This window comes from Bos grunniens, chromosome 20 (assembly GCF_055505025.1).
Source record: "Bos grunniens cultivar Pamir isolate PY7600 chromosome 20, Bosgru_T2T1.0, whole genome shotgun sequence".
NCBI lineage: Eukaryota > Metazoa > Chordata > Mammalia > Artiodactyla > Bovidae > Bos > Bos grunniens.
Genome location: NC_141184.1, coordinates 41,928,431 through 42,072,609, shown reverse-complemented (window position 1 = coordinate 42,072,609; position 144,179 = coordinate 41,928,431).

Genomic DNA, 144,179 nt, shown 5'->3' with positions numbered 1-144,179 from the left:
GCACTCATCTCACACACTAGTAAAGGAATGCTCAAAATTCTCCAAGCCAGGCTTCAGCAGTACACGAACCGTGAACTTCCATATGTTCAAGCTGGTTTTAGAAAAGGCAGAGGACCCAGAGATCAAATTGCCAACATCTTCTGGATCATGGACAAAGCAAGAGATTTCCAGTTAAACATCTATTTCTGCTTCATTGACTACGCCAAAGCCTTTTTGACTGTGTGCATCACAATAAACTGTGGAAACTTCTGAAAGAGATGGGAATACCAGACCACCTGACCTGCCTCTTGAGAAACCCATATGCAGGTCAGGAAGCAACAGTTAAAACTGGACATGGAACAACAGACTGGTTCCAAATAGGAAAAGGAGTACATCAAGGCTGTATATTGTCACCCTGCTTATTTAACTTCTATGCAGAGTACCTCATGAGAAACACTGGAGTGGATGAAGCACAAGCTGGAATCAAGATTGCCAGGAGAAATATCAATCACCTCAGATATGCAGATGACACCACCCTTATGGTAGAAAGTGAAGAGGAACTAAAAAGCCTCTTGATGAAGGTGAAAGAGGAGAGTGAGACAGAAGGCTTAAAGCTCAACATTCAGAAAACTAAGATCATGGCATCTGGTCCCATCACTTCATGGCAAATAGATGGCGAAACAGTAGAAACAGTGGCTGACTTTACTTTCTTTTAGGGCTCCAAAATCACTGCAGATGGTGACTGTAGCCGTGAAATTAAAGGATGCTTACTCCTTGGAAGGAAAGTTATCATCAACCTAGACAGCATATTAAAAAGCAGAGACATTACTTTGCCAGCAAAGGTCCGTCTCATCAAGGCTATGGTTTTTCCAGTAATTATGTATGGTTGTGAGAATTGGACTATAAACAAACCTGAGGGTTGAAGAATTGATGCTTTTGAACTGTGGTGTTGGAGAAGACTCCTTCGAGTCCCTTGGACTGCAAGGAAGTCCAACCAGTCCATCCTAAAGGAGATCAATCCTGAGTGTTCATTGGAAGGACTGATGTTGAAGCTGAAACTCCAATACTTTGGCCACCTGATGCGAAGAGCTGACTCATTTGAAAAGATCCTGATGCTGGGAAAGATTGAGGGCAGGAGGAGAAAGGGCCAACAGAGGATGAGATGGTTGGATTGCAACACCAACTCAATGGACATGAGTTTGAGTAAACTCCGGGAGTTGGTGATGGACAGGAAGACCTGGCGTGCTACAATTCATGGGGTCAGAAAGATTCAGACATGACTGAGCAACTGAACTGAACTTAACTGAAAGGAAAGATGAGGGGAAGTGATAGTTAGGTAGTTCACGATGGACAGGTACACACTGGTATGTTTAAATGGTTAACCAACAAGAGCCTACCCTTGTCATAGCACAGGTAACTCTACTCAGTGTTATGTGGCAGGCTGGATGGGAAGGGAGTTTTGGGGGGAATGGATACATGTATATGTATAGCTGAGTTCTTTAGCTATCCATTTGAAACTATTGACAATTGGCTGGACTCCAGTACAAATTAAAAAATTAAAAAAAAAAAGTTGTACATCAAGAGCACCATCAAGAATGTGAGAAAAAACAACAACCAAAAATAGCAGAAAATATTTTTAAATCATGTATCTGAGAAAAGTTTGGTATCCAGAATCTAATGTAAGACTCTATCAAATTAACAATTTTAGAATTTCAGTGGAGAAGGAAATGGCAACCCACTCCAGTGTTCTTACCTGGAGAATCCCCTGGACAGAGGAGCCTGGTGGGCTGCTGTCTACAGGGTCACACACAGTTGGACACGACTGAAGCACCTTAGCATGCATGCATGCATTGGAGATGGAAATGGCAACCCACTCCAGTGTTCTTGCCTGGAGAATCCCAGGAACGGAGAAGCTTGATTGGCTGCTGTCTATGGGGTCACACAGAATCGGACATGACTGAAGTGACTTAGCAGCAGCAGCAGAATTTCAGCAATGAGGTAATGATTGGTGTCTGAGATAGCCAAGAAATCATCACAAAACAGTGGTGCTTGGATTAGGAGAGAGGGAGAAATACAGAGGAAAGGAAGATCCCAAGCAAGGTAACTCTGCATTATTCATTGTCCTTTTGGCCAACCTTGCATGTATGTTACATGTATGTTTCTAACCAATTATCTCTTGATAACATTGGAAGTGGTACTGTATAATATTATATTATATTGTACCCCTTATAGTATTTGGCCCATCATATATTCTCATCCTTTTCAGAGACTGATTAGACAAGAACTGGAGAGATAATTTGTATGTAACAAACACTTTCATGCACAAGGAGGTTGTTTTGAAGTAATAAAAATTTTTGTTCAAATGATATAATTATAAAATATGTTATTTGCACAATGAAGCCTTTGACTGTGTGGCTCAAAACGAACTGTGGGAAATTCTTACAGAGATGGGACTACCAGACCACCTTAACTGTTTCCTGAGTCTCCTGTATGCAGGACAAGAAGCAACAGTTAGAACCAGACATAGGACAAAGGACTGAATCAAAATCATGAAAGAAATACTTCCAGACTGTATATTGTCCCCTTGCTTATTTAACTTATATGTAGAGGATATCATATGAAATGCCAGTTGGAAGATTCACAAGCTGGAATCAAGATTGCCAGGAGAAATATCAACAACCTCAGATATGTAGATGATACCACTCTAATTGTAGAAAGGGAAAAGAAACTAAAGAGCCTCTTGATGAGGGTGAAAGAGCAGAGTGAAAATACTGGCTTAAAACTCAGCATTCAAAAAATTAAGATCATGGCATCCAGGTCCCATCACTTCATGGCAAATAGAAGGGGAAAAAGTGGAAACAGTGACAGATGGTGACAGCAGCCATGAAATTAAAAGACACTTGTTCCTTGGAAGAAAAGTTATGACAAACCTAGACAGCATATTAAAAAGCAGAGACATCACTTTACTAAGAGAGGTTCATATAGTCAAAGCTACGTTTTTTCCAGTAGTCATGTATGGTGGTGAGAGTTGGACCTTAAAGAAGGCTGAGTGCTGAAAAATTGATGCTTTCAATTTGTGGTGCTGGAGAAGACTCTGAGAGTCCCTTGGACAGCAAGGAGATCAAACCAGTCAATCCTTAAGGAAATCAATCCTGAATATTCATTGGAAGGACTGATACTGAAGCTGAAGCTCCAAAACTTTGGCCACCTGATGTGAAGAGCAGACTCAATGGAGAAAAGCTGACTCATTGGAAAAGACCCTGATACTGGGAAAGATTGAGGGCAGGAGGAGAAGGGAGCGACAGAGGATGAGATGGTTGGATAGCATCAATGACTCAGTGGACCACATGAGTTTGACCAAACTCTGGAAGATGGTGAAGGACAGGGAAGCCTGGTGTGCTGCAACTGATGGGATCACAAAGAGTTGGGCACAACTTAGCGATTGAACAACAACATTATTTCCTGGCTTTATAGGTTCTTTTTAACAATGGCAACTATATTTTCTGAAACAAAAGCAGGACATATGGTCTGACATGTAGAAGATAAGGAGATATTTTAAATTGGAGTAGACTGTGGATATGAGCCAAATGCTCAATGTATAATAAATCAAAATTAAGAAATTTTGGCACCATAGAGGCCTGGCTTCTGGACTTATTCCCACTTTTATTAGCTATTTTATCACTGAATAAGTTACTTAATCTTTCAATGTCCCATTTTTCCAATCTACAAAGTAGAAAAAATGACTGATTCAACATCATTAGGGCTGTGGTAAGAAAATTAAAACAGAAAATCCTAACCAAGTGCATTGGATGTGCTGTTTACAAAGCAAATGCTGAATAGAATTTTCTCTCTCATTATTGTGTGTCTCAGGCGCTCAATCCTATCTGACTCTTTGGTGACCCAGTGGACTGAGGTCACCAGCCTCCTCTGTCCATGGGATTCCCCTGGCAAGGATGCTGAAGTGGGTTGCCATTTCCTTCTCCAGGGCGTCTTCCCCAAAATTAAAACTAAGCGATGAAACTCATGTCTCATGTCTGCTGCTTTGGCAGGCAGATTCTTTACCGCTGAGCCACCTGGGAAGCCCCATAGAGGGGAATGGTACTGGCTTAGTTGCTAAGTTTTGTCCTACTCTTGAGACCCCATTGAATGTAGCCAGCCAGGCTCCTCTGTCCATAGAATTTTCCAGACAAGAATACTGGAGTGGGTTACCATTTCCTTCTCCAAGGGATCTTCCTGACCTGGGATTGAACCTGGGTCTACTGCCCTAGCAGGCAGCATCTTCACCAAGTGAGCTATCAGGGAAGGCAATAGAGGAGAATACTCTCTCTTACAGATGGTAAGTAAGAAAGTGGGGATGAGAACCAGGCTATAGCTTGAGCTAGAAGGGGTCGAAAAGTTTAGAAGAGGCTTTTACTGCCCTCTAGTGTTAAATCTCCTCCAGGTTTTGTTTTGGTTTTGTTTCTAGGTGGTATTTTACTAAGCAATTCCAAAGTTTGAAGCAAGTAAGTTTTGTTTAAATGATCCTTCATATTGGGTTACTTCAAAATCCATATATACACAGTTATTATAAGACAGAAAAGCCTTATACATTAAAGATATAAAGTTTGGTTATTTTTACTGAAGAGAAGCCAAAATAGAAATGAGAGGGGAGGTGTATCTAGCATAGGTAATCAAATTCTGTATTTAAATATGTCCATTAATTGAAGAAATCAGATCATTAGGATACGTATATTTTAGTATTTAGGCATTAGCAACTCTAACTGAAGCAATAGAATGATTGAATCAAGTTAAACTCCTTACCTAGGCTATTTTTACTGGAAATGCTGACAACCTTAATACAGAGGTTTGGATACTTCCATTCTAGTAGTATATATAGCCCACAGGTAAGTCTTACTAAAATGTGCTGAGTTAGCTTCTCAGGTTTGGGACTTTATTTTACAAGGGCACGGCATTCAATTCATGACATTCAAATGTTCTAAATAATTGTAGATAGCCACTGAATGAAATGACTGCTTTTATTTTGTAGTTATTAGTCACAGGGAAGGAGACTCAAAATTATAGAGATTGGGAATTACTTATGTAATTTAGTAAAAAAAATTCTGGGTTTTTGGCTGATTCAACAACTTTGTAAAAGTGGCAGGTGGAAATTTAAGCTACTTCAGACTATGTATAACTGGTTTAAATAAAACTGAAATAGATCAGCATAAAGAAATACTTTATTGGCTTGATTTCAGCCTGACTAATATTTCTGTCCATGTGTTTTTCTTCTTTGAAGAAAAAAGCCATGTTTGATGTAAAGGTGGTCTTACTAAACTTTGAAGTAAGATGATTGATTGATTAATATAGACCTTCCAGAATCCAAAGAAAAATACATTTCTACTGGTTTTTAAAGTCTGTTTTTGTATCCTAGTGTTTCTCTGGTAAGGATCATTCTCAAATCTTCATTAAAAACTTCAGCTCTAAACCTGTGAGAGAGGGGCTGATGAGTTTTCATTTAGAGAATTAGGCAATGAATTATTATTCATGATACATTCAAGTCTTACTGTATATCTTCCCTATAATTTCTCACCACAATCAGTTATAATGAACTGTACTTACTTGGCATGCTGACTCCTCTTCAAAACTCATTCTTGTGAGACACCTAATGTCTTTTTAATCTGGCTCTTCTAGTAATACATCCCTTGATTCAAATGCAGAAGAATTTATGGTTGTGATCATAATTGATGAGATTCTCCTGGCTGTTGAGATAAGTTAGTAAAGACTGACATTGAAGTAATTGGTATACCTGAAAAATACCCTTTGTAAGAATGTTGACATATATACTAAAAAGAGTTATCAAGAACAGGTGCTTAGACTTGTAAAAGTCCAGTTATATTTTTCCTGTCCTTGTTTACATATGTAACATTTTTGCTTAATTAATCAAACAGGTACCATGATGATTAGCCATGTGTATTACGTAATTTTAGGTGATAACTTCTAAAATAAGATATCATGAAATATTTTCACAGTCAATAGGATCTACTATTACTTATTTTAAAGGATATTTTAAAGCAAAAAGTAAATATGGATAAGATGAGATGCTTTAGTAGATCAAAGACACAGCAAATAATATGGAAAGAAAAGCAGATAGCAGGTGCAGTGGCTTTAGTCTCAATACAATGTAAGAATTAGAGGTTCCCATATATAGGAAAGATCTTCCCAGGTGGCACTCTTGGTAAAGAACCTGGCTGTTAATGCAGGAGATTTAAGAGATACGAGTTTGATCCCTGGGTTGAGAAGCTCTCCTGGGGAAGGAAATGGCAAAACATTCTTGCCTAGAGAATCCTACGGACAGTGGAGCCTGGTGGGCTATGGTCCATAGTGTTGCAAAGAATTGGACATGACTAAAGTGACTTTGCACGTAACATAGGAAGGTGTTCAAATTTTAAATACACGTACAAATTTCCATAATTCTTTTCTATTTTGATTTTTCAGCCTGATTCCTTTCCGAGAGAGCACGATGGCCAAATTAAACAAGCAACCTCATTGCCAGGGCAACACACAAACACCGTAGCATTAATTGGACAATGAAGTACCTATTCAAGCCATTGAATTGAATTAATCATACAATCATCTAAGTGTAACATGCTTATGAAAGTCCATAGCAATAAAAAGATATAAAAAATTAAAATAGTAAGCAACACTTCAAACAAGTTGTCTCTGGTTTAAGAATTGGAGACTCTTTCACTATTATCCACCTTCATGGAATAAACACATTTGAATATTTTGAGGATTCCTTGAGAAAACAGAACACACATAGTGTCTGCCTTATAGAGCTATAGACCAAGTCAGCTATCCTCCACACTGTGAACAGTCTATGTGGGGAATTTCCTGCACAGAGGGTTTGGTTCACATTCAGCAGCTGGCTCAAGTGATTGGTCATAGCCTCACAGGCCCTGGAGTAGGGCTCAGTCTCTTATGAGCCGGAAATTTTGACTTAGACTTGTCATCTCATTGTCACCACATAATTTCCCAGTCTAGGTCCTTTGGACTCTGATCCTTTTACTTTTCTGGACCCCAGACTGCTAATTCCTATATCTTGCCTGCCTTGCCTAATTGACTCTTTTGGCCAGTTCAGTCCAGTTAACCTGACTCGCTGACCTGTCTTCCTAGACTGCCCCACTGCTGAATAAATCCTGGTGTGATTACTCTGACTTATCATAAGAAGGTGAATCTAAATATCTCAAACTAAAAGATGCAAATACTATCTATCAGTTATCAATTTCTAGTTTTCATTCATTATGTGGAAATCACAACCAAAATGGTAGAAAATCACATAATGTCAGGTCAGATATTCCAAAGAGTAGCCATGGGAATTTCAGGTTTATCACTGAAAAACAAAATGTCAAGGAGGCACAAGTTTCTTAACCATGGTGAACTTTGTGGCCATGCAAGGAATCATTTTGTCTTGTATGCTGGGTGAAAATATCAATTATAAATAAAGTTTTACTTAATGCCTGGCACAGTGCTGGGGAGATAGCAAGACCTCAGTAAATAAATCATGAGAGAGTAGCACTGACATGTATCAACTACCATGTGTATAATATATAGCGAGTGAGAAGCTGCTGTTTAACCAGGGAGCTCAGCTTGGTGCTATGTGATCACCTAGGTGGGGGGATTGGGTGGGGTTTGGAAGGGAGGCTCAAGGAAGAGGGATTATACGTTTACTTATGGCTGGTTCCTGTTGTTGTACAGCAGAAACTAATAGAACAGTGTAATGCAATCATCCTTCAATTTAAAGTAAATAAATAATGAACATTGGAGGAGAAAGGGAAGGAAGGAAATAAATAATGAGGAAAGTAGAGAGGAAGAAAAAAAAAAAAAGTGTCATGACTGGCCTAAGCCACGCCAGACAGTCTCTTTTTAAGTTAGTGTTGCTGGTCAAGTTCAACCTTTATCCCCAAACCGCCTGCCAAGGGATGAGAGGCAAAGCAAACAAGGGTTAGACTAAATGCTGTGAAATCACAAATATATATTAGCAAGCATGCAAAATATAATGCAAATAGCATCTGCTTCAGTAAAGTCTGGAAAACTCTACTTCCTGTTCAGATAAGCCCCTTGCCTCAGAGGTTCAGTCTGAGCCAGATACAAAAATAATCTCTAGTAGAAGTCCTTTTACCTGAGGCAGGCAAGAGTCATCTGTGAGGACTAGAATTTGCCTGATTTGTAAGCTTTATATGGAAGTGTGGCATCTGCACAAAACTGCTATCCAACCATACGTTTTAAACAACACTCATTATCATAAAAATTTTTTTTCTAATGTATTTGATGTTAATTAATAAACTCCTTGATAGAGATTTTGGTCCTTCTCTTTAAATGTCTCCAAACTGTGAAATCTTGATTGGAGTATCCCAAATACTAAATCAATGGCCTTAAAATATAAACTGATACTCTACCACACACTCCAATGCATATTTCTGCTACAATGTTTATAGTGAAATATTTCAAAGTAAATTATCATATAAAAAGTAAAACAGGAAGCAAGAAGAAGGGAAAGGAGGGAAGGTGGGAGGGGAAAAAACACTCCAACCACTCATCTGATATAGTCACCATTTCATCTATGTTTTATTACTGTTTCTAAATAAATTTTGCCAGTCTAAAGAATTTTTGGACAGTCTTTCTCTTGGAATTCTCTTATCACCCACTCCCTCAAATAATACACTAATTTTGCACATGATAAAATTCTTGTTAATGTTCACATAAAAACTCAAATGTTTTAAAATTTCAGGTAAAATCAATCACTCTTTTTACTCTTTTCCCATTCCCCCCAAAACTTGGCTTATCAATCTTTTAGAAAGCATATCTGTGTGTGTGTGTTTATCTTTCTATTAAGTATACTATGTGAAGAACTGACTCATTGGAAAAGACCCTGATGCTGGGAAAGGAAGGAGAAGGGGACAACAGAAGATGAGATGGTTGGGTGGCATCACTGATGCTATGGACATGAGTATGAGTATGCTCCAGGAGTTGGTGATGGACAGGGAAGACTGGCATGCTGCAGTCCATGGGGTTGCAGAGAGTTGGACATGACTGAGTGACTGAATAGAACAGATACTATGTTCCCTGGATTATTCTGAGCTCTTTGCTGCTGCTGCTGCTAAGTCACTTCAGTCGTGTCCGACTCTGTACGACCCCACAGACAGCAGCCCACTAGGCTCCCCCGTCCCTGGGATTCTCCAGGTGAGAACACTGGAGTGGGTTGCCATTTCCTTCTCCAATGCATGAAAGTGAAAAGTGAAAGTGAAGTCGCTCAGTCGTGTCTGACTCTTCGCGACCCCAAGGACTGCAGCCTACCAGGCTCCTCTGCCCATGGGATTTTCCAGGCAAGAGTACTGGAGTGAGTTGCCATTGCCTTCTGAGTCCTTTAGCTCTTTGGAATTCATGGATTCTAGTAAAGAGACTATAACGTAATTTTTTCAGTGAATGTTTGATTAATTTAGTTGAATTTTGTATGAAAAATGTCTTCTAGACTATGGTCCTCTACAACATCAATTTTAAAATATTACTTTCCCATTTAAGAATGAAATAAACTATTAGCTAATAAGAAAATGGTAGTACGAAGGAAAAAGTATGATCTAAATGGACACAGTAAAGAGATTGAGAATCATTTCAAAGTGATAAGAGAAAATAAAGCCAACGGTTTAAAATGGCAACTGATACGAGCAAATTGCTTTTTTAATCCAAATTGAAAAATCCTTTCCAAAATGTCTGTTTCATTAAGTGGCAAATTAATTTCTTGGAATATTTTCCAACTTTTAAAATATAAGCATAATAATTTAATTCATATTTTCTACTAAATTATTCACATTTTATCCCCCAATTTTAGATATTTTAAATACTCAGTTGTCTTTAAGTTCAAGGTTCTAACATATCTGAACTGTAGAAAAATTATAGAATTTTCCCTATTGAATTCCTGTTAATGGCAAAACAGTTAGGATGTTTTTCTTAATTTTATATATGATTGAGCATTTAATAGGGTCAAGTTAATATTTAAGAATATATTTAATACTTTCTGATTCTTATTCATAGAATATTGTTATGATCTAGGCAAGTTTGGCCTTAGAGTACAAAATGAAGCAGGGCAAAGGCTAACAGAGTTTTGCCAAGAAAACATACTGGGCATAGCAAACAGCCTTTTCCAACAACACAAGAGACAACTCTATACATGGACATCACCAGATGGTCAATACCAAAATCAGACTGATTATGTTCCTTGCAGTTGAAGATGGAGAAACTCTCTATGGTCAGCAAAAACAAGACCAGGAGCTGACTGTGGCTCAGATAATGAACTCCTTATTGTAAAATTCAGACTTAAATTGAAGAAAGTAAGGAGACCCATTAGGCCATGCAGGTATGACCTAAATCAAATCCCTTATGATTTACACAGTGGAAGTGACAAATAGATTCAAGGGATTAGATCTGATAGACAGAACGCCTGAGGAACTATGGATGGAGGTTTATGACATTGTTCAGGAGGCTGTGATCAAAACTGTTCCCAAGAAAAAGAAATGCAAAAAGGCAAAATGACTGTCTGAGGAGGCCTTACAAATAGCTGAGAAAAGAGGAGAAGTGAAAGGCAAAGAGAAAAGAAAAGGTATACCCATTTGAATGCAGAGTTCCAAAGAATAGCAAGGAAAGATAAGAAAACCTCAATAAGTGATCAATGCAAAGAAATAGAGGAAAACAATAGAATGGGAAAGACTAGAGCTATCTTCAAGAAAATTAGATATACCAAGGGAACATTTCATGCAAAGATGGGCACAATAAAGGACAGAAACAGTATGGACATAACAGAAGTAGAAAATATTAAGAAGAGGTGGCAAGAATACACAGAACTATATAAAAGACATCCAGATAACCACGATGGTGTGATCACTCACCCAGAGCCAGACATCCTGGAGTGTGAAGTCAAGTGGGCCTTAGGAAGCATCACAATGAACAAAACTAGTGGAGGTGATGTAATTCCAGTTGAGCTATTTCAAATCCTTAAAAATGATGCTATTAAAGTGCTGCACTCAATATGCCAGGAAATTGGAGAGCTCAGCAGTGGCCACAGGACTGGAAAAGGTCAGTTTTCATATGAACCTAAAGAAGGGCAATGCCAAAGAATGCTCAGACTACCACATAATGACACTCATTTCACATGCTAGCAAAGTAAATCCCAAAATTCTCTAGGCTAGGCTTCAACAGTATGTGAACTGAGAACTCCAGATGTTCCACTTGGAATTAGAAAAGGCAGAGGAACCAGAGATCAAATTGTCAACATCCGTTGGATCATCAAAAAAGCAAAAGCGTCTCAGAAAAAAATCTACTTCTGCTTCATTGACTATGCTAAAGCCTTTGACTGTGTGGATCACAACAAACTATGGAACATTCTTAAAGAGATGGGAATACCAGACCATCTTACCTGCCTCCTGAGAAACCTGTATGCAGGTCAAGAAGCAACAGTTAGAAATGGACATGGAATAACAGATTGGTTCCAAATTGGGAAAGGGGTACATCAAGGCTGTATATTGTCACCCTGCTTATTTAACTTAAATGCAGAGTACATTATATGGAATGCCAGGCTGTATGAAACACAAGCTGGAATCATGATTGCCAGGAGAAATATCAATAACCTCAGATATGCAGATGACACCACCCTTATGGCAGAAAGCAAAGAGGAACTAAAGAGCCTCTTGATGAAGGTGAAAGAGAAGAGTGAAAAAGCTGGCTTAAAATTCAACATTCAAAAAATGAAGATCATGGCATCTAGTCCCATCACGTCATGGAAAATATATGGGGAAAAATGGAAACAGTGAGAGACTTTATTTTCTTGGGCTCCAAAATCACAGCAGATGGTGATTGCAGCCATGAAATTAAGACACTTGCTAAAGAAAAGCTATGACAAACCTAGACAGCATATTAAAAAGCAGAAACATTACTTTGCCAACAAAGGTCCATATAGCCAAAGCTATGGTTTTCCACTAGTCATGTTTAGATGTGAGAGTGGACCAAAAAGAAGGCTGAGCACCAAAGAACTGATGCTTTTGAATTGCATTGTTGGAGAAGACTCTCGAGAGTCCCTTGGACTGCAAGGAGATCAAAGCAGTCAATGTTAAAGGAAATCAGTCCTAAATATTCATTGGAAGGACTGATGCTAAAGCTGAAGCTCCAATGCTTTGGCTACTTGATGCAAAGAACCAGCTCATTGGGTAAGACTCTGATGCTGGGAAAGATTGAAACAGGAGGAGAAGGGGATGACAGAGGATGAGATGGTTGGATGCCATCACCAAATCGGTGGACATGAGTTTGAGCAAGCTCTAGGAGATGGTGAAGGATAAGAAGCCTGGCATGCTGCTGTCCATGGAGTCACAAAAACTGGGACATAACTGAACTGAACAACAGCAACTAAAAAATATACTTTTCCCCAGAGGCAAATTGATGGGGGTCCCTGCAAATATGACACTAAATTGCCATTCTACTTAGCTGAATGTATTTTGAGAGAGTTTGAAACTGGCAAATTATAAATAACAGCAATTTGAGAAGATCTATAATATCCCTCCTTCCCTGTCATTCTATTTGCAGTGGTTTTGGGTCCATTGTGCCTAAGAAGCTTCTGGGGGCTTTTTGAAAGCAGAGATGACCAACCTCCATCTCCACAGAATCTTGTTTGATTTGTCTGGTGAAGGTTCAGGTATTAGTATTTTTGTAAAGCATCTATTGAGGTGGCCAAAATGTTCATCCAGATTTTTCCATGATATGCAAAACCCGAATGAACTTTTTTGGCCTATCCAATATTTTTCTTTATGTTGCAAATTAGAGAACCACTATCCCTAAGGTTTATGCCAAAACTGGAATACAGTAGGACTATATTTGACCTAATAGATATTCAAATAGTCTTTAGGAGATTTTACTAATATACTTATGCCTTGGCTTTTTAATGAAATATCAGTCATCCAGATGTTATATTTTTAAAAAGAATACTTAGAAAATTACTACTTATGTGCTATTTGGTTATTCCTTAATTATGTGCAGAAAGACGACATCACCTCATTGAATATACTGAGCTATTAGAGGGTGAAGAGGGAAGTTATTGCTTATCCTGAAGCACTTGAGCTCTATCTCTTACAATCTGGTATCAATTACTGACTAATATGAATTTTCAATTTAACAAATATCTGATTACGACCATATTAAGAGCTAAACACATGGCAGGAGGAAATTATACTTAATAATCAAGAGAGTTCTGTATAAGTAGGATCTTTATTAAACAAATTGAAACAGAGAATTGAATAGTCACTAAGGTCTTCTGAGAAAAGTTACTTTTACCAAATATCCGGGGGGAGGGGGCGCGGGGCGGAAAAACACAAACTTCAACTGACAAGAAATTAAGTGGTCAAAACCATCAGTAAAATAGTGCTATTGCAATTCCTAGCTTTTAGAAGAAATTAATCAAGAGTTAATATAAATATCTCACAAATTCTAGTCGTGGTACTCCAGATTTACCTTTTTAAAAAAGGGTTAATGAATGAGATTTGTTTTCACAGCATTTTTCCCCATTTTGAGACCTTCATGCTGTCCCTTGGCTGACATATTAATAGATTCCTGAAATCTTATCTTTATCCATTCTATTGTAAATAAGTGCCCCAGTTCTGTGTTCCTCTTCTTATATGTTTGTTCTCTATATTTAATGGTGACAAACTAATACATGCTCAGATTTTCCTTGATTAATAAAGTACAGTTATTCCCTTTATCAGGTGAATTTGCATTTTAACCAGCAATTCTGATGACAGATAGGTTCAGAGTTCAGGTCACTGAATCTGTATTCATTTGAGAATAGGTTGCAAATGAAGAGGGAAATCTTAAATCATTCTAGTTAGTCGAATGTCCACCTTATCAACTCCTAGCTGTGTTCCTCTGGGTCTTAGGTAAATTATTAAAAATAAACAAAAGAGATGCTTTACAAACTTAGCTACTCAATGAAAATATTCAATATAGAAGAGAGGTCTTAAATAAAGTATTCCATAAAATCAGGACTAGATTGACAGCAATGCCATTAAGCATTTATGTATTTGCATTGTTTGTAAAGAATGACCTTTGCCCACGTCCCCTTTCTTTGTTACTTTTGAAATAATGCAAATAGCTTAAGCAGTTTGATGTTGAATATGACTTATTTGTAGTAGAAACCCCATTTAAAAAAAAATGGGAGAAAACTTTGTGCTTAAATCAGCTGGTGAGAAAATGTGTCTGATGCACAGGGTTATTTTTTACTATCTATTAACACAACACCTGTCATCAATTAGAATAGTCTTAGTTACAGTTTAAAACAGACTTCCTTCTCTTTTATATTAGAATAATTTCTCTCTAATAAGGCTGGCAGACTCAATTTATATTAATTTCATTCAGGGTAATTTGTGACTGCGTGTCTGTTAAAAATCAATCTTACTCAAAATGAATCAACAAATTAGTGAAATTAGTTACAAGCACAAACAACTGGAAGCAAATAATATGCATCAATGGCATTCTTAATCAATTCTAGATTCAAATGATAAATAGCTCTTCCTTAAGATAATTTGACTATATAAATGTGGAACTCATTGCACCACATGTATGTGAATTGTTTCCTTTATAATGAAGTTTTTAGGGAATATGATTTAGAGTTTGGATTACTATAATTATAATATCAAAATCTATTAAAATAACATTGTATTTCTTTTAATTATTTTTTAAAATTAAAGTAAATGAAAAATTATCTTGATTTGAAAATTCATAGGATTGATCAACAATACACACACTGGTTAAAAATCTACCAAAATGAAAATTAGAAATATATTAAAAATGGAAATGACCATCATGGTATCAGTTGAGTAATTTTAAGGTTTTTGATATTAGTACTCACAATCAAAACTCTTCATCTTCATAAATACTGAGAAATGTTAAAGGAATTGAAGGCAATTTGATAAGCTCAGGCATCTTTTTATGAATAAATTCTAAGACTGATTTGCATATGATTTTTAAACAGGCTGCTTTTTCACCTCAGCACATGCCATTATTTTTCATTTTTCAATATCTCAGGAACTGAATTCCAATTTGGAAACTGAGATAGTTTATGCTATGAACTCATTACTCTGCTTTTATATTCCTGTAATAGCATTTATTACAGAAACATTTTATCCAACTAGATGATCTCTGTAGACTAAAAACATATTGTTCTGAAATGCTGTTGGCAAGTGTGTATTTGACTCTCTACCCCCTTCAGTCATTGAAAGTTTTCCTCTAGCAGCTGCATGTCTAGACCTTCCATGGACTCACCCTTAAGATCTTGTGTCCCCTTTTCATATTCTATGTCCTGTTGAGATGTCTCCAACCAGTCCCAACAAGAGTCCCCTGATTTCCACCTAATCCAAAAAAATATGATTAAATACACCAACCAGATGTGACAATGATGCTATTAGGTGTGTTAATATTTTATAATCTGCTAACTGGAGATAGTGCTATCAAAAATAGTGTCTCTAATGTTGACATCTCTATGTAAAGTTGTGTTTAACCAAATTTTCAATGGTTATCCCACTTTACAAAAAAAAAAGCATCCTTGCTTAAGGCATTTATAAAAAGGACTACCAAAAAGACATTTTTGATTCCCACTACTATAATAAATCTTTCAGAATTTTCCACAGTTTATTGTGATCCACACAGTCAAAGGCTTTGGCATAGTCAATAAAGCAGAAATAGATGTTTTTCTGGAACTCTCTTGCTTTTTCCATGATCCAGTGGATGTTGGCAATTTGATCTCTGGTTCTTCTGCCTTTTCTAAAACCAGCTTGAACATCTGGAAGTTCACAGTTCACGTATTGCTGAAGCCTGGCTTGGAGAATTTTGAGCATTACTTTGCTAGTGTGTGAGATGAGTGCAATTGTGCAGTAGTTTGAGCATTCTTTGGCATTGCCTTTCTTTGGGATTGGAATGAAAACTGACCTTTTCCAGTCCTGTGGCCACTGCTGAGTTTTCCAAATTTGCTGGCATATTGAGTGCAGCACTTTCACAGCATCATCTTTCAAGATTTGAAATAACTCAACTGGAATTCCATCACCTCCACTAGCTTCGTTCATAGTGATGCTTCCTAAGGCCCACTTGACTTCACATTCCAGGATGTCTGGCTCTAGGTGAGTGATCACACCATCGTGATTATCTGGATCATGAAGATCTTTTTTGTACAGTTCTTCTGTGTATTCTTGCCACCTCTTCTTAATATCTTCTGCTTCTTTTAGGTCCCTAGCATTTCTGTCCTTTATTGAGCCCATCTGTTCATGAAATGTTCCCAAGGTATCTCTTGAAGAGATCTCTAGTCTTTCCCATTCTGTTGTTTTCCTCTATTTCTTTGCATTGATTGCTGAAGAAGGCTTTCTTATCTCTTCTTGCTATTCTTTGGAACTCTGCATTCAGATGTTTATATCTTTCCTTTTCTCCTTTACTTTTCACTTCTCTTCTTTTCACAGCTATTTATAAGGCCTCCCCAGACAGCCATTTTGCTTTTATGCATTTCTTTTCCGTGGGGATGGTCTTGATCCCTGTCTCCTGTACAATGTCATAAATCTCATTCCATAGTTCATCAGGCACTCTATCTATCAGATCTAGTCCCTTAAATCTATTTCTCACTTCCACTGTATAATCATAAGGGATTTGATTTAGGTCATACCTGAATGGTCTAGTGGTTTCCCTACTTTCTGCAATTTCAGTCTGAATTTGGCAATAAGGAGTTCATGATCTGAGCCACAGTCGGCTCCTGGTCTTGTTTTTGCTGACTGTATAGAGCTTCTCCATCTTTGGCTGCAAAGAATATAATCAATCTGATTTTGTTGTTGACCATCTGGTGATGTCCATGTGTAGTCTTCTCTTGTGTTGTTGGAAGAGGGTGTTTGCTATGACCAGTGTGTTCTCTTGGCAAAACTCTATTAGCCTTTGCCCTGCTTCATTCTGTATTCCAAGGCCAAATTTGCCTGTTACTTCAGGTATTTCTTGACTTCCTACTTTTGCATTCCAGTCCCCTATAATGAAAAGGACATCTTTTTTGCATGTTAGTTTTAAAAGGTCTTGTAGATCTTCGTAGCACCATTCAACTTCAGCTTCTTCAGTGTTACTGATCGGGCCATAGAATTGGATTACTGTGATATTGAATGGTTTGATTTGGAAATGAACAGAGATCATTCTGTTGTTTTTGAGATTGCATCCAAGTACTGTATTTCAGACTCTTTTGTTGACCAGGATGGCTACTCCATTTCTTCTAAGGGATTCCTGCCCACAGTAGTAGATATAATGGTCATCTGAGTTAAATTCACCCATTCCAGTCCATTTTAGTTCACTGATTCCTAGAATGTCAATGTTCACTCTTGCCATCTCCTGTTTGACCACTTCCAATTTGCCTTGATTCATGGATCTAACATTCCAGGTTCCTGTGCAATATTGCTCTTTACAGCATCAGACCTTGCTTCTATCAACAGTCACATCCACAACTGGGTATCGCTTTTGCTTTGACTCCATCCATTCATTCTTTCTGAAAGAGATGGGAATACCAGATCACCTGACCTGCCTCCTGAGAAACCTATATGCAGGTCAGGAAGCAACAGTTAGCACTGGACATGGAACAACAAACTGGTTCCAAATAGGAAAAGGAGTACGTCAAGACTGTATATTGTCACCCTGCTTATTTAACTTCTATGCAGAGTACATCATGAGAAATGCTGGGCTGGAAGAAGCATAAGCTGGAATCAAGATTGCAGGGAGAAATATCAATAACCTCAGATATGCAGATGACACCACCCTTATGGCAGAAAGTGAAGAGGAACCAAAAAGCCTCTTGATGAAAGTGAAAGAGGAGAGTGGAAAAAGTTGGCTTAAAGCTCAACGTTCAGAAAACGAAGATCATGGCATGGGAAATAGATGGGCAAACAGTGGAAACAATGTCAGACTTTATTTTGGGGAGCTCCAAAATCACTGCAGATGGTGATTGCAGCCATGAAATTAAAAGATGCTTACTCCTTGGAAGGAAAGTTATGACCAACCTAAATGGCTTATTAAAAAGCAGAGACATTACTTTGCCAACATTACTTTGACTCCATCTAGTCAAGGCTATGGTTTTTCCAGTGGTCATGTATGGATGTGAGAGTTGGACTGTGAAGAAAGCTGAGTGCCTGCCGGTGTCCAGCCCCGGCTGATCCAGGGTATTCGAATGAGAGATGGCTTTGGCGACCTATTTATTTAAATATTTTTCAAAGATATAAAGAGTAATAGAATGAGGATAGCTCAGTAGGAAAATTCAGTGGAGAAAAGAAGCTGAGTAGCTTGGTTTACGTGGAAAATCAATATAACCTGTGACACCAGGTTAGCCCTGACCACGGAAGCCGCAGGCGCCCTCTCGAATAGCGGAAGGTGCCCCACCTTAGACACCTTCTCGAGTGGGTCTTAGAAGCCCAGGCAAATAAATGGTCGCAGAGGACCTCGGCGCTCCAGATGGAGACTCAGCTGGAAATTGAGGGGAAGAATGACATGGGGAGACCAAGCATTGGTGAATAAGGCCCGTAGCTTTATTTTCAACAGGGGTTTTTATACCCTAAGTTACACATAGAGGATAATAGGGGATGCAAAGTCAGCAGTCTTTGATCCTTATCAAAAACCAGGGTTTCTATCCTGCAAATTTATCGTATACAAATGGTTTAGGCGATTTACATCATCTTCTGGCCAGAAGGCCTATTAACATTTTATGACTCTTGACAAAGACTTATTTTCTCTAAGAGTAATTATTTTAAGGTTTGGCACCATCTTCCGAAGGTGTTAGATAAAATTGCATTCCTATAGGGCGGATGTGTAATGGGTTTACAACAAAGGAAAGAATTTATTACCTTAAGGGTCTAAAGTTGCTAACACTAAGGCCACTACTTATTTTTTCTACATACCAACTATATTAATTAATACACATTCAAGAATACAATACAGGGGATGTAGAAACTTGGCAACAAGCATCGGCTCATCAATGAAATCTTTTACTAGTTTTACCTGACAGTTTCTAACTCTCTGAGAGGCTCTAAGCTATTTGAATATCTTAAGCTTCCCGTGCCTCTCGAGGCTGGGAGACTGTAAACAATCGTATGCATAGCTGTAGGAGTCTGGGTAAACTTGTCCGGTGAGTTAGAGAACCATCTGAGGGGTTTGGATTTAAACACTCCTAATTGCCCAGGAACTTTATTAATTGGAGCTGTAAGTTAACTCTTTGACAGAGAGAGCAAGATGGTGGTGGGGGACAGCCCCCAGTAAAGTCAGAGGTGAGAGCACAAAGCAATAAAGTAGGCAGACTCTGGTTTTTGGGGGGTAGATGCTCGAGAATATCCAGGGGGACTCCTGAGGCTCGATCCCACCTTTGCGTATGCCGAGCCTCCTTCCTCATGACCTTTGTCATGAGTGGAATGCCTCACCGGCTCCCGGCAAGTGCCGAAGAATTGATGCTCTTGAACTGTGGTGTTGGAGAAGACTCTTGAGAGTCCCTTGGACTCCAAGAGGATCCAACCAGTCCATTCTAAAGGAGATCAGTCCTGGGTGTTCATTGGAAGGATTGATGCTAAAGCTAAAACTCCAGTACTTTGGCCACCTCATGCGATGAGTTGACTCATTGGAAAAAACTCTGATACTGGGAGGGATTGGGGGCAGGAGGAGAAGGGGACGATAGAAGATGAGATGGCCGGATGGCATGACCGACTCAATGGACATGAGTTTGAGTGAACTCCAGGAGTTGGTGATGGATAGTGAGGCCTGGCGTGCTGCAATTCATGGGGTCGCAAAGAGTCGGACATGACTGAGTGATTGAACTGAACTGAACTATAATGAATTTACATCATTCATAAACCAAACCTTGCTTATACTTTACCTCTGCCATACTTTTGCTCATATAATCCCTCACTCTCTGTCCATCCTTCAAAGTTTAAGTCAAGTCTTAACTTTTCCATAATTCATGAGACTAACCTAGAACACATAAGATCTATTTTCCCTGAAAGACAATGCTGATTGGACAAGTCTCAGGTTCTTGGCATATATTATCTCACAATTATAATCCTAGGACACAGGTTGTTTTGGTTTTGCTCTCTATGGTTTTTTACAGAATTCAAGTTTCAGTGTAAGTTTACTAAGGGCAATATTTACATTGTATTAGCTCTTCTGTATCCTAGTCATGTAGTATAACTCCGGGTGACACAATTCACATTTGAATGATGAATATAGAATGAACATTCACTGTATTTCTAAGCTATAGTGTGTCAAAATATGATTGTTGATTCTCGATGTGATTGCTCAGTTATATATTGGGTTGGCCAAAAAGTTAGTTTGGGTTTTTCTGTACCATCTTACCAATTAATTTTGGCTTAATCTGTAGAATCTACTTTAAAACCAATGTAAATTCAGATAACAAGAATGTGAACATTTTAACTCAAAAAGGTATTATAAGAATACATTAAATATTATTAGCACATAGTGGATGAATGTCTTTCAAAAAAGAGATTTGAAATATTAAAACAAAGAACCCTAATTTTCTTTCATTTATTAGACAAAACTCTCTGTAGAAACATAACCTCTCATCAATAGAGGGTTATATCACCCAAACATGAACTGCTATTAACATGGAATTTATGTCTGAGAAAATCTGGGTATTCTCCATCCTAATATGTAAAATTAGCAATACCAGTTGAATAAGAGATTTATTTAATTACCTGTTAAATAGGTAATTAATAGGCAAAGGTATAAGGTATGTAACACTTCAAAATTTATTAGGCAAAAATATATATATTAAACCTCTGGAAAGAAAGAAAAAAGATTATAATTTGCACTTAAATGTTAGCCAATATTTTGATTAATATTTTTGAAATAAAACTGGTTTTCTTTGTAAAATGTATGAATTAGCAGTCCTCAACTAGGGAGGAGATTTGGCCCCCAGGGAAAAATTTGGCAAGATCTGAAACAACTTCATTACAATTTAAGAGGTGTTGCTGGTATCTAGTGTGTAGAAGCCAAGGGGCTGCTAAATCCTAAAGAGCAAAAGATAGTCCCTCCAAATGAAGAATTATCCCATCCCATATGTTAACATTGCTGAGATTCAAAAACCAAACTCTAAAGTAACCCAAGAAAGAAAATATTCCATTCACCTGCACAGCTTTCTTTCTCATAGTTATCAGAAAAGTTGCTCCCGTGTGGAGTTTTTGGAGAGAAAACGTATTGTTTGTTCACATCTAAAAAGTGGAACACAAAACAGGATCTGGGAAGTAGAGCAGAGGATAAACACGAAGAGGGCTCATATCTACCAAAGTCTCTATTTCAGGAAGATTTCAGTGTTGGGTAGGCTTCATGAATGCCTTTGAGCCACAGCAATCTTTGATGCCATGACTGCACTCTTGCCAGCTTCCGATCTAGGCACCACATAGCAGACTAAACCTTTTAAATGCTCAAAACCTTTTGATGACTTTCCATTACACTTAGAGGAGAGGAGAGTTTAGTGATAAATACCTATGTTAAAGAAGAAGAGGGATCTCAGATAAACAATCTAGCTTTATATTTCAAGGAACTAGAAAAATAACAGAACAAACTGAAAGAAAATTATAGGCCATGATTTCTGATAAATGTAGATGCAAAAATTCTCAATAAAATACTAACAAAGTGATTTAACATGTCAGAAAGCTTATACACAATGATCAGGTATGACTTACCTTAGGTTTAACAAAAGTATATCAACTAATGTGATACACCACCTTAACAGAATGAAGGATAAAAGCCACACGATCAGCTCAATAGATGCAGAAAAAGCATCTGACAAAGTTCATTATCCTTTCATTACCCCTGGTTACTTCTTCGTTCGCATATCCTACCACTGTTTTTCTCTCTCACTCTTTCAGCAACACTGTTCCATACAAACACACACAAAGCATGCATCCATCTCAGCATTTTCCCTCTGACAGACCAGTCTTCCACCAGCAGTTTGTGGCTTCTCCCTACACTACATATTATTATGCAGGTCTCTGTTCCAATGTCACCTCCATATATAAAAAAGTAGCTTTTATCACTTGCTATTCACTTCTGATGTTTTATTTTCTTCACACCACTTTTCATTGTTGATGTTGTTCAGTCACACAGTCGTGTCCAACTCTTTGTGACCACATGGACTGCAGCACATCAGGCTTCTTTATTCTTCATTATCTCCCAGAGTTTGCTCAAACTCATGTCTGTTGAGTCAGTGATGCCATCCAACCATCTCATCCTCTGCCTCTCCCTTCTTCTCCTGTCCTCAATATTTCCCAGAATTAGGGTCTTTTACAATGAGTTGGCTATTTTCATCAGGTGGCCAAAATATTGGAACTTCAGCTTCAGCATCAGTCCTTCCAATGAATATTCAGGGTTGATTTCCTTTAGGACTGACTGTTTGATCTCCTTGCTCTCCAAGGGACTCGCAAGAGTCTTATCCAGAACCACAATTTGAAAGCATCAGTTCTTTGGCTCTCAGCCTTCTTTATGTCCAACTCTCACATCCATACATATTAGTCACTCAGTTGTGTCTGACGATAGATTGTAGCCCACTCGCCTCCTCTGTCCATAGAATTTTCCAGGCAAGATTACTGGAATGGGTAGTTATTTTCTTCTCTAGGGGATCTTCCCAACCCAGGGATCGAACCTGCATCTCCTGCATTGCAGGCAGATTCTTTAATGCCTGAGCCACCAGGGAAGTCCACAACCATACATGAATCTTGGGAAAGCCATAGCTTTGACTATACAGACCATTGTTGGCAAAGTAATGTCTCTGCTTTTTAATATGTTGTCTAGGTTTGTCATAGCTTTTTCTCCAAGGAGCAAGCATCTTTTAATTTTATGGTTGCAGTCACCATCTACAGTGACTTTGGAGCCCCCCAAAATAAAGTCTGTCACTGTTTTAATCTTTCCCCATCTATTTACCATGAAGTGATGGGACCGGATGCCATGATCTTCATTTCTTGAATGTTGATTTTTTAAATGTCAACATTTTATAAGCCAGCCTTTTCACTCTCTTCTTTCACCTTCATCAAGAGGTTCTTTAATTCCTCTTGGCTTTCTGCCATAAGGGTGGTGCCACCTGCGTATCTGAGGCTATTGATATTTTCTTGGCAATCGTTATTCTAGCTTGAGCTTCATCCAGCCTGGCATTGCACATGAAGTACTCTGCATATAAGTTAAATAAGCAGGGTAACCACATACAGCCTTGGTGTACTCCTTTCCAGATTTTGAACCAGTTAGTTTTTCCATGTCTGGTTCTAACTGTTGCTTCTTGATGTGCATCCAGGTTTCTCAGGAGACAGGTAAGGTGGCCTTTTAAAATATATATTTTTGAATTGGTTTGATTTTTGTACACCAGTCAGAATGACCATCATCAAAAAGTCTACTAATGTTAAATGGTGGAGAGGATGTGGAGAAAAGAAAATCCTTTTGCACTGTTGGTTGGAATGTATATTGATACAGCCTCTGTGGAGAACACTGTGGAGATTCCTTATAAAACTAGGAATAAAGCTACCATATGACCCAGCAACCCCACTAGTGGGCATATACCTTGAGAAGACCATAACTGAAAAAAATACATAGACCTCAATGTTCATAGCAGCACTATTTATAGTAGCTTGTACATGGAAGCAACCTAGATGTCCATCAATAGATGAATGGATAAAGAAGATCTGGTGCTTATATACAATGGAATATTACTTAGCCGTAAAAAAGAATGAATTTGAGTTAGTTCTAGTGAGGTGGGTGAACCTAGAACCTGTTATACAGGGTGAAGTAATTCAAAAATAGAAAAATAAATATAGTGTATTAATGCTATTATAGAATATTGATCAATCTATTTGTGGGGAAGAAATGGAGACACAGATATAGAAAACAGACCTGTGGACACAGTAGGAGAAGGAAACAGTGGGATGAATGGAGAAAGTAGCATTGACATGTATGGAATACTATGTGTAAAATAGATAGCTGGTTGCTATATGACACAGGCAGCCCAGCCTGGTGCTCTGTGATGACCTAGAGGGGTGAGAAGGACGGAGGGGAGGGAGGCTCAAGAGGGGGGTGATGTGTGTATAATTATGGCTGATTTGCATTGCTGTATGGCAAAAAACAACACAACATTGTAATTTTCCTCCAGTTAAAAAATAAATTTAAAAAATTTGTTTGTATATTGTCTGTTTCATCCCACTGTCACTATCCCAAACAAGTAGGATATTTGCTTACTTTTTATATCCTTAGAAAAGTGCCTAAAATGGTAATCTTTTCATAAATACTTGTTAATCAACATATAAATCAATATATGAATGAATTAATGTTCAAAATGTTCTACCCACAGCAAAAAATAAGTCTTTGTAGTGCCTTGACCTTCTCAGTGTTTACCCTCTTTTTCCAAATTGGGGAAAAGACTAGATCTAACTAAGGAGAATCCAGCCTCTACCTAGATAGATATTGGAACGATAAACACTGGGTAGAAATACTTAAGTGTGCTGGCCAAGGCTACTAAAATATAAACAAATCATTTTGTGAACAGACTCTCCATTTTCTATATTGTAATGTGTGTCTATGGAGCAGGTGTGTATGAGAGTAAAAAATAAGAAAAGAAATAAACTAATAAGATAGGGGAAATATAGAATACTAACAATAGATTGGGCAATTAGATTTTTATTTGTTTAGATATTTGTTTAAATTCTGCCTGCCTTAAGCTTCATGTTGCTTGATCATGGTAACTATATGCTCATTTTTGTGTGTGTGTGATATGAAAGAAATTAAAAGATGAGAAAAAGTGAAAGCTCATGGATTAAGTTTTGGGTTTTTATACACCACCAAATTTAAAAGAGTCACCGCTGGACCTGCACTCACTGCTCGATTTACCACAGTACTGAGTTTCCAGAGAAGGGTGAAAACCATCCCGCATCTTGAGACAGGAAGGCTGTAAGATGCTTCACAGATATACAAAAGCAGATTCTTTAAACAGCTCCCTGACATGATAAGTAGGTGGATTCTCAGATATCAGAGTGGCAGTCTAACTTAAACGTGACACCAAGGAATTTGTGGAAACACCATGTACATTACACTCTCAATCACTGGTTTCCCTTTCTACAACTTCAAAGAGAAAGCAACAGATTTATAGATTTAGATAGATTAAACTGTCATGTTATAGTTCCTGTTTCCCAAATATATACCCATTAGCTGGTGTAACCTGGTTTTGCTAAAGATCATTTTTGTCCCCAATACCCTTAGTTTAATTCAAAGTCTCTCTTCCTTTTGAAGGAGAATAAATGCATTCCAATGGTATGGAAAATCATGTTAAATATATAGGACATCCAATTTTTAATAAATATTTTAGCCAAATAATGACTTTGGGTTTAAGCTTAATTGACATTCTATAGCTTCTTTGTTTGAACAAGAGTAGTTAAAATAAATAACTTGCTAGCACCAAATGATTTACTAAACTGTAAATTCAGCCTTCCACTCAGCAACGTTTCAATTATAAATGAGTTCTCCATAATTTGTGTGTATGTATTTCTTGCAAAAGCACAATTTACATTTCCCAATTAAAATTTCCATGAAACAAATTATTAACTTAGCAATTCCACTTTAGCATGGGGAATATGTGTTGGTGCATGTTGGAAGAAGAGCTTTAGAAGAAACATCCTGGATTCCAGGAGAGTGGACCAATAATGAAAACTGACAGAACAAAGAAAAGAACGCCTCGGTAGCTTCTGAAGTGGAACACAGCATCGAATCTCTCGGCACCTTGCTGCTCTGCTTGGCATCTTAGTTTCATTGATATATCTGAGAAGGGAAGGGAAGGTTTATGCTCATCTCCCGCTTCATGCATGTAAATGAGACATGTAGGCAGATTACCCTAGATACATTCAGGTGTATGGACACACTGAGTCTTGAAGGTGTATCTCTAGCAGAGACTTGGGTTAGACTTCTTTTACCCAAAAGAGTGATTACAGGGAAAGAAACTAAAAGGGGGGACTGAAAATTACCTTACAAACAATGTATTTATTTATTTCCATAAAGATAATTTCCCTGGATTGGTTCAGTCATTTCAGTTGATCAGTTGTGTCTGACTCTTCATGACCCCATGGACTGTAGCATGCCAGGTCTCCCTGTCCGTCACCAACTCCCAGAGTTTACTCAAACTCATGTCCAAGGAGTGGCATCAGTGATGCCACCCAACCATCTCATCCTCTATCGTCCCCTTCTCTTCCCACCTTCATTCTTTCCCAGTATCAGGGTCTTTTCAAATGAGTCATTTCTTTGAATCAGGTGGCCAACTTATTGGAGTTTCAGCTTCAGCATCAGTCCTTCCAATGAATATTCAAGACTGACTTCCTTTAGGATGGACTGGTTGGATCTCCTTGCAATCCAAGGGACTCTCAAGAGTCTTCTGTGAAACTACAGTTGAAAAGCGTCAATTCTTCAGTGCTCAGCTTTCTTTATATTCCAACTCTCACATCCATACATGACTACTGGAAAAACCATAGCCTTGACTAGACGGACTTTTGTTGGCAAATAATGTCTCTGTTTTTTAATATGCTGTCTGGGTTGGTCATAACTTTTCTTCCAAGGAGCAAGTGTCTTTTCATTTCATGGCTGAAATCACCATCTGCAGTGATTTTGCAGCCCAAGAAAATAAAGTCTCTCACTGTTTCCTTTGTTTCCCCAGCTATTTGCCATGAAGTGATGGGACCAGATGTCATGATCTTAGATTTTTGAATATTGAGCTTTAAGCCAACTTATTCACTCTCCTCTTTCATTTTCATCAAGAAACTCTTTAGTTCTTCTTCACTTTCTGCCATAAAGGTGGTGTTATTCGCATAAGTGAGGTTATTGATATTTCTCCCAGCAATGTCGATTCCAGCTTGTGCTTCATGCAGCCCAACATGTCACATGGTGTACTCTGCATATAAGTTAAATAAGCAGGGTGACAATATATAGCCTTGATGTACTCCTTGTCCTATTTGGAACCAGTCTGTTGTTCCATGTCCAGTTCTAACTGTTGCTTCCTGACCTGCATACAGATTTCTCAGGAAGCAGGTCAGTGGTCTGATATTCTTATCTCTTTAAGAATTTTCCACAGTTTGTTGTGACCCACACAGTCAAATGCTTTGGCATAGTCAGTAAGGCAGAAGTAGATTTTTTTCTGAGATGTTCTTGCTTTTTTGACAATCCAACAGATGTTGGCACTTTGATCTCTGATTCCTCTGCATTTTCTAAATAAAATTTGAACATCTGGAAGTTCATGGTTCATGTACTGTTGAAGCCTGCCTTGGAGAATTTTGAGCATTACTTTACTAGCATGTGAGATAAGTGCAATTGTGTGGTAGTTTGAGCATTCTTTGGCATTGCCTTTCTTTGGGATTGAAATGAGAACTGACCTTTTCCAGTCCCGTGGCCACTGCTGAGTTTACCAAATTTGCTGGCATATTGAATGTAGCACTTTCACAGCATCATCTTTCAGGATTTGAAATAGCTCAACTGAAATTCCATCACCTCCACTATCTTTGTTCATAAGGATACTTCCAGTTGAATGCCCAGTTGACTTCCCATTCCAGGATGTCTGGTACTAGGTGAGTAATCACACCATTGTGACTATCTGGGTCTTGAAGATCTTTTTTGTACAGTTCTTCTGTGTATTCTTACCACCTCTCAATATCTTCTGCTTCTGTTAGGTCAGTACCAGTACTGTCCTTTATTGTGCCCATCTTTACATGAAATATTCCCTTTGTATCTCTAATTTTCTTGAAGAGATCTCTGCTGCTACTGCTGCTAAGTCGCTTCCGTCGTGTCCGACTCTGTGCAACCCCATAGGCGGCAGCCCACCAGGCTCCCCCGTCCCTGGGATTCTCCAGGCAAGAACACTGGAGTGGGTTGCCATTTCCTTCTCCAACGCATGAAAGTGAAAAGTGAAAGTGAAGTCGCTCAGTCATGTCCGACTCTAGTGACCCCATGGACTGCAGCCCACCAGGCTCCTCCATCCATGGGATTTTCCAGGCAAGAGTAACTGGAGTGGGACATCTCCATGAAGAGATGTCTAGTCTTTCTCATTTTATTGTTTTCCTCTATTTTTTTGCATTGATCGCTGAGGAAGGCTTTCTTATCTCTCTTTGCTTTTCTTTGGAACTCTGCATTCAGATGAGTATATCTTTTCTTTTCTTCTTTGCTTTTACCTTCTCTTCTTTTCTCAGTTATTTGTAAGACCTCCTCAGACAACCATTTTGCCTTTTTGCACTCATTTTTTCTTGAGAACTGTCTTGATCCCTGCTTCCTGTACAATGTCATGAACCTCTGTCCATAGTTCTTCAGTCACTCTCTCTATCAGATCTAATCCCTTGACTCTATTTCTCACTTTCACTGGATTGGTTAGTCATTATTATAATACTGTATAACAAACAACCATAAAATCTGCTTGGCACTCAGTAATACTCAGTATTCTCATAGATTCACTGGTTAAATTGATCTAAGCTAGGCTCAGTTCGGCAACCCTGGCTCTGGCTGCAGTGACTGGTGCACATGTGCTCATGGTGTCTTTCGTCCCCCTTGGACCAGCAGGCTGGCCAGAGTGTGTGTTCTTTTTACAATATTAGGAGCTCAAGACAGCACATACCCCACACACTGTCACTCCTTCCTACATACCACCAGCCAGTGCCAGTCACATGTGTAAGTTCAAAATCAATAGAGGTCCCCTTTATACATGAATGGGTCATGGCAATGGTGAGCTTGCAGAAAGGACTGAAGAATGAGAGCCAGTAACTGAATCTACTACATTCTTTCTATTTTTCACATTTGCTATAGGCATTTATGAACTATATCAAGAAATGCCCTCCCAAATGAAAAAAGTTAATGATATCTAAGTCATTGGTATGAATATTCTAATAGCAAATCAATACTAATTTGTCTATTTAAAATGAGGTTACTTTTTACCAAAATTATACTAAACAATTGAAACTCATCTCACACGCTAGCAAAGTAATGCTCAAAATTAGCCAAGCCAGACTTCAAAAGTAAAGACTTCAGTGAACTGTGAATTTCCAGATTTTCAAGCTGGATTTAGAAAAAGCAGAGAAACCAAAGATCAAATTGTCAACATCTGTTGGATCGTCGAAAAAGCAAGAGAGTTCTAAAAAAAATCTACTTCTGCTTTACTGACTACTCCAAAGCCTTTGACTGTGTGAATCACAACAAACTGTGGAAAATTCTTCAAGAGATAGGAATACCAGACCACCTTACCTGCCTCCTGAGAAATCTGTATGCAGGTCAAGAAGCAACAGTTGGATCTGGATATGGAACAACAGATTGGTTCCAAATCAGGAAAGGAGTACATCAAGGCTGTATATTGTCACCCTGCTTATTTAACTTATATGCAGAGTACATCATGTGACATGTTGGGCTGGATGAAGCACAAGCTGGAATCAAGATTGCCAGGAGAAATATCAATAACTTCAGATACACAGATGACACCACCCTTATGGCAGACAGTGAAGAAGAACTAAGGAGCCTCTTGATGAAAGTCAAAGAGGAGAGTGAAAAAGTTGGCTTAAAACTCAGCATTCAGAAAACTAAGATCATGACATCTGGTCCCATCACTTCATGGCAAATAGATGGGGAAACCGTGGAAACAGTGTCATAGTTTATTTTGGGGGGCTCCAAAATCACTGCAGATGGTGATTGCAGCCATGAAATTAAAAGAAGCTTTCTCTTTGGAAGAAAAGTTATGACCAACTAGAACAGCAAATTAGAAAGCAGAGACATTACTTTGCCAACAAAGGTCTGTCTATTTAAAGCTTTGGTTTTTCTAGTAGTCATGTATGGATGTGAGTGCAGAACCATAAAGAAAGCTGAGCGCTGAAGAATTGATGCTTTTGAACTGTGGTGTTGGAGAAGACTCTTGAGAGTGCCTTGGACTGAAAGGAAATCAATCCAGTCCATCCTAAAGGAAATCAGTCCTGAATATTCATTGGAAAGACTGATGCTAAAGCTGAAGCTCCAATACTTTTGCACCTGCTGTGAAGAACTGCCTCACTGGAAAAGACATTAATGCTGGGAAAGATTGAAAGCAGGAGAAGGGGATGACAGGATGAGATAGTTGGATGGCATCACTGACTCGATAGACAAGAGTCTGAACAAATCCAGGAGTTGCTGATGAACAGGGAAGCCTGGCTTGCTGCAGTCCAGAGAGTCCCAAAGAGTCGGACACGACTGAGCTACTGAATGAACTGATGTGTGTGTGTGTATGTATATGTATATATATATATATATATATATATATATATATATATAGCGATGTTCAACTGTACTTTCCTTTGAAATTGTCTTACTCAAGTTCTCTGAATTATAATTGCTTTAGATGAATCTAAATGAATCAAAATGTTAAAATGAAAATATTTTTAGTTTTGACACCATTTTATATACAATAATAGATTGTTCTAAGATATGTGTCAGCCAGTAGCTTACCTATTAAGAAGTGATAGGACTCAAAAAGACTTATTTAACATTATGTGTATTTTCAGTCAAAAAAACTTCAATCACAGAGATGACTCAGCTCATGCTTGTGGCAGTATGGGTGAACTTAGGAGAATTCCTTTCCTAGCATCAGTGCCAAACAAGACATGGTTACTTAAGTGATCTCAATGGAACACCTTCTTCAAAACACACTAAAAATTTGTGTCAGATGATTTAAGGAGAAATTATAATTCTTTTATTTTCCCTCTCGGAGTGTCGTCTATTACTGTCTGATTGATTTGATACCAGATTTTTAAGATAAACAAAACCAGCTGAAAAGTCTAGTGGAGACACAGATTAAAAGCTCTCTTTAGACACAAAAATTCTGAAAAGTATCTCATGGGAGCTTTCTTGTGTATAGCTAGGGAGGAAATGATTGATTCTATAAAAGTAAAAGTGAAGAGTAGGTTCAGATGTTGAGGTCAAAGACAAGGCCAACCCTGACCTAAACAATTATATTTTATGTTGAATCCCCAGGGAGAATTGTGAAAGTATCAACATAAATCCATAAATAAACACTGTTGACAAATGGTCACCTGCATAGAAAAGTGAAACAACATATACATAATAATAACAACTTCCTATAATTTGGAAATTTGTGGAGATTGAAATAAGACAGTCTACAACTGCTTGTGAAGCTAAAAAATAAAAATGTTGCTCATTTTTAATGAGAATCTATGATTTGTCTGCCTTCTTATCAGCATTAACAAAGATTTTAATAGCCAACCTCATGAATCTTAAAAGAGTAACTTCTCTTTATTTTGCACATCTTAAGTGGGTATTTACTATGTATGTTCTTTGGACTGTATGGCTGAAGAAATGTCAAAAAGAAAAAAATAATGAAGATTGTGGCTGCAGAGAGCTAGCAAGAGTATTATTACCAGGAGTTACATTCATCAGATTTTATTAAGTCAAATGGAAGATTATGAATATTCATCTCATTTTTCCTTCTTTTTATATCATATAAGTCATACCTATATCTCTCCAGTTGTTAAAATTTCAAAAACAAGGTAGAGTTTAAAAAATATCCAGTTTTGATACAGGAAAATTTTTAGATAAAAGTAAGTTTAAATTCTTAATTAAAAAAAAAAACAACAACTCTTCAAATAAGAATTGAAGACAAGTCATTAACCTAATGGAGAAGGCAATGGCACCCCACTCCAGTACTCCTGCCTGGAAAATCCCATGGAGGAGGAGCCTGGAAGGCTGCAGTCCATGGGGTCGCTGAGGGTCAGATACAACTGAGCGATTTCACTTTCACTTTTCACTTTCATGCATTGGAGAAGGAAATGGCAACCCACTCCAGTGTTCTTGCCTGGAGAATCCCAGGGACGGGGGAGCCTGGTGGGCTGCCGTCTATGGGGTCGCACAGAGTTGGATACAACTCAAATGACTTAGCAACAACAACAACATTAACCTAATACAGGTTATCTGTCAAAAATCCATGGGCTTCCCTGATAGCCCAGTTAGTAAAGAATCTGCCTGCAGAGCAGGAGACCCTGGTTTGATTCCTGGAATGGGAAGATCCCCTAAAGAAGGGATAATCCACAACAAACATCATTTGTAGTGATGAAAACATAGAAGCATTCTCACTCTCTTACTCTCACTGATTCTTTTCAACATTCTAAATTTTTCAGAAAGAAAAAGAGATACATCTACAATAATTTTATAGGAAAAAAGTGTCATTTTTTCACAGACAGTTTGATTGTCTAAAGACTACCCCTAAAATAAACAGGTTAAGAACTGACCAAATCTAGGAAGCACAATTCAGTTTAAATCTACATTAGTTTACTAGGGTTGCACATAACAAATTTATTTCCTCACTTTCTGGGGACTAGAATCTCAGATCAAGGTGTGATATGGTTAGTTTCTCTTGAGATCTCTTGGTCTTCTCCCTGTGAATTCATGTGGCCTTCCTTCTATGAGTGTCTGTTCTAAACTCTTCTTTTTTTTTTTTTTTTTTTAAGAAAGACATCAGTCATATTAGATTAGACCTCATCCTAATAACCTCATTTTATCTTATCTCTTCAAAGGCCGAATATCCAAATGCAGTCACATTCTAGCTACTGTGGTTAGAACTTCAATATATGAATTTTGGGAGGACACAATGAAGCCTGTAACAAATTTGTAAAGAATATATAGAGAAATTATTAGCATCAAGAGTAATGAAAGTTTACCAAATCTGCTGGATATTGGTTAAATGTCATTAATGATAAAAATATAAAGTACCTAAAAGTCAATCTAACAAAAGATTTACATGATCATTACGTTGAAAACTCTTTAAGAAAGAACTTGTCCAAAATTGATGCCGTGTGATATCTCCTTTAAAGTTATATGGAAAACTAGCTATACCCAGTTCTTCAGGCAATCATTTTGGTACAGTGTTACTGGTATACCATACAGGGAAAACTGAAAAGCATGGACCCCTAGCTTCTTGATTTTATTGGGGAGACTTGTGCTCCACCCACCATGGATCTACTGACATGGCAGAACAGACTGGGTGTCAGGTTTTGAGCATGTCATATTTCTATTGGAGACCAACCCCAGTTATATGAGAGGGACTTGGTCTTCCCTAGTCGTGCAATTTAAACGTGTTTCCCAGGTGGTACAGCGGTAAAGAACTCGCAGGACACGCAAGATGTGGGTTTGATCCCTGCATCGGGAAGATACTCTGGAGTAGGAAATGGCAACCCGCTCCAGTATTCTTGCCTGGAAAATCCCGTGGACACAGGAACCTGGCAGGCTACAGCCCAGGGAGGGTCACAAAGAGTTGGGTAGGACTGAGCAAATGAGCACACACATGTACTCAATCAAAGGCTAAGAACCCTCTTCCAGAGTCTGATATCTAGCACAATTAGATGCTATGCTTTGCTGCAGAGCAGAGGGCAATGGAGGTTCTGAAATTACTCCAAATTCGAAAGTTTTCCCAATGAAAGTGATATCAAAAGTCTAGTATGTGTTTCTAGGTCATTTATCTTTCTTCATCAAAAATCTAAAACAATTAAAAGGAAACCTAAATACTTACAGATATAAACCCCTGTCTATGGATTGAAAGGCTCAGTGTTGCTGGAATATAAATTATCCTCAAATTAATAAAAAATTTCAATGCAAATTTGGTTAAAAACTGAGCACAGATTCTCAGAGTACCTAACGAGCTTACTTACATGAAAATCAAAGAAAGGGTTAATAAGGGTCCATGTGATATTAGAGAAGAATAGGTTACGGTAAATGTAATACTCTATAAGATACATCAAATCTATTTTAAAGAAATACATTTGTGGTAGTGGGTAGGGTAGAAAATGATTACAATTAAAAACATATTTTTATCAAAACACACCATAATGAAAATCAAGTCACTGAATGGGAGCCTATCTCTTTCTGTCTTTGCCACTCACAGTTTATTTTTCAGCACAGCAGCTGGGATGATTCTGTAAAATCATAAGTGAGGCCAGGTTTCTGCTTGAAATCCTCAAACGGCTTCCTACTTCAGAGTGAAAGCCAAAGTCTCACCCCACTGTATATCTTTCTCTATAGCCTGACTTCCCTCTGTGCTTCTGACCAGAAGTATTGCTGTCTCCTTTGCTCATTCTACTTCCTCTACTGCCTTCCTTACTCTTCCTAACTTCAAGGTTACTGCCCTCCCTGTTCTTGGCAGTCACCTTTCTCTACATATCTTTGCCCAACCTCACATTTCTTCATATCTCTGCTCTAATGTTTTCTTTTCAGGGACATCTCCCCTGTTTGTTCTGTTAAAATACAGCAGCACAGCTCTTTCCTCCACAACAAATGTTAAATCCTTGCCACGGCTCATTTTTCTCACAAGTACCTGTCACCACCTGACATATCAAACACTTTCATGCTTTAATTCTTCTGTGTTTTTATCCTTAATAGACTTTTTTGGAGCACTTTTAGGTTGACAGAAAAATTGAGTGGAAAGTACAGAGTTCCACGTACTCCCTCGCCTTTCCTCAGTGTTTTCTCTGTTGTTAACATCTTGCATTAATATCGTACACTTGTGATAACCAATGAGCTGACATTGATCCATTAATTAACTAAAGTCCATAGTTTATATTAGGGCTTTCTCTTGGTGTTACACATTCTGTGGATTTTGATAAATGTATAGTATATTTATCCATCATTACAGAACCAGAATAGTTTCACTGACCTGAAAATCCACTTTGCTCCATTTCTGGTCATCCTTTCTTCCAAACCCTGACAACTGCTGCTCTTTTTATGGTCTCCATAGTTTTGTTTTGTTTTTTCCAGAATGTCATGTAGTTGAAATCATACATATGTAGACTTCTCAGATTGGCGTCTTTCACTTAGCGATATGCATCTAAGCCTCCTTATATCTTTTTGTTGCTTGCTGGCTTCTTTCTTTTTAGTGTTGGATAACATTGCGCTGTGCAGCTTCCCAGATGGCTTCCCAGTGGTAAAGAATCTACCTGCCAATGCAGGAAATACCAGAGACGCAGGTTCAATCTCTGGGTTGAGAAGATCTTCCGGAGTAAGAAACGGCAATCCACTCTGGTATTCTTGCCTGGAAAATTCCATGGACAGAGGATCCTGGTGGGCCACAGTCCAGGGGGTTGCCAAGAATGAGACACAACTGTTCAAGTAACACATACAGACACACACACACACACACACATAAATGTTCTTTGTATATTTTAGATACCAATCATTTATCAGATATGTATTTTGAAAACATTTTCTCCTAGCTGTAGCTTTCCTTTTCATTCCCTTAAACATTTATGCATTTTTAATCTTTTCTCTCAAAATAAAATATATGCTACAAATAGCTTAGAATGTGTCTGCTTTGTTTATCCCAGTATGCCAAGCACCTAGAAATTTGTGTTTTCCTGACTCATAATTGGAGCTCAGTATACATTTGTTGAATAATTGAAATAAAAAGGAGAGAAATTTGCACACATATAAGCTGCAAAGGACTGAACTGAGAGCCAAAATATATTTTAAAATTTACAAATCAAAAAAAAAAATTAATACAGTAGAAAATAATTAATACAGTAGAAATGTGCAGGAAATAACTCAATACAAGATCAGAAACCACAAATTGTCAATATATTTTAAAAGATGGTTGACTTTATTGGACAGTGAAGAAAATTCTAATTAAAATCACATTGTAACACAATTCCACATCATATATGGCAATCTACATCTTTATCTTTCTCTTTGTCTACCTATTTCTGGGATTGAGTGCATATAATTGGATTAATTAAATTACGCAATTCATGACTCACTAACATAATTGATAAGGTGATACATGTATGACTTGCTGTTTTATTTATTTATTTACTTTAATGCATGTAACAACCATAAATTCAAATCTATATCCAAGTTGTGTGACCTCAGTCACTAAGTCACGTCCTACTCTTTGTATCCCCAAGCACTTAATCTGCCAGATTCCTCTGTACATGCAGTTTCCCAGGCAAGAATACTGGTGTAGGTTACCATTTCTCCTCCAGGGAATCTACCTGACCCAAGGGTCGAAGCAGGGTCTCCTGCACCTTCTACATTGGCAGGTACATTCTTTTACCACCGAGCCATCTAGGAAGCCCTCTCAAGTTGTAAAACATAACTAAAATTTTCTGCTATCATTTTTCTCTCCAATCCTATCCACCTATATCTTGCTTTCCACAGGGAGAACTACTTCCCTGGTCTTTGAATTTATCACTCATCTGCTTTTTAAAAAAAAAAAAAAAAGTGTTTGTAATTAAAAGATACTTGTTCCTTGAAGAAAAGCTATGACCAACCTAGTGAGCATATTAAAAAGCAGAGACATTACTTTGCCAACAAAGGCCCATCTAGTCAAGGCTATGGTTTCTCCAGTAGAAGAATTGATGCTTTTGAACTGTGGTGTTGGAGAAGACTCTTGAGGGTCCCTTGGACTGCAAGGAGGTCCAACCAGTTCATCCTAAAGGAGATCAGTCCTGCGTGTCCATTGGAAGGACTGATGTTGAAGCAGAAACTTCAATACTTTGGCCACCTCATTTGAAAAGACCCTGATTCTGGGAAAGATTGAAGACAGGAGGAGAAGGGGACAACAGAGGATGAGATGGTTGGATGGCATCACCAACTCAATGGACATGAGTTTGGGTAAACTCCAGGAGTTGGTGAGGGACAGGGAGGCCTGGCGTGCTGCGGTTCATGGGGTCGAAAAGAGTCAGACATGACTGAGTGACTGAACTGAACTGATGATACTACACATAGTCTTCTGAAAGATGCTTTATTATTCAGCTATTACTAAGATTTTCCCACATTGTATCCATAGCTCTAGTTTAAAATTTTTTTTAATTTGAAAATTATAAGTGTGGGTCAGGATGTAAAGCATGAATAAATCTACTGAACACATATTAAAATACAAATTGGCAAAATCACTTTGACAGAAAAATTTGACATAACCAGTATAGTCAAATGTCTAACAGACCTGTGAACTGGCTATTCAACAGCTAGATTTGTAGTCTAGAGAAATTCTGACATAGATACATAAAAGTAAATTCACAAGAATATTTATAGAAACCATTTTATTAAAAACTAAAAATTAGAAATACCATGAATATCCTAAAATCTCTCTTCAGCAGAGAAAAAAAATCAGTGAACTAAAGCTATAGAAAAATATGGATGGAATCAGAGAAGGCAATGGCACACCACTCCAGTATGCTTGCCTGGAAAATCCCATGGATGGAGGAGCCTGGCGGGTTATAGTTCATGGGGTCGCTAAGAGTCAGACATGACTGAGCGACTTCACTTTCACTTTTCACATTCATGCATTGGAGAAGGAAATGGCAACCCACTCCAGTGTTCTTGCCTGGAGAATCCCAGGGACGGGGGAGCCTGGTGGGCTGCCATCTATGGGGTCGCACAGAGTCAGACACGACTGAAGCAAGTTAGCAGCAGCAGCAACAGCACAGTTAAAATATTGAGTATAAAAATCAAGGTGGTAAAGTATATGCATAAAATATAAATGCTATATATAGTTTAAAAATACAAAACTATATTATATGCTATATATACAAAGACATGAAAAATAGAATGATAAACAACAAATATAGAATAGTTACAACTCGAGGTTTGTTGGGAACATTGATCTTGGAAAGTTAATAGAGATGTTAGCTGTTCTGACAAAGTTTTTTTGTTTGTTTGTTTTAATCTGGATGTTGGGTTTTTAAAAGGTTGTTTCATTATGTTCAATATCTTTTTTATAAGTGAAGTATTTACCAATGTTTCATAATAAAAGAGTATTAGGAAACATTCTATGGGAATTTTTATTCATTCGTAAGCCTGACAAGGTTTGAATCTGTGTCTTTAATTTTGCAGTTTCTCTAATTAAACAGCAAAACCCCAAATTAGATCCTTCTAATGGCACCCCACTCCAGTACTCTTGCCTGGAAAATCCCATGGACGGAGGAGCCTGGTAGGCTGCAGTCCATGGGGTTGCTAGAGTCAGACACGACAGAGAGACTTCACTTTCACTTTTCAGTTTCATGCATTGGAGAAGGAAATGGCAATCCACTCCACTGTTCTTGCCTGGAGAATCCCAGGGACGGGGGAGCCTGGTGGGCTGCCGTCTGTGGGGTGGCACAGAGTCGGACACTACTGAAGTGACTTAGCAGCAGCAACAGCAATAAAATAGTTTAGTAATCAAAATGGTGCTAGAAGTGTGGGTCCAAGGCAAAGACTGTTCTTGGATGTGACAAAACTAAACAATAAATTGTCAGCTGAAGGAAAATGCTGGAGGCCAATGAGGAGATAAAAAGGTACCATCTTAATTTAGATTTTTGCCAGGTATTTTAATGGATGCTGGAGAAACATTGTCTATCCAAACAGACAGCAGCCCTGCTTTTAAAATGGTATATGTTTAGTGGAGAAAATAGAGGCAAATGAAATAATCACAATTAAAAAGAAATTAAACCCTTATTTAGTCCTCCTAAGAAGAGGCACTGATGCTGAAGCTCCAATACTTTGACTATCTGATAAGAAGAGCCAACTCATTGGAAAAGACCCTGATGCTGGGAAAGATTGAGGGCAGGAGGAGAAGGGCGCAACAGAGGATGAGATGGGATAGACAGCATCACTGACTCAAAGGACATGAGTTTAAGCAAACTCAGAGATAGTGAAGGACAGGGAAACCTGGCATGCTGCAGTTTATAGGGTTGCAAAGAGTCAGACATGACTCAGTGGCTGAACCAAAACAGGAGAGACATAGGGTCCTAAAACAGACATAGCCAAGAGTACTGATCAGTCAGAGAGGGTAGGACTGTTCTCTTGGAGGGAAAGTGCTGAATCAACTATATGTAGGACAAAAGGATGAGGAGATATTTATTTCCCAGCAGAGGAAAAAGCAGGTTCAAAGACCTGGTGTCTGAAGTGCAAACTCTGTAATAAGATTGGAGAATACAAGAAAAACAAACAAAGAGCAGAGAAACTTTAATTTTGACCTTACCTCTCACTGTCAACTCTCAGTCATTATTCTTTAAAGAACCTTTATCAATTTACTCATCTTTAATCTTAGGGTAACTATTTGATGTAGAGACTAAAGAAAGCTTAATTGTGTAGGATGATGGCATATATTTATACACAACAATAAAGCTTGGTTACTGTTCTGAACATATTAATGTTTGAAAACATTTTCAACACAAAAGTCTGTCTCTATAATGGTATTCTCTATAATCCAACTTGTAGCTTAATAAATGTTGATTTTTAGATCTAACTTTTAATTTTTTACAGGGGGTGGATGGATACTGAAAGGAGCTGGGAAATTGTTCCCAGGTAATATGAAAAGATACAAAAGATTGTACAGTACTTTGTGTCTTTTCTCTATTAAAAGCATGTTATTAACTATCATTTAACTCTGATTTGTCAGACTATAGAACAATTGATATTTTTAATACTCCAGGAAAGATTGTTACTTTATAAAGTTTCTTACTTTAAGGGTCTTGATAGCTTTCTGCATGAACAAAATTACACCAATTTTCACCACTCAGTATGTGATAGCATGACAATAAAACATTAAATATCTTTTAGTTATAAGAAAATGACTGTATGGGAATCTAAGAATAAGTAATTTATCTTGTATTTTTTAAAGAAAAATAATGATTAGTTTGGTTCTGTTCTTTATAATCTTAGGCAGTATGATTCTCTCCACATCACTGTTCAAACACAAAATTTCTGATTTTATGAAAACCATCTGGGATGTTACATTTGCTTCATAATGGGAGGAATTAAGATAAGTATCATAAATAATGTTCATTGAAATTGAGTACATTCTGTTTTTGCCTCTGCCCTCTCCCACTATACTCACCAGATGTAGTAGAAAGAATTCCATAAAGATGAGTGCTGAAGAATTGATGCTTTTGAACTGTGGTGTTGGAGAAGACTCTTGAGAGTCCCTTGGACTGCAAGGAGATCCAACAACCCCATCCTAAAGGAAATCAGTCCTGAATATTCATTGGAAGGACTGATGCTGAAACTCCAATACTTTGGCCACCTGATGCGAAGAACTGACTCATTGGAAAAGACCCTGATGCTGGGAAAGATTGAAGGCGGGAGAAGGGGACAACAGAGGATGAGATGGTTGGATGGCATCACTGACTTGATGGATATGAATTTGAGCAAGCTCTGGGAGTTGGTGATGGACAGGGAAGCCTGGTGTGCTGCAGTCCATGGGGTCGCAACTGAGTTGGACACGACTGAGTGATTGAACTGAACTGATTAGCAGCTATTTTTGCCCACTATAGTCTGTTCATTAAAACTCTGTAACACCCTTGCTCAGGTCTCAGAGCTTGGAGTGTTAACTTCTCTGGGCCCGCCGGCATAATAAACCTGAGTTCTCCAATAAAAAAAAAAAAAAAAAGAATTCCAGACCTGGATTTAAAATATGGGGTTTATACGTGACAATTTTAATATTTAGGAGCTGTGTTACATTGTTTCCAAGATTCTCAATCAGCAAAGTTGGAATAATAGTAATACTTACATGATTTTGTCTAAGAAATAAATGAAATGACATGCATACAAGCACAATTTGACTCTTCCTGGAAGCAGTGCTCTTGTTTTAAGGTCCATTATATTAGTAATATGCATGGCATTCCCTTGCATCTAGAATAAGCTCAATTTACATAGGAAAAATGAGATCTAATACATTACTGGGGTTAACATTTTTTTAAAAAGGCTTCACACTGTAAGTAATTTGAGGGGATAAATGAAAAAACAGACCATTTTTTCTACCTGTTGAGAAATTCTAGCTGTTGAGAAATTTCACAGAAAGTCTTAAGTAGTAGACTGACTCAACAGTGTATATTTTCCAGCTTCTTTTCTGATAAAGTTTACAAATATTTCATACCTCACTTAATCATTTGTCTTTGGAAAGAAAAAAGTTTGGAGATATATGTTGGACCATGAATGATCATGGAGAGGATTTAATTGGATTCATGTCAACAAATGAAGCATCCTTGGAGAAAAACGTATTTTTTTCTGTTCTCTTAAGGAGAAATGTAAACTCTTAAGTTTGGTCTTGATTTTAGAGGAGAATGATTCATAGATATGAGTGAGTGGAATCAGTCCTTTTAAAATGGGAAAAAATGAAAAACCATCACTTATTTCTAAAGCAGGAGCTGTTGCTAACATTGATACATGTAATATTTTGAGAGTCTTGGTATTTTTAAATTTTCAGAAAACTTTTTCATATATATCCAAGTCATTTACATATACAGAGATATTAAGCTTTATATTTGTACATTTGTATTTCAGGCAAGTACAGTATTAGACAAAATGAGACATGTGGTAAAATCTGTAGGAAAGCATATGAATTTGAGGATCTGAGGAAAATTCACAATAGAGAAGGAAAATGAAACAGTAAAAATAAACCATATGTTGCTAATGATTTAGATTGTGAGAAGTATTGTTTAAAGCTGAGATCTTCTACATATGGATTTAATTTGTTTTCTGAAATCCAAAGCTTACTGTGATTATCCAAATGAATGTTTCTTCATATCTTGTAATAAAGAGAATATTTTTCTCAGTGACATTATAAGGGTACCTCCCATTTATCTGCCCCTGTACTCAGTGGAGTGGTGTGAGTTAGAAAAACAATGGCTCTGGTCAACTCTAACTTGCCCTGTGGCTTTGTTAAAAAATATCAAAAGATTTGAAATTCAATATGCTCCATTAAACAAAATTTCCACAAAATAGTATGCTATAATAAACACTACAAGTTGAAATTGGTTCTGAAAAATCCTAGAAACTATAAAATTGGTGGTAGAAGGGACCTTAGAGATTTCTATAAGTCTTTTTTTATCATTGTGGATCCCTGATCTTCTACACGAAACTCATGAGGATATCTATAAAATAGAGATTTTTCGGTCTCACCCCTACCCACTGAATCAGACTCCCTAGGTGAGAACCTGGAATGTGTACTTGTAACAAATCCACAGGTGACCATCAGATTTCCTAAGTTTGAAAATCAATGATGTAAGAAACCATTATGTTAGCCGCTACAGGTGGCTATTAACTCATTGAAATATGACTACTGACACAGTTGAGGCATAAAATATATTCCAGATTTTGAAGACTCATAAAAATACTATCTTAATAGTTTTATAATGATTGCATGCATGAAGAAACTACAATATTATTGATATACTGGATTAAATAAAATGTATTATTAAAATAACTTCACCTGCTTTGTTTTTATAATCTCAGTATGACTACAATAATATTTAAAATTACCTATATAGCTTGCATCAGTTTTTTTTTTTTTTTTGGCCAATGTTACTCTCTAGACTGCAGATAGTGACAGTAATAACTTCATATTTTTTTCAGCTTTATACTGAAATATTCATATTTCCTTTGTAATTTGTAAAAATTCTTAAAGGATATTCACTTTTCATTTTTATTTGTGACATCCAAGTACTAAATTTTATTCTTATTACATAAATATAAGCTATTCATCATGTACATGTACTTTAATGTTAACTAAAATTTTTTTCAGTTCTGTAAATAAATTTGATGTAATTTGAGTGCATGAACTTGAATAATTACCACAGACTCTTCAATTAGGCTGCCTTACTAGCAATAACAATTGACTGCTGTTGTAAATGAGATTACAAACTGCTTCTTCCATAGTGTAATATGTTTGTGTGTGTGTGCACATAATACTGTCCAGTAACTAGCTGGATCATCTAGGGAATTCCCTATTTCTCTGGAGCACATGGTAAGACTACATCTCCCAGGAAATCTTGCAATTGCATGAAAGCCATGTGAATACACTGAACAATGGAATCTGAGTGGAAATCATGAACCACCTTTTCTAATATGGTTCCAAAAAATCCTTCCATTTACAGTTCTCCATTCTTTTTCCCCATTAGAAAATGAAATAAAGAAAGCTCAAAGAACCTAGAAGAAAAGTTGTTGTTTGGTCACTAAGTAGTGTCTGACTCTTTAGTGACCCCATGGACTGTAGCCCGATTGGCTCCTCTGTCCATGGGATTTCCCAAGCAAGAATATTGGAGTGGGGTGCCATTTCCTTCTCCAGGGGATCTTCCCAACCCAGGGATCTAACCCGATTGGCAGGAGGATTCCAGAAGAAAATACCACCACAAAAAATATAAGAAGGCAAACAGTCCTAAAGAAAGGACTGTGACTCAAGAGCCTTCCAAAGAGGAACACTCTTTTCAGACTGTTGTGTGACAGCAAAATAAATAAAAATAGTGTGAAAGCTTTAATCGCTCAGCCATATCCGGCTTTTTGTGACCCCATGGACTGTAGACTGCCAGGGTTCATTGTCCATGGAATTCTCCTGGTAAGAATACTGGAGTGGGTAGCCATTCCCTTCTCCAGGGGATCTTCCCAGTCCAGGGATCGAACCTAGGTCTCCTCCACTGAAGGCACATTCTTTACCGTTTGAGCCACTATGTCAATTAAATTTTAGGCTTGTGTATTTATATTTTAAAATGCTTTCTTTCCTTTTTTAATTACAAAAAGGTAATGCTGCATAGTTATTGCATTCTTGGAATAAAATTGCTTCTTCTATGAAATTTACAATTTTAGAGAGATAAAACTCATAACACACCACTGCTTATCTCAAACTGTTATAACTCACTTTTATCTTTTATTTAGTAAAATTGTTTTAATTGTATCATCTTAAAATACTTTAAATTTATTTTGATTTGTACAGACCAGGGTTTGGAAAACCTTTTTTTCTGTAAATGGCCATAAATGTATATTTACTATTTGTGAGTCTCTATCAAAACTAATCAACCCTGTTCTTGTGTCACGAAAGTAGCCTGGACAGTATATAAATAAATGAGTATGATTGTATCCAATAAAACTTTATTTATAAGAATAGGTGGCGAACTATAGCCATAGCTTGACAATTGCTAATATACACTGCTAATTATTAAATAGAAACTTGAAGGTGTTAAATAATATCAGGATAACATAGCACCTTCATTCAGTGTGCTAAAAAGTCACTTATTTGTCTATTACTCTATACTCAGTTAGATGTACTTTTGTCTTCTTTGCTTACTCTATAAATTCTGGATAGGTTTTCTAGGACTTCATCAATAAAAAAAAAAAAAAAAAACTTTTTTCTGTTTATCTACATTGGTGGGCCACTTTGATTATCAGTTTGGGCTTGTCTTTTTTTTTTTTTCTTAACTTGCTTCTGTGATCTTTATTTCTTTACTAAAAAAAAAAAATTAAGTACTTGAGTATAATTGGTAGGGCAGTATATTACAGAGATGAAAAAGACAAAATGAAATTCAGACAAAATAATTAATTACCCAGGACACAAAAAATCATACATTTGAAATGTTTTGATCGAAGAAATTTCTGATAATGTGGGTGCTTTTTTAGATTGTATTATCATGTGCTAAATTTTTGAAACATCTTCCTAAAGTGTTATCCATCAAATTCTGTTTACAATTGCTGTGTCTATGGAAGCTTGATTTAAGCCAAACTTCAGTGATTTCACATAATTTCCTTACATCAACAATTCAATTGAGATAAAACCTGCAGAAAGGAAACAAGTAATCTCTAGGAGAAAAAGAAATGTTGTAGAAATGTATTTCCACTCCTTGGCTTTGACTATAATCAGCACATAGAGGAGGCAAGGGACGAGAAAATTAGTTTCCATTGAATGGCTTCCTCTGAAGGACTGAAATCCAATTTGGATGAACTTTTACTTGGTTGTGTCAATTTGATCAAGACAGAGATAAAACAAATATTCGTATTGGTTCTACCATTTACATAACCTCTAGTGTTCACATTTTATGGAATGTTTAAATTTTTAATCACACATTTTATTTTATATGCCAAACAAATGTAGTGAGAATAAACCACCTCATACATATTTTAAATTAAACTCAATTTTAAGACCAAATATCTTGTGATATAATTTTAAGTGTTCTCCCTTGTTATATAATATTTGATCTCATGTTTTCTGTCAACCATAAAAATGAAGAAATAAGAAAGACTGCGCTGTAGAACCTTGATTGGAATCAACATCGCAAAAGGCTCGGCCATATTTGCAGGTTTGTGTTGTTGCTTCATACCCAGAATGTTCTGGGTTTTATTATCAGTAGTTTCCACTTTTATTCACATATACCTAATAGGGAAAAAAAGGACCTCCCTGTGGCTCAGTTGGTAAAGAATCCACCTGTAATATGGGAGACCTGGGTTCAAACTCTGGGTTGGGAATGTCCCCTAGAGAAAAGAAAGGCTATCCCCTTCAGTATTCTGGCCTGGAGAATTCCATGGACTGTATAGACCATTGGTTTGCAGAGTCGGACACGACTGAACGACTTTCACTTCACAATAGGAAAAAAAATGATTAGAGACTGGGAAATATATAAATAAAAGTGATGAGAAGGTCTGTTTGTAACCTGATTCCTGGAGAACAACAGTTCCTGTTTTGTTTAAAAAAAAGTTTCTTAAGGAGTCAAAGTATTTTTCATGAAGTCTTGTAACTGTCCACAATCCATATGAAACTCAGCAATTTCAAGATTTATATCCATCAACATATGAACATACTTCTGCTATTAGGCTTGAGAGTCCCAATTTCCTCTAACCTTGACACATTTTACCAATTTGATGACAGTCAAAAGTGCTGTCCTCAGTCACAAAGGGCTCTATTTTTATATTATAAATTTAAATATCCAATACATTCTGAACTTACTGAAGAACTAAAACAAGAGCAGCATTTGCTGAACACTGACAAATAATATAATTTATTTTTTAAAAAGCTTCTTATTTTTACTCTTCCTTGGAAATAATTCTGATTCTATCTAATTGCCCAAGGTTAAATAGTTAAGACATCAATAGTCACTAGAAATTATTTTGATACCAACAGCCAACTTATTATTTTACAGTATACTGGTGACTTTGGACAAGAGGATAAAATGTATGGTTGAAATAATGCTTTGTTACTAATACTGTTTGTGTTATTCATTTCACCATGTTACAGTATTTTTAAATAATATAATAGATGCATTTATTTGTTGAGCACATAACCTGATCTCTCTAAGACAACCTAAGGAAAAGACTGATACTTTGCCAGATAAGAGACCACAAACAGACACACCCAGTTACATGGATATACAGACCACTAAATGAATGAGAATCTGAAATCAACTTTAGAGACTACAACAAACTTTTAGAACACTGGAACACTAGGATTTTATCATTCTTTAGCTAGAAAATCTCAAGGATTTTTCTTGTAGCAGGAGGATTCCAAGAAGATCAATTCATACATCATAGCCTTTCAAAGCTGCTGTGTTTCAGAAGAGCCTGTCTAGAGAGATTGATAGAGCTGCTCTGCTCTTGATTTCCTACTCTTGGTTTCTCTACCATCAATCTCACATAAGCACGATGGCTAAGTGCAGGCATAGTGACAGTGTGACATAGTTCAGAGGCTCCTTCTAAGACCAAACAGATGGAACATGCCCATTCTTTGCAATAATTCCTTCCTATCCTTGGAATCTTTAAATAAAGTAGCACAAATCTCTCTCTCTCTTTTATGTCTCTCTCTGTCTTAATCCCAAACCCAAGGTCTTGCTTTCTGAATGTCTATTTCTAGGCTCTACTAAAAAGAGTACTATTTTACTATTAATTTGTTCTGCTATTTTTTCTTTTAACTTCCCCAATATTTTCCCCAATTTAAAATGGGATTCTACATGAGAGAAATGAAGTCTCCCACTTCCCCAGACACATGTACATGTACACAGAGTGGTGGTCAATTAAGGCCAATGAGGTTTTTAGCTGTTAAAATATTCATGTCAGAGAATCAGCGTCTGCTTCATGTGTCTTTTAAAAGCAAGAATAAGGAATTCAAAGCACTGTCTCCTATCCCAGAGATAGCATGTTTAAATTCTTAATGTCTGGACAGATTTTGTGTCATGTCAACTTATAAAATTTTCTTGATTTCCATCCCTTCACTGTACTGGATTATTCCGGTAATAGAAAAACTACCCTTCTTTTAAATCATTCATTTACTCTGCAGAAAGGTATTATGCACCTATTACATATCAGCCACAATACTAATCATGAAGCCAATAAAGGTGGGTAAAATAACCCTAGCTTCTTCTCTCATATGTAACAAGACAAAATAGTTGTCTGAGGAGGCCTTACAAATAACTGAGAAGAGAGGCAAAAAGCAAAGGTGAAAGCAAAAGATATACTCAACTGAATGCAGAGTTCCAAAGAATAGCAAGGAAGGAAAAGAAAGCCTTCTTAAGTGATACTGCAAATAAATAGAGGAAAACAATAGAATGGGAAGGACTAGCTATATCTTCAAGAAATTAGAGATACCAAAGGAACATTTCATACAAAGATGAGCATAATAAAGGACAGAAATGGTAAAGACATAATGGATTTACAAGAGATTAAAAAGAGGTGGCAAGAATACACAGAAGAACGGTACAAAAGAGGTCTCAATGACCCAGATAACCATAATGGTTTGGTCATTCATCTAGAGCCAGGCATCCTAGAGTGTGAAGTCAGTGGGACCTAGGAAGCCTGAATGAACAAAGCTAGTGGAGGTGATGGAATTCCAGCTGAGTTATTTCAAATCCTAAAAGATGATGCTGTTAAAGTGCTGTACTCAATATGCCAGTAAATTTGGAAAATTATGCAGTGGCCACAGGACTGGAAAAGGTCAATATTCATTCCAATCTCAAAGAAGAGCAAAGGCAAAGAATGTTCAAACTATTGCACTGTTGTGCTCATTTCACATACTAGCAAGGTAATACTCAAAATCCTTCAAGTTACTTTTCAACAGTATGTGAACCAAGAGCTTCCAGATGTATAAGCTGGATTTAGGAAAGGCAGAGGAACCAGAGATCAAATTGCCAACATCTGTTGGATCATAGAAAAAGGAAGGGAATTCTAGAAAAACATCTAGCTCTGTTTCATTGACTATGCTATAGCCTTTGACTGTGTGGATTACAACAAACTGTGGAAAATTCTTAATGAGATGGAAATACCAGACCACCTTACCTGCCTCCTGAGAAGTCTGTATGCAGGTCAAGAAGCAACAGTTAGAACTGGACATGGAACAATGGATTGGCTGCAAATTGGGAAAGGAATATACATCAAGGCTGTATATTGTCACCCTGCTTATTTAACTTAAATGCTGAGTACATTATGTGGAATGCCAGGCTGGATGAAACACAAGCTGGAATCAAGATTGCCAGGATAAATATCAATAATTTCATATATGCAGATGACACCATCTTTATGACAGAAAGCAAAGAGGAATTAAAGAGCCTCTTGATGAAGGTGAAAGTGGAGAGTGAAAAACCTGGCTTAAGCTCAACATTCAAAAAAATGAAGATCATGGCATCCAGTCCAATCACTTCATGGCAAATAGATGGAAAACAATGGAAACAGTGACAGACTTTATTTTCTTGGGCCCCAAAATCACTGCAGACAGTGATTGCAGCCATGAAATTAAAAGACAATTGCTCCTTGGAATAAAAGATATGACAAAACTAGACAGTTTATTAAAACACAGAGACATGACTTTGCCAGCAAAGGTCCATGTAGTCAAAGCTATGGTTTTTCCAGTAGTCATATACGGATGTGAGACTCATCTTTCTTGCTTTAGAAACTGATATATTCATGTTTACCATCCTTATTTTCAGGGAATATGAGAGCGAATGTCTATTGTATAATCTGATTACAGTGATTCTATTCTTTTTGCAAGTAATTTGTTTAGGCATATCAAGAATCACAACCCCAGCCAGTGAGACATAAGGGAAAGTCTTCTGTAGGCTTCTGGAAAAATATTTTATCACTGCAGATGGTGACTGCAGCCATGAAATTAAAAGACACTTACTCCTTGGAAGGAAAGTTATGACCAACCTAGATAGCATATTCAAAAGCAGAGACATTACTTTGCCAACAAAGGTCTGTCTAGTCAAGGCTATGGTTTTTCCTGTGGTCATGTATGGATGTGAGAGTTGGACTGTGAAGAAGGCTGAGTGCCAAAGAATTGATGCTTTTGAACTGTGGTGTTGGAGAAGACTCTTGAGAGTCCCTTGGACTGCAAGGAGATCCAACCAGTCCATTCCTAAGGAGATCAGCCCTGGGATTGCTTTGGAAGGAATGATGCTAAAGCTGAAACTCCAGTACTTTGGCCACCTCATGCGAAGAGTTGACTCATTGGAAAAGACTCTGATGCTGGGAGGGATTAGGGGCAGGAGGAGAAGGGGATGACAGAGGATGAGATGGCTGGATGGCATCACTGACTCGATGGCCGGGAGTCTGAGTGAACTCTGGGAGTTGGTGATGGACAGGGAGGCCTGGCGTGCTGAGATTCATGGGGTCACAAAGAGTCGGACACGACTGAGCGACTGAACTGAACTGATGTTAGGAAAATTTCTCTTTCAGCCTTTGGATATTGCTTAGGAGCTGTTATCGGAAAGAGCTGTAGCCATTTTGTAATCATAGGCAAGGTGTGGGAGGGTCTGTTAAATGGAGGGTGGGAGCATGGGAGGAGGGAGGGAACCCATGTCCTTGTTGGTATCATTTAGCTGTTGGTATCATTTAGACTAAACAAATTCCTGTTTAGTCTCTAGATCTGTTTTGTGAAATAATAAACAGACATTTCAAAGCCTCTATTTGTTGCTGAAACCAAAATTATCCCATTTGAAAAACGAGTTTTAATACTTGGATTTGGTAGACTTTTGTTGTTGTTGTTTAGTCACTCAGTCGAGTTCGACTCTTTTTCGACTCTTTTTCAACTCCATGAGCCCATCAGTCTCCTCTGTCTATGAGGTTTTCCAGGCAAGAATCTCAAGTGGGTTGCCGTTTCTTTCTCCAGGAGATCTTCCCAACTCAGGGATCAAACCCTGCATTGGCAGGCAGATTCTTTACCACCAAGCCACCAGGGAAGCCCAGACTAATTGTAAAATGGTATTATAGAAAAAAGATCTGGAAAGATTCAAACAAAGGTTAATTCAAACAAAGAGAGGGAAGAAGTGCTGAAGGATGGGAAATAAATTATTTTCACAAATTCACAAAAAGCATGTATTTATCTATGGATTTAGTAACTAAAGATTTTTTTTTAATCAATAAAGTATACCTTTGCCTCACCATTACAAAATTTAAATCTTTTCTAAGCTTTAGCACACTGCTTTCAATGCCTGACAAAATACCCAATTAATGTCCCAATGAATGTTTCCTGAAAGAATGAATGAATCAAACCCTTTCAAATCGTCTGGAGAAGGGTAAAACCACTTGAATTAAATCAACTTTATGAGTAACCATCATTACTTCAATTTTGCACATGAAAAAGTTCAGCCTCAGAGAGATTTAGTAGGGGCATAGAAAATTAAAATTTAAACCCAAGATTTTCTGACTTAAATGCCCAATCAGGCTTTTTTCACAATAAATGGCCAGTAATTAACAGAGTAGAGTATTTCCATTTTACTTGTAATTCTACCACTCTTTTTAGTAATTCTGAACTCCTTAGACTATTGACTTTTCTTTCTAAAGAAAAAAGCACATTTCCTCTCTCATTTCACTGTTTTCCTGCTTATTACCAGTGAACAGTCTAGCTTTTTTTCCTCTTCAAAATGGAGTCCTTAAATCAGCCATATCAGAGTCACTTGTTAGATTTGGAAAATAATTGTTGTTATGTCCCATACAGTGGTTGACCTCAAAAATATACATTATATAAAGTTCTAGGGCAACTCAAACATATACAACAAAGTTGAAGACCCACCATTTTCCACTTAAAAAATATGTTGTTCTTAGTAAATAAATTCACCAATAAAAATAGGAATAAGTCCATTAAGAATGTAAAACATTAATTCAAAGTAGCATTAAAAAACAAACTATTTTATTAGCTATTTTCTTGTTAATATTTCAGAAAATACTTGAATCTCAAAAACAAACAAACAAAAAAAACATGGCCTTTCTATAGCATATTTATTTCATCAAAAGTTAATTTAAAAATAATGAATTGTTATTTAATTAAATCATGTTATGAAAATAAATTTGTTCAAGCTGAAACAGTAATTTATATGGTCTAAATTTCCTTTAACAACAAGTACATTTAAGCTGAAGAAAATTATAAGTTGTTTTTTGTCTTGGTGTAATCTTTTAACAGGGTCACAGAGCACACACACAAAAAGTGTGATAATAAAAATAAAAGACTGAAAAATGAGGTTGCTTATTTTTTATAGATAATAATTAAGCCTTTTGGGTGCTCAAAAATTCCATGGTAGGAAAAATAAGAATACGTATTAAGTGCAAGTAAATACTATTCCAGAATTCCCCAAATTTTTATCTCTATCCAATCTAAAGATTATATAACTTCTTTAATGATTCCTTTTCTGAATGAGCAATAGTTATGTGTTTAACAAACTAATTCTAAATATCCCTTCTGACATCTCTGATTTCTCTAGACAGTGAGGGCCTACAAAGAAACAAGAAATGCATTCATTCATTTATGTAGACGTTTATTGAATATCGACCATATCTTAGGCACTGTTAAACACATAGAATATACAAAGTCTAGCACAGCATTTGGAAAGAGGCAAATACATGTGTAAATGCAAGGAAATACAATGAATCACATTTTGGGGATCTTTAACAACTCGACAAAGGCATGTGGTTGGAGAAAGAAGTAGAGTTAGATCATTAAAAGGACTGTTCATTAGGTTTGAGATTTACTTTGAGAATTAAAGAGGTTTTAAGAATAGTGACTTCAGGAGACTTCCCAGGTGGTCCAGTGGTTAAGACTTTGCCTTCCAATGTGGGCTTCCCTTGTGGTTCAACTGGTAAAGAATCCACCTGCAGTGTGGGAGACCTGGGTTTGATCCCTGGGTTGGGAAGATTCCCTGGAGAAGGGAAGAGTTACCCATTCTAGTATTGTGGCCTGGAGAATTCCATGGACTATATAGACCATAGGATTACAAAGAGTCAGACAAGACTGAACAACTTTCACTTTCACAAATAAAGCTTTCTTTCCAGTGTTGGGGGTTTGGTGTGTTCATCCCTGGTTGGGGAGCTAAGATCCCACATGCCTCATAGCCCAAAAGCCAAAACATAAAACAGAAATAATATTGTAACAAATTCAATAAATACTTTAAAAAAAAAGTAGTATAGTGACTTTAAGAAGTCCAATGATATGAAATTATTCTGAATTAAGGGTTGTGAACATAGATTCAGTTCAGTTCAGTTCAGTTCAGTCGCTCAGTCGTGTCCGACTCTTTGAGACCCCATGAATTGCCACATGCCAGGCCTCCCTGTCCATCACCAACTCCCGGAGTTCACTCAGACTCACGTCCATCAAGTCAGTGATGCCATCCAGCCATCTCATCCTCTGTTGTCCCCTTATCCATTTCTTTATCATGATTGGCAAGTTAATCAACTAATTGTGTGCCTGGGAAACATTATTTCACTCCTCTACTTTATATTTGTTGATTCTCAAAATGTATCCCCGAAGAGGCCTGTTGTTCCATATTGCCCTTTCTAAACCATCTGTACAGAGAAATATGGAAACATCTGCATAAAATACAACTCCATTTTTATTTGGGTAAGATTGGGCTTGGGTAAGATTAAATTCCAGTACTTCGGTCACCTCATGTGAAGAGTTGACTCATTGGAAAAGACTCTGATGCTGGGAGGGATTGGGGGCAGGAGGAGAAGGGGATGACAGGATGAGATGGCTGGATGGCATCACCAACTCGATGGATGTGTTTGAGTGAACTCTGGGAGTTGGTGATGGACAGAGAGGCCTGGCATGCTGCATTTCATGGGGTCACAAAGAGTTGGACACAACTAAGCGACTGAACTGAACTGACTGAAGATTAAATTCACACAAAACATTAACTGCCCTGAATCAGATATACTGTAGAAAGCCCTACTATGTAAGATCGTATGTCTATGAGTCTAATGCAATAGCCATCAGCATATATTGTCTAATCATCAGGAGAGTGTTTAAGCATCTAATCAAGAACATTGTGTGCATGCTTGCTTAGTCACTTCAGTCATCTTGAACTCTGTGAGACCCTATGAACTGTAGCCCACCAGTCTCCTCTCTTCATGGGATTCTCCAAGCAAGAACACTAGAATGGATTGCCAGGCCCTCATCCAGGGGAATCTTCCTGACCCAGAGATTGCCCATATCTCACGTCTCCTGCATTGGCAGGCAGGTTCTTTACCTTTAGTGTCACCTGGGAAGCTCAATCAAGAACATTATCTTCTCTAAATGAATTATTCAGGAAACTTAGTTGCAAATGACAGACAACCAACCCAAATTAGTCTTTAAAAATAGAGCTAAGTGGTTCATTTACTTAGAAAAGAGAGAGGGAGAGGTGGTCTCAAGAAGATCTAAACTCTGGGACTCAGACAATAGCATCTGGTTCCCCTATCCTTTTTCCCCTTCTCCTCCAGCTCAACTACCTTGTCAGTTGACTTCAATTTCTTTTGGTACAATTAAATTTCCTCCAAGCAGAGGAGAACTTGGCCAAAGACATCTCAAGGTTTCCATCACCCAAGTCAGGAAGACCATAGGAGGAAGGTGAGAGCTTCAATTTGTCTGCACATCTAAGTTTCAGAGAACAAAAGCCTGAATGGGTTAGTCCTCAATTGCTGGTTGAAGTCACATTTTCACATTTGTAGCGGATAATTTCTGACCAAATTAAATAGACACACACACTTTCTATTATAGTGAAACATAAATATTACGTGAAAGTCTCACAATTGGTTATAAGAAAAGAAATGAAGTGATCAAAGCTACTATTACTTCAATTTCTTTCAGCATAAAGAGACTCTTAGGGAAAGAAAATCTTAGCATATGCTGGTAGCACAATTAAGATTATTTCTGATTATTATTTCAATCCTGTATCCTGAAATACATTTGATTCTTGGATTCACTTCATTAGAATTATTCTCTGGACCAATGATCTTTTTCTTCCAGGTAGGTTTTCCACAGAAATACATTCGTTCTTTATTCTTTTATTCAATAGATATCATCAAGTACTTTACAGATGGTATGCTTAGAATCTAAACATTCTAACACTTTTGCTATTGTTGTTCAGTTGCCCAATCATATCTGACTCTTTGCAACCCCATGGACTGCAACACACCAGGCCTCTCTGTCCCTCACCATGTCCTGCAGTTTGCCCAAGTTCATGTTCATTGCATCAGTGATGCATCCAGCCATCTTATTCTCTGATGCCCTCTTCTCCTTCTGCCCTCAATCTTTTCCAGCATCAGGGAATTTTCCAATGAGTTGTCTGTTTATATCAAATGACCAAAATACTGGAGCTTCAGCTTCAGTATCAGTCCTTCCGGTGAATATTCAGGGTTTATCTCCCTTAGGATTTACTGGTGTGATCTCCTTGCTGTCTAAGGGATTACACAGTGGAAATGAGAAATAGATTTAAGGGACTAGATCTGATAGATAGAGTACCTGATGAACTATGGACTGAGGTTCCTGACATTGTACAGGAGGCAGGGATCAAGACCATCTCCATGGAGAAGAAATGCAAAAAAGCAAAATGGCTGTCTGGGGAGGCCTTACAAATAGCTGTGAAAAGAAGAGAAGTGAAAAGTAAAGGAGAAAAGGAAAGATATAAGCCTCTGAATGCAGAGTTCCAAAGAATAGCAAGGAGAGATAAGAAAGACTTCCTCAGCCATCAATGCAAAGAAATAGAGGAAAACAACAGAATGGGAAAGACTAAAGATCTCTTCAAGAAAATTAGAGATACCAAGGTAACATTTCATGCAAAGATGGGCTCAATAAAGGACAGAAATGGTATGGACCTAACAGAAGCAGGTGATATTAAAAAGAGATGGCAAGAATACACAGAAGAACTGTACAAAAAAGATCTTCACAACCCAGATAATCACGATGGTGTGATCACTGACCTAGAGCCAGACATCCTGGAATGTGAAGTCAATTGGGCCTTAGAAAGCATCACTACAAACAAAGCTAGTGGAGGTGATGGAATTCCAGTTGAGCTCTTTCAAATCCTGAAATGTGATGCTATGAAAGTGCTGCACTCAATATGCCAGCCAATTTGGAAAACTCAGCAGTGGCCACAGGACTGGAAAAGGTCAGTTTTCATTCTAATCCCAAAGAAAGGCAATGCCAAAGAATGCTCAAACTACTGCACAATTGCACTCATCTCACATGCTAGTAAAGGAATGCTCAAAATTCTCCAAGCCAGGCTTCAGCAATACGTGAACCATGAATTCCAGATGTACAATCTGGTTTTCGAAAAGGCAGAAGAACCAGAAATCAAATTGCCAACATCCACTGGATCATTGAAAAAGCAAGAAAGTTCCAGAAAAACATCTATTTCTGCTTTATTGATTATGCCTAAGCCTTTGACTGTGTGGATAACAATAAACTGTGGAAAATTCTGAAAGAGATGGGAATACCAGACCACCTGACCTGCCTCTTGAGAAACCTATATGTAGGTAAGGAAGCAACAGTTAGAACTGGACATGGAACAACAGACTGGTTCCAAATAGGAAAAGGAGTGTACATCAAGGCTGTATATTGTCACCTGCTTATTTAACTTATATGCAGAGTACATCATGAGAAACACTGGGCTGGATGAAGCACAAGCTGGAATCAAGATTGCCTGGGGAAATATCAATAACCTCAGATATGCAGATGACACCACCCTTATGGCAGAAAGTGAAGAGGAACTAAAAAGCCTCTTGATGAAAGTGAAAGAGGAGAGTGAAAAAGTTGGCTTACAGCTCAACATTCAGAAAACGAAGATCATGGCATCTGGTCCCATCACTTCATGAGAAATAGATGGGGAAACAGTGGAAACAATGCCAGACTTTATTTTTTTGGGCTCCAAAATCACTGCAGATGGTGACTGCAGCCATGAAATTAAAAGACACTTACTCCTTGGAAGGAAAGTTATGACCAACCTAGATAGCATATTCAAAAGCAGAGACATTACTTTGCCAACAAAGGTCCATCTAGTCAAGGCTATGGTTTTTCCAGTAGTCATGTGTGGATGTGAGAGCTGGACTGTGAAGAAAGCTAAGCGCCGGAGAATTGATGCTTTTGAACTGTGGTGTTGGAGAAGACTCTTGAGAGTCCCTTGGACTACAAGGAGATCCAACCAGTCCATTCTAAAGGAGATCAGCCCTGGGTGTTCTTTGGAAGGAATGATGCTAAAGCTGAAACTCCAGTACTTTGGCCACCTCATGCGAAGCCTTGACTCATTGGAAAAGACTCTGATGCTGGGAGAGATTGGGGCAGGAGGAGAAGGGGATGACAGAGGATGAGATGGCTGGACAACATCACCAACTCTATGGATGTGAGTTTGAGTGTACTCCGGGAGTTGGTAATGGACAGGGAGGCCTGGTGTGCTGCAATTCATGGGGTTGCAAAGAGTTGGACACGACTGAGCGACTGAACTGAACTGTACTGAACTCAAGGGGCTTTCAGGAGTTTCTCCAGCAACAAAGTTTGAAGGCATCAATTCTTTAGTGCCCTGCCTTGTTTACAGTCCACCTCTCACAACCACAAGTGACTACTGGGAAGACCATAACCTTGGCTATATGGACCCTTGTCCGAAGAGTAATTCTCTGCTTTTCAACTCACTATCTAGGTTTGTCATCACTTTCCCACCAAGAAGCCATTGTCATCTAACACTTTATGGAGAGCTAATTTTTAGTTGGTAGAGACATACAGTGAACAAGTGAACTCTACATAAACAGTACAATTTCATAGACTGGTGAGTGCTATGAATGAATTGAGGCAGTTTAAAAGGTAGAACACAAGAAACGGAAGGGCTTCCCAGGTGGCACAGTGGTGAAGAATCCACCTTCCAATGCAGGAGACATAAGAGATGCAGGCTCAATCCCTAGGTCTGGAAGACCACCTGGAGGAGGAAATGACAACCTACTTTTATATTCTTGCCTGAAAAATTCCATGGACAGAGGAGTGGGCTAGAGGTTTTGGGGTCACAAAGAGTCAGACACAACTGAGCAACTGAGCACAAAGAAGAATCTGAGGTCAAGAAGAACCGGCAGGAGAAATCGACATGAATATCTAAAGACAGAGAACCCATGTAAAGGAAAGAGTGGGAGTTTAAGAGTTTGAAAGGATCAGTTTGCTTTCTTTAATGGACAGGACAGATGCGTAAGAATTTGAAAGAGAGTAACTGGATTTGGGCCAGCATGAAGTGAATGAAAAGAGGAGTCAAATCCAGCAGACATTTTTAAGCTACAGTAAAAAAAAAAACAAAAAAAAACCTAGATGTTATTATAAGTGTAGTAAGAAACCACCAAAAGATTTTCTGCCAGAGACAGATATGATTTAACTTGTAAACGATCTCTGGTTGCTGTGTAGAGAATAGATGGTGAAGTAGTAAGAATAGAATTTGAGAGACCGATTGGGAAGCAATTGCTATAAATCATGTGACAGATGATGGTGGCCTGGTTGCTAGGAATAGAGTGACAAAGTGGAAGTGGTGAGAAAATCGAATTTGAGATAGGTTTTGTAGGCAATAGTGACAAGATTTGCTGATGGATGGGATGCAGGATATGAGGGAAAGAAAAAAGAGGGAAAAAAAATGACTCCTAGGTTTCTGGCCTAAGAAACTGACTGTAAGAAGCAGCAGGAACAATAACCTAGATTGTGAACCCCTGACCTTAACCTGTAGCTCTCAGTCCATTATTTAGGCAAAAATCTCAACTAGTGTAAATATAATCCTACATAAAATTATTTCTGAAGTGATCATTCCAAGGGTACTGATCAGAAACTTCATATAAACTCTCAAGATTGTGATGCAGGTCTCAGAAGTACTATTTTCAGAAATTTTGTTTCTGCTCTTCTTCAATTGTTTGTTTATCTTTGTTTAGCATTGTTGATTTGATTGACAGTGATTATTTTTGAATTTTCAGCATGTGATGACTATTTTCACTGATTTATTTGACAGCATGTCAATGCTTTGATTAAACTCCCACTAGGCTTTCTGCAAATATGTTCTTCTAATTTAAAAAGATCTCAATAGGTTGGTTATTTACAACCATTCTACTTTATAGAACCCTCTGGACATTTTAATTAGAATATCTTCTAGGTGGCACTAGTGGTAAAGAACTGTTTGATCTCTGGGTCAGGAAAATCCCCTGGAGAAGGACATAGCAATCCACTCCAGTATTCTTACCTGGAGAATCCCATGGACAGAGGAACCTGGTGGGCTACAGTCCATGAGGTCGTACAGAGTTGGACATGACCGAAGCAACTTAACACACACACGTCTGGAAAGTTTCAAGTTTTAAGACAGAAATAATACTGTATCTGAGAGAAGTCTATCATATAAAAGAAGACTATCATATTCCCAAGATTTCAGACATATATGAAGCTCTGAGTATAATATTTGACATTATTTTTACTGTTTTCAAATTGAAATGTAATTGCTTTACAATGTAGTGCTAGTTTCTTCTGTACAAAAATGTGAATCGACCATATGTATACATATATCCCTTCCTCTGGAGCCTCCCCCACTCCCCATCCCACACCTCTAGGTCATCACAGAGCACAAAGCTGAGCTTCTTTTGGTATACAGCAGCTTCTCACTAGCTCTATTTTATGCACGGTAGTGTATATGACATTACTTCTAGATTAGATTTACAAAATTCCACCTCCACAGACTTCATTTCAAATGACTTCTGATGAGCAAGGATTCTGAGTTACACCGTTATCTAATCAGCTGGGCCTTCCCATATGGGAAGCCAATTTTTTGTCCATTCAGTTCCTAAAAAGCCAATCATCATAATTACCTATAATTTTTCTGAAGTCACACAATTGTAAATGGTAGAATTATAATTAGTGCATAGGTTTGTTTGAATCCCAGCTCATGTAATCTCTATTATACTATGCTCTAATCTACTCAGTTAAAGGAGAATGAGGATTTTATCTACGATATATTTTAGACGTGATTAAAATTTTAAATCAGTAGATTTTAAGTTAAGCAAACTACCCTCCATAATGTGAGTGAGACTCAGTCAATCAGATGAAGCCCTTTAGATGCTTCCCAAAGAAGGGACTGGGCTTCCCAGGTGGCGCTAGTGGTAAAGAACCCACCTGCAGGAGATGTGAGAGGCGAGTTCTTGCCTTAGTCGCAAAGATTCCCTGCAGGAGGGCACGGCAACCCATTCCATTATTCTTGCCTGGAGAATCCCATGGACAGAAGAGGTTGGCAGGCTACAGTTCATAGCGTCGCAAAGGATTGAATATGACTGAAGCGACTTAGCACACACGCACACAAAGAAAGAACTTAGTCTCAAGACAGAACGTAGAAACTCTGCCTGAGTTTCCAGGCTGCCCGATCTGTCCTATGAAATTGAGGCTCAAGATTACAGTATCTATTCTCTGTCAGCTTGCCATCTGGATTTTGAACTTGTTAAACCCTGTTATTACGTGAACCAATTCCTCAAAATAAATCAATCTCTCTGTCTCACTCTGTCTCTGTGTCTATCTTATTCTCTCTCATGCATATGTGTGTGTGTGTGTGTGTGTGTTTCTTACTGATTCTCTTTCTCTGAAGAATCCTAATATTGATTGTGATACCTGGCTTGCTACGAAGAGACTATTGCTAAAAATATGAATTCTATGGAAAGTATAAATTTTGTGGAAAATAAACTTGTAAGTGACAAACATTGACAGTTAAAGATTTCCTGGTTTCTCCTTACTGCCAATAGTAAAATGTGCAAGGAGGAAGATAATCGAGAAAAAAAATTGTTAAGCAAAAAGAAATCAGAACTTGAAGATTTGGAAAAACCTCAGCATATCCATGTTGCAAATGAGAAAGCACGCTCTGGAAGGAACACCAAGGATACGGCTAGACAGCCCTCTGCTGAAGAAATTAGATGTGTGATTTGCAGATCCAGTCAACAATTTAGACAGAAATGATGCCAGCTTAGACGGAAAGGGAAAGAAACCAGATGAAATAAAGGCAGGCTGCCGGATCACAGGTAGGAAACCGGCTAGGAGAGCTATCGGACAATGTGTTTACCTTTAAGAAAAGGGAAGCAACATCCCAACACCGCTTCATTAGTCCCAGAGGGTCAGGCTACTTGCCCAGGTGGACATGGAGGACACAGCATCAAGCCAAAGAGGAGTATTCTCAAACTTTAAAATCTAATGAAATTTGTCCTCCTGTCTCAGACTTGCTTGGGAACCATGACCTCTTTTTCCTTCCAATTTTTCCAATTTGGAATGGGCATGGATATGCTATTTAATACTACTTGAAGTAAGTAATGGAAATACAAATTGGTAGTAACATTCTAAAAAAAAATTGTCAAGTTTGGCACTAATTATCACCTAAATATTAACACTCTCATTTAAATTATAGAATAATTTACATCTCTAAAAGCAACAAAAACTGAAAAATATTTATAAATCAACAATTGGAATATAGGTCCAGAATCTGTAAGACAAATGTGGTTGGAACAGTCTTTTTTTTTTTCCATTAAAAATTCTAGAATAGTTGATAATTGAGACCTGAGTGGCACAGACACATAACTTGGTTCTCAGGACAGTTCAAATATAGGTATGTTAGCAGAAAATTTCAGTTATGAAGACACATGAATCTGATTCAATATAAGAAAATTACATAGATTTGAGGTTGGCATGAGTTGTGACATACAACATTAAAATTATAATCCTTATGATAAATTGGACTTTATCAGAATTTTAAAATTTGTCCTCTGAAAACTGCTGCTAAAAGATTAGAACAGTAACCCACAAATTGAGGGGAAATATTTGCAAATTAACTATCTGCTATAAGACATATTAAAATATATAAAGACAAAATTCAGTAACAATATAACATATGATTCCATAGAAAATGAGCAAAAAATCTAAACAGACACTTCACTAAAAAGATATATGGATGGCAAGCAAGGATGTAAAAAAAAAAATACTCCACAACATTTGTCATTAGAGAAATACAAATTAAAACTACAATGAGATACCACTGTGAATCTATTAAAATTGCAGAAATCAAACTAACAGTATCAAGTGCTGGTAAGAGGGCAGAAAAACAAGAACTCTCACTCGTTGCTGCTGGGAACCCAAATTGGTAAACCACTCGGAAATAGTTGGGCAGTTTCTTATAAAGAAAAACAAGTGGTAATCTTCTAGGCATTTGCCCAAGTGAATTTTTCACCCTAAAACTCATATACACAAATTATACATAATTTCCCCAAACCAGAAACATCTCTTCATTCCTTTTCCATTGACCTTTCCACCATACATGTGTATTATTTTACTGTTCCCAGACAAGCAAACAATAAGACTTGATTAAAAATGACCATAGTAGTGTAGATTAAGCATAAGCACAGACATATGTTTCATTAAACCTTACCCCAACATATAAAATGATAATCTGGAATCATCTAATATATCTATTATCTTTCTGGGCACTTTGAAGATTACTATAAAGCCTGAACTGATAGTCCACAATATTCTAAAGCTTTCTTGGTTTACAGCAGTTCAGAGATAGGCTTTCTGCTTGGGAGAAATATGCCTTCCTAGGCCACCTAGTGGAGAAGGCAATGGCAACCCACTCCAGTACTCTTGCCTGGAAAATCCCACGGATGGAGGAGCCTGGTAGGCTGCAGTCCGTGGGGTCGCTGAGTTGGACACGACTGAGCAACTTTCACTTTTCACTTTCATTCATTGGAGAAGGAAATGGCAACCCACTCCAGTGTTCTTGCCTGGAGAATCCCAGGGATGGGGGAGCCTGGTGGGCTGCCGTCTATGGGGTCGCGCAGAGTCGGACACAACTGAAGTGACTCAGCAGCAGCAGCAGCAGGCTACCAAGAGGGAAAATACATGAAAGTTTCATGTACAACAAAGACTTGGTAAATCTCAGCTCTTCTCTGTCCCACTTAGGCTCAAAGGCAATATACTTTACTTTCATCCTCTTTGCTTTTGGTCTTTGCTTCATACAGTAAAATCAGCTTTTGTGATGGGGAGGTCATGGTGGAGAGTAAATGAAAGGGAGTTTGGATGGACAAAATTATGAATTAGGATAACACTTTCTGACATTACTACAAATTCATTAAAAATATTTTTCACATATTTTTTCTTCTTTGCTTTAATGAACAAGTAGAAGAGAGCGTTCCCTAAATACTTTTGAGTATGAAAAAAAATCTATCTTGTAACGAAACTCATTCACCTAATTTCTCTCAACTCTAAGCATGCTGCTTTTAAGACAACAGACAAGATAGAAGTAGCATTCCCTTCATTAAAACACACACAACTTTTGAACCCTCAATGAAAGCAAATGATTATTTATAAATCAAGAAAAATAAACATCAGAATTATCTAACTTTGCAAATGTTACTAACTCTTGCTTAGCATCTGAATGTTCCATCTGATCTTATAACATTCATATCATTTTTCTCAATGTCAAAAATTCACCTCTCAGCATTGATCACATGATAGATAAATTCTGTTAAGCAAATCTTTATTTTAACTGATATAGGCTAAGTGTAAACGCAGCTCATCTTTGCTATGGGAAAACTTCTGTATGTGTTTTCAAACCACCTTCAACCAGACTACTTGGTCTGCACACAATTGGAAGTCTAGGTTATTTAGAAAGCATACATTCAGCTCCCTTTTGAGCTTCAGGAGGGAGGCGATATATGTATAATCATGGCTGAATTGTATTGTTGTAAGGCAGAAACCAACACAATATTGTAAAGCAATTTTCCTCCAATTAAAGAATAAAAAAATACATTCAGCATTAGGAGATATGATCTATTTTCAAAATAATTGTACCAACTAAACACTCTCATCAGAAATGTGCTGTTTCAGTTTCTCTATACTTTGGCCTAAAATGTATTAGCATATTTTTGGGTGTGCTTATGTTTGTGCATAAATTTTAAAAAGTATAACAATTCTGGTGGCTGTATAATGATATCTTGTGGGGCTTTTTGCACTTTGCTTATGATTAATGATTTTTTGTACACTTTAGTCTTTTCTTTCACCTTGAAGAGGCTGACCAAGTCTTTTGTCCATTTTAAAAATCAGACTTCCTGTTTCTTTATTGGTAATTTTAAAGGGTTGTTTATATATTAGGGATATGACTCATTTGAGAGATATCTACTATAAATATCTCTCATCATTCTGTGGCTTACCTTTCCACCCTCTCCTGATGCCTCTTTTATTATATAATTGGTTTTTAATTGAATTCAATTTTTTAATCTTGTCCTTTATAGTTAATACTTTTTGCATCTTGAGTAAGAAAATTTCGCTTGACTCAAGATAATATGTTTTCTTGTATAATCTTTATTATCTTCTCCATATACTTAGCTCTACATATTTAGATCTAAAATTAAAATGATATTTTATGTGTAAAACTTGATGTAGAGATGAAAACTCATGTCTTCATGTAGATATTTAATTTTCCTTCTCTATAAAATCTTGTACCTTTAAGACCTGGCAGCCCTGGCTGTTCTCTCACATCTTTAGTGTCAGTGTTCTAGATGCAGCACATCAAAGGATTTTTCTCTCCCTTTAACTTTATACATCAAATGACAAATATTTCTTATATTAGTCATAGGATACATTAAAATAGGAGGAATAAAGAATTTTTTGCTGAAAGTCAAGTTCAAGTAAAATCAGTTTCTGTTACTACAGTCATTTGGAAGGAACATCCCCCAAAAGCCTCAAAACCAGTCATAATGGTCTTTATTACATGGGTAAAATATGAACTGTTTCTTGAAAATATAATGATAAGGAAAAATACATACATTGAAAGATTCCAAAGGCTTTCTTCCCCCAAAGAAAAATGAACTAATTGTAGGCCAATTTTAAAAAAATTGTATTTGATATTTATCAAAATAAAGGTGACAAAACTAACTTACATAAAGTTTTTGATAACTCAAGATTAGAGAAGTACAGAAATGTTTTGGCTTAATAACTCCTACACAATTGACACAATTGATCTTTCAAAAAGAGATGGAAAATGATATTATTTCCTGAGTATATTTAAAAAATTAACAAAGAACAATAATTTAAAGACTGAAATTAGGAAAATGGCATTGCTAGGCTGTTTTTAAAGCAATGCTATGTCTCAAACAAATACAACTTGAAGATTTTCTGAAACTCTTAGGATACAGATTCTTAAAGATTTCTCCTTTAAACAGCTCCAATCAAAAGCCTACTTTTAATACCTTACTTCCTCTGCTTGGCACAATCTTCCAGATTTTGCCTAAGACTCTCAAACACTCTTTGAAAGCCTTGATCAGATGTTCTCCTCATCTTATCTGCTATAATGTTGCTCTCTAGAGCAATGCTTTGTCTCTTTAACCTGTGTTACTTTCTTCATGGGACTAATCAGTGTTTGCAATTTTATTTTATGCTGGTTTTTGTTTGCTAACCCTTCCATTAGAAATCCTGTAAGACTAGAAACATTTTTTTCTTTAACACTGTAAACAAATTATTTAGAATAGTATCTGGAAATGGAAATGATTGAATAAATGTATGAATTTGGCAATTTTCATAAGTGGTCAATCATCAATTGCGGATTTGAAAAGATAACCAGGTTTATTAAATCCCAGCTGAATTTGCCTTTTAGCAAATAAGAAATTACTCTTTGTTTGTGCACACTTTTAAAAAGTCTATTTTACTGAGGTATAATTTATGTACATTTAGGTTTATATATATATATAGTTACATAACCATCCTTACAGTGAAGATATAAAACATTTCCATCACTTCCCCCAAATTCACTTGTACCTCTTTTACCCTTGTCAATCCTCTCCACTTAACCCAGGCCACTGGCAAACATGGCTCTGAGTTTTGACTACTAGAAGCAATTTTATCTTTTCCAAACTATCACAAAACTGAAATAAAATATGTAGTCTTTTGCTTCTGGCTTCTCTCACTGGGTATCATGTCTTTAAGATTACATCCTGTCTGCCTTTTATTGAACAACTGTTACCCTCAGGACACTACAGGCTTCAATTTCTCCCAGTGGTTGATTGACAGCTCTTACCTCATGTTTAGATTGACAGCTGAAGGAACTAGAGGGTTTAATTTTTCTGATTAATTTCCAGCAATTCCTGCATACCTGTGCTATAGAGGAACTTTTTCTCCACATTCTTGTGCCTTCTGTACTGGTAAATTATGATTATTTGTCACAGATATGTTAAAAGATAAACTGAGGCAGGTTGACAATTTCAAATCTTTATGGGCGCAAACATCAAATGGAATCCAGCAATAGAGAGAGCTCAGAGACTGGGTTTTATAGAGAAGACCCTGGAAGCAAACAAAGCAATTATCTGATTGGCTACAGCTTAGTTGGTTGCCTTATTTGGGGAAGCCTGATTGTCTATTAGCTGTTCTTCAGTTTTCTTTTCTCAGATTCCTCTGAATTGACTCTGGCTTAGGTTTCAGGCTACCAAGGCATTAGAGTCTAGTGATTTCCTTGTTTAATTACTTTAGGAGGTACTGGGTTTGTAACTAAGATCAGTGGGGTTCACTTTTGGCTTTTTAAGTTAAACTATAGTTGATTTACAATATTGTGTTAGTTTCAGATGTACAGCAAAGTCATTCAGTCCAGTTCAGTTCAGTCACTCAGTCGTGCCCAGCTCTTTGCAACCCCATGGACTACAGCATGCCAGTCCATCTCCCAGAGCTTACTCAAACTCATGTGCATAGAGTAAGTTATGCCATCCAACCATCTCATCCTCTGTCATCCCCTTCTCCAGCCTTCAATTTTTCCCAGCATCAGGATCTTTTCCAGTGAGTCATTTCTTCATTTCAGGTGGCCAAAGTACTGGAGTTTCAGTTTTAGCAACAGTCCCTCCAATGAATATTCAAGGCTGATTTCTTTTAGGATTGACTGGTTGGATCTCCTCACAGTCCAAGGGACTCTCAAGAGTCTTCTCCAACACCACAGTTCAAAAGCATCAATTCTTTGACACTCAGCTTACTTTATAGTCCAACCAAAATGTAATTAGTCTTTTATGCAGTCATAATTCTTTTGAAATCATCTGTCAACAGGATAAAGTTTAATAAATAGCACCATTTTGAATGGCAGCAAAACTGAGAGATATCAGAACAGTAGCTGAATGTTCTGGGCATTTCTTACATTACTATTTATCACATACTGATTTATCTATTTTATCATTCACATTATTCTTTGTCTAGTTTGATTATTTGTATGTTTTTACATGACTTCATTGTCTACTCAATTTGAACAGTCAAGGTAAAAATAGGTATAACTTTTAAAGGCTACAAAATTATAAACTATATTATGCCATCCACATAAATATATATAGAAAACCAAAAGAAACCATTTCAAAATGTTCAATAAACTACCTCTTAAGCTTAGAATTATTGATTTATTTTATGGTTAATATTTTTCCTTTTCTCTCTTTCTCAATTATAAAAGTGGACATCCTCTCTGTCCACATGTATGTGGTGAAGTAAGTATCTAAAGTGTTAACATTTAGTTTAATAATGCCTGGATAACATTGAGAGTAAATTGTGTATGTTAGTTCCTTGGTCATGTCCAACTTTTTGTGACCCAATGGACTGTAACCTGCCAGGCTCCTCTGTCCATGGGATTTAGTTAGGGCTATAACTTTAAGATAAACATCTCTAACTGTCTTTGAATTTATATACAAAATTCTTGACTGAGAATTTCTTTTTCCAGTCAGTTGTATTATTCTTTTACCACTCTGGGTAACTGCATTTAAATATTATTAATTTATACTAGGGTTGCAAAGTTTCCAAATTACCTTTTCTTGTTGATTTCTTCACATCACTTACTCTACTAGGTACTTTAATTGCTTGATTTATGCTTCATGAAAATAATCTAATAACCCTACCAAGCTTTATTTATTTATTATTGATTTTTTAAAATCTGTACTTAGACTCTTACCTTTTTAAATTTTTTTCAGCCTTATAATTCTTCCATGATGTTCCTTAGTTTTGCCAACTTCTATAGTTTTTCAAGATATCAGGCCAGTGTTAGTTGCTCAATCATGTCCGATTCTTTGCAACTCCATGGACTATAGCCCAACCAGACTCCTTGGTCCATACAAATCCTTTTCGTATAACAACAGCAACAAATTCATGAAAACAAAATAGTCACAGGTCAAAGAACAAAGAGATGGGAATACCATACCAACTGACTGGCATCTTGAGAAATCTGTATGCAGGTCAGGAAGCAACAGTTAGAACTGGCCATGGAACAACAGACTGGTTCCAAATAGGAAAAGGAGTACGTCAAGGCTGTATATTGTCACCCTGTTTATTTAACTTATATGCAGAGTACATCATGAGAAATGCTGGGCTGGATGAAGCACAAGCTGGAATCAAGATTGCTGAGAGAAATATTAATAAACTCAGATATGCAGATGACACCACTCTTATGGCAGAAAGTGAAGAAGAACTAAAGAGTCTCTTGATGAAAGTGAAAGAGGAGACTGAGAAAGTTGGCTTAAAACTCAACATTCAGAAAACTAAGATCATGGCATCTGGTTCCATCACTTCATGACAAATAGATGGGGAAACAGTGGAAACAGTGAGAGACTTTATTTTCTTGGGCTCCAGAATGAATGCAGATGGTGACTTCAGCCATGAAATGAAAAGACACTTGCTCCTTGGAAGAAAAGTTATGACCGACCTAGACAGCATATTAAAAAGCAGAGACGTTACTTTGCCAACAAAGGTCCGTCTAGTCAAAGCTGTGGTTTTTCCAGTAGTCATGTATGGACGTGAGAGTTGGACTATAAAGAAAGCTGAGCGCCAAATAATTGATGCTTTTGAACTGTGGTGTTGGAGAAGACTCTTGAGAGTCCCTTGGACTGCAAGGAGATCCAACCAGTCCAAACTAAAGGAAATCAGTCTTAAATATACATTGACAGGACTGATGCTGAAGCTGAAACTCCAATACATTGGCCACCTGATGCAAAGAGCGGACTCATTTGAAAAGACCCTGATGCTGGGAATGATTGAAGGTAGGAGGAGAAGGGGACAACAGAGGATGAGATGGTTGGGTGGCATCACTGACTCAATGGACATGAGTTTGAGTAAACTCCGGGAGTTTGTGATGGACAGGGAGGTCTGGCGTGCTCAGTACATAGGGTCACAAAACATTGGACATGACTGGCAACTGAACTGAACTGACTGAAGGAACAAATAGTTATATAAAGGTCATCTCTCAAGGCTTCAAGATATTTTTTGGTTTAAAAGTGTCAAGTTAAACAGACTCTAAGAAGCTTCATTAGTAATCTTATTTTCAGGCTTCTTTCCTTCTTTCCCAAGTTGCTTGGTATGTTTTTATCTCCCACCTTTACATAAATTCTGTACTGAGGCATGGAACACTTAGATTCCTACCCTGATATTATCTAGCAGTTCCTAACATAGAATTTCTGAGTCAGCAACAATGTTTGCTGCACACACTCCCATATTTTTCTGAGACTCCTGAGCTCATAATCAAGGCCAGCAACTACTGACTCAAAAGGATAAAGCGCTTCTCCTCTTCACTGTTCCTGTGCTGGTCCCATCCGTAAAACTGAGCATCACTCTGGATCCTCCCTGTGTGTGTACGCTAAGTCGCTTCAGTCATGTCTGACTCTGTGCAACCCCATGGACTGTAGCCCACCAGGCTCCTCTGTCCATGGGATTCTCTAGGCAAGAATACCAGTGGATTGCTATGCTCTTATCCAAGGGATCTTCCCGACCCAGGGATCTAACCCAGGTCTCTTACGTCTCCTGAATTGGCAGTCAGGTTCTTTATCACTTGTGCCACCTGGGAAGTCCTTGAATCCTCCCCTATTAATTAAAACTAATTAATAGTTTTATCTAAAATAGCAATTCTTTTAGAAAACATAAGACTGGCCCTAAGTCCTAGGACAGGGACAAAAGACCTCCAAGCCAAGGAACAATCTCCAGGACAATGAGCACTTGCGTGATGGGAATTTCATATAGCAATATAGTCTTCTAGAACTCCCCTACAAAGCGTGTGTACCCCTACCTTTTCCCATTTGTTGTTGCTCTTTAGTCACTCAGTCAAGTCTGACTGTTTGCAATCCCATGGACTGTAGCCCACCAGTCTCCTCTGTCCATGAGATTTCCCAGGCAAGAATACTGGAGTGGGTCGCCATTTCTTTCTCCAGGAATTCTTCCTCACCCACATCTCTTGTGTGTTTCTCCTGTATTGCAGGCAGACTCTTTACCACTGAGCCAGCCACCAGGGAAGCCCAACCTTTTCTCATTAGGGTAAGCTATATAAGCTAAGCATCAGGTGAATGAAAAACGTTGCCTGCCATATCAGTAAACAAAGGATATTGCAGCCATCAAGCCACTACCATCGCGCTCCAAGTGGGTCACAGATGGAACTCAGAATGGGAAGCATAGGATACTGGCCCTAGATAGCTGAAGTGAATATCAAAAGAATGACTTCACTTTCTTTATATGTAAATAAATAGTTCAGGAAAATCTGATATTGTCATAGGAACTTCCATTTGGAAAATGTTATCAAACACAAGACTTCCTTGAGTATATTTATTTCTCCTTAGCAACTAAAAACTTTTAAATTCTCCTTTTGTTTCCTTTATCTGTGATAGAGATCGGGAAAATGACAAAGGAAGATACAAATCAAGGAATTAAATTATAACACACATACATATCATGAACAAAAGAATACAGTTTTCAGACTCTTTTAATTATTTTTTACCAAATTTATTCACAAAGTTCTCTCAATATTGTAACATCTATGTATCAGTGCTGAAGAATACTGTTGAATAATTTGTCTCTGTAGGGAAGTACACTTATCTAATCATAATTCATAGTTTTGTTTACTTTTGTATTAGAAAGCTAATTATTTGTCTGAGTAAGAGTTCTGCTGTATTAAGTCATTGATGAGTGAAAATACAATTTAAATTTTATGTGGGCTTTCAGTCACAAGTTTTATACCTCTCCTTAGGGAATCAAATCCCTTTAGGGCTTTTTTGAATGAATATCATTAAAAGAACCAAAATATCCTTCTTAAAATTTAAATTATGACCAATATAAGCTGCAATAAACAGCGAAAAAGATGAAAACTCAAGTCACTTGATTTGCAATAACTCAATTTTGTGACCTGGATAGAAAGGTATTAGCCTCCTTGTGTAAATATCTCTGTTTGAAATGAATCAAGATTTTTTTTTTCTTTCCGATTACCAAATGGCTTGTGGACTATCCTCAATAATTACAGACAGCATCTATTACATTACTCCTAGAATATTCCCATGTGTCAAATCAGCTTAAATTACAAGACTAGGAACTGAAAATAGAGCATTATGAAAATAAAAAGCAAATATCAAACACCTCAAATCCTTACCTTGGATCCTCCTCTCCCCCACTTAACCCCTACATAATAACTGAGAATAAATAAATAAATCCCTGATTCAGACATATAAAATTCCAGCACCAGATGCTGTCACATTTAGAGAAAAGCTAATGTTTTTCTTTCTCAAACTATTCCAAAAGAATTTCAGAGGTAAGAATACATCCAAATCATCATATGAGGTCAGCAACATTGATATAGAAAGTTACTGTCTGAATATCCCTGATGAACATAGATATAAAAATCTTCAACAAAATATTAGCAAACTAAATTCACTAACATGTTAAAGGAATTACACACCATGACCAAATGGGATTTATCCTGGGGATGTAAGGATGGTCAAATATTTGCAAATCAATTAATATGATATACCACATTAACAAACTTAATAATAATAATTGTATGATCATCTTAATATATGCTGAAAAAGCATTTGACAAAATTCAACATCCATTTATGATAAAAACTTTAACAAAGCAAGTATAGAGGGAGCATATCTCAACATAATAAAGGCTGTTTATGACAATTCCACAGCTAACATCACACTCAACTATGAAAAGCTGAAAGCATTTCCTTTAAGATCAAAAACAAGACAAGGGTGCCTATCCTCTCTACTTTTATTCATCATAATATTGAAAGTCCTAGCCATACAATAATCAGACAAGGGAAAAAAAAGAAAAGGGAAGAGGTAAAACCATTACTGTTTTAAGATGACATAATTATAGAAAATTCTAAAGATGTGACAACCAAAAAACTATGAGAACTCATCAGTGAATTCAGTAGAATTGCAGGATATAAAACGAATGTCCAAAATATGCTGCTTTTCTACACACTAACAAAAAGTATAAGAAATGAAATAAAGAAAACAATCCCATATATCGCACAATTGCATCAAAAGAATAAAGTACCTAGAAATGAATATAAGCAAGCAGGTAAAAATCTTATACTCAATTTGGAAAACTATAAGGCATTGATGAAAGAAATTGAAGATCATACCAACAGAAAGATATACTGTGCTCATGTATTGGAAGACTTGAGAGTGTTAAAATAACGATATTACCTAAGGAAATCTACAGATTGAGTATAATTCCTATCAAAATAACAATGGCATTTTTCACAGACTAGAAAAGAAAATTCTAAAATGTGTACAGAAACACAAAACAACTCCAACAGCCAAAATAATCTTGAGGAAGAGGAACAGACCTGGAGATATCACAATCCCTGATTTTAGCTGTAATATAACAGTTCTATAAAGATACAGTAATCAAAACAGTATGATACTGGAACAAGAGCAGACTCATAGGTCAATGGAACCAAATAGAGATCCCAGACATATACCCAAGCTTATACAGTCAATTAATCTTTGTCAAAAGAGGCAAGAACATACAATAGGGAAAATACAGCCCCCTCAATAAATGGTGTTGAGAAAACTGTACAGCCACAGGCAAAAGAATCATGCTGAACTGCTTTTTTTATAGCATATACAAAGGCAAACTCAAAATGAATTAAAAATTTAATGCAAGCTCTGGAGCTATAAGACTGAAAGGAGAAAACATATGCAGTATACTCTTTAATGTCTGCCTTAATAGTATATATTTTTCATATATCTCTTCAGTTAAGAGAAACAAAAGCAAAAATAAACATACAGGACTATATCAAACTAAAAACTTTTGCACAATGAAGGAAACTATCAACAAAATAAAAAGACCACCTACTGAATGGGAGGAGATATTTGCAAAGATATATCTAATACAAGGTTAATATCCAAAATATACAAAGAACTCATACAATTCAACATAAAGCATAATAACCCAATTAAAAATTAGGCAGAGGACCTGAATAGACATTTTTTTCCCCAAAAAAGACATTTCGGCACATGAAAAGATGCTCAATATCACTAATCATCAGGCAAATACAAATGAAAATCACAGTGAGGTATCACTTCACAATTGTCAGAATGGCTACTATCAAAAAGAAAACGTATAAAAAGTGCTGATGAAGATGTGGAAAATAGGGAATTCTATTACACTGTTGCTGGGAATGTAAACTGATATAGCCACTATGGGAAGCAGTATTGAGGTTCCTCACAAAATAAAAAATAGAATTACTAATATGATTCAGTAATTCTGCATCTGGGCATGTACCTAAAGAAGACAAAAACACTAAATCAAAAAGAGATATGCACCCCTCTATTTATTGCAGCATTGTTTGAATTAGCTATTATTAGATGAATGGATATATACGATGTGGTATATACAATGGAATGTTACTCAGCCAAAAAAAAGCATGAAATCTTGCCATTGGCAAAAACATAGAGGGTATTGTACTGAGTGAAATAAATTTCACTTATTTGTGGAATCTAAACAAAACAAATGAGCAAATGTAACAAAAAAGATACAGACTCATATATACAGAGAGCAAATAGGTGGTTGTCAGAGGGGAAGTGGAGGGGAAATGTGTGATAGAAGTGAGGGATATTAAGAGATATCTTTTTTGTTACAAAATCCCCTGGAGAAAGAAATGGCAACCCACTCCAGTATTCTTGCCTGGAGAATCCCATGGACAGAGGAGCTTGGTGGGCTACAGTCCACGGGTCGCAAAGAGTCGGACATGACTTCATTTTCACTATATAAAAATAAATGCATATGGGAATTAAATACAGCATGAGAAATATAGTCAATTATATTGTAATATTTTAGTGACAGTAACTATAAACACCATGCTGATCATTTTGCAACATATAGAAATATCAAACCACTGTACTGTGCACCCAGAACTAACATAGTGTTATAGGTCAATTACACTTAAAAAAAAAAAGAAAATGTAGACACAGGGAAGAAATATATCAAAATGCTAATGATAGCTCTCTCCATAGGGTGGGCATTTAAAAAATTTTTATTTTATGCTTTTATGTACTTCTAGTTGTCTGCGATGAATATGAATTGTTTGTAAAATTAGAAAGTAATATTATTTTTAAAAAGAATACCACTTTTTTTTAATCACCTTTAGTCTTCCCATTTGTTTAACCATTGGGGAAAAAAAGTCAAAATTAGTTTTTCTAATTATTTATCAGTAATCAGCCATAAAAATAAGGTTTGTAAGGACATACTAATTCACATAATAGTATTTTGGTGATGCCCTGAAGCTACTTTTTCACTCCCGTTGCCTACAAATCAAATAAAATTGTTCATTAATAGAAGTGAATACCAATAACAAGTGGGATTGTACCAGTTTAATGTGAATTGTGAATTGATTCTGCTTTTTATTTCACTTTTGTTGCAGAAAGTGACATTTCTGGCGCATTCAATAATACTTAACTCACTTTTTTTCCAGATTTTATTGCTGAAAGGAGGATATCTATTTCAACCTGAGAATACAGGTTATTTTCATTTTAGGTGAACCATGTGGGTGAATGATTGATGAGCCAGAAGGGATTTACATTAAGAAGTGATGAAATACATGGGGAAAGAACAGCCTATGCAGAGAGAAGGGAATGTATCAGCAATCTCCTTTGGCTAGAGTATCAGTTGTATCTCTTTATGAGTAACTAGGTACTCTCAAATCTGAGCCCAGCTCCTCTCTTTAGATTCACTTCCTCACATTCTAAGATGTCTCACCCAGCTTAAGCTGTCATAATGAAGTATTTCTGATTGGGTGGCTTAAAACAACATAAATTTATTTCTAACAATTCTGGAGGCTGGAAAGTTCAAAATCGGGGTCCAGTATGATTCAGTGTCTGGTGAGACCTCTCTCCCTGGCTTACAGAAGACTATCATCTTGCTGCGTCCTCACAAGGTAGAACGAGCAAGCAAGTTCTCTTCTAATAAGGCACTAACATCATCCTGAGGGCCCCACACTTAACGACCTCATCTAAACCTAACTACCTCCTAAAGGCCCTTCTCTAAAACTCCCCACATTTTAGGTTAGGGCTTCAGTATATGAATATGGGGAACACAATTCAATCCGCAGCACCTAGCTCTTCCTTTCTCTGTGCTCTAGCACTGTATTTGAATTTTCTCTTGCCACGGTGATGTTTATTGACTAAATTTCATTTTCCATGTTGCTTACAAGACAGGGCTTACTTCATTACTCACTGATTTTCTATTTACACTTGAAAGCTCAATCCTGTTATCACTTCTTCCTGGAAACTTTTCTTAGCTTTCTAATAAGTGATTTTCCTTTATGATTTCATAATATGCTTCATGTATTCATATCATTGCCTTGCCTATCTGAAGTGCATAGGGAGCTATACATTCTTCTCACCAGAATTTCAGTTCCTTGAAGACAATAACTGGGTTTTATCCATCTACCACCAGTCTAATACAGTACCGGGGACAAGTAGGCTCAGTGAGATGTGTGCTGATGAACTGATAAAGGAACAAACAAATGAAAGGAAAAAATGGTCCAAAGAGCCAGAGCCAACCTCAAGGTAAAGGGTAAAGACTCAGTGTAGCACATTTCTCAAACTGCAACATTTACAAAGCCAGGGATACATCAGTGTACAAAGGAATATACAAAACCATCTGAGAATTTGGGAGAAATTTGTTGTCACTTTCTACTCGTCTGCTAATTTCTGTGCTAATTTTTTTCCACATGCACGAAGAAGAAAACGCCAGAGAATAATGCTTTTAAGACTGGCTAATTTGATGTCTTTATCTTTCTTTTTTTATAACTCTAAAGTAAAAATGTTGATAGACAAAGAGTGATGATAACGTGGTGTGTGTGAGATGTGTGTGTGGACACACGCTTGTTTTATCAGAGAACCTGAGGGTATTGGTGCTATTGTCTTGTCACAGTGAAGATAATTAGATATTGCTTTTAGAACTCATTACACTGAACTCTTTAACCTTGGCCCTTGCAGTCCCACCCCTTTAGCAAAGGAGAGGGTGTGTGTGATTCCTTGCAACTCTTTGCAGCCTGCATGTTAAAAATTTTTTTTTTCTTTTTTTTTTCTGCTTTCACCAAGCACACACAGACACACATGAGCAAACTGACTCACACAAATCATTTCAATTTTCTGCAGTTTTTTTAGAAACACTGATGTTCTAAACCCTTCCTGTGCTCTTTGCCTCCCAAACACTTCCCTTGCATCACAAAAATAGCGCATGTTTTATTTGTGGTATTTTAATACAATTAACATTTTCCTTTTAATTTGACTTCTAAAGCATCATAATGTTTAGTTGCTTCAAGGAAGGATTAGGATTGGAGGTTTAAAAATAGAAAGTCTGAGGCATAAAACTTGAAACTAGACCCAATATGCAAGAGAATGGGAATTCAGAAACTTGAAATCAGCAAGGATTTTAATAGACATGATGATGACCATTGTTGACTATGAGGTATTGAGCCCCATGCTAAGTTGCTTTAATTGTGTCCAATCCTTGGTGACTCTATGGACTGTAGCCTGCCAGGCTCCTCTGTCCATGGGATTCTCAGAGCAAGAATACTGTAGTGTATTGCCATGCATCCTCCAGGGGATCTTCCTGACTCAGGGATCAAACTCACATTTTTTAATCTCCTGCATTGGCAGGCGGGTTTTTTTTACCACTAGTGCGACCAGGTTTGACTATTTAAGAGGTATTTCTCTCCAGGTTGGCACCCCACTCCAGCACTCTTGCCTGGAAAATCCCATGGATGGAGGAGCCTGGTAGGCTGCAGTCCATGGGGTCGCTAGGAGTCGGACACGACTGAGCGACTTCACTTTCACTGTTCACTTTCATACATTGGAGAAGGAAATGGCAACCCACTCCAGTGTTCTTGCCTGGAGAATCCCAGGGATGGGGGAGCCTGGTGGGCTGCCGTCTATGGGGTCACACGGAGTCGGACACGATTGAAGCGACTTAGCAGAGCATAGCATAGCAGTAGCAGTCTCTCCAGGTAGACTGAATGTATAAAAACTTTACACTGAAAATAAAATTGAAGGTTAAACCTAGAGTCAGGGATATCCTTTATACTCCCTATAGCCTGACTTTGCCCAGTCTAGGAGAAGACTGGATTCAGTTTTAGTTTGGAGGATGAGAGGGTGGAGCTGAAATTGAAATTTTATTGAGTAAAATCTCAGTTTTGTGGCCTGTGTACCAGCTGGCAATTGTGCCACATCCATTGGGAGGGAAGTTCACTGTCTTCCTTTATGGGAACATGCTAGAGCAGAGAATTGACACAGTTACCTAAGGTGCCAGGTTGTCCCAGCTCACAGCTGGACCAGTCGAATGGGAAAGGCAAGAGTGAGCTAGTAGCTCGGGTGGGAATGTGTGGACCCATCATCAAACAGGAGATGTCACTGAACTGATCTGTAACACAAGAGGACAAAAATGGAAATCGAGAAGAGAGTTCCCAAGTGGCCAAGAAATGCCTCCAAATACTTAGAATTATGAAGAGTGTAAGTGGAGCTAAAGTCAGACAAACACTGTCCTGTAATATTCTTGTAAATTCTCTTCATGTGCTATGTGCAGCCCCTAAAAACCAGGTTACATAGGTTTTTGCTAAGGATAAAACCTTACCCCTACATCATCCTTCTTTTGACTGGCTCCTCTCTTTTAATAAATTGTCTTCATTTTGATTCTCAAAATAATGACAAAGATTTCTCTTTTCCCCCTGCTTCTCAGCCTCAGGCCCATTTCACAGATGGTAATAAGCACTATTCCTCCCAAGATTGGCAGGGATTCAGTGTATGGTGATAGAGAGGCATGTTTAAAAGGGGAAGACGCAGCTTTCTTGGTCAGCTCTGTCTCTAAATTCATGCTTCCCCTGAACTACTCAAGGCTGTGTATAGTCTCATCACCCTATATGTGTACCCCACTTTGCAAATGGTAATACTCTGCCAATTTTTTTTTTACAAGAAACACTCATTTCAGAAATGTACTTATGGCAGATTGTACTAGAAGATAAAAATCCTAACAGTTATGCATAATATTCAAATGAATATTTGACAGATCTAGAATATTTTCTTATATGGAGGAATCTTCCCCATCTTCTGTTGTATACTTCTATTGATCTGCCTCTAGGACCTAACTCTCTGTACAGAATGGTTATTCAAGTTATGTTTCTCAACAAAGTCAATTCTTTCCTTGGGAGAAATACTGGATATGTCCTTTTAAAACTGCATTTGTAAAAGTCTTGCTTTTTGACAATATCTTTGAAGTCTTTTTAAAACTACTTTTACAAAGTTGTGGTTTTTGCAAATTTCTATTGTAATTTGATAAATGCTGAAAATTTATCTAAACAAGGGCTTTAAAAGAATTCATTCATTCAGGCTCTACAGACTGTTTGTAGTTGCCACTGGGACACAGAGAACAGGATGACAACTTTCTTACATCAATTTCTGTGAAGGCAATCATCAAGGGGTGTTAAAAACCAAAGCGTAGGAGGGAAACATCATTTTTAACAAGAAGCATTTCAGTGCAGGGAAACTGCTCTGAGACATAACAAATAAGTGATAATTTATCATCAACCTCATTATCAACAAATATTCACTTAGCTCATCTACGATGTGCAAATGCTTTGTACAAGATTCTTTCAGCTTCTTGGCAGTAGAAAGTCCCTGATGACCCTAAAGAGGAGGAAAGATTTATAAATATCTTAGAAACAGAGAAAGGTTATTATTGATTCAGAATTTTAACATTTAGTACTCTAAGTAGGCCACAACTATTTCTGGTATATACATTATGTGATGCACATTTTTTTAATGAAAAATAAAATGTAAAAGGAAGCAAGTTTCCTAAAGTTTTCATTTAAATAGTAAACTTTAGCCAGTATCTATATGATGTTTATATTTAACTGTTTCAGACCATTTATTTTGCTTATTTGATTTTGGTTGATGTTGCTTCATATTATTTTATTCTGCAGTGAGAGAATACCACTTATATGGGTTAGATTAGTCAAATTTACATGTAATTTTGTGTTTTAATAATGAAATCAGAGCAATCTGTGTTAGAGTACAGTCATTGTTAGAGACATTAACTCCTCTTGTACAAGTATGGTGTTTGTACATTGTATGGTATTCATATAGTATTTTATCCACTGTAAAATAAGTGGAATCTAGACTTTTGTTATACATGGTTAATGGTAGAGAACAGGTAAGCATGTAGGTCTCAGAATGGAATTTCCTGAGGTGATAGTCATAGAGTAAACTGAGAAGTAGAGAAATAGAAACTGAATTAATCATATTCTTATTAAATATTTCCTCCATTTTATATCATAAAGAATCAGATCTAGCTTGCTATTAGCTTGAAAAGGTAGTTAAAATAATATAGAAAAATCACTGTATTTGGGATTAAATCTCATTTCTAGTTTTTATGTCTATTAATACAGCTAGTTGGAGAAGGCAATGGCACCCCACTCCAGTACTCTTGCCTGGAAAATCCCATGGATGGAGGAGCCTGGAAGGCTGCAGTCCATGGGGTCGCTCAGGGTCGGACACGACTGAGCGACTTCACTTTCACTTTTCACTTTCATGCATTGGAGAAGGAAATGGCAACCCACTCCAGCGTTCTTGCCTGGAGAATCCCAGAGATGGGGGAGCCTGGTGGGCTGCCATCTATGAAGTCGCACAGAGTCGGACACGACTGAAGCGACTTAGCAGCAGCAACAATACAGCTAGTATTATCTTGAAGAAATTACTCAGTTCAGTTCAGCCAATCAGTAGCGTCCGACTCTTTGCGACCCCGTGATCCGCAGCAGGCCAGGCTCTTCCCTGTCTATCACCAACTCCCAGAGACTACTCAAACTCACGTCCATCGAGTCGGTGATGCCATCCAACCATCTCATCCTCTGTTGTCCCCTTCTCCTGCCTTCAATCTTTCCCAGCATTAGGGTTTTTTCCAATGAGTTGGTTCTTTGCATGAGGTGGCCAAAATACTGGAGTTTCAGCTTTAGCATCATGCCTTCCAATGAATATTCAGGACTTGTTTCCTTTAGTTTGGACTGGTTGGATCCCCTTGCAGTCCAAGGGACTCTCAAGAGTCTTCTCCAACACCACAGTTCAAAAGCATCAATTCTTCAGCACTCAGCTTTCTTTATAGTCCAACTCTCACATCCATACATTGTGTCTATTAATATAGCCAGTATTATCTTAATTGAATAAATCTCCTTATTTCTTTGATCTTTAGCTCCCTATACAGGAAATGAGGGGTTAAACTGCATTATTATTGTGTGACTATGTCTAGGGAGACTGCTCTTTAAAGAGAAAAAAAATTATGTGTAATCAGGATCTTTAACTTTTAAATGTTTTAAATAATTTGGATTTGCTGCCTCTTAGATCTTGTGACATTTTACTTGCTTTCTTTTTTTTGTCCTTGGACTTCACAGATACCACTTAGATTTGAATTTTCCTCTTAACTTAGGTTGATAATCACATCTCTCCTCCCAAACGTTACATTGAAAACAATCTGAGCCTTATTATCAGTCATCGTGATTCCAACATCTTTTCTATCCCCAGGTCACATGTGGGTTTTTGGCTTTATGTTGCTGACCTATCTAGCATTAGCTCACATCAACAGTACAAGTCCAGACATAATATAATCAGTAAGCCTCCTTCTGATTGTGAGTGAGTGTTAGTTGCTCAGTTGTATCAGACTCTTTGTGAAACAATGGACTGTAACCACCAGGCTGATCTGCCTATGGGACTTTCCAGGCAAGAATACTGGAGTTTTTGTCATTCCCTTCTCCAGGGGATCTTCCTGACCCAGGGATCAAATCTGGGTCTTCTGCACTGTACACAGATTCTTTACCATCTGAGCCACAAAGGATTTTTCTTTATTTAAAAAAATTTGTCTTCATTTTTTCTTTATTTTTTTTACTTTTTATCTGTGGTCCTAAACTACCTAATGCAATGTAAGAACAGAGGTGTTAAACACTTAACTGTTCTCATGGACTCTGTACCAATAAATTGGCCCAAACCTCCAGTTCTCTGAAGACTCTAATGGTCCATAAGAGGTTGCAAAAGACGCTTCATCTCATTTCACAAAGAGATTACTCTTCTTGATTCACCTTGGATTTTTACCATGTGCTCTCTAACTTTTGGATTCTTGCTTTCCTGAACTTAACCCTCTGTTTTCTCTAATGATTTTGAATTGGCTGCTTTTATTTTGTGGTACCTTATTTCTTTCATGCCTCTTTCTTTCCCAAATACAAATCTCTATACCAATAGAGATGGATTAAGACCTTACATGATCACACAGACACAAACATATACAAATGACATTGTTCTATGTATATCAGCTATATTGAGTCTCTACTTCCCAAATATATAGCTATTTCAAAATAGGAAAACATGGCCAGAATGTAAAGAAAGGCATATGAAAAGACTCTCATCACCGCTAGCCTTGAGGGATTGTGGTTGTTCAGTCACTCAGTTGTGTCTGACTCTTTGTGAACTTGTGGACTGCAGAATGCTGGGGTTCCCTGTCATTCACCACCTCCCAGAGCTTGCTCAAATTCATGTCCTTTGAGTCAGTGATGCCATCCAACCATCTCATCCTCTGTCATCCCCTTCTCCTCCCGCCTTCAATCTTTCCCAGCATCAGGGTCTTTTCCAATAAGTCAGCTCTTCCCATCAGGTAGACAAAGCATTGGAGCTTCAGCTTCAGTATTAGTCCTTACAATGAATATTCAGGATTGATTTCCTTTAAGATTGACTGGTTTGATCTCCTTGCTATCCAAGGAACTCTCAAGAGTCTTCTCCAACATCACAGTTCAAAAACATCGATTCTTCGGTGCTCAGCTTTCTTTATAGTCCAACTCTCACATCCATACATGACCACTGAAAAAACCACAGCTTTGGCTACATGGACCTTTGTCAGCAAAGGAATGTCTCTGTTTTTTTAATACCCTGTGTAGGTTTGTCATAGCTCTTCTTTCAAGGAGCAAGAGTCTTTTATTTTTTTTATTTTTAAACTTTACAATATTGTATTAGTTTTGCCAAACATCTAAATGAATCCGCCACAGGTATACCCGTGCTCCCCATCCTGAACCCTCCTCCCTCCTCCTTCCCCATACCCTCCCTCTGGGTTGTCCCAGTGCACCAGCCCCAAGCATCCAGTATTGTGCATTGAACCAGGACTGGCGACTCATTTCATACATGATATTATACATGTTTCAATGTCATTCTCCCAAATCTCCCCACCCTCTCCCTCTCCCACAGAGTCTATAAGACTGATCTATACATCAGTGTCTCTTTTGCTGTCTTGTACACAGGGTGGCTGCAGTCACCATCTGCAGTGATTTTAGAGCCCAAGAAAATTAAGTCTGTCACTGTTTCCATTATTTTCCCATCTATTTGCCATAAAGTGATGGGACCAGATGCCATAATCTTAGTTTTCTGATCACTGAGTTTAAGCCAACTTTTTCACTCTTCTCTTTCACCTTCATCAAGAGGTTCTTAGTTCCTTTTAGCTTTTAGCCATCAGAGTGGTATTATCTGCATATTTGAGGTTACTGATATTTCTCCCAGCAATCTTGATTCCAGCTTGTTCCATTCAGCCCAGCATTTCACATGATGTACTCTGCATAAGTTAAATAAGCAAGATGACAATATGCAGCTCTGATATACTCCTTTCCCAATTTGGAACCAGTGTGTTCCATGTCTAGTTCTAACTGTTGCTTCTTAACCTGCATATAGGTTTTTAAGGAGACAGGTAAGGTGGTCTGGTATTCCCATTTCTTTAAGACTTTTCCGCAGTTCATTGTGATCCACACAGTTAAAGGCTTCAATGTAGTCAGTGAAGCAGAAGTAGATGTTTTTCCTGGATTTCTCTTGCTTTTTAAAGAAAAACATCTGAAAATATTCTCAACATCTCTATCCATGATGGATATAAGAATCAAAACCACAGAGTGATACCATGTCTAACCCACACAGATGCCTATAAATAACACAGAATAATAAGTACTGGTGAAGTTGTAGAGCAATTGGGACCTTTGTACACTTCTGGTGGGGATGTAAAATGGTGCAGCCACTTCAGAAGACAGCCAGGCATTTTCTTGAAAGAATAAACACAGAGTTACCACATAATCCATCAACCCCACTTCTAGAGAAATGAAAATATATGTCCACACAAAAAACATGTACACCTATATTTGTAACAGCCAAAAAGTGAAACAACCCAAATGTCCATCAACTGATGAATGGATAAATAAAATGTAATGTATCCATACCATGAGATCATTTGGTAACAAAAAGAAATGAAGTACTGATATGGTCTATGATATGAATGAATCTTGAAAACATATGCTAAGTGAAAGGAGCCAGTCCCCAAAGACCATATATTATGTGATTTCATTTTTATGACATGTCCAGAATAGGCAGACTAGTTCAGTTCAGTTCAGTCGCTCAGTCATGTCCGACTCTTTGTGACCCCATGAATTGCGGCACACTAAACCTCCCTGTCCATCACCAACTCCCATAATTCACCCAAACTCATGTCCATTGAGTCGGTGATGCCATCCAGCCATCTCATCCTCTGTCGTCCCCTTCTCCTCCTGCCCCCAATCCCTCCCAGCAACAGAGTCTTTTCCAATGAGTCAACTCTTCGCATCAGGTGGCCAAAGTATTGGAGTTTCAGCTTTAGCATCAGTCCTTCCAAAGAACACCCAGGAATGATCTCCTTTAGAACAGATTGGTTGGATCTCTTTGCAGGCCAAGGGGCTCTCAAGAGTCTTCTCCAACACCACAGTTCAAAAGCATCAATTCTTTGGTGCTCAGCTTTCTTCACAGTCCAGCTTTCACATGACCACCCATGTCCAAGGTAAGAGAAACCCAAATAAGATGGTAGGTGTTGCAAGAGGGCATCAGAGGGCAGACGCACAAACCATAATCACAGAAAACTAGTCAATTTAATCACACGGACCACAGCGTGTCTACCTCAATGAAACTAAGCCATGCTGTGTGGGGCCATCCAAGATTGGCAGGTCGTGGTGGAGAGGTCTGACAGATTGGGGTCCACTGGAGAAGGGAATGGCAAACCACTTCAGTATTCGTGCCTTGAGAACCCCATGGACAGTATGAAAAGACAAAATGATAGGATACTGAAAGGGGAACTCACCAGGTCAGTAGGTGCCCAATATGCTACTGGAGATCAGTGGAGAAATTACTCCAAAAGAATGAAGGGACGGAGCCAAAGCAAAAACAATACCCAGTTGTGGATGTGACTGGTGATAGAAGCAAGGTCCGATGCTGTAAAAAGCAACATTGCATAGGAACCTGGAATGTTAGGTCCATGAATCAAGGCAAATTGGAAGTAGTCAAACAGGAGATGGTAAGAGTGAACGTTGACATTCTAGGAATTAGCGAACTAAAATGGACTGGAATGGGTGAATTTAACTCAGATGACCATTATTATATCTACTACTGTGGGCAGGAATCCCTCAGAAGAAATGGAGTAGCCATCATGGTCAACAAAAGAGTCCGAAATGCAGTACTTGGATGCAATCTCAAAACGACAGAATGATCTCTGTTCGTTTCCAAGGCAAACCATTCAATATCACAGTAATCCAAATCTATGCTTCAACCAGTAATGCTGAAGAAGCTGAAGTTGAACGGTTCTATGAAGACCTACAAGATCTTTTAGAACTAACACCCAAAAAAGATGTCATTTTCATTATAGGGGACTGGAATGCAAAAGTAGGAAGTCAAGAAACACCTGGAGTAACAGGCAAATTTGGCCTTGGAATACAGAATGAAGCAGGGCAAAGGCTAATAGAGTTTTGCCAAGAGAATGCACTGGTCATAGCAAACACCCTCTTCCAACAATACAAGAGAAGACTCTATACATGGACATCACCAGATGGTCAACACCGAAATCAGATTGATTGTATTCCTAGCAGCCAAAGATGGAGAAGCTCTATAGAGTCAGCAAAAACAAGACCTGGAGATGACTGTGGCTCAGATCATGAGCTCCTTATTGCCAAATTCAGACTTAAATTGAAGAAAGTAGGGAAAACCACTATACCATTCAGGTATGACCTAATCAAATCCCTTATGATTATACAGTGGAAGTGAGAAATAGATTTAAGGGCCTAGACCTGATAGATAGAGTGCCTGATGAACTATTGACTGAGGTTTGTGACATTGTACAGGAGACAGGGATCAAGACCATCCCCGTGGAAAAGAAATGCAAAAAAGTAAAATGGCTGTCTGGGGAGGCCTTACAAATAGCTGTGAAAAGAAGAGAAGTGAAAAGCAAAGGAGAAAAGAAAAGATATAAGCATATGAATGCAGAGTTCCAAAGAATAGCAAGAAGAGATAAGAAAGTCTTCCTCAGGTCCACTAAGAGAGAGTGTAGATTCAGATCAGATGAGTTGCTCAGTCGCTTCTGACTATTTGCAACCCCATGAATCACAGCAGGCCAGGCCTCCGTGTCCATCACCAACTCCCGGAGTTCACTGAAAATGACGTCCATCGAGTCAGTGATGCCATCCAGCCATCTCATCCTCTGTTGTCCCCTTCTCCTCTTGCCCCCAATCCCTCCCAGCATCAGAGGCTTTTCCAATGAGTCAACTCTTTGCATGAGGTGGCCAAAGTACAGGAGTTTCAGCTTTAGCATCATTCCTTCCAAAGAAATCACAGGGCTGATCTCCTTCAGAATGGACTGGTTGGATCTCCTTGCAGTCCAAGGGACTCTCAAGCATCTTCTCCAACACCACACTTCAAAAGCATCAATTCTTTCGCGCTCAGCCTTCTTCACAGTCCAACTCTCACATCCATACATGACCACTGGAAAAACCATAGCCTTGACTAGACGAAACTTTGTTGGCAAAGTAATGTCTCTGCTTTTGAATATGCTATCTAGGTTAGTCATAACTTTCCTTCCAAGGAGTAATCGTCTTTTAATTTCATGGCTGCAGTCACCATCTGCAGTGATTTTGGAGCCCAGAAAAATAAAGTCTGACATTGTTTCCACTGTTTCCCCATCTATTTCTCATGAAGTGATGGGACCAGATGCCATGATCTTCGTTTTCTGAATGTTGAGCTTTAAGCCAACTTTTTCACTCTCCACTTTCACTTTCATCAAGAGGCTTTGGGTTCCTCTTCACTTTCTGCCATAAGGGTGGTGTCATCTGCATATCTGAGGTTATTGAGATTTCTCCTGGCAATCTTGATTCCAGCTTGTGTTTCTTCCAGTCCAGCGTTTCTCATGATGTACTCTGCATATATTAAATAAGCAGGGTGAAAAAATACAGCCTTGATGTACTCCTTTTCCTATTTGGAACCAGTCTGTTGTTCCATGTCCAGTTCTAACTTGCTTCCTGACCTGCATACAAATTTCTCAAGAAGCAGATCAGGTGGTCTGGTATTCCCATCTCTTTCAGAATTTTCCACAGTTTATTGTGATCCACACAGTCAAAGGTTTTGGCATAGTCAATAAAGCAGAAATAGATGCTTTTCTGGAACTCTCTTGCTTTTTCCATGAACCAGCGGATGTTGGCAATTTGATCTCTGGTTCCTCTGCCTTTTCTAAAACCAGCTTGAACATCAGGAACTTCACGGTTCACGTATTGCTGAAGCCTGGCTTGGAGAATTTTGAGCATTACTTTACTAGTGTGTGAGATGGGTGCAATTGTTCAGTAGTTTGAGCATTCTTTGGCATTGCCTTTCTTTGGGATTGGAATGAAAACTGACCTTTTCCAGTCCCGTGGCCACTGCTGAGCTTTCCAAATTTGCTGGCATATTGAGTGCAGCACTTTCACAGCATCATCTTTCAGGATTTGGAATAGCTCAACTGGAATTCTATCATCTCCACTAGCTTTGTTCGTAATGATGCTTTCTAAGGCCCACTTGACTTCACATTCCAGGATGTCTGGCTCTAGGTCAGTGATCACACCATCGTGATTATCTGGGTCGTGAAGATCTTTTTTGTACAGTTCTTCTGTGTATTCTTGCCATCTCTTCTTAATATCTTCTGCTTCTGTTAGGTCCATACCATTTCTGTCCTTTATCGAGCTCATCTTTGCATGAAATGTTCCCTTGGTATCTCTGATTTTCTTGAAGAGATCCCTAGTCTTTCCCATTCTGTTGTTTTCCTCTATTTCTTTGCATTGATCGCTGAAGAAGGCTTTTTTATCTCTTCTTGCTACTCTTTGGAACTCTGTATTCAGATGTTTATATCTTTCCTTTTCTCCTTTGCTTTTCACTTCTCTTCTTTTCTGAGATATTTGTAAGGCTTTCTCAGACAGCCACTTTGCTTTTTTGCATTTCTTTTCCATGGGGATGGTCTTGATCCCTGTCTCCTGTACAATGTCACGAATCTCATTCCATAGTTCATCAGGCACTCTTTCTATCAGATCTAGGCCCTTAAATCTATTTTTCACTTCTACTATATAATCATAAGGGATTTGATTTAGGTCATACCTGAATGGTATAGTGGTTTTCCCTACTTTCTTCAATTTAAGTCTGAATTTGGCAATAAGGTGTTCATTGTCTGAGCCACAGTCATCTCCTGGTCTTGTTTTTGCTGACTCTATAGAGCTTCTCCATCTTTGGCTGCTAGGAATACAATCAATCTGATTTCGGTGTTGACCATCTGGTGATGTCCATGTATAGAGTCTTCTCTTGTATTGTTGGAAGAGGGTGTTTGCTATGACCAGTGCATTCTCTTGGCAAAACTCTATTAGCCTTTGCCCTGCTTCATTCTGTATTCCAAGGCCAAATTTGCCTGTTACTCCGGGTGTTTCTTGACTTCCTACTTTTGCATTCCAGTCCCCTATAATGAAAAGGACATCTTTTGTAGCAGTTAGTTCTAAAAGGTCATGTAGGTCTTCATAGAACCATTCAACTTCAGCTTCTTCAGCGTTACTGGTTGGGGCATAGATTTGGATTACTGTGATATTGAATGGTTTGCCTTGGAAACGAACAGAGATCATTCTATCGTTTTGAGATTGCATCCAAGTACTGCATTTCGGACTCTTTTGTTGACCATGATGGCTACTCCATTTCTTCTGAGGGATTCCTGCCCGTAGTAGTAGATATAATAATGGTCATCTGAGTCAAATTCACCCATTCCAGTCCATTTCAGTTCACTGATTCCTAGAATGTCGACATTCACTCTTGCCATCTCTTGTTTGACCACTTCCAATTTGCCTTGATTCATGGACCTGACATTCCAGGTTCCTATGCAATATTGCTCTTTACAGCATTGGACCTTGCTTCTATCACCAGTCACATCCTCAGCTGAGTAAGAGAAACCCAAGTAAGACGGTAGGTGTTGCAAGAAGGCGTCAGAGGGCAAACACACTGAAACCATACTCACAGAAAACTAGTCAATCTAATCACACTAGGACCACAGCCTTGTCTAACTCAATGAAACTAAGCCATGCCCGTGGGGCAACCCAAGACGGGTGGGTCATGGTGGAGAGATCTGACAGAATGTGGTCCACTGGAGAAGGGAATGGCAAACCACTTCAGTATTCTTGCCTTGAGAACCCCATGAACAGTATGAAAAGGCAAAATGATAGGATACCGAAAGAGAAACTCCCCAGGTCAGTAGGTGCCCAATATGCTACTGGAGATCAGTGGAATAATAACTCCAGAAAGAATGAAGGGATGGAGCCAAAGCAAAAAGAATACCCAGCTGTGGATATGACTGGTGATAGAAGCAAAGTCCAATGCTGTAAAGAGTGTAGATTAGTGGTTGCCTAGGGGTGCGATGGAGCAAGTTAGGAGGAAATGGAGACTGACTGCTAATATGGGTACTTGGGTTTTTTGGTTTTTTTTTGGAGTGATACATATGTCCTAAAATTGATTTTAGTGATAGTTGCAGAACCCTGCAAATATGGTAAAAATCCATCGTACACTGTAAATAGTTGATCTTATGGTATGTGAATTATGTCTCAATAAAACTGTTGTTTATAAAAGTAAATATAAAGCCAAGTGAAAAGCTGAAACAAAGTTCTCACTATTTTCTTTCTTTTGCCTTCCTTAAATTTGGAGCTACCAATAAAATTTAGGCCAACTAAATTTTCAATGCTTATATGCAGTTAACCTCAGATTCTTGGAAAATTCCACAAAGATGAAAGGGAGTGAAATGAGCCCTTGACTAATTATTGCATTGCAGGAAGGGCAGTACTCACGGAAGCCTGAGAGTGAAAAGAGAAATGATCCAACATGGTGTGTTTTTTACAATCACAAAGCATGTAAACAGACAACTACGTATTAATATTTTCTCCAGGCCTGGGGTTGTCAGTGTAAGCACAACAAAGAACTATAGTACTGTCACAGCTATGTTACAAATGAAAGTAGGAAATCTGAAATGCGTGCCTTGTAAAATATTCACGAGGATGCATAAAATGAAATTATGCCTCCCAAGATTGGCTAATGAGCAATCAGTGAATGAGAGCCTTTCCAGAGGAGAAGTTATTCACACTTGAATGTTTGTGCAGTCTTCTGAAATACCTCAGCATATCTGACTTAACCTCAATCATAGCCTTTCATGCTTAGAAAAATTTACTGCCAAATTTATACCAAAATGCAAGTTAAAGTGACTGATATTTTTGGAATTTGAACACAACCATAACTTGCAATATATGTAAATATAGCTTTATATTCTTACAGTAAGCAATAACATAGACATTTTATGACAGCTGTATCTTTTCTTTCATATGTTTTAAGATAATTTTAACTCTGATATTTATGTTAGGTGAGTCAATTTTTCTATGTGCAAAATTAATATTAGATCCCAAGGTCATCACCAGGAAAGTAATGAAGATTGACCAAGAATGTTTGCAAATCATTTAAAAATATTCAAGTATTTGTTCACAGTCTAGATGATAATAGTCAAATAAGTATTACCTAGGCCAAAGGTCTATATATAGCTGTATCTATTATTGTGTTTTAACTTGAGATGTTATTAAAATGATAAAATTATATGCTGAGAATGGCTAAAAAGTAGCTTGCAATTTAGTAGATGGGTTATACATAATTACAATCAACAAATATCAATATTGTACAAATATATTTTTATATTAATTTATGGTTTCTCTTTAATGGGATTGGTATGAACATCTAGACTCAGTTTCTTTTCTGGTTTGATATTTATTTTTCTTTTCCCATATTCTTTTGATCCTTTTTTTGTCTCATACCCACTGGTGCCTCACCCTCAACATCTGTTTTTGATGGGTTCTTCTTGAATTGAAACTCATTACTATTTGTAGAGAGTCGTTAGTCTTTCTAAATTGATTTCTGAGAAGGTGGTTCCCCCCCCCCCCACCAAAGCTGCAAATGTTGGCTGTCACTTGCTATTCCCAAGAAAACAATAGTGTAGGTTACAGCAATTCCCTTGGGTCAAAAGATTCCTTTACTAATTGCCATTTGGACTGATGCCAATTTCTCCCATTGCCCGGGACCATGACTGTGTTAAGTTCCAAATGTTCCCTCAGTAACAACAGCTCAGAGCCTTCATTATTTAATCACTTGGTACTTAACTATGGCAGGGTTTTATTAATGAGTTGAAAATTATTGTAATCCCCTTGTTCAGATGATTCAGTTTACAGTTTTTTACACAAATTACACATAAATGTATGTGATAATACCAATTTTAAAAGAAAAAGTACATACAAAAATGAAATTCTAGAATGTATTCAACTTCAAAAGTGTTATTTTGATGATATTGCATTTATTAAAAGAGTAATTGAAATTGCTACCCTTAAAAGGTATCTCTGATACATGTGGAATCATTGTAGTTTTTTCACTATCTTTGCTGTGAAAACACATATTTAGTGGTTAAAACAACATGCACTTATCACCTCACAATTTCTTTCTCACAGACTTCCAAAAGATGATGCTGTGAAAATGCTGCACTCAATATGCCAGCAAATTTGGAAAGCTCAGCAGTGGCCACAGGACTGGAAAGGTCAGTTTTCATTCTAATCCCAAAGAAAGGCAATGCCAAAGAATGCTCAAACTACTGCACAATTGCACTCATCTCACACGCTAGAAAAGTAATGCTAAAAATTCTCCAAGCCAGGCTTCAATAATACGTGAACCGAGAACTTCCAGATGTTCAAGCTGGTTTTAGAAAAGGCAGAGGAACCAGAGATCAAATTGCCGACATCTGCTGGGTCATAGAAAAAGCAAGATAGTTCCAGAAAAGCGTCATTTCTGCTTTATTGACTATGCCAAAGCCTTTGACTGTGTGGATCACAACAAACTGTGAAAAATTCTGAAAGAGATGGGAATACCAGACCAGCTGACCTGCTTCTTGAGAAATCTGTATGCAGGTCAGGAAAAAACAGTTAGAACTAGACATGGAACAACAGACTGGTTCCAAATAGGAAAAGGAGTATGTCAAAGCTGTATATTGTCACCCTGCTTATTTAATTTATATGCAGAGTACATATGCAAAATGCCAGGCTGGATAAAACAAAAGCTGGAATCAAGATTTGGGGAGAAATATCAATAACCTCAGATATGCATATGATACCACGTTTATGGCAGAAAGTGAAGAGAAACTAAAAAGCCTTTGATGAAAGTGAAAGTGGAGAGTGAAAAAGTTGGCTTAAAGTTCAACATTCAGAAAACTAAGACCATGGCATCTGGTCCCATCACTTCATGGCAAATAGATGGGGAAACAATGGAAATGGTGAGAGACTTTATTTTCTTGGGCTCCAAAATCACCACAGATGGTGATTGCAGCCATGAAATTAAAAGACATGTGCTCCTTGGAAGAAAAGTTATGACCAACCTAGACAGCATATTAAAAAACAGAGACATTACTTTGTCAAAAAAGGTCCATGTAGTCAAGGCTATGGTTTTTCCAGTAGTCATGTATGGACGTGAGAGTTGGAGTATAAAGGAAGCTGAGTGCTGAAGAATTGATGCTTTTGAATTTTGGTGTTGGAGAAGACTCTTGAGAGTCCCCTGGACTGGAAAGAGATTCATCTAGTCCATCCTAAAGGAGATAAGTCCTGAGTGTTCATTGGACTGATTGATGTTGAAGCTGAAACTCCAATATTTTGGCCACCTGATGAGAAGAGCTGACTCATCTGAAAAGACCCTGATGCTGGGAAAGATGGAAGGCAAGAGGAGAAGGGGACAACAGAGGATGAGATGGTTGGATGGCATCACCGACTCAATGAACATGAATTTGGGTAAGTGATGGACAAGAATTAGTGATGGACAGGGAGACCTGGTTTGCTGCAGTCCATTAGGTCACAAAGAGTCAGAGATGACTGAGTGACTGGACTGAACTGAACTGAAGAGTTTCACATCGTGACTGGGGGTGAGTTTACTTCCATGTTCATTTAGGTCTTTGGCTGAACTCATTTATTTACAGTTGTAGGACTGAAGATCTGGCTTCTTGCTGGATATTGGGCAGAAGCTACCATCATGCTCTAGAGGCTGCCCCTAATCTCTTGTGACATGAGTTCCCCAACACAGCTGCTTATTAATTCTTCATCAAGCCAGCAAAGACAGTGTCTAGAGTGAAACTGCTGGCAAGACAATCATATTTAACTGACACATCCCATTACCTTTGCCATATTCTGTTGGTTAGAAGCAAGTCACAGGTCCCATCCACAGTCAGTAGGAGTGGAAAACACAGGAGCATGAATACCAAGAAGTGAGAATCATGGAAACCACCTTGCAGTATTGCCACCACTTGTGGTTTTTTACATAATTTAATTGAGATGTCATAGCATATTAAATATAGTAATACATAATAGCTATTCAGAACATGATAACCAAATAAAGACAGGTTTATTTATATTATATTATATATGTGTGTGTGTGTGTGCATGCTTAGTCACTTCAGTCATGTCCAACTCTTTGCGACCCCATGGTCTGTAGCCCACCAGGCTCCTCTGTCCTTGGGATTCTTCAGGCAAGAATACTGGAGTAGGTTTCTGTGCCCTCCTCCAAGGGATCTTCCCAACCCAGGGATTGAACTTGCATCTTCTGTATTGCAGGAGCCCCTCAGAAGCCATCTGTGTATATACATAGATATACATATATATATATATATATATATATATATATATATATACACAATCTATGGAGATATCAGCCCACTTGCTCTTCTGTGCTCCTATATGACTTCCTGGGTGTGTCAAGATTCAAAGCATGGACTGCTCTTTTTCTGTGCTATTTCTCAAGATGGCTTATGCAGCTGGTACCCTTAAGTTGTAACTCTCCTGCCTCCTGGAAAACATGCAGACTTGCTTGCCTGTGTGTGTGTGCTCAGTTGTTCAGCTGAGTTGGACTCTTTGTGACCCCCATGGACCATGGCCCACCAGGCTCCTCTGTCTATGATATTTTTCCAGGCAAGAATACTGAAGTGAGTTACCACTTCCTCCTCCAGGGGATCTTCCCAATCCATGGATCAAACCCACATCTCCTACGTCTCCTTCACGGCAGACAGATTCTTTACCACTGCACCGCCTGAGAAGCCCTACAGTACTGTTAACAGCTTTCAATAAAGAGCAGTGGAATTCCCAAGATCAGTGTTCCTCAACAGTGACACAAACTCTACGTGTATAAGTACAGCATCCATGCAATCTTATTGTGTAGCCCCTAGAGGACTTAGCAGCTAGAAAAACTGACATTAATATGGTATCTGGTGCTTATGCTGCCTGCTGTGCCAAAAACAATGATGTCTCTTATTTCTGACCCAGGAGCCTTGTGTTCTCCAACAGCACCTATGAAACAGTAACAGGCTAACTTCTTAACTTATAAAATCAAATCTTGGATCCTTCAGAATTCCTGACACCATCTAACTTTAGAAATTTAAGTTCAAGGACTGCTTTGCATTCCTTTCACCCAAGTTTAAAAATCACCAAACATCTAGTAGCAGTTTCTGCTGCTTATCCTTTTAGGTTGTTTTAAAATAGTTTGAATGTCACTTGCAGAAACTACACAAAATGCATGATACTTTTCAAGATTTAGTAACTTGAATTTTGCACTAAATTTTAAATTGGTTGTTATTTTATGAAAGTTATACATAAAGTAAAATTTATGAGATCAAATGACATTTCTGTTATCTTCAAATTAGGAGGAAGAATGAAAGCAAATCCTTAAGATATACAGTTCTGATGCTGCTGCTGCTGCTGCTGCTAAGTCGCTTCAGTCGTGTCCGACTCTGTGCGACCCCATAGATGGCAGCTCACCAGGCTCCCCCGTCCCTGGGATTCTCCAGGCAAGAACACTGGAGTAGGTTGTCATTATTTCCTTCTCCAATGCGTGAAAGTGAAGTCGCTCAGTCGTGTCCGACTCATGGCGACTCCATGGACTGCAGCCTACCAGGCTCCTCTGTCCATGGGATTTTCCAGGCAAGAGTACTGGAGTGGGTTGCCTTTGCCTTCTCCACAGTTTTGATGAGATGCAACAAAATTTTCAAGGCTCTTATTTAGGGCTCACCATACAACTTGGGTAACACATGCAGAAACCTTCCCATGTATATAGCTTTAAAGCTCTAGGTGGGTTATATATTCCCTTGGCTTGAAATCCACATTTCTGTACATTCCCAGAGCATACTGCCTTCCTAACACAGTCTGTGATATTTAGGAACCTGACACAGAATTAGTTCTCCCAGCATGTCTCCATTATTTAAAGTCGGTTGCATCACAATCAATGGTCACAACTGATGTCTGCTGGAAATCAAAAGCTAATAGCTTCTGTTTATTTATCAATAATTACAAAATAGCATAATAATCATCAGACCTACTGTATGTGTGCCCTTGTGTCAGAAACTAAGATAAGCATCAACATACATTATCTCATTTTATCTTCAGAAGAATTATTTTAAGAAGGTGTTATTCAGTATTATAGTTGTGAAAATTTAGTTTCACTAAGAGAAAGTAACATGTCCAAAATGACACAGCTAAAAAGTGACATAAACAGGCTTTGAACCCACACCTATCTCAGGCTTTAACCCAGACCTATCTTATATTTAACATTTTCTCCTTCCAAGCACTTTGGAAATGTATATATTTAGTACATATATGTGTACTTGTGTGTTTATATACACACATATGTAAGTATATGACAAATACATTTCTTGTGACTGACAATTTATTAGGAAATACTAACAATAATTATTCATTAGAAAATATCTTTGTTTTTAGTAGTGTTGCATAGGGAGTTATTCAAGATAAAATACTTTCTGATAATTGAAATGTATCGCTTTAAGCAATAAATGCTTCTTTTTCTATCTTTCCCTCCCTTTCTCTCTTTTTTTTTTTTTTTTTGTTTGAGGGAACAGAACACTGTTTTTAACTACTCAATTCTCTGTAGTTTCAATAAGTGGTATTAAAATTATTTTAATCATGTTATAGACATGGGGAAGAATGAATAGATTCAAGCTTTACGGAATAACTTTCTGTAGGATTACAAAATGTCATGCCAATTACTTTTACTTTTTGATCATTTCCCCCATTTCAATAAGCTGAACACAGCTGTGCCCTCTCTTGAGTGAGTGAATGTTAGTCACTCAGTCGTGTCCAACTCTTTGTGACCCCCTTGACTGTAGCCCACAAGGCTCCTCTGTCCATGGAATTCTCCAGGCAAGAATATTCTGTCCATAGAATTCTCCAGGCAAGGAGTGGGTAGCCATTCCCTTCTCCAGGGGATCTTTCCAACCCAGGTATTGAACTTGGGTCTCCTGTATTACAGGCAGATTTTTTACCACTGAGCCACCAGGGAACTTGGTGCCCTCTCTAGAGATTTGCAACTTGGCTTTCTGCAAAGTATATTTTTTCATTTGTTGGTTGAAGTTTTCATCGCCTTTGTGATTTCTTTAAACTAAAAAATATTCATTATCAGAAGAAAGAAATGATACCTGAGTGGACAGAAGTCAAGTGATGATTGACTTCAAGCTCCTTTTTGATATTTGAAATAGAACAGAATTCCATGTTTAAACCACATTATAAGGTGCATCTTTTTTGAGATGAGAAGAATGATATGTCATGTATCTTGGATTAAGTAGAACAAATTCCTTATGACATTTTATGCCAAAAAGCACCATGTTTTACAGGTTTAAAACAGTGAGGAATTGTTATTGCAGGATAAAATGATCATTTAACACAGATGCACACACATGTGTGCACACAGATGTATCTACTGAAGTGTATTTATTGACACTTTTAAAGTTTAGAAGCATATGCATAATATTAATATAGTCAATTAACTTTTTGTTCAAAAACAAACAAAATAGTTTTAACAAAAGTACAATTAGATGAAAGCCAGTAAGAAGTTTATTGATTCAGTCCTCCTTAGTCTTTATACATAAATGTTTTAGATTAATATTATTTTAACAACAAACCAGTCTTTTGAGGTAGATGCTAACTGTCAATAGGTTTAAGAACTAATTTCTTAAACTAAGGATAGTATGATTTTCAGGAAACTTCAAGATTTGCTTGAATATTTACTATCATTTAAAAACCATAAAACCATAAAAGGTTATATCCACAAACAAATTTTTAAATATGCAAAATCATCTAGTAAGAATAAAAGAAATGTAATTGTGGAAAAAAATGTAATTATTTAAAGTCAAAATTTCATTAGAGTCATTAAATAAAACTGAAATTATTACTAAATCATTTAATTGAAAGAGTTACTATCAATTCCAGTATTGTGTCCATCTAGTTGCCAAACTAAAGGTCTCATTCAAGAATAATGAGTTGTTTAATATTTCACAGTTTTCCTCAGCCACCAAATGAAACCACTGTAAATACCTTGCAAATTCACAAATTTGTGGCTACTTTTGGAAATTGAAATTGATTCCTGAAAAGAAACAAGATGGAAGTTCAGCATTATTGGAAAATGATGCTTTTTGTGTGAGAAAGTTTTGCTCTCCTATTGACAAGAGTTTCCAACGCAATCTTCCCAAATGCTTTGACCCTTTGTTCACCTGGGCAATTGAAAACCCTCAAACCCTAGAGCTGGACAAGGTTACTTTTTCTTGAGAGGACATAGAGCAATAAATTTTGAGAGCTGTTTCTTTATGGCCTGAAAGCTGTCACAGGAGCGCTGAAGAGCACTGAGCTAGTGCCCATATGCCTGTGCAAACTCTAGTAAAATTTGTAAGATTCAGGACCCTCTATCATGCAGGACACAGAGCAGGCACTTCTTGGCCCATCTAAGAGTGCTACTTCTTCCAGTAATGAAGTGAAGTCAGTACTATAGCTATTCTTATTTGGGGATATGAGGAAATGGGCACATAATGGCTTAATCTACAGAAAGATGGCCTATTAGCAAGTGGTAGAGCCAGATCCAGGAGAAGGCGATGGTACCCGACTCCAGTACTCTTGCCTGGAAAATCCCATGGACGGAGGAGCCTGGTGGGCTGCAGTCCATGGGGTTGCTATAAGTTAGACACGACTGAGCGACTTCACTTTCACTTTTCACTTTCATGCATTGGAGAAGGAAATGGCAACCCACTCCAGTGTTCTTGCCCAGAGAATCCCAGGGACTGGGGAGCCTGGTGGGCTGCCATCTATGGGGTGCAACAGAGTCGGACACGACTGAAGCGACTTAGCAGCAGCAGCAGCAGCAGAGCCAGATGCAACTCAATAAAGTTAAACCCAGAACACAAGACAAAAACTACACAGAACAGTACCATGAACCTTTTAGACTAAAGACTAGATTATTTACTTCTTCCCACCTCTTCTTTACAGACCTCAGAGCCTATCAGTCTTCAACTGTATTTTTCTCTACTGTTAGAGAGTTGATGGATGTCCTGATGCTTTTTCTAACCTCCTACAGCACCTTTGCTCTGAACTGCTTCCCTATTTATTATCATCGTATTGCATTGCTTTACCGTCCTTTCCCTTCTCTTCCCTGTGATTAGTCTGTCTTCAGTCAGTCCCTCTAATTATTCTGTTTGAGATTATGCAATGACAAATAAAAAATATTTTTCATCTGTCTGTCATTGTTCATCAAGAAGACTGAGATTTTATGTCAACAAAATGAATAATATAACTGAAACATAAAAACTATGGAGATTATAATATTCCTTTGACAAGTTCTTCTTTAGTTGTATTATTCTGTCTTGTCACATTTTTATTGTTCGTGGAAAATGAGAAGACTTGTATACATAGCATATGATTAAACTTTATAGTCACTAAGGGTTCCCATGAAATTTTCCACAGTGACAAAACTACTTGTCCAGCTATCCAGGCTTTGACTTACAGGTGATAAAGTATTGCTATGATCATGCTACCCTGATGGAAAAAAAAGGAAGATATACTGTGCAAATTTATATGGGAAGTAACTTTTGACTCAAAATGCATTATAGGCAAGAAAGAAATTTGTGTTATGAGATCTGGCCACAACATAATTTTAATCCTTGACTATTAAATTTTCAGTTCAAGTCAGTTCAGTTTCTCAGTTGTCCTGTGAGAAAAACACCAAATAGGGGCCAACAGAAGTGAATCATGGTCCCAAAGTGGATTATTAAGAGGACATCCTTCATCTATATGCATCCCAAGGGGGTTCTTAGACTTTTCTACTTGGGGATCATGGATGGGAGAATGAATGCTAAGGGTGGAGAGAGTAGACAAGTATTTGATATTATTTTCTTTTATTTTAAAAAATAATCTGTTATTTTCCCCCAGTTTTATTAAGAGACAATTTACCTTACTGCATAAGTTTAAGGAATATAGAATAAAGATTTGTTTTATATATATGGTGAAACCATTATCACAATACTTTCAGCTAATATCAGCTTCCACGTATATATGCAATAAAAATAAGAGAAACAAAAAAAGGGAAAAAAATCTTTCATTTGATGAGAATTCTTAAGCTTGACCTTCTTTAAAACTTTCCTATGTATCACCCAGCAGTGGTAGCTAAGGTCACCATGTTGTACATTATATCCCTGGTACTCATTTATCATACAACTTGAAATTTGTACATTTTACTACCTTCCTGCAATTCCCTGTCCCTCTAACCTCCACCTCCAGTAACCACAAGTCTGACCTCTTCTATCCATAAAATACAAAATAGGTATGCATACACACAGAGACAAACAGATTCTTAAACTGATTGATTCTGAAAACCATGTAGATGGTCTAAGAAGTAACTTTAATTAGATTATTTCCTCCCCTCAAATTTCTATAGCTAATATCATCATCGAACAACTGCATTATCATTAGTATGTGGAAATCCATAGAATTATCCTTTGGCTTCCAAGAATTCAGAATTCTAGCCACAGCCTGTATCCATCAGCTCAGTTCAGTTCAGTCACTCAGTCATGTCCGACTCTTTGTGACCCCATGAATTGCAGCAGGCCAGGCTTCCCTGTCCATCACCAACTCCAGGAGTTCACTCAAACTCATGTCCATCGAGTCGGTGATGCCATCCAGCCATCTCATCCTCTGTCGTTCCCTTCTCCTCCTGCCCCTAATCCCTCCCAGCATCAGAGTCTTTTCCAATGAGTCAACTCTTCACATGAGGTGGCCAAAGTATTGGAGTTTCAGCTTTAGCATCAGTCCTTCCAAAGAACACCCAGGACTGACCTCCTTTAGAATGATCTGGTTGGATCTCCTATTACAAATGTTTCCATGGCACTTTTAAAGCCTTTAGCATCAAAGATTCACCTCCTTTTCAGAAAGCAGCAACAGTGAGATAATGAGGATCCCTAAATTAAATGTTGAATTCCATTCACCTTGATTGGAAACAATAAAAGCAGAAGAGACATTTGTTTTCACTGATTGGCAATAGTTATAATAAATAGTAAATATAACTATGAAATACTGAATGCATATTGCTGAATGCTTTACATAATATCTTGCTTGAGTCCCTAGCAAACTTTGCAGTGGATAAAGCAGACTCTGAAGATAAAGTAACCACATTTTAATTCTGGTTTCATCATATTATGAATTGTATGGCACTGAGTAAGATACTTAACTCAGTTTTCTTGTCTGCCAATTGCTGATATACTAAAAGTGTCTACTGCACAGAGTTATTATGAAGATGCCTAGATTTGTACCTGGTGTATAGATGTCAAGAGTGAACATTGACATCTTAGGAATCAATGAACTAAAATGAACAGGAATAGGCAAATTTAATTCAGATGACCATCATATCTACTACTGTGAGCAAGAATCCCTTAGAAGAAATGGAAGACCCTTCATAGTCAATAAAAGAGTCCAAAATGCAGTACTTGGGGGCAACCTCAAAAACAGAAGAAGGATCTTGGTTTGTTTCTAAGGCAAATCATTCATCATCACAATAATCCAAGTCTATGCCCCAACCATTGATGATGAAGAAGCTGAAGATGACCAGTTCTCTGAAGACCTACAAGACCTCCTAGAACTAACAGCAAAAAGACATGTCCTTTTCATCATAGAGGATTGTAATGCAAAACTAGAAGATCAAGACACCTGGAGCGACAGGCAAGTTTGAACTGGGAGTACAAAATGAAGCAGGGCAAAGGATAGCAGAGTTATCTCAAGAGAACACACTGGTGTTCCAACAACACAAGAGGACTCTACACATGGACATCACAAAATGGTCAATACTCAAATCAGATTGATTGTATGCTTTTCAGCCAAAGATGAAAAAGATCTATACAGTCAGCATAAACAAGATCTGTAGCTAACTACTGGTTCAGATCATCAGCTCCTGACTGGAATATTCAGGCTTAAATTGATGAAAGTAGGGAAAACCACTGGGCCATTCAGGTATGACCTAAATCAAATCCCTTATTATTATACAGTAGGGGTGATGAATGGATTCAATAGGTTAGGTCTGTAGAGCGAGTGCCTGAAGAACTATGGATGGAGGTTTGCAACATTACACAGGAATCAATGACCAAAACCATGCCCTAGGGGGGAAAAATGCAGGAAGGCAGAGTGGTTGTCTGGAGAGGCTTTACAATAGCGGAGAAAAAAAGAGAAGTGAAAGGCAATGGAGAAAGGGAGATATACCCAACTGAATGCAGAGTTCCAGAGAATAGCAAGAAGAGATAAAAAGGCCTTCTTAATGAACAATGAAAATAAATAGAGGAAAATAATACAATGAAAAAGACTCTGAGATCTCTGCAAGAAAATTGGAGAAATGCAAGAATGGGCCCAATAAAGGATAGAAAGAGTAAGGACCTATCAGAAGCAGAGAGATTAAGAAGAGGTGGCAAGAATACATAGAAGAACTATATAAGAAAGTTCTTAATAATCTGGATAACCATGATGATGTGGTCACTCATCTAGAATTAGACATCCTGGAGTGTGAAACATTACTACAAAAAAAAACCAAAAACCCTAGTAGAGGTGATGAAATTCCAGCTGAGCAATTTAATATCCTAAAACGTGATGCTGTTAAAGTGCTGAACTCAATATGTTAGCAGATTTGGAAAAGTTAACAGTGGCCACAGGACTGGAAAAGGTCAGTTTTTCTTCCAATCCCAAAGAAAGGCAATGCCAAAGAATGTTGAAACTATCATACAGTTGTGCTCATTTCACGTGCTAGTAAGGTTATGCTCAAAATCCTTCAAGCTAGGCTTCAACAGTACATGAACTGAGAACTCCCAGATGTATAAACTGGGTTTAGAAAAGTCAAAGGAACCAAAGATAAAATTGCCAACATCTATTGGATCATAGAGACAGCAAGAGAATTCCAGAAAAACATCTACTTCTGCTTCATTGACTATGCTAAAGCCTTTGATGGTGTGGATCACAAAAAATGTGGAAAATTCTTAAAGAGACGGAGTATCAGACCACCTTACCTGCCCTCTGAGAAACTCGTCTGCCAGTCAAGGAACAACAGTTGGAACCAGACATGGAACAACAGACTGGTTAAAAATTGGAAAAAGAGTACAACGAAGCTGTATATTGTCACCCTGCTTATTTAACTTATATGCAGAGTACATCATGCAAAATTCTGGGCTGGATGAATCATAAGCTGGAATCAAGATTGTTGGGAGAAATATCAACAACCTCAGATATGCAGATGATACCACTCTAATAGCAAAAGTGAAGAGGAACTAAAGAGCCTATTAATGAGGGTGAAAGAGGACAGTGAAAGGCTGGCTTAAAACTCAAAATTCAAAAAACAAAGGTCATGGCATCCAGTCCTATCACTTCATGGCAAATAGAAGGGGAAAACATGAAAGCAGTGGCAGATTTTATTTTCTTGGGCTCCAAAATCACTGTGGACAGTGACTGCAGCGATGAAATTAAAAGATGCTTGCTCCTTGAAAGGAGAGCTATGACAAACCTAGACAGTGCATTAAAAAGTAGAGACATCACTTAGCTGACAGAGGTCTGTATAGTCAAAGCTGTGGTTTTTCAAGCAGTCATGTACAGGTGAGAGAGTTGGACCATAAAGAAGACTGAGCACCGAAGAACTGATGTTTTCAAAATGCAGTGATGGAGAAAACTCTGAGAGTCCCTTTGACAGAAAGGAGATCAAACCAGTCAAATAAGTCAACTCTGAATACTCATTGGAAAGACTGATGCTGAGGCTCCAATACTTTGGCCACCTTATGGGAAGAGCTGACTAGTTGGAAAAGATCCTAATGCTGGGAAAGTTTGAGGGCAGGAGGAGAAGGGTCACCAGAGGATGAGATGGTTAGATAGCATCACCAATTCAATGGACATGAGTTTGAGCAAACTCTGGAAGATAGTGAAGGACAGGGGAGTCTGGCATGCTATATTCAATGGGGTTGCAAAGAGTCAGACATAACTTGGAGACTCAATAACAGAAACAACAAATACATAGGGAATAAAACCTGACAGGGTTGACCGTGCTTCCCATTGCAGATGAACAAATGGAATCAGGCTCACCAACCTTCTTAGATTGCATGATTTTTAAGAGACTGGATTTGGTAGCAGTACTAGAAATGAAGAAGAGACATCTGTGACAGACATTGCCAAGTCAGAACTATTAGTTATAACTGATATTATTAAATTTTATAGAAGTTAACAACTGTTTAAACTTAGTGAGTAAAACACTTCCGAATATCTCTATATTCAACTAAAATGCTAAAAACAAAAGTTCCATCTGTTATTTTTAGTTGAACCAAAATGACATGCTTCCGGCCACTTTCACAATGCCTTTTGGAACCAAACACCCTTGTAGAGCTTAGATTCATTTAAGTCATTTTACCTCCAGCCTGAACATTAATTTGCTTTTATTCAGTTCTTTTTTATGAAATGCAACACAATTAAGAATCAACTGTAAACACAAAGTTATTTATAATGATCAATGTGTTCTGGCCCACATCATTTACAAGCAAAATTGTGTATGAATTTTTCCTCCAGAAATCTGTACAGTCACACGTTAAGCAAATAGACTTTAAAATGAATGCTTCTGTGGGTTTAAGAAGCAGTTCAGAAAGGCCTTCTCAGCAGTGTTCTGCAATTTGGGGAGGAGTGAATATCTTTTTATAAAATCACTTAGCGAGTCCCTTTGATAAGCCTGTACACTCTATTACACTGAGGTTTAGTGTATAAGAAAAATGTGGTGTGTTAGAGTTCGCCTGCTTGTGTTACTCTTTCTCCTTTACATGCTGTGGTAGCTTACTTAGCCATAGAAAATAAATTCAAAGGTGTTTAATAATAAGGCTACTGTTGTGTAGTAGAAACTAGGCATTATGGCAGTAAGTAAATACCTTATACATCAAGAATATTTCAAGTTTCTGGTGAAATCCAAAGTATCACAAGGGCTTCATTATGCCCTTGCTTTCAGCCCACAACCCCTCTGATCTTAATGACTCCCAAACAGAGTCATCCAAGATTTTGTCCCATGTAGGGTCACTGACTAAGTTTGTGATGGGTCTCTATATGTTCTCTATGAGGAGGGGAGAGAGGGTGATGACTCACACTGAGTATGACCAACTGGAACCCCAATTTTATGCACTTTTGTATTTTTTGGAAAACATTTCTTAAGCATACTCAAGCAGTCTGATTTATCAAACAGCTTTGCCGCTTATTGCTGAGTCATCCTACTACGAATGGGAAAGGCACCCAGGAAACTACAAAGTGACTTACATGGGAGTTTGATTCTCATAAGTTCCAGGAGTCTCAATCTAACAATCAGAAAGGGTTTGTTTGTTTGCTTGTTTTTTGCTTCAAATGCTCAGTTACTTTGTTCAATGGGTATAAAATGTCCTAGGCAGGGAAGAAATAGCTAGAATACAAGATAAATGGAGACATCTCTAATTGAATCTTTCAATCTCCTCTAATTCAGAAAGAAACTTTCCTAAGGATTGCCCCATGGAAACCATGTCCATGGAAAATTCCCAAACATGGCATTTGAGTATAAAAATGGTAAAACAGAAAAATGCTAGAAAAAGTATCAATGGTAAATTGATATGCTATTTTAATTACTTATTTAGATTATAAATAAAAAATAAATATAAATATTAGTTGGATTATAAATATAAAAAAAATGGATTTAAAATAAATCTGGGGATTAGAGAATACCATTAAGAAGAAAATAGAAATCCAGTTCCTGAGAGAAAATTTATTTTCCTCTTATAAATATCTGGAGAAGGAAATGGCAATATCTCCAGTATTCTTGCCTGGAGAATCCCATGGACAGAGGAGTCTGGCGGATGGGGTTGCAAGAATAGTACATGACTTAGCAACTAAACCATTATAAATATAATATATGCTCTAATATAAAATAACTTTGAGACTACAAAAAATAGAATGAAAAAAAGTGAAGCATGATTCTTACAGATCAAGGGCAACTATAATTAGTCACTCTTGACTGGTCAGGTGATGTGATTAATTTTGTTACATCAAAGACCCTGAAAATTTAATAGTTAATTTTCATAAAGTCAACTTAAAATCTTGGGTTTTAATTAAGCTCAGCCTAATTAATGCCAAGGTAAGATATAGCAAGTTAATCAATCATTTCACATTTCCAATGCATGTATATAATGCTAATATTCAAGGACCTAATATGAATCAGTCTCTTTATAGTCAAATTTAAGAAGCACAATTCAGTGCCATAAATAAATTGAAAAATTTTTATTTTGTAGAGTCCTCCACACCCTACTGAAACCCCACACTAACCCTTTCAAAAGTCTCTCTATTCACTGCTAAATTCCTCATATTCAGCAGGAGTTGGTTGGAAACCTCTTACAATTGAAACAGCAAAATTCCTTTCCACATCTCAGGCTGCTGCTGCTGCTGCTAAGTCGCTTCAGTCGTGTCCGACTCTGTGTGACCCCAGAGATGGCAGCCCACCAGGCTCTCCCGTCCCTGGGATTCTCTAGGCAAGAACACTGGAGTGGGTTGCCATTTCCCTCTCCAATGCATGAAAGTGAAAAGTGAAAGTGAAGTCCCTCAGTCCTGTCCAACTCTTAGTGACTCCATGGACCACAGCCTTCCAGGCTCCTCTGTCCATGGGATTTTTCAGGCAAGAGTACTGGAGTGGGGTGCCATTGCCTTCTCCAACATCTCAGGCTCTCAATATGTAATTTCAATTTAGAAGCCCTGGAAAATCACATTCTCAAATTGAATCCAATGCTTTCTACCTCTTTAGCCATCTGTCTTCCTGAACATTGAAGAATCATGAAGATCAATTCTCCTTCCTCAGAATGTGGTAAAGGAGGTAAAATCAGTTGCAAATAATTATTTACATGCACATAGAAGATGGAGAAAAGCTATGACAAACCTAAACAGCATATTAAAAAGCAGAGACAAAGGTCCTTTGCTGACAAAGGTCCATCTAATCAAAGCTATGGTTTTTCCAATAGTCATATATGGATGTGAGAGTTGGACTATAAAGAAAGCTGAGCACTGAAGAATTGATACTTTTGAACTGTGGTATTGGAGAAGACTCTTGAGAGTCCCTTGGACTGCAAGGAGATCCAACCAGTCAATCCTAAAGGAGATCAGTCCTGAATATTCATTGGGAGGACTGATGCTAAAGCTGAAGTTCCAATACTTGGCCACTTGATGCGAAGAACTGACTCATTAGAAAAGACCTGGATGCTGGGAAAGATTGAAGGCAGGAGGAAAAGGGAATGACAGAGGATGAGATGGTTGGATGGCATCACTAACTCAATGGCCATGAGTTTGAGCAAGCTCTGGGAGTTGGTGATGGACAGGGAACTCTGGCATGCTGCAGTCCATGAGGTCACAAAGAGTGGGACATGACTGAGCAAGTGAACTGAAATGAACTGAGATGGAGAAAGGAAAAATTGTGAACATTTTCCTGGTTGCTTTTTTTTTTTTTTTCCACCTGTCATACAACCAAAATTTGGAGTTTCATTGGATTCTATTTCTACTGTCCTATTTGAACCATAAAGTTGAGGTGTTTTTTTTTTTTATGGCCTGGGTATTATTGAATATCCAATGATCCATTTAAAACATTGCAAAATAGTTGAATGTAGATAAGTATGTGTGTGTGTATGTTTGTGCATTTAGAGTAAGTGTGTCACTGTTGTTTTGAGTCTCTAAGTCATGGCTGACTCTTTTGTGACCCCATGGACTGGGCTCCTCTGTCCATGGGATTTCCCAAGCAAGAATATTGGAGTAGGTCGCCATTTCCTTCTCCAGGGGGCCTTCCAGACCCAGGGAATGAACCCACATCTCTTATGTGTTCTGCATTGGCCGGTGGATTCTTTACCACTGAGCCACCAATGTGGGGAAGCCCAACGTGTTACGGCATCTGTGATCAAATAATTACCAATGCAAGGTTAAAGAAGGGAAGTTTGAAACCTAAATTAAAAAGTAAATTGACCAGTGTTAATCAGAAACAGAGATGTTCAGGATATTTCTTTTTGTGCTATCATAAACTTATTTGTAGTCAGGTAAATCTTTTCTTGAGAGAGTAGGTTATAAATACTTCTTCAAACATGACATTATAATCTTGAAGAATAAAAAAATTAAGCCAAAACAAAATAAGGGAAAATAGCATTTTTAAAAATGAAGACCTTACACATACACAAAACCCAATGGAATTCCAAAATTATAGACTTTTATGTCTTCCTTTATCATCTTATATGGAATGCAGACCAAAAATGATATAAATTGAATCATCAGCTAGCTGGACTAAATGCATGTTTAAAGAGATATTATTTTAGTTCAATTATGTTTTTTTATCAGCTCTTCTTTGTAGGTATTAGAGTGATTCTTTCTGAATAATAAAAATTTGAGGTGGGGAAAAATAGACAAAATTTCAGTATATAAGGAAAATTACATTTTTTCATATGCCACAGAGCTACTAAAACTACAAAGTGAATTGAATTATTTTAGAAACACACTAGGTTACCTTGTTTGACAACCTACAGTTTTGCTCAAATTTAGTATGCCTGGGTCACCAAAGAGTCTTATTGAAATGTAGATTCTTCCTCAGTAGTTATAGGGTGATCCAGGATTCCGCCTTTCTGAAAGGCTCCCATATGTTGTTGCTGCCACTGTTCATGCTGCTTATTATATCAGTCTCATCCACTGGTCCTTTTTCTGATGATGCATATACATATGCTAAGTGGCTTCAGTCGTGTCTGACTCTTTGGGACCCTGTGGACTGTAGCCCACCAGGCTTCTCTGTCCAAGGGATTCTCCAGGCAAGAAAACTGGAGTCTTTCTGACCCAGGGATCAAATTCGCGTCTCCTTATGTCTCCTGCATTGGCAGGTGGGTTCTTTACCACTAGAGCCACCTAGGAAGCCCCTTCTGTGATGATGGAAGTGTCCTGTATCTGTAAATGACTATGGAACATTTGAAATAGGACGACTGTGATTGAGAAACTGAATTTCTATTTATAAAATTTTAATTCAATTTGCATTACCATACTTGACCTGATAACACAAGACTCTATGCAATATAATTGATCAGAAAATTGTTACTTTTATATGGTCTGCATGCGACTTCCCTGGTGGCTCAGCAGAAAAGAATCAGCTTGCAGTTCAGGAGACATGGAAGACATGGGCTTGATCCCTGGGTCAGGAAGGTCCCCTGAAGGAGGAAATGGCAACCACTCCAGCATTCTTGCCAGGAAAATCCCATGGACAAAGAAGCCTGGTGGACTAGAGTCCATAGGGTTTCAAAGAGTCCAACACAATTGAGCAACTGAGCAAGTATAATCATAAAGATACCAATAACAGTGATGAAAATAAGAACATCTTACCCTTGTAAATTACTTTGAAGTTTACAAAGTACTTACAAATGATATTCTTATTAATTTTCAGGTAAGATAATAAACAAAATGTCTAAGAAAAACAGCTGTCTTTTGTTTTGTATTTGTTTGTTGTTAACATGCTTCCAAGAAATAAAATGTGATGATTTCATACTTCTTTGGGAATGTGTTTTGATGGTTTGCAGCCACCATCCTCTTCCCTTCTCCCACTCTTTCACTTTTTTCTTAAACTCCTCCTCATCATTATTATCTTTATTTTCATGACAGTGTCTCTAAAGACTAGAGTAGAAGTATCAATATTTTTCATGGCTTATTGAAAGCCAATGGTGTTTTATGAAAGAATAAAACAATCCTTCAGTTTATAAGAGTTGTTTTTTCTCTCTTAAAACTGACCTTTTGCAAATGTCCTGTTTTGATTAGATTAAAGAAAGTTAACTTCCAAAATCCATCAAATTCCAAGAAAAATCAGAGTACATCAGATCACTAATAAGCATCCAAAATCCACAGTAATATCAAAAACAAGCAAAACAACTAAACCATAGTGTATAAAAGTACTCATGTCTCCAGGGAACTTTTTATGTTTAAAATTTTGTCTTTGAAAATATGAAAATCTGAAAATTCTGACCTCTGAAAATATACGCAGCAAAGGTATACAGTCTTGCTTTAATTTTCAAATTATAAAGTTTTTTTTAACACAATTTGATTTTGTTTTGCTCAAGGAATATGAACAAAAGGGCATCTCAAAATTTACAGTTATAATGAAAAAAGTAAAGTCAAATGTGCACATTATTTGTGTTAGAAAAAATCCAAAATGGAGTCAAGATCATTTCAGGCTGACTCTTTTGCAAATTTTTATTAACATTTTTATTTTTTAAAATCATTTATCACCTTCTAACATAAAGGGGGAAACAGATATATATTCAATTGCAAGTGCAGAAAAATATAATGTCCTTTGATCTTGAAAATTTAACAGCCACAAAAGCATCCAAGATTGGCACTTTCTGAATGGCTTCTGAGAATTTCTTCATTTCACACATACTCTAACTATCTATGATCTCTTCTGACTCACATCCAGAACTTTTGCCAGTGTCATTTTTAAATAAGCAAATGCTCCGTTCAGATTCTATTTCAGAATGTTGATAGATGACCTCAGTTGTTTTGTACTATTCATGAAAAATTCTTCACAATGGCCAAATCTTATAGGACTGAGTGGAACTAGCAGTATGTTTATTTGGTAGACTCAGATATATATAAAAATTATAAATGGATGCATTTGCCCTGGTTTAATATTTAGAATGCATACTCTATTTAGTATTCAGGATCCATTGTAATTTTCAATTTATCACAAGTAATGTGAGTTAAAATGACTACTTTGCACAGTGTTCAATTCTTGAAAGCTGAAGACATAAACAATTTTTAGATGTGTCAAAATATATCTTTAGTATCAAGACTGTTCCTTTAACACACAATGTTGCTGTCGTTAGGTTCCTGTACATCTGATAAATCTATGTTATGAAAGTGTATTTATGAATGTAGAAAGTCCTTAATGAAATATTTATGAGAGAAGTTCTTTAAAAAATGCATTTATTGAATGCTATACTGAGTCTATTTTTTTGTAATGAGACACAAGTATAAAACAAATATCTGTTAAGATATACATCAAAATAGTAATGGTTATCATTAGATTGTGGAATTGTGGTAAATTGGCTTCATTTCTCCACATGTTTTTTGAAGATTTGGGTGTTAAGCATGATCTACTTTCTAACTGGAAAGTATTTTATGTGTGTTTGTATGTATATGTACATTTTTTTCTTTAAAAAAAAAAAAGATTTTGCTCTGAAATCCACCTACTTATAGAGATTTTGCAGCAAGCAAATATTTAGCCATAAGTAGAATTAACAGCCTCATTTTTTAATTGTAGTACAAGCTTTTCTGCTAAAGGATGTACACCATTCTTTAATTCTTGTTAACACAAATATTTGACTTCAGGGTTACCAAAGACATCAAAGTTGAGAGAGAAAGAGCCTTATTCTCCAATTAAAGCTTAGTAGCACAATAAAATTGCCATGAATAAAGCAATTTGTCTTTTAAAAACTTAAAGATGATTTAACCACAACCATAAGCCATGCATAGCATTGCTGAGTGAGGAGCTTTAATCGAGATGAAAGAGTTTAAGTGTTTGTTTATTTCTTTAAGGAAAACAAAATACCACTGAGAAAACGTATTAGGCAATTTAACAATTGACAATTGGAAAATTAGGCAATTTAACAGTACAAATCACTACTCCTTCTAGAGAACAATTGATCATGCCCTATTTCATGAAACACTGAGAATTGGTTTAGGTTGCAAAGTTGGTGATAATCATGATAAACTCTAGCAGTCAATTCAGTTCAGCAAATACTCATGAACAACTATTTTGTTTTGCTAGGCTGGGTGCCTGGTATCTGCAGCCAGCTATGGAGACAGAATTCACATGTAAAATCTGGACCCAGCACTTCCTAACTCTGAGACATTGGACAAATTACACAAGCTCTCTCTGCCTCTGTTTCCTCAGGTGTAAAAGGAGATTATAAGTAACTCACAGGGTTACACAACCTAGAGGCATGAGAGTCCAATCACATATCACCAAGCAAAATCAGAAAATATCACCTTCTCAAACACAGAATGTGTCTTCACCATCTGAAAGGTAACTAATAGGTAAGATTATGGAGTATCTCAGTGGTTCATCAGTAAAGTACTCTTGTCTGGAAATTCCACGGACTGAGGAGCCTGGTAGGCTACAGTCCATGGGGTCAGAAAGAGTCAGACACAACTGAGTGACTTCACTTTTTCTTTCTTTCTTTCTTACAGTAGTAAACAATCTGCCTGCTTGCCAATGCAGGAGAATCAGAGATGCAAGTTTGATCCCTGGGTTAAGAAGATCCCCTGGAGGAGGGCATGGTAACCCAATCCAGTATTCTTGCTTGGAGAACCCCATGGACAGAAGAGCCTAGTGGGCTACAGTCCACAGGGTCTCACAGAGTCAGACACCATGAAAGTGACTTAGAATGCACACTAGTGCAGGAAACACAGGAGACCCAGGTTTGATGCCTGAGTCGGGAAGGTTGGGAGAAGGAAATGACAACCTACTCCAGTACTCTTGCCTGGGAAATCCCATGGACAGAGGAGCCTGGTGGGCTACAGTCTATAGTGTCACAAATGAATTGGACATGACTTAGCAACTAAACAGCAACAACAAATGGAGTATTTCAAGTTAATCCCAAGTTATTTTTTTCTAAAAAGTTCCCATATTTAATAAAGGAAGCCAGAGAGTTTATCAATTGCAAATTATGATACGCCTGAGATAATACGTGTATGTATCCTTAATAAAGATAATTAAAGAAGAAAATTACATCATTATATCTGTAACCAGTATATGGATCAGTATTAAACTGAAAGGATATAGACAAGAAATCATTTTATTTTTCTTCCATTATGACCTTCAAAGGTTTGCCACTAAATCTTTCTTCATTGTCTTTTAGTGATTTATTGAGTAAATTCTATAATTCTCTGCCAGTTTCAGATTTTAAATTCCAACCCATTCAAATCTAATTTAAAACAGCAAATTCACATGCAATTTATTGCTTAGATCCTTACCCCTCTCAGTGCCTGTGATGGGGTAAGAAAGGTGGAAAAGGAATGGTCAGCTCTCCCATATCCCTTTCCTTCCCTTTTCTGGGTTCATTTCCTCCAGAATTTTAAAGTTCAGAATTAGTGTTTAGAGCAAAGGGGCAAAGACTTTTTACTTAATCGGGCTACTGCTGTTCTTATCTGCCTTTGGAGTCTTCTCTGGCTGTCTTCTACTGACTGTACCATTGAGAGTCTGCTGCCAGGGACTCCCTCATGGAACACTTGTATGGGGGGGAAGGGCAGGGAAGTTAGGTGGTACAACTTTCCAATTTTTGCATTGCCAACTTGACCTTCATCCTTAATACATTGCTGATATCCCCACGTTTGATTGCAGCTTATTGTTCTACTTTCTTATCTCCCTTTAATTCTAGTCTTGCCCTAGCTCAATCTTCCCAGATGACAAAATGTCAAGTCTGCTGCATACAAAGATGTCCATCCATGAAATGAGTTGTCAATCTTACCTTCTTCTCTTGATTCTATTGATTCTTTTGGGGCAATTCCCCATCTGGCTTGACAGGAGGAAAAGGAAAGGAAGTCAAAAAATCCTTACCATATGTGATATCACTTATACGTGGAAGCTAAAATATGACATAAATTAACATAACCACAAAACAGAAACAGACTCACAGACTTGTGGTTGCTAAGGGGAGGGCCCCCGGTACAGGGATGGATTGGGAGTTTGGGATTAGCAGATGCAAGCTATCATATATAGAACAGATAAACAAGGTCAAAGGTGGCATTAGTAGTAAACAACCCACCTGCCAATACGGCAGGCATAAGAGACACAGGTTCCATCCCTGGGTCGGGAAGATCCCCTGGAGGAGGGCATGGCAACACATTCCAGTATTCTTGTCTGGAGAATCTCAAAGAGAGAGGAGCCTCGTGGGCAACAGTCCATAGGGTCACAAAGAGTCAGACACAACTGAAGCCACTTAGCACTGTATAGCACAAGGAACTATATTCATTATCCTGTGATAAATCATGATGGAAAGGGACATGAAAAAGAATGCACACATGTATATATAACTGAATCACTTTGCTATCAGTAGAAATTAACACATTTTAAATCAACTATACTTCAATAAAATAAGTTTAAAAAAAATCCTTCCTCAAGTAGAAAACTCAGAATTTTCTGAATGCAATGAATTTTCTACAGGTTGGGAAAGGACAAAAGGATTCAGGAAGAGGCCTAGACTAGCCAAGCTGATTGGGATACTTTAAAGAAACCCTGGACAAAGTTCTAGAGTTTACCAATATTGAATAGTCCTGTGGTAGATAGAATAATGGCATCCCAAAGATGTCCATGTCCTAATCTCTGGGACCTATGAAAATATTTTTTCATCAGGCAAAGGAAAATTAAGAAAGCAGATGAATACAAGCTTACTAATAAATTGGACTAAAGATAAAGATATTAACTGAATGGATTGTGCAGATGTCCCAATGCAGCCACTGTTGCTGTTGTTCAGTCACTAAATCAGGTCTGAATCTTTGCGACCCCATGGATTGCAGCATGCCAGGCCTTCCTGTCCTTCAGTATCTCTCACAGTTTGCTCAAACTCATGTCCATTGAATCAGTGATGTTATCTAACCATCTCAATCTCTAGCTCCCCCTTCTATTCCTGCCCTCAATCTTTCCCAGCATCAGGGTCTTTTCCAATGAGTTGGCCTCTTTGCATCAGGTAGCCAAAGTATTGGAGCTTCAGCTTCAGCATCAGTCCTTCCAATGAATATTCAGAATTGATTTCCTTTAGGGTTCACTAGTTTGATCTCCTTGCTGTCCACAGGACTCTCAAGAGTCTTCTCCAGCACCACAATTCAAAAGCATCAATTCTCTGGCACTCGGCCTTCTTAATAGTCCAACTCACATCCATAATACATGACTGCTGGAAAAACCATAGCTTTGACTATACAGAACTTTGTCAGCAAAGTGATGTCTTTGCTTTTTAATATGTAGCCTAGGTTTGTCATAGCTTTTCTTCCAATGCAGCCATAAGAGTCATTAAATATGGATGAGGGAAGCAGAAGAGTCATTGTCAAACTGATAAGACATGAAAGAGCTGACCAGCCATCACTGGCTTTGAAGGTGGAAAGGGGCCAGGAGGCAAAGAATACAGGCAGTTTGTAGGAGCTGGAAAAGGCAAGGAAACAGATTCACCCCTAGAGCCTCGGGAAGGAATGTAGCTCTGAAGACACCTTGATTTTAGTTCAAAGGTACCTATTTCAGACTTCTGACCTCTAAAGCTATAAAATAACAAGTATGCATTGTTTTAAGACATAAAGTTTGTAGTAGTAATTTTTCAGCAGCGATAGGGAATTAATACAAGAAGATCCACTGGAGAAGGGATAGGCTACCCACCCCAGTATTCTTGGGCTTCCCTTGTGGCTCCACTGGTAAAGAATCTGCCTGCAATGAGGGAGACCTGTGGGTTCGATCCCTGGGTTGGGAAGATCTCCTGGAGGAAAGAAAGGCTACCCACTCCAGTATCCTGGCCTGGAGAATTCCATAGACTGTATAGTCTGTGGGGTTGCAAAGAGTCAGACAAGACTGAGTGACTTTCACTTTTACTTTCCTATATGCATGCATGCTCAATTGTGTCCAACTCTTTGTGACCCTGTGGACTGTAGCCCACCAGTTTTCTCTGTCCATGGGATTTTCCAGTATTGAATGAGTTGCCATTTCCTGCCTCAGGGAATACTGGGTCCTAGTAATCAGTTTTGTTTTGTTTGTTTTTTTTTAATTTTACATAATTGTATTACTTTTGCCAAATATCAAAATGAATCTGCCACAGGTATACATGTGTTCCCCATCCTGAACCCTCCTCCCTCCTCCCTCCCCATACCATCCCTCTGGGTTGTCCCAGTGCACTAGCCCCAAGCATCCAGTATCGTGCATCGAAGCTGGACTGGCATCTCGTTTCATACATGATATTTTACATGTTTCAATGCCATTCTCCCAAATCTTCCCACCCTCTCCCTCTCCCATAGAGTCCATAAGACTGTTCTATACATCAGTGTCTCTTTTGCTGTCTCGTACACAAGGTTATTGTTACCATCTTTCTAAATTCCATATATATGTGTTAGTATACTGTATTGGTGTTTTTCCTTCTGGCTTACTTCACTCTGTGTAATAGGCTCCAGTTTCATCCACCTCATTAGAACTGATGCAAATGTTTTCTTTTTAATGGCTGAGTAATACTCCATTGTGTATATGTACCACAGCTTTCTTATCTATTCATCTGCTGATGGACATCTAGGTTGTTTCCATGTCCTGGCTATTATAAACAGTGCTGCGATGAACATTGGGGTACACGTGTCTCTTTCCCTTCTGGTTTCCTCAGTGTGTATGCCCAGCAGTGGGATTGCTGGATCATAAGGCAGTTCTATTTCCAGTTTTTTAAGGAATCTCCACACTGTTCTCCATAGTGGCTGTACTAGTTTGCATTCCCACCAACAGTGTAAGAGGGTTCCCTTTTCTCCACACCCTCTCCAGCATTTATTGCTTGTAGACTTTTGGATCGCAGCCATTCTGACTGGTGTGAAATGGTACCTCATAGTGGTTTTGATTTGCATTTCTCTGATAATGAGTGATGTTGAGCATCTTTTCATGTGTTTGTTAGCCCTCTGTATGTCTTCTTTGGAGAAATGTCTATTTAGTTCTTTGGCCCATTTTTTGATTGGGTCATTTATTTTTCTGGAGTTGAGCTGTAGGAGTTGCTTGTATATTTTTGAGATTAGTTGTTTGTCAGTTGCTTCATTTGCTATTATTTTCTCCCATTCTGAAGGCTGTCTTTTCACCTTGCTAATAGTTTCCTTTGATGTGCAGAAGCTTTTAAGGTTAATTAGGTCCCATTTGTTTATTTTTGCTTTTTTTTTTTTCTTTTTTATAATTAACATTTTTTTAAATCTGCTTTTTCCCCATTAATGAAGTTTATTTATTATATTAAGATACGCTTTATCATAAGCTTTAGTGTTTATTTTCCTTTCTTTATGCCTAGAAGACTTTCTTTCTAAGGGATAATTTACCATTATTTTTTTTTTCTTTTTTAATAGAAAATTATTTAATTAGTATACATGTGTTCCCCATCCTGAACCCTCCTCCCTCCTCCCTCCCCACACCATCCCTCTGGGTCGTCCCAGTGCACCAGCCCCAAGCATCCAGCATCGTGCATGGAACCTGGACTGGCATCTCGTTTCATACATGACGTTTCACATGTTTCAATGCCATTCTCCCAAATCTTCCCACCCTCTCCCTCTCCCACAGAGTCCATAAGCCTGTTTTTGCTTTTATTTCCAATATTCTGGGAGGTGGGTCATAGAGGATCCTGCTGTGATGTATGTCAGAGAGTGTTTTGCCTATGTTCTCCTCTAGGAGTTTTATAGTTTCTGGTCTTATGTTGAGATCTTTAATCCATTTTGAGTTTATTTTTGTGTATGGTGTTAGAAAGTGTTCTAGTTTCATTCTTTTACAAGTGGTTGACCAGTTTTCCCAGCACCACTTGTTAAAAAGATTGTCTTTAATCCATTGTATATTCTTGCCTCCTTTGTCAAAGATAAGGTGTCCATATGTGCGTGGATTTATCTCTGGGCTTTCTATTTTGTTCCATTGATCTATATTTCTGTCTTTGTGCCAGTACCATACTGTCTTGATAACTGTGGCTTTGTAGTAGAGCCTGAAGTCAGGTAGGTTGATTCCTCCAGTTCCATTCTTCTTTCTCAAGATCGCTTTGGCTATTCGAGGTTTTTTGTATTTCCATACAAATTGTGAAATTATTTGTTCTAGCTCTGTGAAGAATACTGTTGGTAGCTTGATAGGGATTGCATTGAATCTATAAATTGCTTTGGGTAGTATACTCATTTTCACTATATTGATTCTTCCAATCCATGAACATGGTATATTTCTCCATCTATTAGTGTCCTCTTTGATTTCTTTCACCAGTGTTTTATAGTTTTCTATATATAGCTCTTTAGTTTCTTTAGGTAGATATATTCCTAAGTATTTTATTCTTTCCGTTGCAATGGTGAATGGAATTGTTTCCTTAATTTCTCTTTCTGTTTTCTCATTATTAGTGTATAGGAATGCAAGGTGTTTCTGTGTGTTGATTTTATATCCTGCAACTTTACTATAGTCATTGATTAGTTCTAGTAATTTTCTAGTGGAGTCTTTAGGGTTTTCTATGTAGAGGATTATGTCATCTGCAAACAGTGAGAGTTTTACTTCTTCTTTTCCAATTTGGATTCCTTTTATTTCTTTTTCTGCTCTGACTGCTGTGGCCAAAACTTCCAAAACTATGTTGAATAGTAATGGTGAAAGTGGGCACCCTTGTCTTGTTCCTGACTTTAGAGGAAATGCTTTCAATTTTTCACCATTGAGGATAATGTTTGCTGTGGGTTTGTCATATATAGCTTTTATTATGTTGAGGTATGTTCCTTCTATTCCTGCTTTCTGGAGAGTTTTTATCATAAATGGGTGTTGAATTTTGTCAAAGGCTTTCTCTGCATCTATTGAGATAATCATATGGTTTTTATTTTTCAATTTGTTAATGTGGTGTATTACATTGATTGATTTGCGGATATTGAAGAATCCTTGCATCCCTGGGATAAAGCCCACTTGGTCATGGTGTATGATCTTTTTAATGTGTTGTTGGATTCTGATTGCTAGAATTTTGTTAAGGATTTTTGCATCTATGTTCATCAGTGATATTGGCCTGTAGTTTTCTTTTTTTGTGGGATCTTTGTCAGGTTTTGGTATTAGGGTGATGGTGGCCTCATAGAATGAGTTTGGAAGTTTACCTTCCTCTGCAATTTTCTGGAAGAGTTTGAGCAGGATAGGTGTTAGCTCTTCTCTAAATTTTTGGTAGAACAATGAATTTCACCTTTTTCTCAAGCACACATGGAACCTTCTCCAGGATAGATCACATCCTGGGCCATAAAGCTAGCCTTGGTAAATTCAAAAAAATAGAAATCATTCCAAGCATCTTTTCTGACAACAATGCAGTAAGATTAGATCTCAATTACAGGAGAAAAACTATTAAAAATTCCAACATATGGAGGCTGAACAACATACTGCTGAATAACCAACAAATCACAGAAGAAATCAAGAAAGAAATCAAAATTTGCATAGAAACGAATGAAAATGAAGACACAACAACCCAAAACCTGTGGGACATAGTAAAAGCAGTCCTAAGGGGAAAGTTCATAGCAATACAGGCACACCTCAAAAAACAAGAAAAAAGTCAAATAAATAACCTAACTCTACACCTAAAGCAACTAGAAAAGGAAGAAATGAAGAACCCCAGGGTTAGTAGAAGGAAAGAAATCTTAAAAATTAGAGCAGAAATAAATGCAAAAGAAACAAAAGAGACCATAGCAAAAGTCAACAAAACCAAAAGCTGGTTCTTTGAAAGGATAAATAAAATTGACAAACCATTAGCCAGACTCATCAAGAAACAAAGGGAGAAAAATCAAATCAATAAAATTAGAAACGAAAATGGAGAGATCACAACAGACAACACAGAAATACAAAGGATCATAAGAGACTACTATCAACAATTATATGCCAATAAAATGGACAACGTGGAAGAAATGGACAAATTCTTAGAAAAGTACAACTTTCCAAAACTGGACCAGGAAGAAATAGAAAATCTTAACAGACCCATCACAAGCATGGAAATTGAAACTGTAATCAGAAATCTTCCAGCAAACAAAAGCCCCGGTCCAGACGGCTTCACAGCTGAATTCTAGTAATCAGTTTTATTACAAAAATAAAAATCCTTCTCTCCTATTTTTATGACCCAAAGAGACCTGCATCATAATTTGCTAATGCAATGTTCTACTTTACTTCAAAAATACAGACTGGTTTTTTGTCATGTGGTAAATGGAGCTGTCCACTCAGATTCAACACACTGTTCCACACCCATGCTTATAAAGCAATGATTTCATTGCTTTTTTCCCTATAAGAGACATTAATATATGTGAAAGAATGCATTAATTCATTGTCAGAGAACTGTTCATCTTTTTTGCACTGAAATGGCAGGTTTGACTGCACTAAGAAAGTTTTTGCCTACCAGGCCAGCAATTTTTAAATAAATTCAATAGCCAACCAGCAGTCATTGTATATTTGGGGGAAAAAACGTGACTAAAAATGAATTTGTAAAAAAATTTATCTGGCAGTAGTGTGTAGAATTGTTAGGAGAAGTAGGATAGAAAATAGAGAGACATACAGATATTTATTGCTGTAGTACAGAATGTAATAATAACTATCTGAATAATAGTAATATTACTATATTATATTATTACAGGAGGTAATAATAACTATCTGAAACTAGAACATGGTAGTGACAACAAAAAAGAAGAGATTAATTTAAAAGCAATTGTCAGTATATTTTAATGGTTAGCTTGATATGAAAGAACAGACATGAATGAGTCCAAGATAAATTCTAATTTTTGTATCTGAATGACTAGGAAACTGAAGATATAAAACTGCTAGGAAAAAATAATTTGTAGAAAGTAACATGACTATGAGAACATTGAAATAAATTTCTAGACTCAACCTGGAACTGCTCCTCCTGGGAGCTACTCAGCAAATTGAAATTTATACACCTTTTCTGGCTCTGTAAAGTCTCTGTATTTGTATCACCTACATTGCCTTCTTTAATCATTTTAAATAATAAATAAAACCACAAATACTTTACTAGGCATTTTACAGCTAAAACCACCAGAAATTTATACTGGGAAAAAGAAACCTTAGAGATTAATAACATATTTCTAGAGTAATAGTCATGCTACTCATGTACCATTAATTCATTTCACTGAAACAAAACCTGATTCTCATGAATGATATTCTAAGAGAAATACAAATTAATTGTTTGTCTTAATACATTTGGGCTACTATAAGAAAAATAGACTTGACATCTCCATAAACATTTAATTCTAACTGTTCAAGAGCCTGGAAAGTCCATGATCAAGGAGCCAGAGGATACTGTCGGTAAAGGCCTACTTCCTGAGCTTCCCTGGTGGCTCAAACGGTAAAGTGTCTGTCTGCAATGCTGGAGACCCGGGTTCAATTCCTGGTTTGGGAAGATCGCCTGGAGAAGGAAATGGCAACCCACTCCAGTACTCTTGCCTGGAGAATCCCACAGACAGAGGGTCCTGGTAGCCTACATGGGGTCCATGGGGTCGCAAAGAGTCGGACACAACTGAACGACTTCACTTTCACTTTCCTGATCCATAGATTGATTGTGTATCTCTGTGTCCTCAGGCAGAGGAAGAGGCAAGGAAGCTTCCATGTCTCTTACATAAGGGCACTAATCCTATTAATGAGTATTTCACCCTAATGACCTGATCACCTCCCAGAGACCCCCCTTCCAAATACTGTCACATTGGGGATTAAACTTCCCCATATGAATTCTGAAGGGACACAAACCACTGTGGTTGTTTTGCTGGGGAATAGATATGCAGAGTTCTTTATGCTGTTGTTTAGAAGGTAGATCTACTGAGTTGGATTTTTAAATGCTACGTAATCTTAAAACCAACTATTTGTCTCTCACTGAAGGTAGTTTAGACAGGATAAAAACACAAGGTGCTTTTCTTACTGTCATTTTCTTAAACTTCAGAAACATCTGACTTAAGAAAAAGCATATTGGAGCTGCTTCTAGCAAATGTTGCTGGTGGGTGATGTGTCCAATTAGAATTGCAAAAGTATCAGTAAGAACAGTATTGAGAAGCCTGTTCACTATTTCTTTTAAAAGTCATTATTAAAACTTTTCTTGATTTTCTGCATGTTAACTGGTAATCCTGCTTATTTAACTTATGTGCAGAGTACATCATGAGAAACGCTGGGCTGGAAGAAGTGCAAGCTGGAATCAAGATTGCTGGGAGAAATATCAATAACCTCAGATATGCAGATGATACCACTCTTATGGCAGAAAGTGAAGAAGAACTAAAAAGCCTCTTGATGAAAGGGAAAGAGGAGAGTGAAAAAGTTGGCTTAAACCTCAACACTCAGAAAACTAAGATCATGGTATCTGGTCCTATCACTTCATAGGAAATAGATGGGGAAACAGTAGAAACAGTGGCAGACTTTATTTTGGGGGGCTCCAAAATCACTGCAGATGGTGATTGCAGTCATGAAATTAAAAGACACTTACTCCTTGGAAGGAAAATTATGATCAACCTAGATAGCATATTCAAAAGCAGAGACATTACTTTGCCAACAAAGGTCCGTCTAGTCAAGGCTATGGTTTTTCCAGTGGTCATGTATGGATGTGAAAGTTGGACTGTGAAGAAAGCTGAACGCCAAAGAATTGATGCTTTTGAAGTATGGTGTTGGAGAAGACTCTTGAGAGTCCCTTGGACTGCAAGGAGACCCAACCAGTCCATCCTAAAGGAGATCAGTCCTGGGTTTTTTTTGGAAGGACTGATGCTAAAGCTGAAACTCCAGTACTTTGGCCACCTCATGCAAAGAGTTGACTCATTGGAAAAGACTCTGATGCTGGGAGGGATTGGGGGCAGGAGGAGAAGGGGACGACAGAGGATGAGATGGCTAGATGGCATCACTGACTTGATGGACAAGAGTTTGGGTGAACTCCTGGAGTTGGTGATGGACAGGGAGGCCTGGCGTACTGCAATTCATGGGGTCACAAAGAGTCAGACACGACTGAACGACTGACCTGAACTGAGCTGAACTAACTGGTGCTTACTTTTATGATGTTTCTGCGGAAAGTAGGTATCTGTTGAATTCTATTTGGTAAACAGAAACTCTCTAGGTATTTTGAATATAAAGAGTTTTAATACAGAAAATTGGCACCTATGGAATGTTTGAGGAGCTGGAGCAAGGGGATCTTATTGAGACCTGTACCATGAAGGCTACAGAACAGACTACCAGAGTAGCTAGTACCTCCACCACACTCCAGAAGAGTTAGAAATCTAAAGGATGCCAAAGGAAGTTTAGGTTCAGGAACACACTTTTCAATAGCACATTGACGATCAAGAAGTCAGGATTGACAACCTGCTGCACCACTGTTGTTAACTCCTCAACACCAAAGTTGTTGACTAGACATGGAATTCTACTACAGAAAATAAAAACAAAGCAAAACAAGCATTTCTCCACCTCATTGGTTGCAGCAGGAAACAGCCAGCAGTAGAAGTAAGATGATGTTTGTCTCATTTCTATCTTCTAAATCTCACAGAGTGCACTTAATAGGCAGAAATGATTTATATCTAGAACACTAATGACAAGGAAATGAGGTATTTACCTTTCCAGGCCACACAAAACAAGATTCTCAAGAAATGGGTTAAAAAAATATTGAGTTCTAATTTATTATAACCCAAGATGATCTATATGGGTTCTAACTGATCATAACTCAACATAAGGTTTCATTTAAAAATCTTTATCTTGCTTATTTACCAAGATTTTTCTGTTTCTCTTCAATTGTTTAAAGCATCAATAATGAGATACATGATGTCTTATTAAGATATAGTCTTTGCTACTCATTAGTTAATCTAACACTCAAAATTTTCAAATTCTCTACTATTAGTAACTAGAAATAGGAGTTTCACTACAAAAGTAATAACTAATTCTCGTTTTAATTATCTTAAAGCACAGTACTCCTTTTAAACTACAGAACTGTCTGTACACCAACATGAAGAGTATACTTAATGTTTCCCAAAACTTTTCATTACAGAGAAAGTATTTTATTTCAAATATACTATCTTATAATACAAAAAGAGAAATTATGACACTTCTATACATGTAGACTATTCACTTATCTTGTCAGTGCTAGATGTCTTTTTCATCTGATTTAGCTTTTCCAAAATCTTACATTTGAACTTCCAAATTAGTTAGAAGTTAATACAGTGAAGAGGCACCTTGGATCCATGGAGAAAAAAGATGGCTTCCTTGACTGGCAAGGTTTTTTGGACATCAACAAGCTGATTCTAAAATTTACATGGAAAGATGCAGGCCCTATAATAGGTAGAAAAATCTTAACACAGAAGACTAAGTGGGGATAATCACCTAATCAATATTAAGTCTTACTATTAGTTACAGTAATCAAGATAGCGTGGTGTTGGTTGACAGTCGGACACATAGATCAACGAAACAGTATAGAGAAGTCAGACCCACACAAATATGTTCAACTGATTATTGACTGAGGCATAAAAGCAATTTTATGGAGGAAAGATAGTGTTTTCAATAAATGGTGTCAGAGGAACTAAACCTATATCAGCAAGATTATGACCCTCAAACTAAACCTCACATCTTATGCAAAATAGATCGTAGACTTATAAAATTATAAAACTTCTAAAAATAAAACATTGGAAGACATCTTTGAGATATAGAATAAAGCAAGGAGTTCTTAAGTGAGTGAAGTCGCTCAGTCGTGTCCGACTCTTTGCGACCCCATGAACACCAGGCTCTTCTGTCCATGGGATTTTCTAGGCAAGAGTACTGGAGTGGTTTGCCTTTTCCTTCTCCAGGGAACTTCCCAATCCAGGGATTGAACCCAGGTCTCCTGCACTGTAGACAGATGCTTTACCGTCTGAGCCACCCATAAAAGAGAAATTATGCCTCATTAAATTAAAAACTTTAATCTGCAAAAAATTATATTAAATGAATAAAAACACACACTACAGAGTAAGAGAAAATATTTGAAAACTTAATAACCAATAAAGAATTATCTCTGGGGAAAAACATAGGATATATATGTATAAAACATTTGTTATTGTTCAGTCACTAAGTCATGTCTGACTCTTTGTGACCACATGAACTGCAACACACCAGGCTTCCCTGTTCACTCTCTCCTGGAGTTTGCTTAAACTCATGTCCATTGAGTTGGTGATGCCCTCTGATCACCTATCTTCTGTCACCCCCTTCTCCTCTTGCCCTCAATCTTTCCCAGCATGAGGGTCTTTTCCAATGAGTTAGCTGTTCACAACAGGTGGCCAAAGTATTGGAGTTTTAGCTTCAGCATCAGTGTTTCTGTTTAATATTCAGTGTTGATTTCCTTTAGGGTGGACTGGTTTGATCTCCTTGCTGTCCAAGGGACTCTCAAGAGTCTTCTCCAGCACCACAATTCAAAAGCATCAATTCTTTAGTGCTCAACCTTCTTTATGATCCAACTCTCATAGCTGCACATGGCTACTGGAGAAACCATAGCTTTGACTATATGGAATTTTGTCAGCAAAATGATGTCCCTTCTTTTTAATACACTTTCTAGGATTGTCATAATTTTTCTTCTGAGGAGTAAGTGTCTTTTAATTTCATGTTTTCAGTCACCATCTACAGTGATTTTAGATCCCAAGAAAAGAAAATCTGCCACTATTTCCACTTTTTCCCCATCTATTTGCCATGAAGTGAGGGGACTGGATACCAAGATCTTAGTTTTTTGAATGTTAAGTATCAAGCCAGCTTTTTCACTCTCCTCTTTCACACTCAACAGTCTTTTTGTGCCTCTTCACTTTCTACTGCTAGAGTGGTATCATCTCTGTATCTGAGGTTGTTGATATTTCTCCCAACAGTCTTGATAGCTTGAGCTTCATCCAGCCTGGCATTTTGCATAATGTACTCTGCATATAAACTAAATAAGCAGAGTGACAATATACAAACTTGATGTACTCTTTTCCCAATTTGCATTGTTCTATGTCTGGTTCTATGTATAAAATCTTGTATGGTAATATATATATATATATATATATATATATATATATAACTTTGTATATATAGGGCTTTTATATATATTGGCACAAAAGGTAAAGAATCAGCCTGCAGTGCAGGAGACCTGGGTTCAACCCCTGGGTTGGATCCCTAGGTTGGGAAGATATCCTGGAGAAGGAAATGGCAACCCACTCCATACTCTTGCCTGGAGAATCTCATGGACAGAGGAGCCTGGTGGGCTAAAGTCCATGGCGTCACAAACAGTCAAACATGACTGAGCTACTAACACACAGTTCAGTTCAGTTTAGTTTAGTTCAGTTCAGTTCAGTTGCTCAGTCGTGTCTGACTCTTTGCGACCCCATGAACTGCAGCACGCTGGGCCTCCCTGTCCATCGCCAACTCCCAGAGCTCACTCAAACTCACATCCATTGAGTTGGTGATGTCATCCAGCCATCTCATCCTCTGTTGTCCCCTTCTCCTCCTGCACCCAATCCCTCCTAGCATCAGGGTCTTTTGCAATAAGTCAACTCTTTGCATGAGGTGGCCAAAGTATTGATTTCAGCTTCAGCATCAGTCCTTCCAATGAACACCCAGGACTGATCTCCTTTAGGATGGACTGGTTGGATCTCCTTGCAGTCCAAGGGACTCTCAAGAGTCTTCTCCAACACTACAGTTCAAAAGCATCAATTCTTCAGCGCTCAGCTTTCTTCACAGTTCAACTCTCACATCCATACGTGACCACTGGAAAAACCATAGCCTTGACTAGACGGACCTTTGTTGGCAAAGTAATGTCTCTGCTTTTCAATATGCTATCTAGGTTGGTCATAACTTTTCTCCAAGGAGTTCAGTTCAGTTCAGTTCAGTCCCTCAGTCATGTCTGACTCTTTGCAACCCCATGAATTGCAGCACGCCAGGCCTCCCTGTCCATCACCAACCCCTGGAGTTCACTCAGACTCACGTCCATGGAGCGTCTTTTAATTTCATGGCTGCAGTCACCATCTGCAGTGATTTTGGAGCCCCCAAAAATAAAGTCTGACACTGTTTCCACTCTTTCTCCATCTATTTCCTATGAAGTGGTGGGACCAGATGCCATGATCTTAGTTTTCTGAGTGTGGAGGTTTAAGCCAACTTTTTCACTCTCCTTTTTCACTTTCATCAAGAGGCTTTTTAGTTCCTCTTCACTTTCTGCCATAAGGGTGGTGTTATCTGCATGTATGAGGTTATTGATATTTCTCCAGGCAATCTTGATTCCAGCTTGTACTAACACACACATATATCTTAAAACTCAATAGTTTTTAAAATACTGTTATAAAATTGGCAACTTTTCACCAAAACATTTCACCAAAGAGGTTAAACACATGGAAAATAAGCACATTAAAAGATCTCTGCATTATTATTCATCAGAGTAATGCAAATTAGAGCTACTATAGTGGAGGTGATGGAATTCTAGTTGAGCTATTCCAAATCCTGAAAGATGATGCTGTGAAAGTGCTGCACTCAATATGCCAGCCAATTTGGAAAACTCAGCAGTGGCCACAGGACTGGAAAAGGTCAGTTTTCATTCCAATCCCAAAGAAAGGCAATGCCAAAGAATACTCAAACTACTGCACAATTGCACTCATCTCATATGCTAGTAAAGTAACGCTCAGAATTCTCCAAGCCAGGCTTCAGCAATATGTGAACCATGAACTTCCTGATGTTCAAGCTGGTTTTAGAAAAGGCAGAGGAACCAGAGATCAAATTGCCAACATCTGCTGGATGATGGAAAAAACAAGAGAGTTCCAGAAAAACATCTATTTCTGCTTTATTGACTATGCCAAAGCCTTTGACTGTGTGGATCACAATAAATTGTGGAAAATTCTTCAAGAGATGGGAATACCAGACCACCTGATCTGCCTCTTGAGAAATTTGTATGCAGGTCAGGAAGCAACAGTTAGAACTGGACATGGAACAACAGACTGGTTCCAAATAGGAAAAGGAGTTCATCAAGGCTGTATATTGTCACCCTGCTTATTTAACTTCTATGCAGAGCACATCATGAGAAACGCTGGACTGGAAGAAACGCAAGCTGGAATCAAGATTGCTGCGAGAAATATCAATAACCTTGGATATGCAGATGACACCACCCTTATGGCAGTAAGTGAAGAGGAACTAAAAAGCCTCTTGATGAAAGTGAAAGTGGAGAGTGAAAAAGTTGGCTTAAAGCTCAACATTCAGAAAACGAAGATCATGGCATCCGGTCCCATCACTTCATGGGAAATAGATAGGGAAACAGTGGAAACAGTGTCAGACTTTATTTTTCTGGGCTCCAAAATCACTTCAGATGGTGACTGCAGCCCTGAAATTAAAAGACGCTTACCTCTTGGAAGGAAAGTTATGACCAATCTAGATAGCATATTCAAAAGCAGAGACATTACTTTGCCAACAAAGGTTCGTCCAGTCAAGGCTATGGTTTTTCCTGTGGTCATGTATGGATGTGAGAATTGGACTGTGAAGAAGGCTGAGCGCCGAAGAATTGATGCTTTTGAACTGTGGTGTTGGAGAAGACTCTTGAGAGTCCCTTGGACTGCAAGGAGATCCAACCAGTCCATTCTGAAGGAGATCAGCCCTGGGATTTCTTTGGAAGGAATGATACTAAAGCTGAAACTCCAGTACTTTGGCCACCTCATGCGAAGAGTTGATTCATTGGAAAAGACCCTGATGCTGGGAGGGATTGGGGGCAGGAGGAGAAGGGGACGACAGAGGATGAGATGGCTGGATGGCATCACTGACTCGATGGAGGTGAGTCTGGGTGAACTCCGGGAGTTGGTGATGGACAGGGAGGCCTGGCGTGCTGCGATTCATGGGGTCGCAAAGAGTCGGACACGACTGAGTGACTTATCTGATCTGATGAGTTATCAACAGATAGTCAGATCTGGAAGTTCAAAAAAAAATACAGATCTGAAAGTTCAAAAATAATAGTAAGAACACCAAATGCTGACATGGATATGGGAAAACTAGATAACCCATATCCTGCTAGTAGATATTAAAATTATACATTTACTCTTGACAAAAATTTGGCATTTATTTAAAAATCTAAGTATAAAGCTATCAAATTTACCAGCACTTACTTTCTTTAGCATTTATCCCCCCAAAATGAAAACTTACATTCACACAAAAACATACATAGTTTTAAGAGCTGAAAAACTAGAACAAATTCAGGTATCATTCAATGGGTAAAGGGTTAAACTATGGTATATCCATATCATGAAGAAGGAAATGGCAACGCACTCCAATATTTTTGCCTGGAGAATCCCATGGACAGAGGAACCTGGCGGGCTATAGTCCATGGGGTCACAAGAGTCAGACATGACTTGGTAACCAAACCATCACCACCACCACCATATCCATATCAAGAATACTGCCTGTGTGCATGCTTGCTAAGTCGCTGTAGTTGTAGCCAACTCTGCAACACTATGGACTATAGCCCAGCAGGCTTCCAGTATTCCAGTCAGGAATACTGGGGAGGGTTGCTATTTCCTCTTCCAGGGGATCTTCTGGACGCAGGGATCAAACTCGTATCTATGTCTCCTGCATTGGCAGGAGGGTTCTTTACGACTAGTGGCACCTGGGAAGCCCATCAAGAACACTGCCATATAATGAAAATGAATGAACTATTGCTACACACAACAACCTGTGCCTCACCAGAGAACTATACTGAATGAAAAAAACAATCCCAAAAGGTAACATACTCTGTGCTTCTATTTATAGAATGCTTTCAAAATGATAAATTTTTAGAAATGAGAGATGAGTGAGTTGCCAGGGTTGGGGATGGGAGAAGGTCAGAGGTAGTGAGTATGATTATTAAAAGGCAGCATAAAGGATCCTGGTTATGCGAACAATTATATGTTTTGACTGTGATTATGAATGTACAAACCTACACATGTGATAAAATTTGATAGAATTAAATAAATACATGCAAACAAATATAATCAAAACTGAGAAAATGGCATAAAGTATGTGATTGTATTCAATGTCAATACCAGGTTGCGATTTTGTATTATAGTTTTGTCAGATATTACCTTTGACTTAAAGGGTAGAAGGTACCTATATATATTATTTCTTAAAATTGCATATGAATCTCTGAGTATCTTGATAAAAATTTCAATTAAAAACTCAAAAAATGTGAACAAATTGCTTTAAATTATACTCTATGCCATTTGTGTATATAACTCAAAAGCTATATTTTCAAACCTATTTACTAGAATATTTTACTGGAATATACTAGGCATGCTTACACATACTTTCTTAAGGCAATTAAAAGGTTATAATACAATAAAGGGACTTGAGAAATTTAATGAGAATTTACTAATTTCTTCATTATAGATCACTTATTTTTTAGTATATGGATTATCTCATGTTGAATAAATTTGAATGACAAAATAGTCCACAATCTAAAGTGGTAAAAAATGTTCAAGAAAAACCCATGAAGAAAATGTAGAAAACTGTAAACATGAAATGTAGGCTTGATTCTTGTGAACACAGAATTTTTCTTTATTAAAATACATCTTAGAGGAAAGAGACAAGAGACCAATGCACGAGTTAGCCCCTCTGTGCTTTGGACCAGGTGTTGAGCTAAGACACATAACTGAATTAAATGTTTTTGTTTTTCAGTGATCCTGGAAATCAGAGTCTATGATACTCTGTTTTTCATTCATCCATAAGCTTTAAAAACTTTTGTTTACCATTTCCTCCAAAACTTCCAACAGTGAGGTCAAAACCTGCAGAGTAAACTTATATTTTTTTGACTCCTGTGCTATAAATCTTCTGGCCAACTTTTTAAGCACCTCAAACAAACATTGATTGAAGTTATTTCAGGCTATGGTAGCTTCCTCAGTCAGTACTTTGAGCTCAAAATTATTGTGAACATGTGCCCTTTGTAAGGACTGGAGTAACAAGATGCAATTCCTTATGCTAAAGAATAATTTTGGAGACCGAAAAATGCCAGAAAAGCTTGTCTTCAACTTTGGCACATTCCACACTTAATTCTATCATATCCCCCACCTCAATTATACCAAAAAAAAAAAAAAAAAAAGTCTAAAGTCTTTTGTTAAAGTAAAAACAAAAGAAATATATCAAACCATAAGGGAAAAATTTGTCCAGGAAAATTTACATTAAAAGTTGTTGCAAGTAACTGCAAAATATGATTTTAAAGTTCCTTGTTAGTAAAATCAAATATTAAGTATGGTGAATCACTTAAACATTTTGTTTTAAAAAATAATAATAGGTAAGTCTTTTTCTATCACTAATTTATAAAAGACTGTGTTGCATAAGGCTTTATGAAAAATAATACAATGATGTTATCTCAAAAGCAGTTTAGATAAAAGAGCAAATAATTTATTTTTAAGAGGTGAATAGTGATGTATATTAAACATAAATCTTTTTTTTTTTTTTTTTTAGAACTAACACCCAAAAAAGATGTCCTTTTCATTATAGGGGACTGGAATGCAAAAGTAAGAAGTCAAGAAACACCTGGAGTAACAGGTAAATTTGGCCTTGGAATACGGAATGAAGCAGGGCAAAGACTAACAGAGTTTTGCCAAGAAAATGCACTGGTCATAACAAACACCCTCTTCCAACAAAACAAGAGAAGACTCTACACATGGACATCACCAGATGGTCAACACCGAAATCAGATTGATTATATTCTTTGCAGCTAAAGATGAAGAAGCTCTATACAGTCAGCAAAAACAAGACCAGGAGCTGACTATGGCTCAGACCATGAACTCCTTATTGCCAAATTCAGACTGAAATTGAAGAAAGTAGGGAAAACCACTAGACCATTCAGATATGACCTAAATCAAATCCCTTATGATTATACAGTAGAAGTGAGAAATACATTTAAGGGCCTAGATCTGATAGATAGAGTGCCTGATGAACTATGGAATGAGGTTCGTGACATTGTACAGGAGACAGGGATCAAGACCATCCCCATGGAAAAGAAATGCAAAAAAGCAAAATGGCTTTCTGGGGAGGCCTTACAAATAGCTGTGAAAAGAAGAGAAGCGAAAAGCAAAGGAGAAAAGGAAAGATATAAACATCTGAATGCAGAGTTCCAAAGAATAGCAAGAAGAGATAAGAAAGCCTTCTTCAGCGATCAATGCAAAGAAATAGAGGAAAATAACAGAATGAGAAAGACTAGAGATTCTTCAAGAAAATTAGAGATACCAAAGGAACATTTCATGCAAAGATGGGCTCGATAAAGGACAGAAATGATATGGACCTAACAGAAGCAGAAGATATTAAGAAGAGATGGCAAAAACACACAGAAGAACTGTACAAAAAAGACATTCATGACCCAGATAAACACGATGGTGTGATCACTCACCTAGAGCCAGACATCCTGGAATGTGAAGTCAAGTGGGCCTTAGAAAGCATCACTACGAACAAAGCTAGTGGAGGTGATGGAATTCCAGTTGAGCTATTCCAAATCTTGAAAGATGATGCTGTGAAAGTGCTGCACTCAATATGCCAGCAAATTTGGAAAACTCAGCAGTGGCCACAGGACTGGAAAAGGGCAGTTTTCATTCCAATCCCAAAGAAAGGCAACGCCAAAGAACGCTCAAACTACCACACAATTGCACTCATCTCACACGCTAGTAAAGTAATGCTCAAAATTCTCCAAGCCAGGCTTCAGCAATATGTGAACCGTGAACTTCCTGATGTTCAAGCTAGTTTTAGAAAAGGCAGAGGAACCAGAGATCAAATTGCCAACATCCGCTGGATCATGGAAAAAACAAGAGAGTTCCAGAAAAACATCTATTTCTGCTTTATTGACTATGCCAAAGCCTTTGACTGTGTGGATCACAATAAACTGTAGAAAATTCTGAAAGAGATGGGAATACCAGACCACCTGACCTTCCTCTTGAGAAATCTGTATGCAGGTCAGGAAGCAACAGTTAGAACTGGACATGGAACAACAGACTGGTTCCAAATAGGAAAAGGAGTTCATCAAGGCTCTATATTGTCACCCTGCTTATTTAACTTCTATGCAGAGTACATCATGAGAAATGCTGGGCTGGAAGAAGCACAAGCTGGAATCAAGATTGCTGGGAGAAATATCAATAACCTCAGATATGCAGACGACACCACCCTTATGGCAGAAAGTGAAGAGGAACTAAAAGCCTCTTGATGAAAGTGAAAGTGGAGAGTGAAAGAGTTGGCCTAAAGCTCAACATTCAGAAAATGAAGATCATGGTATCCGGTCCCATCACTTCATGGGAAATAGATGGGGAAACAGTGGAAACAGTGTCAGACTTTATTTTTCTGGGCTCCAAAAATCACTGCAGATGGTGACTGCAGCCATGAAATTAAAAGACATTTACTCCTTGGAAGGAAAGTTATGACCAACCTAGATAGCATATTCAAAAGTAGAGACATTACTTTGCCAACAAAGGTTCGTCCAGTCAAGGCTATGGTTTTTCCAGTGGTCATGTATGGATGTGAGAGTTGGACTGTGAAGAAGGCTGAGTGCTGAAGAATTGATGCTTTTGAACTGTGGTGTTGGAGAAGACTCTTGAGAGTCCCTTGGACTGCAAGGAGATCCAACCAGTCCATTCTGAAGGAGATCAGCCCTGGGATTTCTTTGGAGGGAATGATGCTAAAGCTGAAACTGCAGTACTTTGGCCACCTCATGCGAAGAGTTGACTCATTGGAAAAGACTCTGATGCTGGGAGGGATTGGGGGCATGAGGAGAAGGGGACGACAGAGGATGAGATGGCTGGATGGCATCACTGACTCGATGGAGGTGAGTCTGGGTGAACTCCTGGAGTTGGTGATGGACAGGGAGGCCTGGCGTGCTGCGATTCATGGGGTCGCAAAGAGTTGGACACGACTGAGCGACTGATCTGATCTGATCTGATCTGATTTACCATAAATATATAAAGGAGATTCTGTGGCTAGAATATAAATAAAATTTAGGAAAATAAATTATAGATAGTGTTGAAAAATGAGAAGTTAATTCTTTCCTCATTCTCATCTCCTATGCTCAGTTAAATCTTCAAGTCTTTCTGATTTCATCTTATAAATTCCCCTCAAATCCATATAATTCAACTAGGAACCTACCACCACACCCAAAACCTGGCTACCATTTCAACCACTCAGATGAATAAAATGGATGTCTAGTACCCAGCCAATTTTCCCCTCTGGCTTACTTTTCAAATCAAGTTTTATATTTCATTGGCTGAATGTGATATATCTATACCAATAATTATTAATACAAGGGATATTACAAATTGTAGCTTTTGGATTATACCTTAAAAAATAAAACTCAAAATGCACTAAAATACCAAGATATAAGTGCTGAAAAACTTTTGCATGTCCTCTTCAAGGTTTTACTTAATATAGATCCTTGCCTTATCTCCAGTCTCTTTTCAAGCCATCTCTACTCTTGTTTATATGATACGATCATAATGAATTTCTCTTATTTCCTTAAATGCACCAAACTCTATCATGACTCATGCTTTTCTGCAATCAGTTCTCTCTTAGAATTCTTTTTCCCCAGCTCTTTGCTTGGAAAGTTTCTATTCATTCTTGGAATCTGAGACTGAAGATAACGTGATGGTTACTTCTGTCAATTTACCACAGCCACGGTGCCGTTATTTGAGCAAACACCAGTGGAGATGTTGCTGTAAAGATATTTTCTTTTTAGTTGTGATGTTTAAATAAGTAAACTTTGAATAAAACAGATTACCCTCTGTAATGTGAGTGGGCCTCATCCAATCAGTTGAAGGCGTTAGAAGACTGAGATCCTCTGAAAAAGAAATTCTAACTCAAAACAGACTTCAAATTTTAGACTATAATATCAACTTTGTGGGAACTCCAAGTCTATCCTGCAGATTTCAAACTTGCAAACCCCCACAAATGAACAAGCAATTTCTTAAAATCTCCCTCTGTCTACACACACATACACATGCACACATACACACACACACACACACACACACACACACACACACACAACTGGTTCTGTATTTCTGGAGAAACCAGATTGATACTGATGACTTTTTCAAAGATGCCTTCTCTCACATTTTAAAATAGGTTTTTGTTGTTGTTGCTGCTGCTGCTAAGTCACTTCAGTCGTATCCAACTCTGTGTGACCCCATAGACAGCAGCCCACCAGGTTCCCCCATCCCTGGGATTCTCCAGGCAAGAACACTGGAGTGGGTTGCCATTTCCTTCTCCAATGCATGAAAGTGAAAAGTGAAAGTGAAGTCGCTCAGTTGTGTCTGACTCTTAGCGACCCCATGGACTGCAGCCTACCAGGCTTCTCCATCCATGGGACTTTCCAAGCAAGAGTACTGGAGTGGGGTGCCATTGCCTTCTCTGTAAAATAGGTTAAATCTCTTTATTGCAACCTCTAAACACTTTATCCCCTTTGATAATATTCACATATATAATCACCATAGCATTTACTCCTTTGTGTGCCCAATCCCTCAGTTGTGTCCAACTCTTTTTGTCACCCTATGGGCTGCAACCTTCCAGGCTCCTCTGACCATGGAGTTCTCTAGATAAGAATAATGGAACAAATTGCTATTTCCTACTCCAGGGGAGCTCCCCAACCCAGAGATCGAAGCTGTGTCTCCTGAGTCTTCTGCACTGGCAAGCAGATTCTTTATCACTTGAGCCACTTGGGAAAGTCTATGATTTTTGTGAAAAGAAAAACAAATTGCCTTGATTGTTGCTAAGACCCTTGGTCTATTTAGTAAGACATGGTTAGAACATAATAGGAATCCAAGAATTATCTTTTGGATTTGATGAGGAACATAAATTTCAGGGTGGTGCCTTCAAATAGTGCCCCTAATCTCAACAGTTGCATGCCCTTGGGAAAGTTACTATATCTCTCTAAATCTTAGTTTCCTCATTTATAAAGAAAAAGATGTAAAAATACTACCCTCATAGGCTGATTTTTAAATGAGATGATAACGCAAATCATTCGGCACCCTGCTTGGCACACAGTATGTGCTGTGTTCGGTCACATCAGTTGTGCCCGACTGTTTGCGAGCCTATGGACTGTAGCCCACCAGGTTCCTCAGTCCATGGGTATCTTCAGGCAAGAATACTGGAGTTGGTTGCCATTTCCTACTCCAGAGGAACTTCCTGACCCAAGGATTGAATCCACGTCTCTTATATCTCCTGTATTGGCAGGCAGGTTCTTTACTGCTAGCGGCTCCTGGGAAACCTTGGCACATAGTCAGCCCTCAACAAATGCCAGCCACTTGTATCATTATTTTATATTTTTATTTAACTATTTCTCTAAAATTTAAATGCCCTCAGTTGTAACTTGATAACAACTACCAGTTATCAGGGATGACAGAAGTTCTTGCTTATGTGTCCTGTAGTCATTCCTTTTCCAGTCTTATTCCTTAGCAGGATCTGCCTTCAATGCCAAACAGTGAAAGTGCCAGATACTCCACCTCCACCCTCCTTTGCAGTCAGTGAGGCCATGTAACCTGGTTCTGGCCAATGAAACGAAAGAAGCCTATACGGGGATTCTGGGAAAACTATCTCACTGACAAAAGTCAAAAAGATGATCTCCTCCCTCTCTGTTTTTGGACAATGCTTTATAAGATTGTAATGCCTGGTATAGCTAGAGAAGGCATCACCAACATGCTGAGAATGGCAGAACAGAAGCTGGAAACAGCCAGAGTTCTTTCTGAAAACTTTACATTGCTGGCCCAATCCTAGAACTTTCTACTTTTTACTTTTTATTTAGTAACATAAATATTTTTGTTTTTATAATCACTCAGGTATTCTAACAGTTGTAGCCAAGAGCTTCTTGATATCTTGGTTTAAAATTGATGTTCTCTAAAGCACAAGTTTGCATAAGGCAGCTAGTCAAGGCTATGGTTTTTCCTGTGGTCATGTATGGATGTGAGAGTTGGACTGTGAAGAAGGCTGAGCACTGAAGAATTGATGCTTTGGAACTGTGGTGTTGGAGAAGACTCTTGAGAGTCCCTTGGACTGCAAGGAGATCCAACCAGTCCATTCTGAAGGAGATCGGCCCTGGGATTTCTTTGGAAGGAATGATGCTAAAGCTGAAATTCCAGTACTTTGGCCACCTCATGCGAAGAGTTGACTCATTGGAAAAGACTCTGATGCTGGGAGGGATTGGGGGCAAGAGGAGAAGGGGACGACAGAGGATGAGATGGCTGGATGGCATCACTGACTCGATGGATGTGAGTCTGAGTGAACTCCAGGAGTTGGTGATGGACAGGGAGGCCTGGCATGCTGGGATTCATAGGGTCGCAAAGAGTCGGACACGACTGAGAGACTGATCTGATCTGATATAATGAAATCCATTGAGTAGGGACCAATCTCCCCTATTCCATCCATTATAGATTGTAACTGCTCTAGACTAAGGAATACTCTAGCCACACAGCTACTCCATTGGAACATCTTTGTGCTATGTCATAAAGCTATATGATAATAATGATAAAATGTGTCTGAAACACCAGTGACTGATTTATATGAGCAGAGAGATAAGGCTAATGCTCCTGGGCAAAAGCTAGTTATAAACAGCCAGCTCTTTTTGCTCAGAGAGGGTTAGATTTAAGAGCCTACAATTATGGCTACAAATGACAACTTAATTATTAAAATTACTATAAGAAATGTAAATTTGGTTTTTTTTTTTCAAGTTTGAAACTCTCTAGGCCAAAACCTCCTTATTTCTCACTGAAAATGATAGTACCCTAGAATAACATATTTTTCGATGATAAAAGATGACTTAGAAATATAAGTATCAGCTCTTTTGTTAACTTTTAGAAAGGTAGAGCTTTTGGAACAATAGTGATCTTGAGTCATGTTGTAATTTCCTTTTCAGTGAATCAGAGATTGAATTTCCCAGTTGCAGACTCACTTTAGAAAATGAGAAACTGCCCTGGTGGATGACAGAAGCTATGGGAGGCTAGAGAGGGAAGAGGAAGCCAGCATTCACTAAGTGACTGCTGTGTGCCAGGAGCTGTTCACACTTGTATTTTTCATTCTCACTAAACCTGCCCAACTTAGGTAGAATTTTCCTTTGCTGTACCACCAGTAAATTGAGATACAGAATATTAACAGTTGAACTAAATTTTTTTCTGATAGTAATCTCTCACTTTACAAATTCTTAATATAAGAAATTATTTGTCACTCATTAAGCAAGAATGCCTTGACATTTATTTCTGTCTGGTTATAATTAGAAAAGTTATTGAACTTGAAATATTAATAATGCCACCATTAACAAGCTTTTATATTTCTAAGTACAAGAGGTTCTTGTTCATCAAAATCAGGTTAAGATACTAGACCACATATTATGAAAACTGGTGAGGATGGAGACTCAAACACAAGGTTTTGGTTGAACAGGGACCTAAGCAATGCAAGGAAATTAACCAGATAATGATAAAAGTGAGTGGAAGCAGCTCCCCATTGCTTAACTAGTGGCTAGTTACCGAGATGCTAGTTCCTCATAAATTTCATTAAAATTTCAGCTGTCAGCACAAACTATACAGAATAATCATCTTGCTAGGTCAGAATTATTCAGATCTCTGGGTTCCCTGCATTTTAATCATTAGTTGGGCTGTAAGGACCACAGCAACAGTGAGGAATTTGCCTACTAATTCAAGTCACATTACTGCCTTGCTCTGTCCTTTACTGTGTCATTGGTCAAAAACTGGAGCTGCTTACTTCTCATTCTAATTACAAAGGTGTGGCTATTTTAACGCATCCCTTCCTCCAAATTCCTTAATATCCTTTTCATCAGGAGGTAGAGTGTATGGCCCTTCCCCTTGTATCTCAGCAGGGATGGATCTACTTCCTTGAATACAGTCCAGCATAAGTGGAGGTGGGTAATAAAGCATGATGCAACTTTATACTGAAATAGTTGTATTTGGAGCCTTATGTCACTATGACATGAGGAAAACAAGACACATGAAGAAGCCTTGTATAAGTGACACCAATTGGCAATACTAGTCTTCAAGTCCTTATAGGACAGCAGCAGATATATCTGTAAGAAGTGAACACCAGTTAACTCTAGCCCCTCACTCTTGATTCACCCCAATTTTCAGCTCTTCTCATTTGAGGCACAGATACCACAATGTAGAAACTAACACTTCGTTCTGCATCCTGTTCAATTCTTGACTCCAGAACTCTGGCACATAGTGAAATGGTGGTTTCAAGCCTCTAAGTTTTGAGTGTTCTCAAAGCAGCCAGAACAAATGGTCAGATACCAAGCATTTTTTTCAGTCCCACTGTATGAAACCTAAATTTTAGTTAAAGAGAGTAGATCAGTGTCTTTAAATGTCATTATTTTTAACCCCGAGCTATATCAAATTCTCTGGCTCATACAGAAACTTTTCCTATGCTGCAAATGTAATTTCAGTATTTTTCAGAACCTTGTCTAAAAAGATAGTCCAGCAAAAGGGCTATCAAAAGTTAATAAACTACAAGAACATATGAATAATATTTCAATTTATGATACTCCCCAAATATTTTCATCAATTCATTTCAGTTGCTCAGTCATGTCTGACTCTATGCAACCCCATGAATCGCAGCACTCCAGGTCTCCCTGACCATCTCCAACTCCCAGAGTCTACCCAAATCCATGTCCACTGAGTCAGTGATACCATCCAACCATCTCATCCTCTGTCGTCCCCTTCTCCTCCTGCCTTCAATCTTTCCCAGCATCAGGGTCTTTTCAAATGAGTCAGCTCTTCACATGAGGTGGCCAAAGTATTGGAATTTCAGCTTCAACACCAGTCCTTCCAAAGAACACCCAGGACTGATTCCTTTAGAATGGACTGCTTGGACCTCCTTGCAGTCGTAGGGACTCTCAAGAGTCTTCTCCAACACCACAGTTCAAAAGCATGAATTCTTCAGCTCTCAGCTTTCTTTGTGGTCCAACTTTCTCCTCCATACATGACCACTGGAAAAACCATAGCCTTACTAGAAGGACCTTTGTTGGCAAATTAATGTCTCTGCTTTTTAATACACTGTCTAGTTTGGTCATAACTCTCCTGCCAAGGAGTAAGAGTGTTTTAATTTCATGACTGCAATCACCATCTGCAGTGATTTTGGGGCACAGAAAAATAAAGTCAGCCATTGTTTGCACTGTTTCCCCATCTATTTGCCATGAAGTGATGGGACCAGATGCCCTGATCTTAGTTTTCTGAATGTTGAGTTTTAAGCCAACTGTCTCACTCTCCTCTTTGACTTTCAACAACAGGCTCTTTAGTTCTTCTTCGCTTTCTGCCATAGGGGTGGTGTCATCTGCATATCTGAGGTTATTGACATTTCTGCCAGCAATCTTGATTCCAGCTTGTGCTTCTTCCAGTCCAGCGTTTTTCATGATGTACTCTACATATAAATAAGGAGGGTGACAATATACAGCCTTGACATACTCCTTTTCCTATTTGGAACTAGTCTGTTGTTCCATGTCCAGTTCTAACTGTTGCTTCCTGACCTGCATACAGGTTTCTCAAGAGGAAGGTCAGGTGGTCTGGTATTCCCATCTCTTTCAGAATTTTCCACAGTTGATTGTGATCCACACAGTCAAAGGCTTTGACATAGTCAATAAAGCAGAAATAGAGGTTTTTCTGGAACTCTCTTGCTTGTTTGATGATCCAGTGGATGTTGGCAATTTGATCTCTGGTTCCTCTGCCTTTTCTAAAACCAGCTTGAACATCAGGAAGTTCACGGTTCATGTATTGCTGAAGCCTGGCTTGGAGAATTTTGAGTATTACTTTACTAGCATGTGAGATGAGTGCAATTGTTCAGTAGTTTGAGCATTTTTGGCATTGCCTTTCTTTGGGATTGAAATGAAAACTGACCTTTTCCCGTCCCATGGCCACTGCTGAGTTTTTCAAATTTGCTGGCATATTGAGTGCAGCACTTTCACAGGTCATCTTTCAGGATTTGAAATAGCTCAACTGGAGCTCCATCATCTCCACTAGCTTTGTTCATAATGATGCTTTCTAAGGCCCTATTGACTTCACATTCCTGGATGTCTGTCTCTAGGTGACTGATCACATCATCGTGATTTTCTGGGTCGTAAGATCTTTTTTGTATAGTTCTTCTGTGTATTCTTGCCACCTCTTCTTAATATCTTCTGCTTCTGTTAGGTCCATACCATTTCTGTCCTTTATCGAGCCCATCTTTGCATGAAATGTTCCCTTGGTATCTCTAATTTTCTTGAAGATATCTCTAGTCTTTCCCATTCTATTGTTTTCCTCTATTTCTTTGCATTGATCGCTGAGGAAGGCCTTCTTACCTCTCCTGGCTATTCTTTGGAACTCTGCATTCAAATGGGTATATTTTTTCTTTTCTCCCATGCTTTTCACTTCTCTTGTTTTCACAGCTATTTGTAAGGCCACTTTGATTTTTTGTATTTTTTTTTTCCCTTGGGGATGATCTTGATCCCTGTCTCCTGTACAATGCCACGAACCTTGGTCCATAGTTCATCAGGCACTCTATCAGATTTAGTCCCTTAAATCTATTTCTCACTCCCACTGTATAATCATAAGGGATTTGATTTAGGTCATAACTGAATGGTCTAGAGGTTTTCCCCACTTTCTTCAATTTAAGTCTGAATTTGGCAATAAGGAGTTCATGGTCTGAGCCACAGTCAGCTCTCCACGGTGCAGGAATGGCTGAGAGGAGATACCCCACGTCCAATGTCAGGAGCAGCGGCAGAGAGGAGATACCCCCGGTCCAAGGTCAGGAGCAGCAGCCAAGAGGAGATACCCCACCTCCAAGGTAAGAAAAAACCCATGTAAGACGGTAAGCACTGAGAGAGAGCATCAGAAGGCAGACAGACTGAAACCATAATCACAGAAAACTAGCCAACTTGATCACATGGACCACAGCCTCGTCTAACTCAATGAAACTAAGTCATGCTGTGTGGGGCCACCCAAGATGGACAGGTCACCGTGGAGAGGTCTGGCAGAATGTGGACCACTGGAGAAGGGAATGGCAAACCACTTCAGTATTCTTGCCTTTAGAACCCCATGAACAGTATGAAAAGGCAAAAAGATAGGACACTGAAAGATGAACTCCCCAGGTTGGTAGGTGCCCAATATGCTACTGGAGATCAGTGGAGAAATAACTCCAGAAAGAATGAAAAGATGGAGCCAAAGCAATAACAACACCCAGTTGTGGATGTGACTGGTAATGGAAGCAAGGTTTAATGCTGTCAAGAGTTAGGTCCATGAATCAAGGCAAATTGGAAGTGGTCAAACAGGAGATGGCAAGAGTGAATGTTGCCATTCTAGGAATCACCGAACTAAAATGGACTGGATTGGGTGAATTTAACTCAATATATTTTGGGGTAGAGTTATTTAGGATTAACTTTTGCTACTTATGATAGGAAACTGAAATTAATAGTGACTAAAATGCATAAAATTTTTATCCTGGAATTTGACAATCTGTGTTCTTGGCTTAAGAGGAGAAAAAAGGCAAAAGGAGAAGAGGGCAGCAGAGGATGAGATTGTTTGATGGCATCACCAATTCAATAAACATGAATTTGGGCAAACTCCAAGTGATAGTGAGGGATGGGGAAGCGTGGTGTGCTACAATCCATGGGGTTGAAAAAGAGTTGGGCATGACAGCGACTGAACAACAACAATAAGCTCTGGGATCAGACAACATACCTTGAGCAATGTTTCATTAGAGACTTCCTTTACATTAGGGCTTCCCTAGTGGCTCAGGCCAGAGAAGGCAATGGCACCCCACTCTAGTACTCTTGCCTGGAAAATCCCATGGACAGAGGAGCCTGGTAGGCTGCAGTCTACAGGGTCGCTAAGAGTCGGACACGACTGAGCGACTTCACTTTATTTTTTCACTTTCATGCATTGGAGAAGGAAATGGCAACCCACTCCAATGTTCTTGCCTGGAGAATCCCAGGGACGGGAGAGCCTGGTGGGCTGCCATCTACAGGGTTGCACAGAGTCAGACACGACTGAAGCAATTTAGCAGCAGCAGCAGCAGTGGCTCAGGAGGTACAGAATCTGCTTGCAATACAGAAGACCCGGGTTCAATCCCTGGGTCGGAAAGATCTGAAGTAGGTACTGGCTACTCACTTCAGTATTCTTGCCTGGAGAATCCCAGGGACCGAGGAGCCTGGCGGGCTACAGTTCATAAACTCACGAAGAGTCGGATACGACTGAGTGACTAACACTAACTAACTTCATTAGAGACGCACAAGATTTTCCTAGCTCCTTATGATCCATTCCTAGACTGTGGCCCTCTTCATGACTCAAAATGGCTGCTGTTGTTCCACTCACTACTTCTACATTCTAGTCAGCAAAAATTAGGAAAGAGAAAGACCAGGTCAAGCTACCTGTTTAGCACACTTTTAGGAAGTTGACCATTCTATTTCCACTCTCATATCTATGAGAATTCATATGACCTGACTTAGCTGCAAAGATATCTGGGAAATGAAGCATATCTGGGGAAATAATGTGAGCAATTCAGAGGTTCTGTTCCAAGGACAAAGTGTAGAATGGCTATGTAGTACTATGAGCATTGTCCTCTTATGTAGGGGGTGCACAGAAAAACAATTTAGCTGAATACTTGTTTCAGAGAGCAGAAGGAACAATAGCATACATGAAAGAAGTTCTTACTATGTGTCAGAGACTACATAGTTGGCCTAACTTGTGATGTAGAAATTATTGGCCTGGTTTTATAGAATAGAAATTGATTTACCAAACTTAAAAAAAAAAAAATGCCCAAGTTTACATTGCCAATAAGTAGTAGAAACATAGTTCAAATTGAAGGAGTTTTTCTGGTCCCAACACCCATTCTTTACTTTCTTGAGAGAGGAGAAGCCTGGAGAGAGATATAGTCAGTGGCCTTTGAAGCGTGAATCTATGTCTTGCTTGCTATCAGCTACTGACCACTTACAACAAGGGCTGATGATTACAATGAAGATGTTAACTTTCATTGAACACTATATGCAGGCACCCTTTTAAGTGGGTTAAAAGGGTGGTTATTAACCCATTAATGTAGACTCTAAAAGTTTCTTTTTCTCTAAATATCATGTTTAATTTTAATTTATAAAGAAATATCAATTCTTAAAGTTTTTTTCATTTCTGAAGAATAGGACTATGATTTTGTTCAAATGGTCAAAGTGATCATTAAGAGTTCCCTTTTCTATGGTGATACCACTGTACACCAGTACAATCTAAGTAGCTTGGCTTGATTTGACTGAAAAAAATTTTTTCATGTTTTTAGTTGTTTTAGTTTATCTGAAGATTCTTGAGTACTCTTCAGCCTGCTAAGCTGAAAAATAATTCAAATGTCAAATGTTAATGTTGTAAGAAGTCTTGTGACCTTTTAACCTTCTCTGATAGAGTTTGGAAATGACTATTTTCAATATTTTACACTTGGCTGTATACCAGTTTATTCTTCATTAAAAATAAACCACTGTGTGTGCCTAGGAAATTATTGAAAACTGGTATTACCCAACAACTTTGGAGTTTATCAAACCATTGTCTTATTAAAGCATTATAGTTCCTGAAATCCATGAAGCCTATAATAACAATTCTAAGAAAATCCAGAGTCACCAGAATAGCAACTTTGTGAAGTAACAGTATAAACAGAATAAGATCAATTATTATAAGATCACCACTCTAAAATGGCCTGGGGTGCAGGAAGAGGGAGGGTCATAGCAAAGATCCCTTGACACTTGGAAACAGATTGCCTGAAGGAAGCATTTGAATACTAATTGCTTTTGAAATGTAAAATAGTCTCTAGATTTAATCATTTTTGTTGGTTTCTTTAATTTCTGACCTACTTTTTCAATTCTTCAAGTAAATACAAATTTAAGTGGCAGCATTATTTCATGGCAATAAACAACTGATTTTTCACTGGGGGTGATGAAAGTCTCGAGTAGTACAGGGTGAGGTTGTTACCTTTATAAGATATCTCTACAGAAAATCTTAGATCATGGGTCTCTGAGTTTTGCAAGGAAGATATAAATTAAAAATTGAAAATAAAAAGCAATCAGGATTCAAATCAATGGTTTGTTAGTAATCAATGTTTATTCTCCATAGAAATAGCTAATGAAATATGATCCTCTATTTAGCATTCAGTCTTTAGACACTAAAAACTTTTCAGTAGGTGATGAAGAATTGTCTGTTCCTAAAATGCACACAATAGGCTTTGAACTCAATTTTAGCGAGCCATAAAATCCAAGTTTAAATGGTCATAAAAAAATTATAGCACAATAGCTATTTTCTACCTATCCTTATCTGCTATTTTCCCATTCTCCAAGTTGTGGTTATTTTTCAAATCAAAGTAGTCTTAAGTCAATGTGTGTGCGTGCTCAGTCATGTCTGACTCTTTGCAATCCCTTGGACTGTAGCCCGCTAGGTTCCTCTGTCCATGGGATTTCCCAGGCAAGAATACTGGAGTGGGTTGCCATTTCCTTCTCCAGGGGATCTTCCCAACTCAGGGATCAAAGCCACAACTCCTACATCAGCAGGCAGATTCTTTACCATTGAGCCACCTGGGAAGCCCTGTTAAGTCAATGAAACACAGAAAAATTTCCAACATTGTAAACTAGGATCTATTTTAAATACCTAGATGCTCATGCCATATACATGGCTTTATTTTATTTATTACCTGTGTTGGATAGTTCTGGTAGTGAAAGAAGAGTCTAGGCATTTCCACACCATATTTAAAGGCCTGACTTGAATTCCACAATAAATTGCATTCTCTGTTCTAAAATGTTTAAATATCATCCTATACACCACTATCTCTTAGATTGAGATTAATATATATAGCAATTAGATATGTTCTAAACTTCTTGACTACTTAACATTTCTTTAAAGAAGAAGCTAACTCCCTAAGGTCTAAATATCACCCACACAAATTTCTTCAAGCTATGAAAAATAATTTTAAAATTAAATCATTTAAAATGATAAGGTAATAGTCACGGAACATGGACCAATGACAAGGAATGGGTTTGAGGCTGGCACACTGTTTGCTCAGACTCCACCCCTTTCATTTCATTATGTGTTGAAGATTAGCTGGGTGGCTGCCAACAGTTCAAGGCTAAACATGATTTTCAGCCAGCTATTCAGGGTAAAAGACTGCAAATGGAATATGTATAAAGAATTTGAGGGTGATGAATTTAGCAAGAGTTGCTGAGGTCATTATGCTGAAATCTGAATGGTTGAATGTGTGACACAGGCAATTTCCAAGCATGATAATTTCACTTCTATTTTAATTTGCCTGGACAGGATATTCAATATATAAGCAATTAGTCCTCCAAAACACATCACAATCTAAAAATGAAAGAGATTATTGTACCTTTCTTTGAGCTTTTTTTCACTTTAGACAGATTTATTTTTAGCAGACCTGGACATTTTTGACATTTCCTATTATTAACAGTATTGGTT